At 33.1% G+C, this 144,179-nt stretch overlaps 2 protein-coding genes across 4 annotated transcripts; both read left to right on the top strand.

Moving 5' to 3' along the window:
* Positions 1-38,830: 38,830 nt before the first annotated feature.
* LOC123670604 (RNA-binding protein fusilli) lies at positions 38,831-143,638 on the top strand. Of its 3 annotated transcripts, XM_045604116.1 has the most exons (12): positions 38,832-39,700; positions 82,016-82,215; positions 89,476-89,648; positions 93,521-93,610; positions 96,525-96,579; positions 120,394-120,504; positions 123,587-123,857; positions 127,840-128,055; positions 128,121-128,354; positions 130,431-130,647; positions 140,059-140,270; positions 142,154-143,638. In XM_045604116.1, the coding sequence occupies exons 1-12, from the start codon at positions 39,551-39,553 to the stop codon at positions 142,298-142,300; spliced, it is 2,076 nt and encodes a 691-aa protein (XP_045460072.1). In that variant the 5' UTR covers positions 38,832-39,550; the 3' UTR covers positions 142,301-143,638. The 3 variants fall into 3 exon arrangements, with proteins under 3 accessions (XP_045460071.1, XP_045460072.1, XP_045460073.1); XM_045604115.1 differs by lacking the exons at positions 140,059-140,270; positions 142,154-143,638 and having other exon boundaries at positions 38,831-39,700; positions 130,431-134,369; XM_045604117.1 differs by lacking the exons at positions 38,832-39,700; positions 82,016-82,215; positions 89,476-89,648 and adding an exon at positions 93,385-93,424.
* On the top strand, positions 73,110-75,264 carry LOC123670605 (tigger transposable element-derived protein 4-like). Its single transcript, XM_045604118.1, has 2 exons — positions 73,110-73,872; positions 73,933-75,264. The coding sequence occupies exons 1-2, from the start codon at positions 73,478-73,480 to the stop codon at positions 75,152-75,154; spliced, it is 1,617 nt and encodes a 538-aa protein (XP_045460074.1). The 5' UTR covers positions 73,110-73,477; the 3' UTR covers positions 75,155-75,264.
* Positions 143,639-144,179: the final 541 nt, after the last annotated feature.

Raw genomic sequence — 144,179 nt, 5'->3', positions numbered from 1 at the left:
TTTCACTCGATAGTTTTAAACAAAAAAAAAACAAATTTTCAAGCTTTTCTGAAATCGAAACTAAGCTAGGATCCTGAAACTGCAGGGCTCACTCTAGAGAGGCGGCAAATGGTGGAGGGCGGCATAATCTACTTTTTCTGAGAAACCTGGATTACTGGAAGAACGAAATGATGGAGGGCGGCATAATCTACTTTTTCTGGGAAATCTGGATTACTGGAAGAAAGAATTTCACTTATGATTTTTTCCTCAAATTTACTAATCTTGAACATCTTTGCATCGTTAATATCTCTAACATCTATTCGAATTCAAAATAATTGTAAATTCGCATCATCTGGTTTTTCAATTCAATCATATCGAAGAAAAAAAAACGAAATGTTCGAGCGTTATATGTAGTCAAAACTCAGCAGAAGGATCTGAAACCTGAATTCAATTCATATGTTTGATTATTTATTGATTAGAATTCAGTTGAACACGTTTATTGTTTATTGAATTTCACTTATCCTAAATCATCTATTAGATTAAAATTTGAATTGATAAAAAATTATTACACTCAAAATAGATTTTTTCCTTCCTTGAATGCTTTTATGTAAAAATGTGGAGTTTTTTACACTTCCACCCTGAATCTTTGAAAACAAATTCACCAAACCAACATTTTCAACAAGTTCAGTCAATTGCATTCTTAAGTTCTATGGTTCTATCTCTCCATATGTAATTTTTAGGCTCAATTTAAACGAATTGTCGCCACTATGTTTGATTAAGTCACTATAATTCAAACTAAAGTGACTTTGTTTAGTTACCGAAAAAAATACTGATATATGGAAGTTTTGGATTATCACCTAGAACAATAAACGAAACATACTAAATTATATAGCGCTCCATTCGGGAAACGAGCTTTCAAGAAAAAGAACTGACGAACATTTCTGCAGTTTTTTTTCCAATTTCTTCACTTTCAAGCTCATCCCCTATGAACTAGTTCTTGATTATTGATTTGGTTAAACCAAGCTGAAATTTCCATATCGTTAAGTAGATTCATATGAACTAATTAATATTCTGGAAGGTCATATCTTCTCTAGAAAATCGAAATATTATTGTGCATTGTCTTGTCGGACAACAATGTGGAATATTCAAAATCTAATAACTACCAACTGAATACAAAAAATGCTATGCATATTCAATGATTTCGAAAGCGTCAGTCCTGATTAAATTTCAATTCGAATCTGCATATGGAAAGGTAGGTAATATTCCAAATTTTTATGTCCCTCTTTTTCGTTGATAGCTGAGCAAAATGTTTTTATTGAGTCTGAAGATAGATGCCTGAAATCATCAAACATTAGTTTTCAGAAAAGGTGTATTGGGAATTTTGAATCGATTTCATTCGTGCAAAAAATAAATAACCTTGAGATATATTTCCTTCATTAAATCGAGCAAATGGTGAATATACATATATTTGTATATTTCACACAGGTTGCCGCATACTTCGATTGTGGTTACAGGTCACCAAGGTTATCCTAAATGAATGATAGTTGATGTATCTCTAACCTATCAGAATATACTTCTATTCTATGCCTAATTATGGTCCAATAGTGCGCATAAAAATATTTTGAACTGCATCACTTTTTTTTCTGATTTCTTCAATTAATTCTTTAAAAAAATCACCAGTTAGTGCGTTCAAACACACCCATTCATTTTTCAGATGTGATATCATTAGGTTTTATAGTAATTAAGTTGGAGTCACAATTGTTACTATACCTAGTGAAGGGAAGGGGAGGAAAAACCGATTTTCAAGATATCGAACTATAATAAGTAAGTAGGATCTAACAACAGTGATGTATACAAACAACCTCAAAATGATCTGAATGAAGATGATTTGAAAAAGATTCTATAATAGCAGAACAGGAAACCAACATGGGTTGAAGCTCAAGACGTACGCTAAGAAGCAGAAGGCCCCGAAAGTAGGACTCGAAATTCTTACATACCTGCCAAGAAGTAATAGCCTTCCGGACATTTTCATATTAGATATCGCCATAATGAAACCCAGACAATAGAGGATGGCACATCGGACCACAGCCCAATGGAAGTCAGATTAAGAGACTGAAGATTTCCAAGCGAAATACTTCACAGAGTGACAAAAGTGCGGAAGAATACTACAGTAGAAAACTACTGGAATCCTACTAATAAGAACTTGACAACAAAATAAGAGAATACTAAGAGGAGAGCACTGACAGAATCCAAAAGCTATAAAAAAGCTGATGAAGAGAAATAAAAACTCCGGAAAATCTCAAGGAAGGACTAATGCAGTTAATAAGAGCATAACACTCAGACGTAGATAAATGTACGTTATGAGACGAGCTAAAAGGACTAGTCCACAACTTTTTTGAAGATGTGATTAGGAAACCAATCCATTATGAATTTTCAGGGATCTACTATAAGACTTATTCTATGCATTTGTTAAATGTCGAAAAGGATCAATAAAGTTTATTATTATATGAAAGGATAAAAATTGAGTGAAACTCATATGTTACCAACCAAGCTTCAAGAGAGAAATCGTGATAAAGTTACAAACAAAAGAAAATCGAAAGGCTATAGGCAAATACACTGATCAACAATTGCTAGGGATCACTTATGAACTTCTCTTCATTTGTATTTTTTCAAGTTATCTCGTGAATATCTGTACATTATATGTTCTCTAAGGAAAAAGTAAGATGTTTTGAGTTGATTATATCAAAGTCTTCCTCACTTCATCGGCTCTTGTACACAAAATCGATTATTATCTGTAGGCTGTTACAGGTGGAGTGAAAAGCAATGTGGTATTTGTTATTAAATCTGTTTTTTTCTCTCGTTCAAACACATAAGGTGACAATAATTGAGAACAATATCAGCTTATCAGTCATGCCGAGAAGACGTTTGGCTCCTGTGCAATTGGACCAAATCATACGATGGATACAGGAAGGTTTGTCCCAGCGAGAAGTGTCCCGGCGGTTGAATGTTTCGCAAAGTGTCGTGAGTCGGGCTTGGAATAGGTTCATCCAAAACGACTCAGTAGCTCATGTTCATGGGGGAGGTCGGCAGCGCAGTACAACAGCTGCCCAAGATCGTCTTTTGATCCTCAATGCTAGGAGAAATCCCACTTACCCGGCGTCGCGGCTCAATAGATCACTGAGAGTTGCAACAGGAGTTCTAATTTCGAACCAGACTGTAAGACGACGACTACATGTTCGTGGTTTGAGAGCACGTAGGAGGGTACAACATCCCCGTTTGAATAGGGAACACCGGGTTCATCGACGGCAATGGGCTGAGGAGCACCGCAATTGGACACTTGAAGATTGGAGCCGATGTTTATTTACGGATGAGTCTAGATTTCGTTTGGTCAACTCCGATGGACGTATTCTTGCTTAGAGGGAAAGAGGTCGAAGGTATGCAGAACAGTTTATGGTACCCACAACAGCTTTTGGCGGAGGTTCTATATGTGTATGGGGAGGCATTTGTTTGAACCAACGCACAGAGTTGGTTGTTCTGCAGAACACCACCATGACCAGCCAGAGATATCACGATATGATTATTGAACCCATAATTGTTCCGTTTGCGGCTGCCGTGGGCGAGAATTTCATTTTAATTGACGATAATGCCCGTCCACACCGTAGTCGTCTGGTTAATGAAGCGCTAGAAACTCATGCTATTGATAGGATGGACTGGCCAGCTCGCTCTCCAGACATGAATTGCATCGAACATGTCTGGTCTGAGATGTCTAGACAATTGTCAACCTTAGAACAACCGATCAATAACCTGGAGGACCTTTCTAACGCTTTACGGGATATTTGGACGAATTTGCCCCAAAATTTTATAAATTGTTTGATCGAAAGTATGCCTCGTAGGGTAGAATGCTTGAGACGAGCTCGTGGGAGACCAACTAGGTACTAGCCTAACCGAAACTTCAGCCTTCTTGTGGTTTCATCATAAAATTTTTATGTTATTCAAACACAGAATTTTGAGTCTTCCTAATAAAGTCTTTTTTTCTCTCCAACTCTCCATTTTTTCATTTTTTTCTCAAGTGAACCATATTATCAACTGAAAATACTCTGATATCTGACTAAATTTATATTCTTGGAGCCAATATTTCAGAAATAAATTCAGAACAAGTAAGTGATCCCTATCAATTGTTTAGCAGTGTATATGCTCAGAACCTTAAGAACAGCAGGTTAGAATTAGTCCGGTAAGTCGTGTTCAACAAACACAGACTCCCACGCTCTTTTTTTAGTTCGTTAATGAGGATTCCCTTTGCTTTATCGACAAAAAAAGGTTATTTGCTAAAAGCCATATCATGAAGATTCAAGCATTAGAAAATGGAATGATAAGAGCTACAATTAATGTTTTGTGAGGAACAAATGATTGCTAGTCGTTATCTTTGCGTCGTTGAAGTAGGCAAATTTCATTCATAATATTATTCTAGCCAATATAAAAACTAATGAATATGAACCATACATATTGATATAAACATTTACTGAACGAAGTCGAAACTATTAAGGCAGATTTTAAGATTGCCAGGGTATTGAATGATTAAAAGAACTGTGAGTTGTTCTGCACAAATTCAATCATTAGCCAGAGGTTACAAAATTACACATATATATATATATTTCCGAGGATATAAAAACTTGTTATTCGTGTGTCTACACGATTGTCGCTTAAGAGGGGTGGCTACCCCTTAAAAACCTTAGAATGGGTTAAGTGTAACAAAATCTGAAGAATTTACAATTCTATATAATAAGAATATGCTGAAAAAAATTTCTGTTTGGCATTCGTTACGGTATGAAAACCTCGTTGAAAGTGATGAGTAATGAAATTCAGGGGGTCGAGATTCTAAAGAGGATCATTCTCGAAAGGATCGATATTTCTCTTTTCGATATATGCCATTATAATGGATTAGTCAATGATGCTATTTGAAAAAAGATGGAAAAAAAGAATGTGCTGATAAAATATTGCTTTTTGAAGGGAAAAAATACTGTTTAAACAAAATGTTTGCTTGATGAAGAGTTTATGTGGTCTGCACCAGAAAAATCAACCATCCTTGATAGCTATGCTAAGTTTAAACGTGGTGAAATGAGCACCGATGACAATGGATGAAACATGAAACATGGCTCCAACATTTCACTCCGGAGTTCGATATTGAAAAACGGCCTGATTTGAAGTAGAAAAGGTGCTGTTTTATCAAGCCTTGTCACAAATCAATGAAAACAATAGCAAAATTGCATTAATTGGGCTTCGAATTGCTTCTGCATCCACCGTATTCGACAGATCTGGCCCCCAGTGACTTTTTCCTGTTGTCAGACCTCGAAAGAATGCTCGCTGAAAAGAAATTGAGCGTCAATGAAGAGGTAATCGCCGAAATTGAAGCCTATTTTTAAGCGAAATCGTTAGATAACCGACTTTCTTGGTACTACTATACAACACCACTCTTGAAAAGGCTTTCAACGGCAATTTTCACTATACGTAGGATGAGGGAGGTTACTGGTTCGGACATGTCTTTATTGACCTATTTTGCTAAATTCCACCAGACTACTACATATGGCATAGTCCCAGAATGATGAAAGTTCTCCTCAAACAAAAAGAAGCTATCAGAGCCATTTTTGGAATCTCAGAACGATATCATGCAGAGAGTTGTTCCGTTCATTGGATATACTTACCTTTACCTCTGTATATGTACTTACCTGTATTCTTCATGTCCACCATAAAAGAAATAAATTCAGAAAAAAAACGACCATCATCACTATATTACAAGACACAGAAATGAACTTAGCAACTTAGCATTGGGTTTCATCGACCCAAAAAAAAACAAACAGGTACTAACCATTTTGGAGTTAAATTTTATGATAGACTTCCTTCGAAACTACAGATGCTTCCAAAACATTTACTGATATTGAATGTTGTGTATATATTTGAAAAATTCTGAGACATTAGTTTGAATAAGTATTCGTTGTGTTTACTGGTCTTTATCTTATTTTTTATAAATTTTACTATTTTATGTCTATCTTTATATGTAATTTATTAATTCCATTTTGTGAACTATTTGTATATTTTTCGACTCGCCCTGTAAATTGAATCGATTGAATAAATGATGATGATCATGATGATAGTATATCGACACCAAATAGGGTATGCCTTCAAATTTGTCTTTTACGTATGAAGTATAAATTGTAAATAATTGAATGCTTCAACCAGATTCAACTCATTCACATGGTAATACAACAAATTCAATAAATTATGAGGATAATTATATTCTTAGGTACTTCTTTTTTTCTCACCCTTTTGCCACAGAATATTTCCTGATTGAGAAGATAGACCAACAGGTATGTCTGCAACTCAAAATATAGCAATTATTTTATTGCCCACTTCTTTAACGGATTTGTCCTCGTTATAATGAGCTTGAAAGATAAAAAGCTGCTAAAACTGGTTTTATTGGGTGTACGAATTCACCGACGAATAAAACTCAGGTGACTGTATTTCAAAGTTGAGTGCCTTATTTAAAACTTACACATAAGATCCGGGATTGCTCTGTTGTTGATCTATAATTGGATTTTTTAGAAAATTGGCCGTCGGAGTCTTGATGATATAATAAATTTTTGTTCCTTCTGAAATTTCCTCATAATGATCTTCACCTTATTAATGCCTTCTTTTATGAATCATTTAATTATTTTTTGGTATATGCATAAAAAATTCTTGGTTTATTATTGTGAATAATAGTTTATTATTTTTATCTCTTTAGAAATATTTTCGGCAAACCCTCTTAAAATTTACACAGTTAATACTTCAGAATTAAATGAAATAAAATTATATTGAAATTGGAAATTAAGAAGGGCTTATACCACGTGGCATTTGCGTGATCTGTCAATGTTTATTAACTCCTTTTTCCTCAGAGTTTTTGAGATCCCACCAATATTCAATATTCATTCATTCAATATTCATAATGACTGAAGCAATCTCAAACCTTCAGCAAGAATTCAAAATACGTTTTCACGTCTTTATTTTTGATTAAATAAAAAACCGCATTTCCGGCCTTTGACAAGACTTTTTTTATATATTTATGTAAAAATTCATCAAAAAGGACATGCTTGTTTGAGGAGATTAATTATACATATATTTATTCTTCAATTCAAATTCATCTAATCATTTCTTTTCATTCCACAAAAATCAATAAATAACTTTCCGCAATGACGAACTCTATAAATGGATAATAGTGAAAACCTCATATAAATCGATGGTCTCCAGCGTTCTCATTTTTGAACTGTTCGCTGAAACAGTATAAACCCCCTTAAATAAAAAAAATCCTCTATTCCATATGCCCTTCAGAGACTAGAAAATTAGAGTAGCTAATTGCATGTAGGGTATGTAGAAGCAAATAAAAGAAAATGAGTCGACTCAATACCAGCTCTGATGATAATCATAACTATGTAAGTCCCAAGCAAAGAAAATAAGGAACTATAAACCCTAATTTTCAAAGTGATATGAGCGTCAATAGGCGTCAAATGGTAAATACATTAATTACTAATATGAGCACAAAATGTTATGATGATATGAATATCATCATATTGAAGAGATATCAAGAATACTAAAAATAAGAATTACGTCAGGAAAAGGCTCTAGACAAGATATCACAGGTCTTCTCTTTGTATAAGGAATTTATTTCCCTACGCCTCCACTATAATATCTCCAATTTTCTACTGTCTCTTCTCTCTTATGCATGTCACTTGTTTCTTCTGTTTGGTACTTTGAAAAGAGGTATTTCCTCTTACCTGTCCTTTCTTGTTGGGATTTGTATTATCTTTCTTAAGTCCCCATCTCATCCTCTTTTAGCATCTCTTTTGTCTTCTTCATCAATAGTTTCAATTTTCAATTCTTCTCTCATTTGTTGGTTGTGGGGCTGTTCTGATTAATGTATTTAGTGTACTTGGTATCTTATCTTTCTTATTGTCTTTCATATTATACCAGGTTTTACTCCTGCATAGGTGAGTAATGCTTGGTAGTAGTATTATATTCATTATTTTCAGCTTGTTTTCTAAGTAAAGTTTACTTTTGGGTTGAGCAGCGAGTACAGTCTCCTGTGCAGCAGTTGCCTTGTCCAGACAAGATGTTGCACCAAGAATGGATTTATAGAAAGAACTTGTACCCAATTGACGAAAATAGTGAACTTGTATCTAGCCAACCGGAAATTCAGAGTCAATATTCAAGGAATAATATCGAATACTAAATCAGGTCAAATGCAAGGTTCAGTGATAGGCTACCTATTTTCTAATATTTTATCTTCAGATTCGAAGACGAAAAGATCAGTTCGCAGACGAAAAGCGATCTGAAGTGTTTTCCAATGAAGGATTTATTTTGATATAAAAAAAACTAGTATATTTTAATCGATATCAGCCACATGGTCGCAACTGCTGCGGTTGGAGCATCACAGCCGTTCATGAAATTTTCCATGATCAATTCTCACATTTCATTCATGAATTCCATTTTTAAGGTCTTGAATCGATTGTAGAGCATTAAGATTCCATAGTAAACCTATACCGATATCGCTTTGGGTTCTTGAGTGGTAGTTTTCCGAACAGAACACTATATAATTTCTTCACGGTGTCTGTATTTTTCGAATTCTGAGCCAGAAATGATCTCAAACTATAAGGTTTGATTCACTGATGACGACTTCGTGGTATAATTCATTTCTTTTTCACGTTTTGATCGTAAACTTACAAACAGAAAAAATTCTCATCAGAATTTTGTTTTCCTGACAAATTTCAAAATTAAAAATTTTATGATGTTGAAATTTTGTAATTATATGTAGAATAATAGTTCAAAGTTCTTGGGATCAAGTGAGAGCTTTTTTTGAATATGTTTTGACATGTCCGACATAAAATTGCACTGCAGAGTATTCTTAATTATACCACATAAGTCGAAAATAATTGAGTCGTTGTTATTCTTAATTTTCTGCTATGGTAATTTTGTAAAAAATGTGTTATATTATACTTTTTTTTGGCGTTCGTCAAACTAATATAGGCTTCTTAATGAACGAAAGCTGAAGTCAGAGCTTTTCTCTGAAGCACATTTGAGAATTGAATGTACCAACCACCGTAATATACTGATGACTATGTTCTATTCTCGAAAATTGATTATTGCCTATATTCACCAGGCTTTCTCATGAGATAAATAACAAAGATACATTTATTGTTATGGAATAGGTAGATATTAACATGACTGAATCACATGAATGAGTCCTACTTAGTAGTTAAAGAATCGAGTGTTTCAGCTACATGCAACTACTGTCAACAACTATCGCCGGTCGTACTGATAAAATTATATACTTCTATAATATATAAATTCAAACGAAGATAATACTGGTTAAATGCCGTATTAAAGTCCTCACTCTGACCTTCTCAACTATGCCGGTACTTCGTGGAAATAATGGTCAATACAAACATAAGCTGGCAGGTGCGGAGGTTGAGACTCCATTTGGTTCTTCAATGTTTCGTCTGAAAACATAATACTCGTGATATTCTTCTTGTGCGTAATAATAATTTATATTCAAAGCTCGAGTAATATAATCGTAAGCACATGAATACTTCGATAGCCTGAAGGGTTGCTTTGACTGAAAAGGCTCGGCTTAGAATTCAGTGTTTGACAGTGACGAGGCGGAAGGACCAGAATTTGACTCAGCCTCCTATTTCAGCTTGAATTTTTTATGATTCTTGTGACACGATCAACAAGGTATTTTGCTTCAAGCATTGTATCATATCAAAGCTGTGGCGAGCACTGAATGAAAGAGTTTCAAACACTAAGTACTTTAAACAAAGGGTTTCGAGCACTATGCTCTATTTCGACAAAATACTTGTGAGCACTGAGCAGTTTATTAGGAACTGTTGAAAGTGAAGTTTTTCAATGGAAATAAAAATTGTATTTCTTTGAATTTTACCCAATTAAAAATTCAAAGAAATCTTTCAAACAAAAAGTGTGATGATAGAAAAATGAGAACAGTTAGACGAAGCAATTGAGGATCTAGGAAAAAGAATAATCGAAGCTAAAGTACAGTCCACTAAGATCAAAAGAATACCGCCAAAGAGTCCGCTACCTTTAGACGTGAGAATGAAAAGAAAAAGGTGAAGAAACCGTATACACGGAGACATACTACTGAATAAATTGACCAACGAAGTGAAAAACAGAGTCAGACAAGTGTTCAACGAAGACTGGGACAAGAAGCTAGAAGAACTACATACGGAAGACCAATCACTGTGGAAAATGACGACAGAATTAAATGGAAGAAGAACGAAAGCGAAGATACCAACACTGAAGGAGGTAAATCAAGTAGCTAATACCAATGAAGAAAAGGCAGAAATGTTTGCAGAATCACTGAAACATCAAATTAAGCCGAATCCAAAAATCAACGATGACCAATTTAACCAATCAGTTGAAATACATGGGAATATAACAGAAAATGATCACAATGAAATGAAAGAAGATCCAAAAGAATTGACTGAAGAAGAAATTGATTGAAATTATCAGAACATTGAAAATTCAGAAAGCATCCGGAATAGTCGGAATACAAAATCAAGTGGTAAAGAAATTAATTCGAAGAAGATTAACAGGTTTCGTAGAAAAAAAATAATTCCAGATCACCAGTTTGAGTTTCGCGAAGAGCATTCAACGATCCATCAACTGGTACGACTAACCGAAAATATTAAGGAGCAAATGAACCTCTCTACTGACAATGATGCAATATTCTTTGGCATAGAAAAGGCGATTGATAAAATGGCTGATATACAAAATGAAGTTAATGAAATTTCCAACCAAACTTACAAGATTAATAATATCGTTCCTGGCACATAAAAAAATTTAGAGTGAAAATCGATAGTACCAGGTCGATGATAAGAGAAATTGAAGTCGGAGTACCCCAAGGATCGGTGATAGGACAGCTGGTGTTCAACTTATGCATGGCAGACATACCAAAAATGAATAAATGCAAGATAGCCCAGTTGTCAGATGACACCGCTATCTACTATCACAGTGAGACTGTGACTTGAAAGCAATGACTAGTCAGTTACAGATAGACTTAGATAAACTGATTGAATACTCCGATAAAAGGAGATTCAAAGTAAATAAAACAAAATCAGTTGCAATATACTTTGGTGGGACAACAGTAGAGAAAGAGAAATAGAAAACAAGACGATAAAATTACCTAAGAGTAACTCTAGTGTCTAACGAAGGAATGAATTTTAGCAGAAAGCCGGAAGAGAACATGAAAAAGGCAATTGCACAGGAGACTGTACCCGCTGCTCAACCCTTAGAAAACGAGCTGAAGATAATAAATATAGTGCTATTACCAAGCATTACGTATGCAGGAGTAAAACCTGGTAAAATAAGAAATACAATAAGGATGATCAGTTGCGAAGTAAACTAAATACAGTAATCAGAACAGCGATGAGCACCCCATGGTATATAAACAACCAACAAATCAGAGAAGAATTGAAAATCGAAACTATTGAGGAAATAGTAATCAAACAAATGAAAAAGATAATAAAGACGCTAAAAAGGCATGAGAATAGAGAATTGAGCGATATAACACAAATCTCAATGAGAAAGGCAGATAAGAGGGAATACCTCTTTCAAAGAACCAAATAAAAGAAAAAAAATGACATGCAGAAAGGAGAAGAGTCTCCCAATTAGACAAAAGTAGAAATTATATAAGAGACGTTGCAAAATAAATTCCATTCCTTAAACAAAAAGGAGAACTGTGACATATGTAAAATCATTAACAAGTTAGAAAAGCAGTAGAGCAGAACTTTATTGAAGCGAACTGATTAAAAATAGTAAAATTTTGTAAATGAAAAAATGGTAATTATATCTCAAAGTCAACAATCTGAAGAGAAATAACAAAATCAAATTGTATGGACAAAACGAGGATAAAAAAGAAAAATTTCAAATTCTCTTTAATATATGGATTTTTACTTTTAAAGCTTTAATTTTTATTTGGAGAAAAATGTTCGATTATATTCAAATGAAAGTACCTACGTACCAATTGAATCACACAATGATTGATATTAGCTAACCTATGTATTGTTTGAATTTCAAATAGCGGAAACCTGCTTATGGAAAGAACAAATGTGAAGAATTATTATTTCATACTTGAAAACTTGTGTCTATTTTTTTTGGAGCTCTCGTTTCCTGAAAAGATTGCTCTATTATTTCGTCATAATGTTTCTAATTTACGAATTTTGAGCCAGAAATGGTCTTAAACGATAATGTTAGACGCACTGATGATGAATACACTTCACTAAACAAATTTTCTGATCTACTTCAAATGCAAACCCACTTGAAAGGTAAGATTTCTTCATTTTTACGATATCCTTATTTGTGTTTTACGTCGTTTCAACAACGATATTCTGAAAAAAACATTGTTATAAGATATAATTCACTCCATCTGAAACAAAAACTGATGTAAGTTAGGATTAAGATTATTATTTAAAAAGAACGCAAATGTTATTAGACCAGTTGATCGAAATTACAGCGACACTCCAACATTGAAGCACATTCAAAGAAAATTTAATGCTCAAACTTTAATCATTTGGATAAATAAGAGGTATCCTACTGAACTATTTGTTCTTCATCTGAACATTGTGATGTCTTCGTGTATGGCAAAATCATTTGAATAACATTATGATAATAATCGTCAATGGATGCAGCAGATAGTTAATGGTTTCGTCACACGTCGGATATGAGTTTCTCCACAAGAAAAAATTAATAGATATCAGTTAATTTCTTTCGGATAATTTTCCAAACGGTGTCATAACTCTTACGTGACTAACGATAATTGTGTTGTTTAATGAGAGTTCACAAAAAAAATGCACTAGTTAATTTAGAGTAATCTTGGTCAGTATATTTTTCATTGGGTATGACCATCATTAATTTAATAACTGTCCTTATATAACCTTCATCCAACAGGATGATAAACACAAGAAGGAAATGTCTGAATGTTTTACCATTTCATAATCAAGACGAATTTTGTGTTGATCTATGTACTTCACTTATTTCTGGCGAATATTTTATCTCAAATGGTTAGTTATGCTTTCGAGTGAGCTGGCTTCATGTAATTATACCTACTATTTCCTACATCATGTTTATTTTCGGTTATCAATGAATTCTCACCGATCTCTCATATATGCCAGTATTCCTACAATTCGTTCTCTGTTGTGCTTTTTCCAAATGGAACGAAATATGTGGATTGTATCTTATACAAGGGCAGTTCAATAAGTTTTGTGTTTCGATAAGAGCGTTTTTTTATAATTTTTTTCATTTTGTTGGTACCATGTTCAAATGAACGTGTCTGAAGTGAAGTTCCATTTCTTCTTCTTCTTCTTCTTCTACTTTACGAAAGCTTGCTAGCTTGTTTCACCCATTTTCCTCCTCTCGTTCTTGAGATATTGAGGTCCAGCTGTCCTTCCACCTTTTTGGGGGTCTCCCTACAGGTCTTTTGGATGCTGGTCTTCCGTTTCTCGCGATTTTCGCTATTCTGTCGCTTGACATACGTGAGACATGTTCATTCCAGAACCTTCTTCTCGCGCGGGTCCATCTAACTACGTCCTCCGTCTGGCATTCTTTTCTGATCTCGTCGCTTCTTCTCTGGTCTCTCAATGTGTTTCCTGTGATTGCCCTCAAAACTCGCATCTCGTTTGTTCGTGCCATTCTTTTAGTTTCAGCTGTTTCTGCTCTTGTTTCCGCCGCGTATGTCATTATGGGTCTGACACATGCTTTGTAAATTCTCACTTTACTGGTTGTTGTCATGCAATTGTTCTTCCAGATGATATTCCTTAGGGCCCCCGATATTCTGGCTGCCTTATTCATCTGATGTCTTACACTATCTTTTAAGCTTCCATATGGCGATATCGTTACGCCCAGATAGTTAAAGGAGAATACTTGTTCGATGATTTTGTTATTTATCTCCAGCTTACATCGGCGGGGTTCCCTGGCGATCACCATGCTCTTAGTTTTAGGGATTGATATTACCATATTGAGTTCTAGAGCCTCCCTGTAAAATGCCTGTATTAACCATTGCAGCCCGTCTTCACTATCTGCAAATAGTACTGCGTCATCTGCATAACACAAGATCTTCAATAGTTCGTTCCCCATTCTGTATCCTTGGTTCACCCTTCGTACTTTGTGTATTATCCTGTCCATTATCAGATTAAATAACAGTGGACTAAGACTATCTCCCTGTCTCACTCCTAGGTTGATCTTTACTTTATCGGTTGTGGTTGCTCTTGTCTTGACTGTGGTAGTGTTGCCTGTGTTTAGTTGTTTAAGTTCCATTTCAATCTGCCAATTCATTCTAAGAACACAAGCCTTTCTATATCGACGTGTCATAGCATTTTTCACAAGGGAAAAATTAAATATCGTGCGGTGTTTGAATTCTTATTTTTGGAAGGTTTAAAAGCAGAGGAAATTTCTGAACGAATGTTTGAAGTTTATAAGGCCTCTTCGCCTTCAATTTGTACAGTAGAAAGATGGGTTGCTTATAATTCAAACGTGGTCGTACAAGCCTTGAAAATACAGGATATCGTGTTGGAAAATAAGTAAAATGAATGAAAGAGATTTAGTAGAAGCCCCGTACATCTCATTGGGCATTGTAAGCTGTTGCTTACACTTATCGTATACAAGCAATATCTAGCTTATTTGAGAAGATAATAAAAAAATTGCTTTGTATAACATCGAAGGATAATTAAATAACGTAATAACTTCTGAATGAACGCGAAATTCTCAGTATGAAACCGAGCATTCTGAAAGAATTTCGAATCCAGATATATTCCCAAGTCCTTGTCTCTCCAGAATCTTATTGCTCAGAGATAGAGAAGTGTTGACGTGTTGACGTTTTTACTTTTTAGTTCATTTCTTAATATTGATTCCAATGAATATATTAAGTGATAAATACCTTCGTGGTATTTATATGATAAAAAACCCAAAATGGTATTTTTGTATAGAAAGCTCATCCATGAAAAATTTATATTTTCGACTAATATGCAAAAACCGCCAAAACATGAAATTTTTTCACCTTTCCGTCGAGGCAAACCTCAGATTCGGAACCCCAAAAAACATAAAATCGAAGAAATCAAAATTACCACAAAAAGTGTTTTTTTTGCAGAGACAGTCAAATACGCCAATTTTCAGCCATAGTTTGAGCCAGAACAGTTTATCAGAAGAAAAAACTCAATGAGAGAATTCATAGGAAATTTTATGTATGTTCCTTGTTTTTGTATGGGAAGGTTATTCATGAAAAATTATATTTTCTGAGTAACATGCAAAAAACCAGCAAAAAATGAAATTTTTTGAAATTTTTGATTGTTTCATCACAAAATTTTGGTGGCAAACCTTAGAATCGGATTCAGCACCTCAAAAAACAAAACCAATCGAAGAAATTAAAACTACCCCAAAACTTTTCCGTGAGAAGCTTCTATGAGCACAAATTGCTTGGACTATGAATATACCAAAGTATTCAAAACTGAGGTATTTTAATTCTATATGAAGTTCCAAGCAAAGCAAATGGTTCAGAATCAATCTGATTCATGGTAGCTCCATTTATTTCTACTACACGATGTAAACAACAATTGAAGTCCCTGATGAAGGTATGTTTCCATACTGATGTACAATGGTCATGGGCAACGAATGGAAATTCAGAAGTTCGGAATGATATCATGATATCCAATTTCAAATGAATATCTTTGAGTTTTCCACCTAAAAAGTGCAGACACTTTCATGGAAATACTACTTACTCAGAACACAGCGTTGTCTCTATCACTATTCTGAATGAGTGCTGTTATCAATTATCATACAGCACAAACATTGTGAAAATTGGTCTGATTCACTACTGATATCAGCGGATACCCAAAGAAATCGAAAGTGTTCCTGGAAGGAGACGATAAAAGTCCTCCCGAAATTATGTTCTTGATGATAATTTTTAATATAGACGAAAAATTTCATCCAGGCCGGAACTACAGGGTGTTCCATCATAAACTGGACAAATATAAATACTCGCGTAGATGACACCGGGAGAATCATTTCTGCCTTATGAATAATTCCTCGTTTTCGAAGCATAAGCGAGATACAGGGTATTCCAAGTAATTTCTGAGCAATATTCTATTGAGTGAGTCACCTTTGAAGTACGATTTCTGGTCACTTCAGCGAATATTTGTGTACTCAATTCAGAAAAGGTGAAGAAACCGTTTGATATATTTCTCTTGTGTTCTCATATTCGTATTACGTATAAAAAAGTAGGTGTTGTGGAATATTCCAACAATTTCGGGTGAATCTGAATGAATTTTTTTTTTGTTGTAGACATGTAAAAATAAATTTTCAAAGAAATTCTTAGAAAATTGAGTTCATTCAAAAAATTAAATTCAATTTGGAAACCAAAAACAAAAAAAATAACGAACATTACAGGTCTTCCGCCATTTTGAATTTCTTTTCAGAGTTCTTCACTTTGTCTGAATGGAGCATTCAAAAATACTTTGATTTAATCAAAGGTTATACATAATTGATCACACTCAATAGACTATTGCTCACAAATGAAGTTGCAACCCTGTATCTCGCTTATGCTTCGAAAACCAGATATATGTCATTCTCCCGGTATCATCTACAGGACTATAAGTTTGTCCACCCTGTATAATCACAGAAATCTTGATTTCTTGTCTACATTCTTCTTCAATTTCCTCTGATTCAACATGACTTCTGCATAAAGCTTGAAAATTGTCATTTTTATTTACTTGCAAAATTTTTTTTGATTTTTCATCATAGCGTCGCGTCGGTATCTCTCAAGAAATACAGCTAATTTTGGAAAAAATGTTTCAATTTATATAACATGTCAATTGCTCTTAAAAATATACACGGTTATATTTTTGTGTGGAACAATTTTTTTTTTTTACTTCCAGAGCTCTTTTGTAGTTTTTTACTGGTAGTTTAAGAACTTCATTTCGCTATATAATTTTGAAACTTAAAGCATGAAATATTCTTGAATGATTAAGTTTAAGGTCCTAATTCATCCATACGTAATAGTGGAGAAAATGGGTAAGACGGTTCCGGAGTTAGAATGCAAACTGAAATTCAGAAATCAAATAATTATTATATATATTTATGTATTAAGTTCATCGATGAAATGAGTTATTAGCGAGTGGGGTTCTGAGAAATTCTAAAAGGAAAGATGATACAAAAAAGGTGGTATTATAAGGGGGTTTTAAATATTTGTATATTGCAATGAAAATATGAAAAGATTTTATCCGAAATAGACAAATGCAAATTAGGTATCTATCAATGACCATAAGTGTTGAGACACATAAATTAAGTGAATAAATAAATATGATATTGTGTACATTATAATGGCATAATTATATCGGAAAGAAAAATATCGAACCTTTTCAGAATGCATTGTGATTTTATATCCTTTTCATTTATCGAAAAAAAAAATTGGTTCCAACAAAGTGATAAATGCATCAAGTATGTAATTGTATTTTATAATTTCTGTTGGGTAGATTGAATTTAGTATATTGAAGCAAAAATTCAAATGCGAAATTTCGTGAAGAAATAACTTGAACACGAATTTTCGGTAGTGCGCAAAAACCAACTGATTTTACGTTTTTCATAAAAAGATTGCTATGTTACCCTGGGCTACCGAAAATTCAAATATCTCAGAAAATTTGAGAAATTACAAGAATTAATCTATATTCATCATACTGAATACAAATGGGTACTTGAGAGTCTTCTTTATTCACTTAAGTCTTAAAAGGTAGTTCCGCGACGCCCCCTTTAAAATAAGCTTATGAATGAAATATGAACTTTAATATACAATTCACTTTACTTTTCAGTTCATCAACTTTTTTGTACAGATATTATCAAGTAATATTTTTTCCAGAAAGTCTACCCTGGTGGCAACTCTTATCGAAAAACTAGAAATCCTTCTAGCCAAAATGCTCAAATATCATTTGGGAAAGTTGTTTTCCTGGAAAAACAGATTCCAATGGAAGATCTCACTTTTCTTATTCGTTCTTGTAATTTCAGCTTGAAATCATATTGCATCCTACGTTAATACCAAAATCTAAAGTAACCCAAAAAGAAAAGTTCATGCATCTGTACACAGATTAACTTCCAATGAACTTTCGTTTCAACCACTTGTGAATGTTGACCTGAAAATAAATACACCGAGGTTTCATCAACAAATATTTGGTTGAATTAATAACAATAATCGATGACATTTTATCGGTGTTTGACGTAAGAGGCCAATAAAAGGCTTGAACATTAATTGTCAAGAAATATTTGAATATTCTATCTGTTTTTCGGCCATTGACAGGATTTCGTCGTTATCTCCTTCAAAAATCTGCTTTGAATATATATTTGAATTATTTTAGATATTCATATCAGACACGAAATTCATGAGCATTTCTGCATAAAATTCTGTTTTGGTAGCATAATCCTTTGTAATAGTTCTAGAAGAGAAAGCTCAATTAAAAACTTGAGTTGAATGAGAAGCATTGCATATTATATTCTATGAGAATCATTTCCTGCTATTTACACTTTTTGGAGAAAAAAAATATTGAAAAAAGGTAGTTTGACGCTTATGACCATATCGAATATCTCAGTAAAAAAATCTCTGCTTCCTACTACGCTATCAATAGACTTACGAGTACGCTTCCACTCGACGCTTTATTATCAGTCTTTTATACAGGGTGGCCATTTGAAAACGAAACAGACGAGATTACAGACGAAATAAAGTTTTTCGATAGAAATGCTCGGACAGGTCGATTTCTGTTTCGAGGGGGACAACTTAAGATGTAGGTTACGGACGCATAGCGCTTCAACCCTTGCTGCTACAACCCCCACCCCCAATTTTTGAATAGGGAAGATGGGGTGAGTGATAACTCAATTTAAAAGTATTTTTATACTGATTTCAGCACAGTAATTGTTTTTTCATTTTATGCATTAGTTCTCGAAATATCCATGCGTTAGTTAGTTAGGAATGAAGCCACAGTCATGGTTGTTTTGAAGCTCAAAATGTCGATTTTTCACAAAACACTACAAGTGCCATGAAAACACCATTTCATTTTCAAATACTTAGTTAAGAATATTTCGGGAACTAATGCATAACATGAAAAAACAATTACTGTGCTGAAATCAGTATAAAAATACCTTTCAAATGAGGTATCACTCACCCCATCTTCTCTATTCAAAATTTGGGGGTGAGATCGTCCTGTAGACCATTGTTCATAAGGCATGAAATATTTCACTTCCATGTATTTATATTTATAAAATCCTTCTTTATGCTACGGAAAATGAACAGAGTTTTGCCAGATTGTCCTGTTTTCATAGTTATGGTACAAGGAATCGATTCCTAACCTAACACAAGCAAATTTGAGATGTCAACCATGTACCAATGTATAAAATTGTACAATAAATTGCGAATGACTTTCAGGAAGTTTCTTGTTATCTTGCAGGTTTTGGTAGTGTAAGATTATTCCTTTGTGCTATACTCGATCGAATATCCTCTTAACATCTAATTGCACTAATCCAGTGGCTTTTTGGTTCATAAAATAACATATTCAGTAAACCTCAACAGTTGATATTCTATAGAATGTTCTCTCCTGAATCCAAATTGCTTGGGTGGTATCAGATTTAGGGTTTCTGTTCCATTATTTAGTCTTCTTGTAATGACACTCTCAACTTTTTCCAAGTAGTTCCTGGCTCATTGAACACGACAACTTCGTCTATTTTCCATCTTTTTGGATAGTATTCTCTTCTCATCACTCCGTTAGCTAAATTGGTTTTCTTTCCTCGGATGTTTCTTGGTTCCCAATTTCCTGATGTCTTCATTGATTTCTGTTGGTGTAACTGGGTTTGGAATAGTTTCGCACTTCAAGGATTCTAACATAAATTCATCATTTCTTCTTCTTCTACTTCTTCTTCCAAATCTTCATCAGCCTGAGAATTGGCTTTTTCAAGCTTTGAATGAGTCATCCCATTTGCTCCGTGTTACCGTAAGCATTTTTTATTCTCCATGCCGGGGGTTATAGAGAGAATAAATTCAATTAGAATTAAATTAAATTGTTTATTCATCGAAATAGAAGTTGAATATAGTTTCATATATTTAATTTCTATGGGATATATTCTGCATGAATTTTCTATTGCTCTGATTACTTGTCAATGAGAAATTCGGCTCGAAGCTTGAAATGATTACGCTATATATGTGGACAAACAAGCATAACATCAAATCGGTAGTAGCTTTTATCATGGTAATATTGGGTATATCTTTCTACAAAATTCTTCTTAAAAAACCTTATGCGTTTTGAAACATATATCTCAATGATAATTTTAAAAATCTCTTGTTTAGTCTTGGCACTTATAGTTTGTGAAAAGTATTGTTTCGTCATGTACATCTTTCATTCGCTGGAATATACTTATATATTTTTGAATACTTTTGCTCCTCAATCGTCATATAAAAATTTTAAGGGGTAATAAAAGTAGGTTATGTCAATGATATGAAGAGTGAAGAATATTCGTGCATATTTCTCAACGTTCTTCCTCAATGTTATTGCTTGTCAATATAATATCACGTTTCTGCATGCCTGAATGTTGAAGTACCAGCTTCGCCTCCAATAATAGCGAATTATTCAAGAACAGTTGGATAAATTTACAAATTATTGTAAATATAGGTCATTTGTTCTCTATGAGAAGAAGTTGCTAATATGTAGAAAATTGGCATGCTGCAAATGGTATTATCCAAACGGGATCACTTCGATCATACTTATTCCTCAAGTTAACGCAACTATGCAAAACTAAATTATGAAACAAACGACTTAACACAAGTAATGAACAGTTTGGGTTAATTCGTAAAATGCCTCGAAAAATATTTTATACTGATTTGGTGAAAAGATCTTCATATTTATACCTCTGAGGGTATAAAAATCAAGATTTTGAAAAATTTCTTGGAGTCGACCATTTTGTTTTTGATGCGTAAATTTTCGACATAAAAACCATCATCATATTTTTTCTCTCGGTGTTTACATCAACCCTTTCAATTCGAAAGGAAAAGTGGGTTGGTCGTTGTTGAAAATTGTTTCTCCTCCTCGATATGACAATGAAATATTTTTTTAAGATCTGACAAAGCAGGTGGGTGAAATTGTTAAAAAAACGTGAAAAATGTCCTGAATACTCTAATCTAATAAAAACTCAAATTTCTCCCTGCCAACATTCTGGAGATTTCGGAGACAATTCTGCTACATTCGTCGACAATTCGCTGGTGCAAGTCTTCTGAAAAGGGCATTCTGTTGCATACAATTACTCTTTCAAGTGACCCCACAAAAAAAAGTCGATAGAAAACAGTTCTGGAGATTAAGTTGGCCATTAGTACTCCTTCGACCATTTCACAGGTTGGGGAATTTCATGTCCAAAAATTTTTCGACACCAGAGTTATGAGACAGAGATAGAGATGAGATCTTGCTAGAAAACAGACGTGGTTCCAAAATAGTGATTGTCATACTCAACGATGTCAATAAATTAAGGTTAGATTAATTCTTCCAATATATAAAGGTAGCGCTCGCCTTGCAAATTGTTCTCTCAAAAGAAAAGCCTTCGGTGCGATCACCAAAAACATTTATTGTTTGTTGTTTTTGAGTGTGAATTTCACTAAGAAGTTAAAAGAAGTAATAATAGGATCCAAGTGTTTTTGTTCAGTTATTTAAACCGATATTGCCTGTCGTTAATGAATGTGTGTTATTTATTTTTTTTTATATGAGTATTGAATAATATTGATGAATTTGAATATTGATTATTTCTATCATTGATCGAATTATGATTTTGTTTAATATAAACCATTTCGAAGAATTCTCTGATTTTTATATTTTTCTTTATCTAACATTTTCGTTTCTTCGAAATTGGATAAATAATAATAAACTTTCAATTCGGAGAAAAAATGCCAGAGAATTCCTTACATTCCTTACATTAAACAGAATCAGATTTCAATTAATGATAGAACAAACATGAAGGAACCGAACAAAAAACAAAAAATAATACACATTAGAAAAAAAGAAGAAACCACAGTCTTGAACATTTGATACTCCCTTGATACTTTGACACTTATATTCAATAAGGTGATACTTTAAGTTAAGGCTGACTCTCTCGACATTCGGAACAAATAAGGACTTGATATTTATTACAATACTCGTAGTGGTAATGGATTTCTATGTGTTTGTTTGTTCTTTTATTGTATAATGTTTGTGATTTATTATTATTATTGAAAAAGGGTTCTACCCGAAACAATTTTATTATTGTGACTGTGATAAAAATCACAATAAAAAGTTTTTGGTAAACAATCATCCCAAATAATCAAATACCTAACAAATTCAATTATAAAAATTGATGGGATAGTTATCAATAACAGCTCTAATTTTTACAATTCTTATCCGATTTTAATCAAAGTTGTTATAAACACCACCTTTTTAGCTGTAGTATGGTCCAGTATATAGGATTCGCGTTGAAGATATGAAATTCCCAAGTTTTCCACATCGCGCGTTCTTCTAGACTGATGTTGATAGAATTTGGTAAGCATCTTCGTACTGGGTCGTAACTACTTTCGGCGGAATTCAAGTTTCTTCGAGTAAACGATAGGGTTCGAAACACTGTTGACGAATCCTTACGAATCAATTCTGATCGTTCGTGCGTTCAACTGTAAACACGATAACTGTCGACGGAAAAACCTTTTCAGGTAGGTTTGGATCTCGAACGTCACGGCTAAGTTTGTTAGTGAGTGAAATCCAACCAAGTTTCCGTAAAAATGAGATTTTTTTATTTGTTGTGTATGTAGATACGTTACCATGAATTGTTTAAAGAATTCTTAGTATTATCAAAGATTGTACCAAATATGGCACAACTCTCGTTAATGGGAACTAAAACATTCTCCTTATTCAAATCAATTCATTAGGAATATGTTGTACCTAAGACAGTGAAATAAAAGACATCACATTTTTTCACACGAAACTTGTGACTTTGCTTTGCACTGGGGATATTTACATCTCTAGCGATCTTCCTGCCATTCAGGAAATATCCTATATTATCGCATCGTATTTTTGTGGCAGGTATCTGTTACAAAAAAAAACTAATTTTTTTTCAAATTCAGTTGTGGCTGAAGCGCTTGGTCGACCGCGCTTCTTAGGCGTTAGATTCTGTTAGAATTTCTTCTCACCTAAGTTTGAATTCAGCCTATAGTAGAAAGCCACTAGATTTTTGGCTAATAATATTCTCCTCCACCAGTTCCAACTATTGCAGCACACCATATCTAGGAAATAGAAAAATATTTTCAAGTACAATTTTCTGATTTAACAGATAGCCTAGCTTTTAATGCGAATTGTTCCAAATATGGCACAAGTGATTTTCAAGAGAAGAAAGAAGAAGGTGGAAGGTATTTCTTCACAAGAATCGAAATATGAAACACCTACCATATAATGAATATTTTTTGTTACACTAAAGGTTTTCAAGGTCAAGGTTTTTCGGACGACCAAAACTTTGCGAACAATACGTCGTAATCATTGTAAGCCAGTGGGTACACTAAAATTGACCTAAATCACAAAATTAGCGACAGATGGCGGCAAAAGTGTCTGAACGCCGAGAAGCGAGCGTGCCGAATATGGAACAGAATGCGTTTACGCTTTTGAACCAAGTCATGTGTAAGGAAAAAATGTTTAAAGAGACATGTTTCAAATTTGGCACAGTACGCGGTGAGGGGTTAATCTCGATCTCGTCACCAAAACCAAGATTATTCAAGAAGAATATAGGAAAAATTAATATAACAGTGAATAGTGATGAAAGATCCTACCAAGTAAAAGTGTTTCATTTAGATATTGAATAATAATATAAAGCTTCGTGCAAAATTTTATGCTTATCGCATTTAAAGTTCTTGCAGAACTTAGAAATGAAGTGAATGATATTATTTTGAAGGAAAACACGCAAAAAACCTTACTCATCGTCAGAGAACACTTTATAGAGTTTATATTCTCGGAAATGACTTATACTATACTTAATCGACTCAAATGAAGAATTGTAGAACTCCATTAGATTTTCCCAAGAAGTATTTGCCATTAAGTTATTCTTGCATACCTTCTTCGCTCTATCTCAACAATCTGATAGAACGAAGTTGATGTTCAATCTTATATATCATCAAATTTTTATGAATCAAAAGATTCGAGATGTTTGAAAAACATATGGTAAGCGTTGAAGCCTTCCCGAGTCAATAAAGAACGGAAGACTGGTAAATTAATAGTGGCATAACGTCAAGTGATAAGATGAATAATGTTTGTATGCTGACTTGATGAGGAAGACATGATAATTTGACATTACTGACAACCTGGAAACAAAAAAATCTGACTAGTATGTGGTTACGATTCGAACCGTTTCGAATCGAAATGAATCGAATGTTGGTACCAAGGGTTTTTCTTATTCTATCATCATTACTTATATGATAAAATGGTTGATATTAATAGATAGGTGTATGGGTGTATATATATTGAGGTATCTATAATGTGACCGGAAGTCCCGTTTTGTACGGGACTGTCCCTTTTTTCGATTACTTATCCCGGTGTCTCGATACTGAACTACGGGACGCAAAATTGTCCCGTTTTCGGAAACCGCGTGATTTTTTTTTTCATTCGTTACATAGATAGCTGGTCTTTATTTGCAGATCATTATCACAGCAGGGCGAAGTCTAGCAAGCTATTCAACTTAATCCCTGAAGTGATAGAAAATACACAATAAATTTTCCAAAACTTAAAAAACAACCAAAATCCATTTTCATAATGTACAATACAGGTGTGACTAAGATATGTTAATACTTATCATAGAATTTGGACAAAATAACAGAATCAACACAAGTCATATAACACATTAAACAATATTAACCATTATTGATCCTATTATTACACATCAGAAAGTATTTGACTTTAGTTCGGAACCTGGCTACAGGAAGATTTTTGTAATCAAGGGGCAATCTATTATAAAACTTTACAGCATTGTATACAAATGATTTTCTAAATAGCGTTGTGCTATATTTTGGCAGGTGAAGATTATCATGATCCCTTAGGTGGTGGTTTCAATTTTTTATCTATTTATCACTCCCAAATTCCTACTATTATCAACTCTTTCAAGTTCTTCGTCGCCCACGCAAATTCTCAAGGAATTATTGAGCAGATTGAGGGAATTTGATGGACCAAATATCATGTATTTACACTTAGAAGAATTAAGTTCCAAATTATGCTCTCTAGACCAGTTCAAGATTTTCTGTAAATCAGCGTTCATCTTAGCCATTGCATTCAAGTAGTTGATTGGCTTGAAAGCTAAATAAATTTGAGTATCGTCGGCAAAGCAATGTAATCGGGAGTATTCCACAGTATTGAAAATGTCTGCTGTATACAATATAAATAAAAGAGGTCCCAGTATTGAGCCCTGTGGAACTCCAGCTCTTATATCAAACCGGTCAGAGAGCTCATCATCCACCTTCACTATCTGTTTTCTTTCAGTCGCGCTCACTTCCAGACCATAATATTTTAGTTTCGCTAACAGTAGTTGATGATCAATAGTATCGAAAGCTTTGCTGAAGTCTAGAAGTACAAGAGCCACCGCAAAACCCTTGTCCCTCAAAGATATTATATCCCCTACTACATCTGCCAAAGCTGTACCTGAACTATGAGATCTTCTAAAACCAGATTGTTTTTCAGGTAATAAGTCATTAACAAAATAAAACGGCTGTTATTTGGATATAATTGATGAAAATAACAATGAGTACAATATTTAGTACAATATCCAAACCAGATATATAATTAATATCATATGTTGATATTATTCGTTTGGATATTGTACTAAATATTGTACTCATTGTTATTTTCATCAATAAGTCATTATCTTTGATATAACGAATAAGTTGTTGAAAAATTATTCTTTCGAAGATTTTTGATAATGTACAGAGTAAACTTATTGGCCTCAAATCTTTGAGAGAGGTCGGATTGCTAATTTTTGGAACTGGGATAGTTAGAGAAGTTTTCCAGGCGCTAGGAAATTTAGATTTTTCGATACATGAGTTGATTACATGAACGAGGTATTTGTCAATGACTGGTGTACAAAATTTCAACATGGAGATTGATATATGTATTATCAATGCCACGTGCCGTGCTTTTTATTTCCCGAATAGTTTTAGATAGTTCGACTGAATCGATCATGGTGAACTTAAAAGAATGATTTTGATAGGCCTTGATGATCTTGTTGTTATTTCGCCCACCCTTACATACATTGGAAAAAAAAGAACATATTTCATTAGGATCTTTTAGATTTGGAGGAATTTTATATTTATTATTTGGCTTAGCTCCTATATCTCCCATGCATGTCCAAAGTTTTTTTTTATTCAAATTGTCATTCGAAATAGACTGTATGTAGCTTTCTCTATCACTCATTTGCTTTTTCTCCAGCTTTCGGTTAGTCTTATTGTTTTATTATCTTGAATTCAGATCATTCCAGACAAAAATTCTACTAACCCCCAATATCAATCCCTGTATACGCCGCTACTGATTCGATTCAAATAAACAGATGTCTCATTTTGAGTCAAAAAATTAACGGTCACCTTAGGTATATACCTACCTACCTGTATTAAATGTTGTACCCATCAATTAATATCTTATAAAAAAAAAACCTATTCATGACTTCTCTGAAACTATATAATCATGGAATTTCGATGTTCGAAATTTTCATTTTCATATACACTCGCATGGTCGTCGCTAGGTGGGAGGTAGGGTAGTCGGTTTGCCAAGAACGCCAAAATTGGAGGGTGGCATTTCAATCTTGATAAAAAAATGTATATTAAAAGTACCGAATAAGATTTAATTTGGTCAGCAACAACAGAAAGAAATACCGATTAATTTAATTAACATCAGAAAACCATCAAAGCTACCGCATTATGTATTATACTCATAAATATCCAAATGACACGGAAATCATATGAGTTATTAACGCTAAAAAAACACATGCACTCAACAGGCTTGTCGACGTTCGCTTTGCTGAACGTTGTCGAATTTTATTGCCACTTGGGGCGGCTTTTGGATCATTTTTATTTTCAATCCTCCAATAGGAATGTTGATTCTTCAGAATAGAATTTCAAAATTTTTGAGAACCAATTCCATTTCACCATTTACAACTTCTTTCTCAAAAAAATTTTTTTTTATTTCAGATCCTATTCCATTATATTAATAAATAATTAATGAATATGACATTTTTTATATCAATATAACTAATGTTGGATGTGGGCGTATTCGAATTTGAAGTAATGGTTCATCCTCGTCATCCGATTGTTTTACTTGATTATCTTATAGGAAAAAAATATTCAAGCTTTTTATACCTACAGTCTAAACTGAGCAGAAGAACTTGAAACCGCAGGATACACTCTAGAGAGGCGGCAAATATTGGAGGGTGGCATTATCTACTTTTTCCGAGAAATATGCATTCCTGGAAAAATGAATCAAATATTTTATAATGATGTTTTTAAAAAAATTCGCTAATCTTCATCTTTGCATCAAGAATGTCTATTTGAATTAAAAATAGTTTATCCGTATCTTTCGGTTGTTTTATTCAATCATATCAAAGAAGAAAGCACGAAATGTTTGAGCGTTCTATGAAGTCGAAACTCAGCAGAAAAATCTGAAACCTGAATTCAAGTCATATATTTCATCATTTATTCATTAGACATCAGGTGAGCGCTTCCATTGCTTATTACATTCAATGTTTCCTAAATCATCTGAGTATTCGATTCAAATTTGAATCCAGAATAATAATTTTGAATTCAGCCAATAGATTTTTGGCTATTAATATTCTCCTCCACAATATCCAACTATTGCAGCACACCATATCTAAGAAATAGAAAAATATACCGTATAACTAATATTTTTCGTTTCACTAAATTCCTATTTTTCAAGTTTTTTTTTTCGATCACCAAAACTTCTTGTCGTAACAGGGGTAAGCCTCGGGGTAAGCACACTAGAATTGACCGAATTCACAAAATGAGCGTCAAATGGCGGTAAAAGTGTATGAACAGCGAGAAGCGAGCGTGCCGAATATGGAACAGAATGCGTTTACGCTTTTGAACCGATTTATTTGTTAGAAAATAATGTTGAAAGGAACATGTTCCAAATTTGGCACAGTACGCGGTAAGGGGTTATGATCGGGGTTAAGCTCTTCATCACGTCACCAAAATCAGAGATATTTCAGAAGAATATAGAAAAAAAAATTAATATTACAGTAAATACGGACGAAAGATTCAACCATTTACCATTTGGATATAAAATGATGATACAATTTTAAGCTTATCGCTTTATCTTATCAGAACCATAAAAAGTTCATGCAGAATTTAGAAATAAACTGATTTTGATATTATTTTGAAGGAATACATGCAAAAAAACTTTACCCATCATTAGAGAAACCTTTATAGAGTTTTTATTCTCGCTTCTCGGAAATTTTTTCTTTCCTAAAATACTTTTTATGAGAAAATTAGTACAAAACTCCAAACCTGCAAGGGTCGGCAGAAACGCTAGATCGTGCCTTGGACCCCTATTATCCAATATTAATTTTTAGCATTCTACTTTAACTTCTGTTAGGGCGGCAAATTGGGTATTCGCCTAGGGTGACAGTTTGGTTAGTGACGGCTCTGTGCACTAGTGCACTAGTGTTTTCATTCTAAATCATACCTATAATTTTACTCATGATTGAATAAGGATCAATATTATTTTTCGTTTAAAATGGTACCTAAAATTTCAACTTGTTATCTCCCACAAACTATATCAATTACATAAGTAAATACCTAAATAGTTTCCATTTTCATGGAAAACAATTAATGAAGTTAATGATTATGTCAAGTATAGATACATACCTACCTTAATTTTACCACTCTATAAATTTGGTCTATTAAAATGTCACTATATTTCCTGGATATTATCATGCAAAATCAGGCAAATTGAGGTAATGGTTTCTGGACAGTTTATAAAGTATAACCAATAATTATCTATTTATTAAGAAACTTTTCATTAGTATTAGTCATCTATAGGTACTATTATTTTACTCAGAAAATCTGAATTTTAGCCAAAAATTAATTCAAATGGCTAGGTCGGGATTGATGCAGAAGACTTTCACGGAGAACAGAAGGTACGATTTTATTGAAATTTCTTGGGTAGGAACCACTGCTCTTTCGATCTGAAATATTTTCAGCGCTGCCGTGTTGCCGCTTATATCATAAAATACTTACAAATTCGATATTGCAATGAGAACGCCGTGTATATTATTACTTTTTTCGGTTTGCCGTAGCCTTTTGTTATTTATGTATTAATTTCATTGTTTCGATCTCTAGCGGTTTTCGAGTAATTGATTGATTTACTTTATTTTTTTGTGCAAAACATAGCTTCAATAAAACATTCGTCACTTCGGTACTTGATATCATAGAAAGGAAGCTCAAATTTGGGATATGGATTACCAATATCCCGTGTAAATCATTCCTCAAATACCATTTTGCACGTCTGGTGGCCTGGCCGTCCGAAAACACAACAACTTCAGAATAGGTTCAGATCTCGAATGACTTCACGTCGGAGCTTCGTATTTTTTTCAAGACACGGTGCTGATCATTCTAAAAGTTCACTTAGGGCAGGTAACTCAGGGTGATGGGAATTGGGTAAAATGGTTGGTTTTTATATTTCTTATACCGGTACACACATGTGTCTGTAAGTCGGAATATCTGAATATACTAAAAGTATAAAATCAGTTTTATTGGCGGTCTCTGCTCTCTTCTGAAAACTAGTATGAAACTGTTTGTGATGCTTGAAAATTTTTATTCAATTCATGTGTTTGGAGGTGTTGCTTCCCAAACCCTGACCCGTGAAATATTTTTTGTTTTCTGTATGGAAGATTCGGTGAATGCCTTCTTCTGCTATTGGTAAAGTGTTTATTTTCATCGAATCTATGTGGGTATTGCCAATACGTAATTTTTTGTGCATCATTTCACATTTAGATTCCACCATTCCACATTCGAAATGTGGGCCAAAATGCTTCGAGTTCCAGATCAATAGAAAAACAATATACGTAGTTCAGAACTTCACCTCAACTAGGTTGTTCCCACTGGTAGAGTACTCCGAATCCCTTCGCAGATGAGGAAACTGTAGATGAAAATTATAAACAGGGAGTTGAGCACAGAAAATATTCACCAACACTGAGCAACATGCGAAAACTTCCCAAGAGAACCTGCATTCCTCTTTAACATAGGTCTGCTTTCAACAATGGCAATAAAACACTAACCGATAACCCCTGAAAAACTATTAGATGATATTTCGCCGATACCATGCTTAAAGTTGGAACCGCAAGGAAGAGTTCCAGAGCATTTGTTGAGGTGTTGAATTCTCCTTTAAACATTGGAAGCCTGAGGAACAGAAAATGACCAAACATTCAATAGAGTCAGCGAAAAGTGGAGGCAGAGCTAAAAAAAGTCCAAAAGAGAAGACATTCCTAAAATTTCTGCCGAAAGGAGGAATCCTAAGAAACGGAAAAAGTCTACCAGTGATACCGAATATGACTCATCGCGGGATATCCATTTGCGGGTCAAGGATGACAATGTGGAGGATGAAGATTTCGGATGTGTAGGATGCAGTGAACTATACCGTTTCACTAAAAAACATGTAGATTGGATTAATAATAATAACATTTATTTATTACCCAACAGGAATATCCCAATTACAGGGTGAAAATAATATACAATACAGTGCAGAATACAAAAAAATAATTCAACACATCAACATGATGCATTACCCACTTGAAAATTTACTTTCCGAAACTCAACCAAAAACATTAATTCTTAGTTTATCAGCACTTTTACAAACACGGTTAACTGGAGATCGTTCAGAAATATTAGTCCGAGCCGTAGGCAAATAGAAAACTGGTGTCGGCCTCGCTGCTAGTCTCGGTACATTGAAAGACATCTTGGATAGAAGATATGGTGAATCTATCCTATAAGTTGCAAGAACATGTTGATACGCCCTAACCTCAATAAGTTGAAAAGTTTACTTTTGGATAATTCTTATCCTGTTAGATTGCTTAACAAATTACTGTTTAATACTCCCAGTAGATTGGAAGCCAGACTTGGGACTCCAGATCCGGTGGTTGATGATGTTGTTACTCCTGACTCTGGTAATAACATCAGAATATTTGTGCTACCATATATCCGCAATTTAACCAATAAAATCTGTTCGGTTGTTATTAAGGGTTCCTCACCAACACAAAATAATATAAAAGTGGTTAAAAGGGTGCCTCATACTTTGGCTTCACTGGTGTTTACTAAAATAAAAGACAGAACTAACAAATTGAACAGGAATAACATAGTTTATAAAATTGATTGTGGAGTTTGTGAGAGGTCTTATATCGGACAGACTGGGAGAAACTTTAAAACTAGATTGAAAGAACACCAGAGAGATTGTCAGAATTTGAAGTCATCGACTGGTCTGTCTACGCACACATTTGAGACGGGTCACCGCATGAATTTTGAGGACGCTACGATATTAAGAACGGTAGATAATAAGTTTGAACGCTTATTTATTGAGTCTTTGGAGATTAAATACTTTAATACTTCGTTAAATCTAGTCACAGAGTCAGAGAGTGTTAGCGCCATCTATTGTAATGTGGTTGACCTTATAATGAACAAAAATAATTATATAAGATAAAATAAGTGATTAATATTAGAAATAAAATGAAGATAATTTTAGTATAATTTATCATAATAGTATAGCTAACACAAGGCTGTTGTGGTCGACTGAAATTTTAGTAGTTTTAATTGTTGTCGGTGTTAATTTTCATAGTTTCCGATTGTTTACGTTCTTGTTGCCATGTGTTTTACAGATATCTATCTTAAGATAATTGAATTGTGAATTTTACCATTTTTGACATTTTTGAGATTTTAATTATATGACTAGGAAGTTTTGTTTAAAGGTGACTCTCATTTTTATGGTTCTGCCTAATTTTGCATTGTTAGGTTCAGATTAATTGTAAGTCCAGATTTAGATAACTAATGAGATTTATATATATTTTTGGGTATTGTAAAAAAAATTGTTTCCAGTGCGCTGAAGATGGCCATGTAAATGACCGAAAGCTAGGCCAAGTTTAATAAAGAACTTAATAAGATCCTTAAGTGACTTTATACCCAATTTATTATTGTTTTGAATCTATCCTGTTGGCTAACAATCCACGGCCAAACCTGGCACATTGTTCTTCATGTCTATCAAGTAACGAGGATAACCTCAAACTCCTCCATAACATCAGAAAGGTCTGCACCACGCTCAGGATACCGCCCTGTTCTCTTGAAAAACACGTATTTAAAAAATCTCCTATGAACACGCTCCAATCGCGACAGATGACAGTCATAAATAGGGAACCACACCAAGTGAGCATTAATAATTCAATGCATTAATACCAACTTTGGCTGCAGGGCCTGCAGGATGACTTTTCGAAATATGGATCCATGTATTTTACATACATTTCACCCAAATTGCAATTGGAATTTCATCCATACGCAAGAGCGAGTTTGATTAAAATGAAAAACTATTTTTTCCCACTTGCGTTCCGAAAACATTACTTTCCACACGCATTAACGTTTGAAAAGTAGTACTTTTCCAAATTCGTACGGAAAGAAAGCCTTGCTATTCACTTTCCGCACGCATATCATGCGAAAAGTGAATAGCATGAGTTTTTTCCGCACGTAAATTCGAAGAGCCGCATGAATCATAAAATTTTGGCATGTCATTGTAGTCGAAATATTCAATGCTCAAGAGTGTGATGAAAATAAGAAACGGCCTGAATTCCTAAAATTAACTCTATATTTAAAAAAAAAAACAAATACAGAATTCAAACCAAAGAAAGCTGAAGTATTCACTAAACAATGACTACATTTCTGAGACACCCGATAATATATATTTATTTATGAAAATTGTTACCATTTCTGGATTGGCAGGAGCTTGTCGTCGTAATTAATTAACAAATTTAAAATTAAATGATGTTGAACAGAAAGAAAATTTACTGATTATAAAAAATACCGATTCAAAAAATTTCACATTAGGAAGTAGGAACATGAAATTCTGCTATGTCCCTATGCTCCGAACGATTGGAATTGCTAATGTCGGTATCAAGACGAAAACTCTCCGGTGATTCATTTACGCTAGTAGGAAAAATATTGTTCCTTTCTCATGTGGAAAGTGCCTTTTCCGCACTCGACAGCTTGACTGCAGTCTTTTGCGGAAAAGTATTTCTTTCCACACTATACAAAATAACTATATTGTACACCTATGAAAAAAACGATATTTCTGCATCTTTTTTGATGCGTAGATGTTTACTTCTATCACTGCCAAAATAATTCACTAAATAAACATGTAATATTACTTTTTGAAGGATTTATTTTCACTAGAGTCAAGTATTAATTGATTATTCATCATAAACAATTTCATTTATTAGACAATAAATTCCCGAGGATGTTCCACGTTGCTGCTAATCAGAAACGTTATATATTTCTTGAAGAGTTGATTCCACAATTTTATAAGATATTCAGAGCCGTCGCTTGCCAGATTTCCGCCCAAGGCAGAGACTCAATTTGGCGCCCTGAAAGAAGTTTACTCCTTCAAATATTTCTTTAGACTAATATGATGAAAATTATATCGTTTCTTTAATATTTTGTATTGCTCTAAAACAACATTCTGATTGAAGAATTGAAAATAACAATAATTTCTGAACATCAAGAAGGTGAAATAGGACAAGCCGGATCAGTTCATGAATTTTAGCGTCAATAACTCGAAAAAAAGTACTATGTGGGGGATAACGCGTCATCTGAGATATTTATCAGCATAATGCATAATGCGCCACCTTTGATAGTTTTTCATGTTAAATTTGTCCTTGTTTCTGAATTAATGTTTCTGACATAATATTTGGTGAAAACTTTGCTTCCGCTGTAACGGTAAATGGTAGTCGAAATAAATAGATCGTAGATGTCCTTCAATAAGCTTAGGTACCTAATGTAAACATAAAGCCACCGAAATATTAATCGATTTTTGTCTGAATGATAAAGTTATTCTCGATTGAACATTGCAGCTGACGAGCCAAATTCTCGTCATTTGCAAGAGGTTTTAATTTCATGCTTTAATATGAAGAAATCTCCGGCTGAGGCTCATCGAATGCTCTTGAATACCTATGGTGAGGCTGCTATTAGTGGAAGAACGTGTCAAGAGTGATTTCAACGCTTCAAGAACGGCGATTTTGACGTCGAAGTCCGGCATGGCGGTGAAAGAGAGAAGGTTTTCGAAGATGCAGAATTGGAAGCATTAGCTCATCAAGACTCGGAACAAGAATTGGCAAGATCATTGGGAGTCACGCAACAAGCCATTTCAAAACGCCTGAAACTCATGGAAATGATTCAGAAACAAGGAAATTGGGAGCCGTACGAGTTAAAGCCTGACCATTATTATTCGGTAATTTGATTTTCTTCACCTGTGCCTTTTGTTGATCAAGCTTGAAATGCCGCCCCAGAATTTTGCCGCCCTACCGCCTACCCTGATGCTTATCATCTAGCGACGCAACGGCCCTGTTGATATTTTAATTTGTTTGAAAGTAGATGGACTTTTCGTGGCCGGTAAAATATTAGGTAGATACTATTGCATTTTCTTGTCAGATGTATCTAAAGGGGTATCGCTACAACTATCTTAATCAACATCCATTTTCTTTGAAATCACTTGAAATTGAAGCAATTACGAGCAAACACAGTCAAACACGCGGCATGTCAACAAACCGTTTCTTAAGTAACGACACAGAAAGACCAATGGATACTGTGAAATTGTATTGGAAGTATTGAGAACATTATGGATATCATGTATGTAAAAGTGAAGTGTTCAGTTATTTTGGACTCATTTGTATCAAGACAACACACGTTTGAAAGCGATAACTTATCGGGACTGAAACCACGTCAAGATGTATTGGAAGTATTTATTTTCAAAGAATTTCAGACGATGGAAATTCACATCCACAGTTATGCGAAATTTTTTTTTGTATTTTGTTCATAAAATTCGTATTTTCATTGCACATTCGAAAGAATTTTACACTCTCATAAGTCATTCAAAAAACACTCATACCCGCACTGAAATACAAAAAATTAGAACGAAAAGTTTCTTTTTTATAAATCAATTTTTTTGTTCACCCTCAGTTACCCTAAGTGAATTTAGAAATTTACTTAGTCAACTTTTAAGACAATTTAATGTTTCCATATTCAATTCAATCGCAGAAATGAACCGATAACGTTAGAGAGAAAGAGAGATTATGTAAAAAATAGGAATTAGAATTCCTTGTTTTTTACATAATCACTCTCACTGAGAGCTTGTGTCTGTTAACGTTATCGGTTCATTTCTGCGATTGGAGTGATTATGGAAAAATTGAACTGTCTTAAAAGTTGTCGGAGCTCTAAAAATGTTACCTAAGGTTCATGGTATCGATATTTTTTTACCATGAATAAACCTCATTATTATTATATTATTAATCATTTTTGAGAGGACATTATTTTAACTAAAAGCTAAGTTTTTATGGTGTGTTTATGCACCATTCCTAAGAACTAACACTAGCACTAGTAGACCAACTTTTAACTAATGGTGGATTTATGCACCAGTCCTAAGAACTAAGACTAAACCTAAGAACTAAGACCTAAGAATTGAACGCAAACAAATCAATGAGGTCGTTTATGCACGTTTCCTGAGAACTAAGAACTAACACTAGCAGGCCAACTGTTAACTAAGAACTAAGGGCTTAGGTAAAATATAGAAGTGCGCGTGCGTCGCATAGAATTTCAATACTTACGAGTGGCAGTTTCTATAATTTTATGTTCCGTTATTCGTGTTTATCGATGAAAAGTATTAGGTGTATCTGAAAAAATTAAATTTAATTTTTTCACAATCAATATCAATATCAAACATCAAAGTATAGAATAAATAGAAAGTAGTTCGAGCATGTGCGCATGCCTTAACTAAGAACTTATTGGAGAGTGCATAAATGCCACTGAATTCTTAGGTTTAGTTCTTAGTTAGTAGATCTCAATCCTTAGAAATGGTGCATAAACCCACAATTAGTCCTTAGGAATGGTGCATAAATCAGCTCTAAAAGTTGTCCAATTTTCTAGTCATAGTGTTAGTTCTTGGTCCTTAGGTTTTTGTTTATTCATGTCATTAGTCCCTCATATAAATCGATAGTTCAATTTGAGGGAGTACTTTTTGTTTAATTCATGTATTTGTAAACTTTGATGATGAATATATGTTATGTAAGGTAATATAATATATACCCCCTCATTGATTTGTTGATGTGTTGATTTGTTATCATTCAATTCTTAGTTCTTAGTTTTAGTCTTATTCCTTAGTTCTTAGGAATGGTGCATAAACCTACCATTATATCTTTTAAATTCACGTTGCGCATGTCCAAGTCAGTTTCTCAGCAATTTCTTAATCGGTTGTTGTTTTCTCGTATTATTATTATTATTATCTTTTCAGTTATGCTAATTCCTGAAATTTGATTTAAAAAGATGGATAATAAAAACAGTGCTTTACTGTCCAAATCAAATCGTTATAATATAAATAACGATTATAATGATAAAGACATCACAAACTGTAAATGTTGCTTAGTTACATTTCCAAAAGTTCCACATTCAAAATTGCCATTATTATTGAAAGTAAAGAAGCAAGGCGAAAATAAATTTATTATATTAGCTATCCAATTTGTTATTAGTGCCTCCAATTTCTAATTTCTGGTATTACCTACCTGTATGAATTCTATTTATAATGTACAATCGTTGCTTCAAAACTAGTGATGTAATAAAATAGATTTTTTTCCTATAAGCATTTCACCAAAGTGTCACCCTATTAAATAAGGCCATCGAAAAGGATTATTATTTTCAATTCAAAAATGTACCTATTTGTTTTCATAATGAACTGTAAGATTCCTCCGATAAACAAGCAATAACGTGTACTTGGAACAGTACACTCCTCTAGTGACGTCTTTGTCCATTTGAATGTTCACCATACAATCAACACCGCTTGAAAATTACCAACAGGCTTCAGAAAAATTCCCCGGCTTTGATAATGTCCCCAGTGAATGACCATAGAATGGCTACCAAGAAAAAGAAGCAGCACCATGCGGCAATCCTAGTCACCAACTTGTTTAATTATATAACGATGGAGTGGAATAGAATAACGTGTGGATTCAGTACAGTTACCTTGACTAAAGGATGGTACACACTACAATATACCTACTAGACCAATACATTTACTTCCTCCAACAGAATTTTGAAATGCAGAATGGAAGTGAGTCGTTATTTTAGATTTGTTAAGTTATTTTTTCGACAAAGATTTCAAAATATTTTGTCGGAAATCTTTGTTTTTAAGTAGGCTATGAGAGTCCAGACGGTTGAAGAATAACGCACATAATAAGGAATGACTATATCTTTTGATTTGAAATGTACAAAATGTTCATGTACCTACTCAAAAAAACAGAAAATATTTTCAGCACCTGTTGTGATTCATCGTTTTTTTGAGTTCCTTTGAGTGAAGTTTAGTACCTCTAGACTCTAGAAAGTTGTTTCATTTAATGAAATTCAAATTATTATTTCTTTTGAATGATAATATAATGAGTAGTGGCTAGTCTTTTGAATGTTTTCAAAAGATAATTCTTCAACTTCAAAACATAATCAAATACTATAGCTGATATCAACAAACTTTTGCCACCAAATTTTCTCATTTCTTTTTAACAACGATATTGTCATCCTTCTTAAATTCAACAAATCATACAAATCGTAATAACACCAGGAACTTACTTCAATAAAACTTTATTTTTCAAATGAAACACGTTTCTCAAAAAACAGAATTAAAAAGTGCCAAGTGAAAAGTTAAGGCAAAGTAGTTAGGTGCAATAGGACCCTGATCTAATATTACTTCACATCTTTATATTCACAATATCTCCCTGAGCCGCCATATCTATTCTAATTAGTAAAATCAATGGTTGTTTATTTTTTTTTTTCATTTACTTTCCATTCTTTATTGAGAATTTTCAAAACATTTAATGGCTGCTCAGAAAGTTCATGACAGGATTAGTAACATCAAAATCATCAATTTGATTGTTTTCTATATCATCTTTTATGAGGTGATGATCTGATATCTTCAATGCCCTATTTAAATTTATTTGCAATTTTTGAGACAATATTTTCTGAAAGCTGAAGGTGAAAGCTCTAATTTATCAACGAAATTTCTCACAAGTTTTATTTAAATAAATATTACTATCTGTTCTATCAGAGAAATTTTATATATAATTCTCGGAAACATTCAACAAAAATTATGCGAAGATGAGTTTTGGGACATTTCAATAATATTATTTCCATACAAAATTGATCAAACTTATCAGATAGCAACAGTTTCTCATTGAACATAACGCATCATCACAAAATGAATGAAATATTGAGATTATTCAGTAATTGACGTTTAACGAATTGCTAAAACAATTGAAATAATGCCCTTATTTCCAAAACCTTGTCACTTGATAATGATCTCACTTAAAAGACCACATCAATCAAACTCAGAATTTTGTTATTTACCTGTGCGCCGTTCATTCAAATCATCGCACAAATCGTCGAGTTTATGATCACCTTTTCAAGTACGTGTACCCTTCTCAGCGATTGGCTCACCTCTCTCAGGTAGAACCAGTCTACGCGGTCCCTTGCACAGGAAAACAGCCTACAGAGATACCTGTAGACAACTAAATTCCACACAAAACATACGCGTTTCGAAAAACCGAAGAGAAGGCTGTGAGATATCGTCATTACGTTTATATAAAGAACATAGACGGTTATTGCATATATGGAAACGAAGTTTCGCGTACTGTGGTTTTCAATTAATACGTTGCTACCTGTTGAATGCATTAGATCGACTATATGATAAATTGGGAAAACCTGGACTATGTGAATGTGAATCTGTGTTGTGTTTGTGTTGAAAACTATCTGTGTGTGTGTCGAAAAAGAATATATTGACAAACAACAATATATAAACAAACAATTGAAACTAACATAATACGAAATACTTCGGTCAGACTGAGCTATTCGAGGCACTTATCAAATACTCTATAAGAATTGACAGAACTTTATGGTTTGAACTTTCAATTGTGATAAAAAGTATTTTTTGGAAGCAACAAATTTCAAGAAAACTATAGGTTAAGTAAACACTACAAATAAAATCTGTGATTATATCTTCTATAGGAAGATAAGATTACTCGATTCTTTAAGCCAAGACGATAAGAAGAAATCTAAATAACTCAAATTATTGTTAAATCTGCGATTTTTACCTGGATACAACAGGTGGATCACGTGGCAACATTGTTAAAACTTTTCGTAAACTTGAAGATGACATTTTGAAGTGTATTTTGTGGATAAATGAGTATTGAATCATTAAATATGATCGGGCCACATCATGTCTGTGTTCTGTATGCGGCTACAGCCGGTCTTCAGGGACCTCTTATGGGATCTGACGAACAGGAGATTGTCTTACTGATCTATGTAATCATCGATCATGTACAAAATAAGGTTAGTACGAAACATATTACTCTTGTGTTGTTGTACGAACTATAGATACTTTGAACTACCTTTAGTTGCGAAATTATCGATTTCTCATCAATTTGACAAAACCGGGGAGAGCTGGAAAAGAGTATTTTCGAATCAATAATAACACCTGTAACTTGATAAACCGAAATATTTGAATTGTCTATATTAGTTTTCACACAAAAGCCTGATCGTGAAGTGTCAATTTTGTGTGAGAAAATCGAAATATACCTATTACATACATATAAAACACACTTCTTTATATTCTTTTTCGCGTCTTCTTCCTCCTTCTTATTCTTTTTCGCGTCCTTGTTTGAATAAACAAGATTATATTTTGAAAGATAAATTAATCGTTGGATCACTGTATTGATTATTGATGTCAAGTATTTTGAACAAAAAATAGTGAAATATAAACCAGAAATAGATTCTCTTACAATTTCTAGAAACATGAGAAAATGTGAAACTTAAAAATTTCATACGAAGTATTCGAAAATCATAATACGTTTTTTCAGAAATTATTTTTGGAATGATTTGGGTATAATAATACTTTAATAAGTCAAGAATTCGGACGATTCATTAATGATTATTTCAATTATTTCAACTAAAAAAAAACTGAAAAAATTAACTATTTAATATTTTATCTGTTTATTCCTTGATTTATGTTCACCAAATGCATTAGAAAATTTCACAAGTTTCGGGAAATTCATTATAATTTGTCATTAATTGTATTAACCAAGTCAAATATAATATCGATATGGGTAATATAAAATTGAAATCTAATTAAATGATAAGTGAACTTTTTTTGAACTGTTTGTGTCCGTCCTACTTCGGTAAACATGTAGGTAAACTGAATAAAAATTTCTGTTGATAACACCCACATTAGTTTCGTTTCACTGTCTCCAACTATACACACAAATTTTGTTATGCTATGAAGACTTCAATATTTATCTTTATCGAAATATCAACGTTTTTATCGGAACAATTGAAGAATACATACAAATTGATACTTGTTGCTGGATACCTTACCAATGCCTTTCTCTTTTTCTTCATAGTACAGTTAATGGAGTAAAATTCTTTGTCATTTCTGTGGGTACCCTTGGTGAATTATTTCTTGTTAGTTACTGAAGTACTGTTATATGACAAGAGTATCTTTTAACCTACATTTAGTTGGCAACACTACAGAATTGCATTTAGATATTGTCCGGGTTGCTTGTGCAAGTTTGATATGACATTGTAAAATCAGTGAAAACTGTAAAAAAAAAAACGATATGGCAATAAGCATGACTTGATACCTAATGAATCTTTTTATTTATTTTTTGCTTTAATTCGAAAATTTTTTGAATAGATGATAGAAGAAGGTTTTTTCATCCATCATCATCGATAATTTATATCTATATAACTTATATCAGTTATATATAAATTATCGATGATGATGGATGAAAAAAATGATAATAACAGTTTTTCTACAAAGTAAACAGTAGGTAACTAATGAAAATATGATTAATGAAATTTATAATCGAAAAGTAATTGTCACGCCTTCTGAACGTCACAAATATTCATAAAATTGTAGTAGACAGAGTCACTACAAAATTCTTCAGGTTTTAAGTACGAACTCAATATAAGTAGTCTTAGTCATTTTGGAATTCCTTGTAGACCGAAGTAGCTTTTGACAGGATGAAGTCATGGACCATAGAAAAATGTTGAATAGTTCCGAGAAATGAATCGTTAAAGTTCAATTTCTAGAAAGCATCTACATTATTCTGAAAGTTTCTAAATTGCTGGATGGGACAAAACGGTTTCTTGCAAAACGGTTCAAGTCTTCAAATAAATACAAGAATATGTAATGGAGTGGAATTAATGTGTCGAAAAAACTATGAAAATATGCATTTTTCATTCGACTGTGGGTACAGTATCACCTTCAAAGTAGAAATTTTGTAGCTAAACCGAGAGTAAAACACGCCAACGAAAATTTTTTGACAAATTTACAGGAAGTTATTGCGAATTACTGTTTTTTGAGTAATCAGGCAGATGTGGTGGTTTAATGATCATTAAACCACCACATCTGCCTGATTACTCAAAAAACAGTAATTCGCAATAAATTCCTGTAAATTTGTCAAAAAATTTGTTGTTGTTTCGATCAAAATCGATGGTGCACGCGAAATCCATCGACTATCTTTGCAGAAATCTTGTAGGTTTCGAATAATTGGTATACGAAATTCGATTATACACCGATTCACGAGACGTAGTTCGCGAAACATCACGAGAGCGCACGTCGTGTGAAGAAGTTCGTATAATCGAAATATATAGTCTATGCTCGAGTGGTATTCGTTACGATTATATAACGAATAATTTCAATAACTATAACCATAGCACTGCATTTTGATAATTCAATGACATTTCACTTAGCTTGACTTTTATTTTTTGGCGAACGTCCAAAAATGTTAGTATGGAAATGATCACAATATGGCAGGGATCGAAACACCAAAACGATTATACCACGTCGTCAATTAGTAATTTCACTTATCAATACGCCTTTACTATGGGGAATTTATGGATTCTAATGGTTCATGAGAACATGAGTTGTATAATCTCTTTAAAAGTGCTTTCCAAAGAATTATTTGCCGGTATATTTTTGACGGAAAAGAATAAACGAATATCCGAAAAAAATTAATAATAAGATGAACCTACCACTAGAAAGACAGTATTAGGTTCAATAGTTTTTCCAAATTGACACAATTGATTTCAAGTGATTAATTTCATTTGCATTGGTAAATACTTTGAAGAATGGTTTCCAATGAACGTTAGCGAAAAATACAAGATATGGCCTAAACTAGTGTAATTAGACCATTTTTCTTTCGTAATTCGTTAATCATATAGAACCTAATTCGATTTATATTGAAAAAAAAGTTTATATGCTTCATTTTTACCATTGACTTGAATTCTTTCAAAGTTACAAAAATGTTAAAACATCGCGAAATAAGTGCCTCATTATATCGTGGATTAATATGTGATCATTCTTATGACATCACAGACTTCATTGGAACATAACCAAAAGAGTTATTCAATTGAATTTTACTCGTCTTAAATATTTGATGGAATGAATTTTGGTACTGTTGGCATTTAATGTCTCCCTTTGATGTTATAGGAATGAAACCCCACATGCTTCGAACTTACACAATGAATTGACACACCTGCTTTGGCGGAAACCATGAAATGTCATGATAAAGCTCAAAAGTACTGCATAGGTTTAAGTCCCTCCCTTCAGAACGCATTTTCATTACAAGACGATCGAATAGAGAGGGGAAGGAAGTTATAATATTATGTCCTTCCCTTCTTTATATTATAATATAAATAGTCCTTGTTACACCTAGAATGATTCATCTTTTTCGGTTACGTTAATTCGATATTCAGTTAGAGAATTTAAGTTGTTAATATAATTTTTGTTTACGAAATCCGCTCTTCATTTGAAACACTATAATATTGAGCAGACACCTTTATTCAAAGGGTTGATATTATTCAGTTGATGACCTTTGAACACGAGTTCCCCTCAAGCAGTTTTAAAGATTTATGTTAAATCAATATTTGACCTTAAAATTATTTTAATTACTTACATGCACTTTCAAACTTTCTGATACCTACCATTTCAGATTCGAATAAATTAAATATATAGAAACATCAACCTGTTCAATATTTGAATGCAACTAATTATTATTTTGATTACATCATATATCGAATTTCCAATTGAGTTAAGTCGTTGATTTGACGTAAGGACACAATTCAGTTTATGTTCCAAAATTGACGCATCAATAATATACCTAAACCTCAGAGTAATAAAAATAGATAGAGGGAGCATATCGTCGGCTAAGAGTGTAAATCTGCTAAGTCCATTTTGAACAATTTCACAGGAGACCAAAAAAACTGTACAGTACAGTGTTATAATAATAATAATAAGAGAGTTTATTCATGAAAATACATTCAATAGAGTTTATTGAATGAATATTTCATTCAATATTTATTTTCATGAATAAACTCTCTTATTATTATTATTATAACACTGTACTGTACGGTTTTTTTGGTCTCCTGTGAAATTGTTCGAAATGGACTTAGCAGATTTACACTCTTAGCCGACGATATGTCATTTTCAGTAAGCAAATTTTGTCCCCAACATGAACTATCAAATTGGACATAAAGCGCATGAAAATGAAAATGTATCAGTGATGTGATATTTCACTCAATTCGCGGGTTTCTCCATGAATGAACGCACTCCTTATGTTCCATGGTGAATCAACGTTTCATATTAACTCAAAATATATTGAGATGAATACCTAAATATATCAGAAATTCAGAATACAAACTCAAGCACGCCAAACGACGTGAAACAACGGATGACACTAGCACTAGGAGAGCAATAGTTGTCAAACCTTGGACCTAGATACAGAAAATAATAAATATTCTGCATTCTATGAATTCGATAACTAGAAAAAATATCGTCTTCCGGATATTCAAATCTGCATATTTCATTGAGAATCACTCAAATAAATATATTTCAATCAATACAATATACATTCGTAATGATATAGTAAAATTGTGGATTTGAAAAGATATCACAACCCGACAACGTAATCTAACCATTTTGGGGACATGTAAAAATTGCTTATATACTCTCTCGATCTATGTTTATTACTCTATTCTATGACCTAAACCTTCAAGAGCATATAAATTTTTGGATCTAATCAAATACAGAATTTTCTTTTATTACTTTGAATTTAATTTTGAATTCTAAGTCTATCCTGGTCATAGTAACAGAAATCAGACGTTTATCTAGGGTATAACTAATCACTGGAATTTATCAATGTGTATATATTTGAAGCTCTTCCACTATGGCCTTCTGTTTCGAAAATCTCAATAAAGTCATAAACTGTTGATTTAGTTGAAATGAAATAATGTTTTATTAATACATTTGTTACTATATAATAATGTGACAAATCCTTAAATAACAAAACGGTAGATAAGTATGTAAAACTGTTATCTAGTGTGATAACCAGCTCCTCAGAAATAATAGAATGAAGTATATCAATCACATGTATCGTATCTGAGAATATCATGGCAAACTTATGACCTAGTATTTTTTGTGCATTCATAAAAATCATTTGAGTATTATCTTAGAGCACTTTACAACAAAATGAAGTTCTTCTTTTAAACAGTAGGTAAATTAGAAGAATTTACCAATATTGAAAAAAAAATCTTTTTCAGAAACAATAGATCCGACCAACTTCAAATTTTGCGTGGTAATTGTTTTTATCACAACCATAGCAAAATATCAAAAACAAACTTCATCGATAACAAATCTGATGTATGTATGCTCAGTAAAAATTCCAAGCTTTTAAAGATATTTTATTCTGTTCGAGTCATTAACATCATAAAAAATTCAAGGTATTTTTGCTAAAACCTATCGGATCTGTTGAATATTAACTGACATATTCATGCCGAATAACCGACAACAATGACATCTTTATAAATCACATCTCATATAATATATAACAACAGTTCTGTGGTCTTCAATAGGTGTATATTGTATCTATAAATGAACGAGCTCCAAAATTCCTAAAAGCGAGTCAGTTCTTTTTTAAAATTAATCTCATTGAATTATTACTATAGGTGTATTTCTATTTCAAAATTCGGTTCCAATTTATTATTAGACAGTACCTACCTTCTAATTCATAAAATGGGAATTGAAGCAAATAAATTTTTTATATATGTGTATTGATAATGCTGTACGAGGTATTCCTACTCCTTGTAATAACTCCAAAATAAGTTTTGTATGCTCTCGTTGAACTTTGATATGAACATTCCACATATCGGAAAGCTAGATGTATATTCGAATTCTGGATATATCAGATGAACACCTGTGTAGGGAATGGGAACATCAAGGCATATCAGTCATGTATTTGCCAATAGTGAAAGGAAGTTCTGAAATATATTATCACAACAAGTATCCAAACCTGTATCATAAGATTTGTAAATATCACAAATCTTTCTTCAGAGAATTCGATGAAAGAGTAGATATCAGTGAAAATATATTTTTTCATTAAATAATTAAAATCATTTTCCAACTTAAAACATTTCCATTTATTTTATTATGAATGCAAGTTTTCGAATGAAATTTCTTTAGGGTTAGGTATATGATTGAAGATTTTTCATGAATCTATTTTTATGGTTTTTCATAGATTCTCATCATATGAAATTTTTTATTTTGTAATGTCCGTTTTCGATTTCAAATCACTAACCAAGGAAAACTATAAAACTACTCATTATTATCTTCAAATATTTGGATAAGTAGTAGGTCAGTTTTTGTTGTGTGCATTCTTTAATGATATACTATCTTGGAAAATGTAACTAGATTTAATCGTTCGAAATTCATGAATCATCCATTTTGAATATGTGGAATTGTTAGTTATGAAACCGATATAAATATCTATTTTTAATCACATAATCTAGATTGAGTTATTTCGAGTTATTATTTTCAATATTGCACTGTGATACTTCATAAACTGATTTATTTTCTTCGGCCATTCATATAATTCTGCGATCTCCCAAAAAAATTGTTTTTCAACTTATGATTAAAAGTAAGCTGGAGTAAGCCAAGCAAGGCTGAACATGCTTCCCAGAATCACAGCAACTCCCAAATACCTTCACCTGGGATTTGAGAATCGACAATATCAGATACAGAAACTAGACCAACAGTAAACAACCTAGCAAGGTCGTATTCAGAGCACATTATGCAAATAGCGAGAAAGTTGCAACGACTCCTTCAATCGATCAATTAGATCGTGCAAAGCCAGAGACCAACAAGAGAGTCGTGTTCGTGTTGAGATTCACTCTGAAGAATAACAAGATCAATTACACCACAATCAGAAATCAATTCTTCAATATTTGAGTCCGCGTTGAATACTATCAACAACTATAACGAAATAATCATACCACTACCAGAAATATATTATCCAATATTTTAGAGATTTATCTCACGTAAAATACTATCTTGAAATGATGATAACTTTTCTCATATCCATTCGTTTTAAATAATGGAGCCTAAACAACGTTCCAACAGCTGATTTAATTTTAATGCATTTGTGGAATCCATAATGGAATTCATACAGTAGTTCAGGTTTCTCCTCAAACCACCATCCTTTTTTGTAAAAATCGATAACTCGCTTTTCTTAAGATTTACTTTTGCTAGACGCGTAAAATTAGTTTTTCAAATCGATATATTTTTCGCAATGGTTCAAGGCATATTATACACGGTTTCATAGCAATGTTGGTGGTATATTCCAATTCTAAAAATGACATATTTAATAATCAACCAAAAGAAACTTCAAAATGACTACAACTGTACAAATTGAGTAAACGGTTAACAAATTGAACAACTATATATATTAAATATCCTTCATCAAGAAGACTCATTTAAAAATAGTTGTTCAATTTGTTAACCGTTTACTCAATTTGTACAGTTGTAGTCATTTTGAAGTTTCTTTTGGTTGATTATTAAATATGTCATTTTTAGAATTGGAATATACCACCAACATTGCTATGAAACCGTGAATAATATGCCTTGAACCATTGCGAAAAATATATCGATTTGAAAAACTAATTTTACGCGTCTAGCAAAAGTAAATCTTAAGAAAAGCGAGTTATCGATTTTTACAAAATAGCAAAAGTAAATCTTAAGAAAAGCGAGTTATCGATTTTTACATCCAGAAAACCCACTCTATAACCCACCCAACACCCTACTGTATGAAAAAACTAAGATAGAACCAATATTGAGTAAATTCAGAACATTAGGGAAAAAATTTGTAAACAACCCCCACAACCTACAAATCCTGCAATGCAACACGATACAAGAAAATGATAGCAGACAACACAGACGAAAGTACCCAACTAAACCACTAATGGATGTAATAAAGGACCTCTCAGAAACACTGTAGCTATTAACTCATTGAAATACATTTTTTTTGTGAACACATACATTTCTTCTTTTTTTTTTTGTCAAACAGAATATCTTAGTTATTTTACCATATGTAATATTGTACAAAATGTAATTCACACGGGCAGAAAGACGCAAGTCGTTAGCCATTTGCTAAGCAATAAATATACTTTCTCTCTCTCTCTCTATTTTTTTTGGAAAAGTTCCCATTTCTTTTCTACAGAATTTTTCTAAGTGGAACACTGAAAGTTTATGAAAATGGAAAAAGAAACATTGGTCCTGTAGCACACTTTTTGATTTTCTTTAGTTTTACTTCTTAGATATACGGACGTAAGTAGACACTAAAAATATTTTTAAAGTTATAGAGTTGCCATATGTGTTTGCTTCTCATAGCAATTATTCTTCAAAAGAACAATTAATAGCCTTATCTAAATATCACATATGCTGAACGTTTTTTGGTTTACTGATTATATCATTCTTGCCGAAACGAGAAATACAATTCAAATAGTTACCTATACATTCAAATATATATTCTCATCGTACTCGCCAAAATCTCTAATTCATCTTCTCTTATAGAATACGAATAGGTAGTTATGCAAGAAAGATAGGTGGTTCAGTCAATTTGGTATATGTTTTATTATTTTCATTGTTTTGTGTTTTGATGAGACAACCAAAAAAAGGCTATACCCATTTATAATTGAAAATATGTATAAGACAATGCTCCTTCAAAGAAACTAATAATTTTTATAGTTACGATTCTACACAACAGGACGATAAATTAGTCAGGAGTACTCTTTTCAAGATGCCATCTTATCGGTTCTTCCTTCCTCAAAGGCATTGTTTCCATACCATTTGAAATCACCTGTTTCTGTTTGCCACTAACACAGCTGCAGAGCTAGTCTTCGTCCGAGAGTGATACCGTTACATCTTATACAATATTATCCCGTTTATCAGTATTTTCCGATGATAGGGTATTAGGAATGCTTCAATATTCAATGGAAGTTTTTAATTTTTCATTAATTAAACTTTACTTTTGCTGTACCTGGATTTCTTGTCCTGAGATGCATTTTATTCTATGATGTTTGGAGCTTAATAAAGTTTACCTTTCAATACTTCTAATCCGCTTTCACGCTCATCGTTTAAATATAATGGTTTGTACTTTACTGGTGTCCATTGTGCCACCAAAAAGCATATTTAATGAACTTGAACATTCCAACAAATTTAGATAGGTACTTGAATTTATGAATAATGACATAGCTATATATTTTTTTGTAGAATGAATGGGTGAGCATCATTGAATGACTAATTCTTAACTCTTATCGACCTCCATAAAGGTGTTGGGTAGAAGTAGAACATTGATAATTCGGTAATTTTTTTGTGTGAACAGAACTTTCGGGATTGACTCAATCACTCGCACTTTGATGATTATTTGGACTCTCGATGTGAAATCTTCAACTTGATTGACGAATGAGATCTCGAGATTTTGATCAAGTTTGAACAGTACATATTTCGATTTTAAAACATCTCAATAAAATAAAATAGAATCGCTGCACTCGTCAATTCATCAAGAAAATCAGATCTTCCTCTGAGTATATTTCGAAATTTGCACTCTTTTAACCGTCCAACGATGAAACTGAGGAAATTAAGTATTAACCAATTTTACCTCACGAAAAAACAGAACATTCAATTGCTTGAAATTTATTTCACATTTCAAATGAAATGAGACAAAGTTCTACCCACTATTTTCTACTGTTGTTTATTCAGGAGACTTTTCTCCCTCTTCTGTATGTTACTTTTTCTTCTATTTGGCTCTTTGAAAGAGGTATTTCCTTTTATCTTTCTTTCTTATTGGGATTTGCATTATCTTTCTTAATTCGCTATTCTCGTACTCTTTAAGCGTCTCTATTGTCTTCTTTATTCGTTTGTTGACTATTTTTTCAATAGTTTCAATTCTTGTATGATTTGTTGGTTGCTTATACACTAAGGGGCGCCAACTGCTGTTCTGATTACTGTATTTAGTATACTTTGTAACTGATCTTTCTTATTGTCTTTCGTATTATACCAGGTTACACCTGCATTAGCTCTATTTTTCTCACCTTCAACTTGTTTTCTAAGGAAAGTTTACATTTTGGGTTGAGTAGCGGGCATAGTCTCCCATACGTAATGATTGGTATTAGCTCTATTTTTATCAACTTCAACTTGTTTTCTAAGGAAAGTTTACTTTTTAGGTTGAGTAGCGGGCATAGTCTCCCATGTAATTGCCTTGCCTTTTTCCTGTTTTCTTCTAGCTATTTGCTAAAATTCATTCTTCCATCTAGAATTATTCATAGATAATTTGCTTCCTTTTCCATTCATCTGATTTTCTGTTTTGACGTTTCCTGGTTTCTCTTTATTTACATTTGTTCATCCAAAGTAAATTGCAACTGCAGGAGCACAGTAACATCAGGTTTTATTAGTTATTCTCCTAAACATATTAAAATGCCCCTGCTTTGCTGAATTTCCTCTAAAATTGATGTAGGATTTGTTTTTACAATCAAATATTGCGACCATTTAGGTAGTGTTGCCAACACAATTTTGGAACAGTACAAATGGCATTCTATTTTTTCTCTTGACAGAATATTCATTTAAAATTTTTTTATGGTATCTACCGAACCTTTTGCCCAATTGAAGTGAAGAATTAGGTTTGTAATCGCATTCCTCTCCACCAACAATAACATGGATTGGGGAACAAGCGTACCCCATGGCAGTTTTTGGTGATGTAATACCTTTCTTTTTATATAAAATATTATATTTATTTAAAAATATATCTTGAACTATACTAACTGACAACGAAACTGCAACACCCAGAAGGAGCTGTTTAAATTGAATTTATTTGTAGTAAAACATAGATAGTATAGCAAGGAGTGAATGATTGAATTTGGCGAAGAGAATCATGAAGGTTTTTTCATGAAAACAATTTTTGTTACTTGAATATTGTAGTCGTGTTTTGCAAATTTTTTAAATTTTATAAGAAACCAGCTGTTCCAGGAGATCCATAGTCGATGTTTAGTTGTTGTAGGGCCCCCGCAACCGCGCGTGCACCGCACGCGGGCGCCACTCTAAAGGGGAGCCAAAATCTCTTATAGACCGCATGAAAAACCGAAGGACCAAAGGTTTTTGAAAAAATTTTTTTTTAATTTTTTCAACAATTTTCAACGTACAAAGACATCTATTACACATCCAAACTCCTTTTTTTCAATTTATGCAAGTTCCCGAACGTCGCAATCGGTATAAAATAGCCTCGGCCACAGATTGCAATTATACGATTCTTTTCGACTAAATAAATCATAAATAATCATCCCTTTGTCGGTACGGGATTTCTTTATGGACCACTTGCAACGGACGGCGGGCACCATTTCTTCGATTATCACTAACACACGCATATGGTAAACATAAACAATCATAAATACCAAAACGATAGCTTTTAGCCAGGGGAATTAGTGAAAATTGCTTACAACGCCATGTGTAGAAAAATACTACAGGTTACGGAGAATTTCTGAAACTACCAAAATCTGCTTGCTACGCTATAACATCAGAAGGCGTCGTAATCCAAATAATATTTATTTCATTTCGAAACGTTTAAGGGTCAAGACGCAAAAAATTAAAATACTTAGATAATTAAAAATTGAAAAGATTTGTATTTTGTGTAATTGTGGTTTGTTTCACTGTTTTTTGTTGTCATTAAATTAAATCTTATGAATTGGTAAGTACCTATCCACATACAGCATTAGCATTTCATTAGGTCTATAAAATTCGTTATTTTATTTTTTCTGTTTGAAATGGTGCGCATCCTAAATTAGCCCATACCTATACAGGGTGAGTCTTTGACTTGTACATATATTTTAACCGAAGATTCCCGAGGTCAAAAGAAATACTTTTTTCCCTTACCGTTTTTTCCGATTCGGCCCGGTTAAAAAGATACAGGCTGTTGAAAATCGATAAAAAAAATGTGATTTTCGGCTATATCTCGTAAATGGTTCTATTGAAGGAATTGATTTTTGAAATACAACTTTTCCTTGATGTGATACATCTTCTCTGAACACAAGATTCCCCACACATCTTTCAGTTCCTTCATTATGAACATTACATCCCATAAAAATACCAGAAATTCGAAGAACCCAACTATTAAAAGTAATTTGAACATTCATTTGAGAATATTTGGCTAATTTGAAAAATAAAAGTATTCTTCATATTTTCTCCTACAAAGCGCCGTTTTCGAGTAACTTGATTTAAAAAAAAATTATCTGTGAAATTCAAAAAATTGTGTACTTTGGCTAAATGCAACTCTGTCCTGTAGTGGAAAAACAACCACAGAAATGAATATTTACTATGATGTCATGTCTCAGATTTTAGAATTGAAGTATCGAGAATCCAATATTTCAGCAAAATAATCACCAACCTCATGTTACCAGAGTAAGTTTGAACTTTTTCGAAGCGACCCATGTGAATCTTTTGTCATGGCCGCCCAGATCCCCCAAGGCTTGGAAATTAACCCCAGCCCCCACAGACTTTGGGGGCTTTAAGACATAAAGTAAAGGTAGCTTGGGATAGTACAAGAAGAAATAGACCATCTTATTGCATCAATGCCGAGACGTGTTGGGAAGTGTATAGATAATAGCAGTTGACAAACATATTGTTAAAAAATAGTTGTTAACCCTTCGTTTTTTTTTCAAATTTCAATCATTCACTCCTCGCTATACTATCTATGTTTTGCCAATAAGAATTAAAAATAAAATGAAATATTTACTAGGTTTAGCTGAATTTGAAATTGACCTGTTTTTTTTGCAAACAAAAAAAAATCGCAAAAGGGGGAAAGGTCGAAAGGTTTACAGTAATATTCAAATAGTCCCCAATAATCTGAGCTCATACTGAATTTCCAAGAAATCAAACCCGATATATCCCAGGCGTCTTTCAGCAGCAGTGAATCGACGGAAACGAAGTTAATCGCTCTTTTTTCTGGAATACCTCATTAAATAATTCATTATTCATATATGATAATGGTAAATCATGATATCATTGTCTGTGGGGTTGTTAGTCCATGGGACTTCCGGACTACACGTATCCTGTTGAATCGAAATTCAAAAACATTATTCCATGCGTGATGTAAAGTTGGTACCACCAGTCTGGTTCCTCCAGGCCCAAAAGGTTGTCTGGTGCACCGAACAATTCCTAATTGACTCCGATTCCTTCGGACCACATTAATTAAAGCTTTCTGTCGGCTTCTTCAACGCCCATCCGGTATATTTTTCGGATTTTTCGTTAATTATCGTTGCGCTGAGCAGTTGCGGTGCTGTAACCTGTGTAGAACTTCGATTTTATCAATCTCTAGCAGGTTTTGTAACTGTTCTCGAAAGGTTTCAATTTTGCCTGAGAAGTTGTTGGCATGATTCGAGCCGTGGATTTGTTCTTCTTCTTCTTCTTCGGGTGCCTATTCGTTCCGAATATTGGCGATCATCCTGGATATGATAACTGGATTTGTGAAGAAGGGAAATGGCGTTGGAATTACGATACGAAATGAATAATGCTATCACGCATCAGTTATTTCCACTGCCCATTCCTTTTTATTTGAAATTGGAAAAATTTGAAACAAGATGAGAAAATTAAGTGGACGTTTGGGGTAAAAAAATATGAAATTTTCACATTTTATTTTCTACTAACGGAATAATGCATTCACGCATCAGTTATTTCCACTGCCCATTGCTTTTTATTTGACATTGGAAAAATTTGAAACAAGATGAGAAAAGTCGTTTGAGGTAAAAAAATATGAAATTTTCACATTTTATTTACTACTAACGGATTATCTCAATCTATATGAAGAATCTCTTCAGAACCAGGATCCGTAGTTTAGAAATCCTAAAAAAATTGATTATTAGGTTATAAGTAAGATCACAATTATTACAAGTACAGAAAATTGTAATGATTATCATTTTTACAAATGAGACATCAAATATGTATTTTTTGAGAAATCAATGGATATTTATTGAATTGAAGAGAGGAAGGTATGCCATTAATGAAGAAAAAGACATAAGCCAAATGGCCGCCAAGGTTAAGGTTGCAGCATGCAATATCCTTTTCATGAAATTGTCCATGACCAATTCGCACATTTGTGGCTGCATGCATGTCCTAGATTACGAATTCAATTTTTAATATCTTGAATTGATTGTGAAGACTTGACATAGAGCTCATTTTTCACGTGACCTCAAAAAAAAAAATGTAAAGGCGTTAAATCGAAGATTTCGATGGCAAATTGTGATTACCTCTTTGAGAAACAACATGGCTCTAAAACTTTTCTTGCGAAATTGCGATTGTTTAGTTGCTTTTGTGGCACGTAGCGTAGTGTTGTGGAAAATTGTCCACATCAATATCTTCCAATTCCAGCATTGAAAAAATCTTTTTCTTAGCACGGTAGCGCAATCCATTCACTGTAACAGTTGCACCAGCCTCATTTTCGAATAAGTTAGGTCCAATCAAGCCCAAAACCGCAACAAACAGTGACACGATGAGGATAGAAAGGCTTTTTAATAATTATTCTTAGAGTTTCCGAGTCCTAAAAGCAACAATTCTGCTTATGAAAGTAGCCTCCGAGGTGAAAATGGGTCTCAGCACTGAAGATGATTTTTCGATGAAATCCGGATCATTTTGATCAATTTCAAAGACCAAATCACCGAACGATCAGTGACGTTGCTGGTCGACCGGCTGAATTCACTGAACTTCAAAAGCCTTTGAGTGAAGACTTTTGTGATTTTATTATTTCAGTCAATTCTACGTATCAAAAGAGGGATGTGACTTAAGCGAACCCTTTATCTGAAATGAATAGAGTTATCGAGGAAGAACTTCAAATGAGGAAAACCCTCAATTTCTAATTGAGTGGAATAGTCTGTAACTTCCGAAAAACATAGGAAGAAACTAAAAGTCGATGTTTCAATAACTGAATTTGACATTTCATGAAATGTAATTCGTTGGGATTGTTGAGAAATCCATAAACCAAAAAACTTTCAATTACTAATAATTGATTGCATTTCATGAAATGTCTGATTTAGTTATCGAAACATCGAGTTTTAGTTTCTTTCTGTGTTTTCCGGTACTCACAGTCTACTCCACACAGTTAGAAATTGCAGGTTTTCCTCATTTAAAGTTCTTCCTCGATCACTCTTTAAGTATTCATTTTAGGTAAAGGGTTTGCTTGAGTAACCTCTTTTTATACATAAAATTGACAGAAATAATAAAAAATATAGGTTTTAATTCGAAAATCTTGAGATTTGATGAATTTGACTTGTCCAAGTTAATGATCTTCCGATTAACACCCTGTACATTTTTGATCCAAACCACAAACAGTCTTATAATATTACGTATTCACAGAATTGTAAATGAAAATGGTTTTTCTGCAGAAATATTCAAAAATATGTGATTCCTCGTCGCCACCACTTTCTTCATAAGAATCCCATTGATTCATGAACCGCTGAGTTTTTATCCAAGGATGGCATATTGCCGAAATAGTCAGCTATCCAATAATGCAATAATTTACTGAGTGTGCCATTTGAAATAAGGAAGTAGTAGTCTGTTTCTGGTATAACCAAAAGTAGAGATCTGAAAATATTTCAGGGAACAAAATCGTTGTCTCCAACATGCAAATTTTCAGCACAAAATTATGATTAGTTTTCCATAAATGTCCAATAGGCCATCGCGATGAATCGCCATGTATGACTAAGTAATAGATTTCTGAGAAATGTGAATGCATATTTTCAACTTGATGGACTATCATTCTGATATTTAACTTTCATTAATGTTCTAAATCATTTTCGTCAAGTATTTCGTCCTCGATCGTCTTCATAAAGACAGAATTTCAATCTAAAACTATTTAGCATCTATTTCGTCGACTGCAGAAGAAAATTATAATTAAATGCCATCGAATGCTTAACGATATACGATTTCCCCAAATTTAATGCATTCATCAACATTTAAAGTAATTTATGATAAGTGATCGCTTCATGTTGTTTTCAATCGTATGGATGGATCCAAATAACCGAAAACGTCTTTAGAATAACCGAAACGTCCGAAACCGGTTATCTAACGACTACTGAATAAAACATTCAATATCAATTTGGATAAGTAAATTAGTTCCTCTCGAATAAATTCCGTTCTTCCATTATGTGTTCATCCATATTGACAAGAAACTTCTACAGAATTTTTCTTGCGTTTCAACTCTTCGCATGCATCTTTGGATATCTAAGCGGTCGCATAAAATAAAGATAGTTGTAGAATATTTAGTAGACGTCTAGGTTGTTTGAATATGGAATGAAGAGAGTGACGAAGCACATTTTAAAGGAATTCTACATTCTATCTAATGAAAAATGCATCTTCCAAATACAAAAAATATAGTTTGAAAATATGAAGCAATGCCCAAATTCCAAAAGAATATATATTTTTAAAGTTTCAATCCCCATAATAAGAAAAGCTCGGACAATTTCAACCTCTCTACCTAGTCTATTTTAAAGGGAATCTCTCTTAGAGGAAGGTCGCCTAATTTTGGATAGCTTTTTTTATTCAACTTCTTTTGTGTGAAAAAAAGATATTTTATTATTTTTTTTGTGCCTAAAATATGTTATCAACTCAATTAAAACAGTATACGCTCAAAAAAATATTTATATCAACTCAAAAGAACATAATAAATGGACCAAAGTAAAATATAGCACTTTTTCAAATAAAAAAAAAGGGTTCCCAAAATTGGATACCCTATCCAAAATTAGGAACCTATTTTTCCGAGCACGTTTTCTCACTACCAGCACAGTCTTCGTGTGCCCTTCGGAAACAAACTGAGCACTGTATCCAGCCTTTTCCATGTTGGTCCTCAGAAAAGTTTCCAGTGCAGAAAATACACGTCTGAGTCATCGTCATAAACAAGATTTTGTGAGGATTCACTTTCTTCTTCAACCTTTTAACTCTTCTTTATCTTTTTAGTTTTAACAATCGTCTTGCTTTTAGTTTTTCCAAAGGATTATAGTTTTGGCGACTTTCCTTTTTTTTAAGGGATTCTTTATTACTGTCTTTCTATAAGAAAATCCTAATTTTGGATATCCAATTTTAGGAAGCCTCTCCTATCCAAAATTAGGCAACCACTGGACTCTAGGTTAGGTGATTAAAATCAAAATGTCCATAAGAGTAATTCTTATTTTAAATACACAGGCTAATTCTACCACTATTCTTATACATCCTCGTAAACTTACACTATCCTACGCTAAGTACTTACCTTTTAATAACTAGTTTATACGAGGTGAAACAAAAAACTCGTTGTTACAAATAAACACATAATATCATTATGCCACCTAGTATTGAATAGTAGTAGAATGTGCTTCACATGGGATCATTTTATGTTAGGGGTGCTTCGTTCTGTGTATTCAATCAAAGGAAATTGTAAACGGATATTGAGATAATGCAGTATCCAAAATTAGGCAACTATCCAAAATAAGGCGACTTTCCTCTATTGATAAAGCAAAGCAAAAACCTAAAATAATTCTTCCTACAATGTATTTGATACACGGATAATGTAATTGATGAGTTAGGAATAATGGAAAAATACATTCGTTTTAATATTTCATAAAAAAATTGATAAATTTCTATCACATAAAACCATCGGATAGACCAACATGACATGCTCTGTGAAACATAAATAAGTTACGCTACAATAAACATGATACATACAGAGCTTGTCTGAGTCTCTGTTACCATTTTATTCGAAATCCGAGTTTCGTATTTATCCATTAGCGCAATAATATATTTTGAAACAAATCAATTCTGCCCTAACAAAAAAATATTTTTTTCAAAGGAATAAGTGGAAAACTCATGCTGGATATATGAAAATTTCTTCAATTGCGACCTTGGAATTCCATATGTTATTTAGGCAATGTATACAGGCTGTTCCAACAACTATATTACAGTTAAGCACTGAAATTGTCGAATTTTTTTTTGGCATATAATCATTAGGCTTCATTAGAGCTACATTCTTCGGAAATAGACAGAGTCTATCAAAAAAGTGTATCTAAATGAGAAAACATATATTTTTCTTAGGGCCTGGCTTTTATTGAATTTTCAGATTGCGTGGAGTATATTGAATTGAAGGGTCTTTTGGAAAAATAATTTCGAAATGAATGAATTCATTTTGAAAGTGAATACCTACAATTAGCACGAAGGTAAGTACTGACTTTTGATAATCTATGTGCTCAAAATGAAACAATTCAAGGTTGACTCATTCAAACTTATATCGGGTTTATTCCAAATGGCACACTGTGTATTTTATTTTTTTTTATTCAATAGCAAATTTTATTATCTTCAATAATTTTCCACCCAATGGGGAAATAAATAAGGTGTGCCATTCAGGATTAGCCTGATATTATTTATAACGTTTGAATGAGTCATCAATGAATCATCTCATTATGAACACCCAGTAGAGTTCTCAATCTTTTAGTATTCATTTTCAAAATCTGATTCAAATGAATTCATTAAATTCGGAGTCATTTGGTTTTTCCAAAGACCCTCCAATTTTGGAAAAAGAAATATCTCAGATACGGTAAGTTTTAAACATATAAAAGCATTCGAAACTTTGAAAATCTTGGGTTCATTCATTTCAAGCACTCTGAAAATTAATTAATGAACAAGGTGCTTCATGAGAAAATTGACAGTTCGAAAAACTGAAGTAATTTTGGATCATTGCGAAGCACCTTCTTGGCTAGCAATAATAAACTGGTGGAAAAATTTGCGCTGTTGGGGCAAGTTAGTGATGTGAAGAAACGAAATTGTGTGTGTCGTTCAAGAACAACAGGGCTTTTGTAGCTAGTAGGCTGGTGTAACTAATAAGTATGCTGAATATATTGCGTTACCAAGTTAGTACTTATAATTTTTGAGGACGGAATTGGAAGACATTGGTGTGAACTATCTTTATTTACAACAAGACGGGGCTAGGTGCCACACAAACAACGAAGCAATCGCAATTTCGCAGAAAAGTTTCTTGGCCATGTTATTTAATATTTATCGAAGAGATGATCCTACTTGGACACCGAGATCTTGTGATTTAACACCTGTTGACTACTTTTTTCTTTAGAGCCACATGAAAGATGAGGATTATGTCAATGCTCCACAATCGATTCAAGACCTCAAAAATGGAATTCGTGAAGTTATCTAGGACCCATTTACCTGATATCGTTTTCCATCGTTAATGGCATATACCTTCCTCATCAAAAATTAAATAAACATGCATTGATTTCTCTTTAAATATAAAGAATGTTATTGGAAAACCTTTAACATTATGTCAAGAAATTATTGCGAACTTTTTTTCTCCTAAATTTTCTATATATCTATCTATATCCATATAAATTTTCGAAAGCTCTTTCCCTGAATAGACAGCTCTACAACTTCATCGCAATATCTGATTTCTCTTGGAGTAAACACATTTTCTTTCCATTTAAAATTAAAACCTCTTATTGGAATTAGCAAATGAGTGGTTCCCAACATTGGCCATTTTTTGTAGAGAAAATTGTAGTCTTAAAATTGAAAATGTGCCATTTTGAAAAACAACCGTGAATAAATCTTCTCGTTCCTTTTGCGCCAACAGAAATTCAAAACACAATGGATACTTGAGCTATTAATGGCTTCAAATAGATTTTTTGTTGTAGTCATGACCATGTATTACACACTATTGAGCATCAGAATGGCCGTGTGAGCGATTATACGAAATAACGGTAATTTTCCAGTTTTTTCTAGCTCCGAGGAGAATTGCGTCATAAATTTCGTTAATTCATCATCATTAGGTGAGACGAAAATGAGCAGGAACTCTTTAAGATTTCATTCGACCCAAATCTTCTGGCGGATTTCCTTATTACTGCTAGAGTTAAGGTATAATATTGAACATTAAAAATAGATAATTTTTCCCGAGAATTCGATCCATGACCAAAACCTTATCATAATGGATAGGTTGGAAATGAAGCTATTATTTTTTCAGTCTAGATAGTTTTTCCGCTATTTCGCAATCTTGAAGTATGGAAGTTTTTCAGCATTATTCCGATGTTTATTTGTATCGATAGCCAGTAGGTACAATTTAGTTTGTCCTCTGTGTTTTCATGTATCGGGTGTCCCAAATTATCATAGTTGTCTTGAGAGGGGATCTCAGAATAGCTAGAATGAGCTAGAAAAAATGAATGGTACATTGTCAGGCTCGATTTTTGAGATGATTCATTTAGTCAAAACCATAACCTTATAAGTTCAATTGTTCTCAAGTTATAAGGTTGAGGAAATTGTAAAAGGATCTAAAATGAGAAGTTCTCATAACTTTTTCATTGCTGCTGCTATAAATATGAAACAAAACATTCTACAGTCACTTTTTTCAGTAGAATACATTGGTGTAGGCAGTTTCAAAGTTATAATATAAACCTGTGTTTTTTTCCTCAAACCATAAAAATTTCTCTGAGAAATAAAATCGATTTTTTTTCCTTTTTCATAAATATATAACATTAATAAAGATAACATTATAATCCATCTATACAGGGTGAGTCTTTGACTTGTACATATATTTCAACCCAAGATTCCTGAGGTCAAAAGAAACACTTTTTTCCTTTACCATTTTTTCCGATTCGGCCCGGTTAAAAAGATACAGGCTGTTGAAAATCGTTAAAAAAATGTGATTTTCGGCTATATCTCGTAAATGGTTGTATCGAAGGAAATGATTTTTGAAATATAGCTTTTTTTTGATGTGATACATCTTCTCCGAACACCAGATTCCATACACATTCTTCTGTTTCTTCGTTATGAACATAACATACCATAAAAATACCAGAAATTCGAAGAAACCAACTCTTAATAGTAATTTGAACGTTCATTGAAGAATATTTGGCTAATTTGAAAAATAAAAGTATTCTTCATATTTTCTCGTACAAAGCGCCGTTTTCGAATAACTTGATCTTAAAAAAAAAAAATTATCTGTGAAATTCAAAAAATTGGGTACTTTGGCTGAATGCAACTCTGTTCTATTGTGGAAAAAAAAACCACAGAAATGAATATTTACTATGAAGTCATGTCTCAGATTTAAGAATTGAAGTACTAGCCAACTTAGTTTGAAAATGAAGTTATTTGAATAAGCTCACCTCAACTCCTCGATTTGATTAAAAATCACTGAGCTTTGGCACAGCTCTGATAATAAGAAGATACTTCACTAAAATCAACATTCTTTTTGAAAAGTCCAGATTATTCATAAAACCCATGTTTAAAAAAGTTTTCACAAAATAGTCCCATTATAATGACAACAATCAATATCCCACTAAAGACTGCTGCTATCGAACAATACTGTATTCTTCTTCGGCTCATTCAAACTCACATCGAAACATATCACTAGGACTAGGTACATACTAGACAAATTTTCATGTGATTGAGATTGAATACTTTTATTTTTTTGCTATTCCATAAATTCATCCTAAGAGCTTATGATTGACATACTTCCAAGAGGGCCATAATTGTTTTAATGTGAAAACAAATTAGGTGAGTTGAAAGAAACCAAATATTCTATTGTGGATATTTACATTGAATACTTCTCATTTATTTTCAATGCCAAAATCAAGATGAATTAAGTAGTAAAGTTGGCTATAATGTAGGTACACATTAACAACAAATTTGATTACAAGTGGAGTCTAACATTTTCCATTGATTACAGAGCCAGAATATTTTACATATTTCCATATTTTCATACTGATGGTTTCAAAAATATTGATGCATTTCAATATTTTTATGAGATAGTTGGAACAAATCAAATGCTTCATTTCATAACAAATATCTTATAACAATAACAGTGTAAACTGTAAATGAAAATTTTAGGTTAGAACTTAGAACATAGATTATTCGAACCGAACTGCTGTGTTTATATTTGGCATCACTCGAAATTTGAAATTCAAACTTAAAACCACAGATTACTATAGTCTGTGTTAGATCTTTCATAGATGAATATTATTTATTTGAGATTTTAAGGTTAATTCTTGCACGAAAAATAAACAACGATATCATATAAATGAAATATAATGAATGAATGGATATGAGTATCAGAGCTAATATGGGTGGTAGCGAGCTCAATTCGTTATAATTATCGAAAATGAAATAGAAATCAAGAGAAGAATATTTAATCTTTAGCGTCAACGAAATTGGAATAACTCATTTATTTGATTATAAACACTACTTTGTTCAACAAATGGAATGTTAAACGTGAGTTTATGATGGTTTTTCTAATTTAGTAGCTTATTTCCAAGGTTCAAGAGGTATATCTTATGCTTGAGAAAACTTCAGTGTTCCGGTTTTCAGGGGTGAATTAGCTCATTTTGAAAATTTAAAATGGCTATATCTTTTTAACAGGGCCGAATCGGAAAAAATGGTAAATGAAAAAAGTGTTTCTTTTGACCTCAAGAACCTTCGGTTAAAATATATGTACAAGTCAAAGACTCACCCTGTATATAGATATTAACGGTGGCCACCAAGGTCTCCGGACTATATAAATGTTAGATTTTTTCAACATTTACAAATTCATAAATGTTGTTCTTCGAATACGACCAAAAGAAAAAAGTCTTAACGTTGTAAATCCTGAGACCTTGGACCTTGGTCAATATTTCAATTATCTGAAGTTCATAGATACTCTAAGATATGCACTCCGTTGATTTGCCCTATGAAACCAGATCTTTTGATGATTTTTATAGTTTAATAAGTAATTTATTGATATAATATTTTATATCATGTTATGAATTTAAGAAGAGGGAAAAAAAGGTTTTATTATTTATAAAATTTTTCAGGAATTCAATTAAAAAAAAAACACAAGTAAATATTATAACTTCAAAACTAATTGCAATGAAAAATAGATTAAACTCCATTAGATTTTATTGACAAAAGTATCTGTAAAATATTTATGTTTCATGTTAATGGCAACAGTAATAAAGAAGTTATGGGAATTTTTCCTTTCACGTTATTTTCCAGTTTTCTCTCATAACTTGAAAAGAGTTGAACTTAAAAGGTTGTGGTTTCACCAAATTAATGCATCAATGTTTTTAGCTCAAAGGAATTTTGAGGTCCCCTCACTAAACACCCGATACATTATTGTCAAAGAACAGCTCTAAAGAAAAGGAAATTTCATGAAAAAGTATTTAGTATGAATGTGGAATAACAATGCTTGTTTATACCAAAGTAGGTACTAGGGCAACTAAGCACACAGATAAGAGAGTTCCTATGAATCGATATACTAGGTTGGAAGATATAGGTAGATACGATTGATATACAAGACGTAATGTAGAAAATAAAAATAGTTTTGTAGTAATCGACAGAACTTATTATTATTATTTCGGTATGTTTTACACAAATAAGATTTAAGATTGTAGTCTTACTAAAAGACCACTACAGTTTTCGGAAATGAAAACTTAATAATAATAATATATAATAATAATAAAATTTGAAATTAAGTATACAATATATATAATATAACAAATGGTGAATAAATATAAGAAGACTTAATACTACTCACTTACAGTGATGGGTAAAATTGTCATCACTCTTTTCATATTACAGTTTTAGCTCATCATGAAATGAAATCAACCGAAATGCCATTGGTGCAAGTTTACAAGTGGGCCTTGCACCTGCCATAATTATTGTGTTACATCACAATTTCCAGTGGCGCCGAATAAAACGTCTATCAACTACTGCAAATATATCATACTTATACAAATAATGAACCTCACTTTTCGTGGTAATTCGAAGAAATTTCCAAATTGTTAACGTCACTATTATTATCAGTTTAGGAACTTGCAGTAAAAACTCTTTCAATTGATATAATCGTATCTTCTTCTTCTTTAGCTCTATAACCCTGGATGGGTAGTATCGTAGCAATGAATTTTCAATTTTAATTAACTGGTTCTTTATCTTTGAAATTCATTAATCGTGTTTTTCGTAAGCGGTCTTATAGCAAACTATTTTCCTTAAAGTTTTTTGTGGATATAACAAGAGAAAAATCAAAAAGATAATCGAAAAAAATCAACAAATAATTGAGTGACACTTGAATATTCATGCTCAACTTCACGAGGATATTCAGAACCTCTAATCGATATAAACTAAATGACAACAATGATATCATAATAACTAACATCTCATACAGGATACAAAGGAAAATAAGAAATTCCTTGGGTAATTTTAAGGAAAAAAGCCCTATAAGCATGGACATTGTTTTCTAGATACAAGGGTGTTTCTTGTAGATCTACATTTTTGTGATAATTTTACCAATTTATCGAATTTTCATTCGGATTACTAGAGATTCGTTTGAATTTTTTTTTTCTTGAAATCAGTAGCAGAAATTCCTATAATGATTTGTATAAGCAGTATAAAGGTGAAATCAGTTGGGTAGAGTGGATGAGATTAAATCAGACATATCGGATTGGGATTCACGATGGACTTTCTCAATGAACTGTGATATTCTATACTTCATAGGTTGAGAAAACAAAAGTAGAAGTATACTAGCGTAAATGATGAGGATTCAGGGTGGGGTTAGAATTTTTCCAAAGTGTTATCTATTATTAGAAATAATAAACCACCAATGAAATCGAATTGGGAACAATATCGAATAAATTCAATATGCATTTTCATTATTGTGGTCATTTTCTTGGGAAACCGCGATCAGACCCGTATTGAAACATCATGTAAATAATAACCACGAAATCTTCAACAAAATCTCGTCTGATTCGTTACCCGACTGACCAAACGAACGTTGTCCATTTATCTGTTGAATTTCAATTGAATTGCGTCATCGCCGTCGACTATTACTCGATAATACAGGCCGCGAATTCACGGAGGAATGAATGTACGAGGTTTTTGACTCCGGCTTCTTGATCACCTGTATAAACAACAAATAAATATCCCGCGATGATTGGTCAATCGCGAGAGAAAGATGGAAACATGGTCTGCCAAAAAAGGATGGCACGCCTATGGATTCCTTCTTGTTCGTTCGAACTGCTATATAACCTGGAGGAGAATGTGCTACGGATATTCTGGTAGATTAGATTCGGCGGTTACGACAGAGAATCAAGAAAGATCGACGGTATATTATTGGTTACATCATTCTATGCGAGATATAATAAATGATGAATTTATTGTTTTCATGTCAATAATGTTTCTTTTGATCGATATCGGAGAAATCTTTGAAATCGATCGAGTGAAGACTTGTTTTGAAAATTGAATAAAAATATTGTCCCCCCTTCTTAGACAATTTTAGCATGTGTTAAAGCTGTTAGTATTAAATCGGTTGCGATACCGTTACCTATGATGCATTCAAATTTGTTCATTTTGTATGAAACCGATGTTTTCATTGAAATTTGAATAGGGTAAATGCACTGGTTCTCGACCAGTTAACAGAAACATCGATTTCGAGCACGACTTTTTCACACATAAACTTATCAAATTTTAATGGTGTTGGTGTTCATCGATTCTTTGGCGAGTTTTAAATGATTTTTCATATAATTTTAAGCGTTCTTTCCGCATTTAACCTTTGAAATGGGAAAACATATAGAAAATCTCAATAACCTTCGGTTCTCGACCACGCCGCAGAGTTCTCGACCATTTTTGTGTTAGTTTTCGACCACTAATAATAGTGGCCGCTCCACTTAAAAATTGTATATAAAACTTTAGAGCGAGATGAGTGATTAGTACTTACTTTCGTACCGTACCATCGACATCACTACCTATCACTCAGATGGGTTTCAGCTGAAGTAATTAAGTAAGAAATACTCGGAACTTAAAAAAGAATTATTTTGCAAAAGTTTCCACTTTCTATAAATATTTCAAAATAGGAACTCATACCACATTTTTTGGTTATTTTGCTCTTAATATCTATTTAGAAACTAATGAGTAAATAAAATATAAAACACCGACCACCAGTGGTCGAGAATCAAGTACAATCAAATTGGTTCTCGACCACGAATAAATAAAGGGTAGAAATAAGTGTTTCAACGTTAATTCGGTGGTCGCAAACTGATATTCAGAAAGTAGATATATAAATGAATCAGGGTATCGAAAAAAAAACGAAAATGATCCAACAGAAATATACGGTAGAAATAAACAATTATTGAAGTAATATATTGGTTCTCGACCACTTTGATCGAGAAATAAAAGATACAAATTTTCCAATACCAGTTCACGACCGCCGAATATTGAACAAAAAAATATACATTTATTTGCTTCGTGGTTGAAATACACTCAAAAATATATCTTATAGTTGATATGGAAGAAAACATACACACATAATTCATTTAAAATAAGAAATAATTACTATTTTCTGGTCGTATATCACGAAGCACTTTTCTAAGAGAGGACGAGAAAGAACCCTTTTCTATGATAGACGATTTTAAACTAATTTTTAGCGCGAAAACTTTGACCTATACCACTACTATGCAAACTATCTTGGAAGGGTAGAATGGTCGAGAACACGTACCGCGAAAATATTTTGCACTACATGATATATTTTCATTATTATTTTATCTCAAATCACGGAATGATCGAGAACCAGTGCCGGTCGGCTAACCAGTGCATTTACCCTATACAGGGTGGCCCGGGAAGAATGTGACAAAAGGATAGCATGAATGAAGGTCATCATGGAGGACTCGTATCAGGAGGTTTCCATCGCCTGAGTGCCTTCAGATATACAGGGTTATTGTCGGGGAGATGTTCATCTCATGAGTGAAATTTCATAGTTCCATAACTCTTTAAGTAATCGACCGAATAATTAAAAATTTTGAAGTTTTGTAACCCTTTAGTATCGCCTTCCTTCAATTTTTCTGAAAGCGAATAAATCAGATTCGGACTAGGAAAATTTCTGACACTTTCTATTTTCGTGAATAATGGATCACCCTGTACGTGAGCATTATGATTTTTTTCCGTTTTCGTAACCACAAGGAATTAATTGAATTGAATTGAACTGAAAAAAGTGACATGGGGTACTTTTCATAATATCTACCGATATCAACACACAATATTCCAGCTTTCCAATTTTCAACTAATGAAATTTAGATTAGATACCGAAATTTTAAAGACATTTTTTTAAATCTCCCAATTGAATGATCCTCATCAAATTTTGCAAGAATATTTGTTCTACTATATTTCAATTCTTTCTGAATTCCAGTTTGATGAGATGGGTATTTTCAATCATCGGAAAAAATTTATATGAGTAATATTCAGAAACCACACAGATTTCGCCCATCAATGAACGCAAGATATACTGATAAAGAGCCTATCCGGAAAAATCTCAAAAATATTCCGTTCGAAAGTTAATGTGCACACGGTAGCCGGACGTACTTCTCTGTTAGTATCAAATATGAATTAATTTTTGAAAATACAATTCAGATTTCGATATAATTAATCATATTTATGAAAAAATGATTTGATTTAGAAGCAATAGGAAACAAAAGCCATTTCTGAAAAGTCCACATTGTTAATTCAGTTGTTCATTTATTCATGCAACATTAGAGATCACATATAAAACTATAAGAAATGATTTATCATGATGTCATTGTTGTCGGTTAGTTTATTTTGATGATGAATTCTGCTGATTCGATATTTTAATTTCATCAGCAATATCTATTGTTACGGAATAATTAGGAATGTTTTTTCTTCATGTTAGCATGAAGTTTTATGATTTTTGAGACGCGATCAACATGAACTTTTGTACTCGGCTTGAAATCGTTATGTTATTGGACATGCACATATCAACTTTCAATTAGGTCGGATACATTGTTTTTGAAATTTACCGTTTTTCTTCCATATTTCGCCTGAATTTTGTTTATGGTTTTAATGATGCAATCAACAAGATATTTCGCATTTAGCTTGAGACTTATATTTTCTTTACCGGTTCCCGAAATCTCTTTTCAATCAGATCTGTCATCACTGAAATATTCAATATTTTTTCTATATTTTCTATAATTTTTTCCGTTTCTGGTAACGCAATCAATATGACATTTGAGGCTTGAAACTATCATTTTACTTATCGACGACTACAAGGCATTTCCTCGTAACTACAAAACTAAAAATTTTTCAGTTCCTAAAAAAACGTATAAAGGGAGCAAATACTGACTGAAGTTAGCAAAATTTATACACAAGACAAAATAAATTCTAACAATAATGAAAAAAAGAAATAGATGCAGACACCTATTTTACAAGCACTAAATAAAAAAAGGAGTTACGAGGTACTGAGTTGTGACTGTCGATATCTACCTATAAATAAAAAATTTCATCTAGATCGAATAAGTAGATTCTCAGGAGAACAAAATTTGAAAAGATCATATTCACGATAACCTATATCCTCAATATTAAAGTTTCCAAGTTCTGCGTTTGAGAATTATCGACTATATGTTATTCTGAGAAGAATTTTCAAGAATTTATAACTCGAAAGTAGAATTTCAAGATATTAAAACCCAAGTCTTTGTCGATATGTTTTATAGGAATTATAGATAAATCATTTTATTTTTCAATTCTCGTCACTATCGAAGATATGTCTTTATTCATTGTGTCGAGTGTGAATGCAATTTTTTGAACCAATTTTTCAAGCTTCCATGAATTTTGACTTTTATTTCAATGTTAGAATCTTAACATCCAGTTATACTTCACTTCAGTCTTCAAAGTGGACTTCGTTCACTTGAAAAATTACCTGATAATTTTCCTAGAATCATTTGCGTATCAATACACACAAGTAATGAATTTTCTATGTTGAAGCATTCACGTTGAATCGTTATTTTTATCTACCTTCAAACTGCAAATATAATTGACCGTCAATCAAACCAGGTTCGTTTGCTAACAGGTTGTTTTTTTTTGGTCAAGGTTCATGGTTGACAAAGTCCAACCAGACTTCTTTATCAGTTTTTTTGCTGAATTGCAAAATTAATTACTTGAAAAACTTGTTACCCATCAGGGCAATTATGAAAAAGCGTGTTGGATATGTTTCTATAAAATTTCGTGTCACTTCAAGTAAGAATTGTGAACCAGTCAAAATAACAAGATATTTCACACAACTCAGGTTCAGTATTTGGTTTCACTGGACATTTTTATTATTCCATTCCTTTTCTTTACTGAAAAATCTTTTCCTTCAAGTGTCCATTTGGATTGGATATTGCGATATAAATTTTTACGTTGCCATTGATTTCGTTATCGAGAAGACAAATTCGACAAAATTATACTATACTAGCTGACCACCCTGGCTTCGCACGTTCTGTCAGGCAACCCAAAATACATCCTTCGAAATGTCAAATTATACTCTATGATTGCTCGCTCAATCGGAAGAAAAACGAGAGCCTTTTTTTTCTTTTTCGTACGATTTTTCCGTTGGCGTTAAGACAAACTGGGTGTTCTACAAGCCTATCAAAAACTTTTACAGATGATAACTGCACTCATTCTGAACATTTTTATTTCTATGTAATTACCTCCGATTCGTTTTTCTTTAGGAAGAACGAGTATTTGAAAGAATGTATTTTCTTCTTGAAGTCAGAAATATATTTGACTTTGGATATCATATCATCCGTTTTCAACAATGAATAATAAGAATCATCGATGAACTAAAAATTCCGTTAACCAACGGATTAGATTTGGTTCGTTAGTTATTTGGATTGCTGGATCTTGAATTCCATCTAGTAATTGTTGATGGAATGTAATTTCTAGATAGAAGAGCTTCTACATACACCCCTTAAATAAAATTCTAACGGATTAAGATCCGGTTAAAAAGGTGGCCATGGTATTGGACCTTCTTGATCTATTCTATTTATTCTGGAAATTTACTCATTCACCTCAGATTTCTCTGTGTTGGGGTGCTCCATCGTGCAAATACTATTATCTTTAAACAGGAAATCGTCACTGAAGTCAAAAAGATTGTGCTCCAAAAAATTGATATAGGTACATACAAATCTGTGTTTGGATAATTGTTGATACCGTTCTTAGTGAAACAAGACAAGACAAGCGTAATAGATCAATTATTTCGTGCATGTTGTTAAAGTAACCATCTACCAAATTCTATAACTATTGTGGGGCATGACCAGCATGCAAAGCTTGTACATTTTGTCTAAGAAATGGATGCAAAATTTCTCTCTTTAAGACACGCCATACAAAATTTGGTGATAAAATAAATATAAGTAGTTATGCGCCGAACACTAATCGATAAGTTGCCAGGAAAAGTTTCTATTACATTTTCTTCATTTTCTACACTCACTTTATTTCGGCAAATGAGTTAATTTGGAGCAGAATAATGCTCCAAATACTCTATCAAGCTTTATGATGTTCACGCATCAGGTTAGTGACTATTAGGATACTTTCTTCGCTACACAATATTTGCACACTTCTGAGTTGTGACAGAATGCACAGTTATTCAAAACGTGCACGAAGTGTCAAATGAATAATTAAAATAACACTTGTTGCCTTGTCAACCGGTATGTTGGCCTACTTTAAATTCAGACATAATTTTTTTTTTCGAATTAATGTAACTTCTGAACGAAAACGAATCGAATCTATGTTCATAAGGGGAAAATGGATTAGCAGAGCTATTATCGAAGTTTAGAACATCATGTATAATAAATAATAAATCATGCTATAAAATTTGCAGTAGGTATGTAAAAGTACCTATGCAATATTAATTTTCCATAATATCTCATCATTCCAAATGATTCAAGAGAATAGTTTGAATATTTTTGTTAATTCATTTTTAACATTGATGTTCCAATGAAATAAATAAATTGTTGCGCTCTCCATATTTGCAATATTTCGACATCTTATGAACTTGAAATGACTCATTTCATTTCCATGAATCCTTCCAAATAAGTGTTCGCGTAGATCACGATTTATAACAACAGAATATAACAACAGAATGCCAACGATAAAGCGAAAGAACTAAAATAGAGTAGTATCAGCATTCTGAAAACAACAGTGACTGAAATATTTTTCAGTTACTACTGAACATGTGTGAAAATTGGTGCACATACATGAGTCACAGCAATTGTTTTTCTCGAATATCTTTCCGGACCAAAGCTGGAGGAACAACAACATCCAATATCCAATAGATACAATATTTTGGTGATAGAGACGTAGAAACTAGAAACATATTTGCTTAAAAGAAGAAGATATACGAGTAAAAGCACTTGCTTCTTTAAAAGGTAGAAGTAAATGCATTTCCTTCAATCTGTATTGATTTAATAAAATGACTAGTACACGCCACAGATCTACCTTGTAGGTAGATCAATATAGCCCATAGATCAATATACACGCCACAGATCTACCTTGTAGGTAGATCAATCTTGTAGGTAGATCTATATAGCTCATAGGTCAATATACACGCCACAGATCTACCTAGTAGGTAGATCTACCTTGTAGGTTGATCTACCTTGTAGGATGATCTACCTTGTAGGTAGATTAAATGAGAAATAAGTAAGTTAAGGAGTAAAGCTTTCTGCTCAGTCCTCAGAAAACACATATCGAAATGTGATTGTTGACTTGTTAAGAGTATTGCAGCAGAAATACAGTTCCATTCCTGTCAAGCTATTTAGGTAATTGTTTAGATTCCAGATTCCAAATAATCTGCCTGTACGCGAATAAGTACTAAAAGTTGGAAATGATTTCGAGTGAAATTGAATACGAAAAAAACTGTACAATTTCCAGTTTAACGCAGCAGAAATATTGCAATAAGGGAACCCTTTCTTTTTCAAGCACCCCATTAAAAATTTTCTATCTGTTCCAATACCTAAATCTGAGAAGGGTGTTATCAACAATAACTTCAAACCATATCCATCATCCCCTATTAGAACTGCCTTGGATTTGTATGCATAATTTTCCTAACAAAATTTTTCCAAATTCTGGCGTCCAGGCCAACCGACATCAAAGCCTGTGAATATTTTTTGGCAATGCCATACTTTGTGATACTCCTAGTTCTTCTCCGATTCCACTTTGATGTCCTGGATTAGCTAGATATCACAAGCATTTTCATATTTTTCTCTAAAGAACGAGTACCTTTTAGGGACACTACGATTTGGACCAAAAATCAGGTTGATAACTATTGTACATTAATATTATTTGAACTGGGGTCGTTTTGGTTCGGTAAGCCTTCTGGGAACTGCGACCATGTAGATCTTTTGTTCTCTGCCCTACTCATTCATGAAAACCCAAAGAGGTCGTCAACGACGTTGATAAAACTGACAACCTCCTTAGGGGCCTTGGCCGTTACCTCTCTAGTATCCAGGACCGGCTTACCCATATGAATGGTTCTTAGGCCAGCCAGCTCTGGACACCTGCATACCATGTGGTCAGCTGTATCTGCTTCCGATCCACAGAGCCTGCAGATCTCATCTGCTGACTTTCTATGCGGTACAAATGATGTTTGTAACGACAGTGCCCTGTCCAGTGGATTATTCTGTTCTTCAACTCCCATAGCTGGACCGCAGCTTTATATTGGTCTTTTCCTAGCCCACAGAAATGCTCAGGTCCAGCAGGTGTTAACTTTGATGCACTTTTTGCAAGTTCATCAGCTTTTTCATTTCCTTCAACCCCACAGTGCCCTGGTATCCATAGTAGAGTCACTTTATTGCCTCTGGCCAGTTGATTCATGGTGTTACGGCTCTCCCAAGTCAACAGAGACCCCTGGCAGTACGATTCCAGGGATCTCAGCGTGGTTTGGCTGTCCGTGGTGATGTAGATATGCGCCCCCTTGATATTGTACATTATATTCTTCAAAGCGAATTATCGTTTCAAACTCACTCGCGTTCACTACATCAGCCATATTGCACTATAAACCACAACACACCATTTTACTTCAACAAATGGACCATCACTGACCAGATGCATAATTGTTAAAGGATTTGCTCCAAACTGAAAGTGATTTTCAATAAAGAACCATTTATTCCAGTTATGAGCAAATTCTCTTATTTATTTGGATAATTTTTCACATTTAAGTGAAAGGTTCTGCTTTTTTTTTATTGATGCAGATAGAAATAGTTGCTTTATTTTCGCAAGAAAAAGGTTTTCCATCTTTTTAATAATATGGGTCATTATCTCTGTCCTAATAACTTACATCTGAATTTTCTGATGGGGCAAAAATCGCTTAAAAATGAATGTCTATTACTGAAAAGAAGTAGTCAATGTCATAGATATAAATCACTATAACTCTGAAGTCATATTATATATTCGAAGTTCTAATAAAGTTATTACATATCTTGTGCCCTCATATTTTCTCAACATTCACGATCTACGAGTACATATATTACCGTGGTTTGTATACAAAACATTATTCATGAGACCAACGGACACGTAAGAGAAGATACATGACCACAGATGAGGTCGGATTCACATAGTCTGAAAAACACATACAGTCGAACCTCTATAACTCGAACCTCTATAACTCGAACCCCTCTTCAACTCGTACTCTCTGAGCGTTCCCTTCACATTCTCGAAAATTCCCTGTATTTCGACCTCTATAACTCGAATTTCTATAACTCGAACACCTCTTCAACTCGAACTCAATGATGCGTCCGTTCAGAGTAAAGATCTCTTTAAGTCGAACATTCGAAAACAATCAAATCGGAGTTTTGGCTTCTTGCCACAAGGTGTCAGCGTAGCTGGCTGAGATGCTCGCGTTACCGACATTTTAGGGTATTCCCCCAACCAAGTGTGAAATACCGCGAATGAAACATCATAACAATAACACCAATCTGATTCTGGAATGAAATATGTTTGGAGTTGGTGAGATGTCGAAGCCGCGTAAACTGAAGTCTTTAACGATCGGAAAGAAGTTAGAAATTTTAAAAAAAGTGGAAAATCGTGTCAACAGAAAAATCATTTGCCAAGAATATGATATTCCGAAAAGTACATTATGCACTATAATAAAAAACAAAGATACAATAGCTAAGTTTGGTGCAGAAGTGAATAACCCTTGTGTAGTGAAGCGAAATAAGCCTAAGAAGAAAGTGAACACTGCATTGATCAAGTGGTTCGAAGCTTCAAGAAAAGCAAATTTGCCAATCTCAGGGCCCATTTTGCAACAGAAGGCATTAGATTTTTCCAGAAAATTGGGAGATGAAAATTTCAAGGCTAGCTCGGGATGGCTTGAAAAATTCAAAAAAAGGTAATGATTCTTATTGTTTCTGTTCGATACATGAGTACATGTTTATTTTTCCCGTTTTAGACATGGTGTATTGCAAAAAAAAGCGTGTGGGGAAAGTGCTGCTGTTAATCAAGAAGAGTGTGATAACTGGATTCGAGATGTTCTTCCTACAATTTTAGCTCCTTACGAAGCTGACGATATTTTCAACGCAGATGAGACTGGGTTGTTCTTCAAATGCTTACCAGATAAAACCTTAACTTTCAAAAATGAAAAATGTTACGGAGGCAAATTATCCAAGGAAAGGGTGACTCTTTTATTAGCAGCAAATATGAGTGGCAGTGAGAAATTGAAACCTGTAATAATAGGGAAAAGCGCAAAGCCACGATGTTTCGCAGGAGTGAAATGTTTACCCCTTACTTATTACAGTAACAAAAAGGCCTGGATGACGAGTGAGATATTTGAAAAGTGGTTGTTGAATCTAGACAAACATTTCCAACTTCAAAATCGTAGAGTTCTATTACTGATTGACAACTGCCCTGCTCATCCAAATATCGATCATCGATTGAAGGCAATAAAGTTGATTTTTTTTCCACCCAATACGACATCAAAATTACAGCCTCTTGATCAGGGAATTATAAAAAGTTTCAAATTTCATTATAAACGCAGGATCTTACAAACAGTACTAGATGGATTTGAGTCCAATGGCACTATCCCCAAAATTGATCTCTTGGATTGCATTCATACGTCGGCGGCAGTGTGGAGAGTAGATTTAACCCAGGAGACTATTCAAAACTGCTTCAGAAAGGCTGGTTTTGGGACACATAACTTCTATGACTATGAAGACGAACTGCCGCTATCAGAATTGAAAAAAATTATGACCAGTGAACAAAAGGTAGCTTTAGATCTCCAAGAGTCTGTTTTTAAATGTTTGGAGGTATTGAATGCTGATGATAAGGTTTCTTTGGAGGAATATATAAATGTGGACGTGGATCTTATAACAAGTGAAAATCCTTCAGAGGATGAGATCTTGGAATATGTGAACAATAAACAAGAAGACTTGGAAAATTTTTCAGAGACCATACCTGAAGATGACGATGAAGATGACAGTGTAGGAGCTGCAAGACAAAAGCCTTCTGACGCTGAAGTTGCTAAAGCAATTGAAACCATTCGGCTTGCGTTTTCAATGAATGAGGCTGCAACTGATGACGATTTAACTCTCATATTCGAAATAAGCAAGAAATTTGAAGCCTATCGTCTAAACAATAAAACATTTAGGCAAACTTTAATAACTGATTTTTTTTAATTCGTTATTGTTTTAAGATCATATTCTAGTTTGGATGATTCAAGTTATCAGAAATGAATTTTAGTTTGTTATATTATTATTATGAGGTAATAAATTTTTTTTGGAAAGTATGTGTTGGATATTTCTCTAAGTTGAACTCTCCATAACTCGAACTTTTTTCGCTTTCCCTTCAAGTTTGAGTTATAGAGGTTCGACTGTATCTACGCGAGCGGTAACTCTCAAAACTTCCTGGTTAGACTGGTATCTGGGAATCGGATTCTATGATCGTCGTACTTCTGTGGAGCAAAAACGCCAAATGAATGGTCCAATCGATATATCTCGGACGGCGGTCTGCGTTTCTAAGATCTCTTGATAGCGTAACAGTCCCATCGAAATGGGATCAGCCATAATGAAACAAAGGAACGAGAATGAGAGAACGGTACATCGAGAGCATGGTTGGCAGGTTCTTATGAGAGCGTTCTCTTGACTCTTGAGTAACGTAGCTGTTCGCTGGATGCCGGTATGAAGATCCTGCTTCAAGCGACGTAGTGAAGATTATTTTGCATTAACTCCAATAACGGATATTGCAGCAGGAATTTCCTGTGAATTCTAGACTTCTGCGATAAAAATCTCAAGAAAAATTCTTACGTAGGTATATTTATAAACGCTCGTTCTCTGATCGCAATATCTGAAATTTTCAAATTTTCAGCTGGCAAAGGTATCAAACGAAAAGGTTTGACACACTGATGACGTATTTCTGTAGAATTGAAAAATGTCCGCCTATAAACAAGATTACTCAGTTAAAGACTCACCCTGTATATTATGGTAAATACCAATTTCAAGCTTCATGAAAAATTTTATGTTGATCGCATCAAAAGAACCAATATCTCAGTGACAACATGTTCGATCGTATTGAGTTTTTGTTTATACCTAGTAATAAAATAACAACTTCAAGCTTCTTGAGCTGAATATTAAAAAAAACTGAATTTTTCAGTGACAACCTATCTGATTAATCTTAAATTTTGCGTATACATCTATGAGAATAAATTATTATTATTATTACTTATAGGTACTTTCAAGTAGTTATCATCACATCACAATGTCATCTTTCTTGATCTATCTACTAGTGACACCAATTCTTGAGAATACTGAAGCTGTTCTAGAAAATTGCGAAAATCATTCAGTGTCAATTAAAACACCCAATTAATTTGAGCAATTCATTTCGTAACAATGGACATTTAACTGGGTAGTTCTTTTCAATTCTGTTTTCACAGAAACAATTACACATTCAAGATTCGAATTATAAAAATGCATGGCTGGTAGTTTATTAGTCTCCAAAATTCATATAAAAAAACCCTGTCATCCTTAATTTATTGAACATCTAGGTATTTCCATGACATTTTCATACAATGATACAACTTGAAATTAATTAGCCACTTGGCAATCAAAAAATATCTTTCATTGTTTATGTCTCTAACTACATTGAAGTTTGTCTCGAATATAATAACAATAAAAATTTGAGAAAAGCAATGACGCTGATCAAAAGACTGCATGCTTGTTTTTGTGATAATTACTGTAAGTTTAAGGCAGTCCATTCGGTTTCCATTAAGCGGTCAACCATTTAGATTAGACCCTGAACTCTAGACGAGGCCTAGAGCTGCCGGGTTTTCAAATCAAATTTTCTTTTAATATCGATAAGCCATATTTTCGAATGCTTCATATAATATACACAGAATTTCATTGAAATCTGGGGAATCGGAGAGAGATTTTTGAGAAGTACCTATCTTTTTTCTCCTGTTATTCCACGAACCTTATAAAATATTGTATAAACTTTCTTGTTATTATTCTACAGCTGAATAATCATCTTCGATGAAATGGTGTTTCCCGAATTTGCCAAATAGTTCCAGTTGCCGTTAAAATTTCATTAATATGTCAATATCATTCTACTATGCTTATGTCTTCGAAACTATTGTTTTTGACCTCAATATTGAAATTGTTGTATTGATTCATTTAGGGAATGAATGCATTATTTTCATATGTCAGTAGACAAAGATGCTATACAAAAATTAAGTATTTTGTCTCATAAATATCACATTAAATTCGAATTCTAATAGACATAATTTCAAAAATTGTTTTCATACAGTGGCAGAACCAGGTTGCTACCGAATGAAATCATTGGTGCAGAACTTGTGGAAGTTTTCAAACTATTTCGTAAACTCCTTTCAACACAGACCTTTATGAATGAAATCAAGAGGTTCATCGCATACCCACTGTTCCTATTTCCAACTTCTTAACAATGGTTTCGTTCCTTGACTAGTATGTCAAATGATAATTTCCTAACGTTTGCATGACAAAAATATCCTGGGAATCACTCACAATAGCAGAACAAATAAAATTGAGCTTTTCGATAAATATACACTGTAGGAAACCTTGACTTCAGTAATAGACGTGTATTCTGTTTTTGTTGATATCAGACATAATAATTCTGAGAATATTTCAGAATAGCTACCGAAGAAGAATAACTATATTCATGGGTGTACCCAGCGGGGGGCAGGAGGGACAGCTGACAACCCCCCCCCCCCCAAAATTGACGTTATCAAATTTTGTTGCAGGAATTCATTACAATTGCAAATAAATACTCTGAATACAAGAATAAAGAATTATATAAATTATTTCTTCAATACTAGTTTTTACTGATTTTGTTTGAATATTTTGACGCTTACAAAAGATCAAAAGTTTTGAGGAAGTTCAGAAACCAAAAATCTTTTCACTATGGTTTATAGCAACAATTGTAAAAAGTTAAGTACATCTCAGTTTTAGTTATATTCCTCACCACTTCAATAATTCAATAAATGAATTTTGTAGGTATATGTCAAAAACGGATTCTGAACAAATTCTAAAACAATGTTTTTACAGCTTTCTCAGTACCTATTGAGGTTAACATAAATTAATTCTAAATAGTTGTTAGGCGAGCAGTAAAAATCAAGTCGATTACTTCCAATAAAAATAAAATGAACATTATAATATGAAGAAATGGCTTCTGATATAGATCATCAGCCTTCGAATTCTAGATTTTGAGGATTTTAAGTACATAAAAATATTTCGTATCGTTGAATTTGAATAATTTCCAAGACATCTGTTCTGACTGAGATATTAGTAGATATATGTTTATGAATTATTAATAGGAATTCACATTTTACAGTTTTTTGAAAGAACATACATATATGCATAAGTATTCATGTACCTGATGGCTAGATTAATTATTGATATTGATATACATATTTGACATCAGAGACTCATCTAATTTTCCCCTCTCTTCTACGATTATCAAACAAATAATATAAAAACATATTGTTAATGCATTTTAGAAAACAACCAGATACCGAAATTTGAAATAGTAGGTACCTACTTATAATTCACTAGATCACAAAATCTTTGAAAAATGCTGAAAGTTAATTTTTCTTCGTTTTTTGAACAGATCATCATTTGGTCACGATGTCTGTTATTTTTTAATTTTGATTTGTGATAATGTTTTTGAGCATTTAATCTTTTCATCTGTTCTTCATTCAGCACACTAATATTCTCTCAATTCTTTTCTCCGCATCGCATCTCTACTGATCTTGGAATGTTGCTCAATTTCAGTGTTTTTCATTAACAAAAAAAAAACAATTAATATCTCATATGTGTTGGCTGGAAGATACCACATTCATTGAAATTTTAAGGAGGTACTTAGATACTACATATTATAATAAAATTAACTGTGAATTCTCTAAACTAAACCTAACCACCTGATTGGAATTTGCATATCTATTGCAAGCGCGGTCCCAGGGGGGGGGGGGGGCAAGGGGGTCATGACCTTCTTCTTCTTGAACAGCCCCATCAAAAATGAGCTGATGAGGGATTGTAAGTCTTCTTTTATATCACTTCATCTCCCAATTTCCGAAATGAAAAATATGAATATTAATTCAATTGAAATTTCTTCATTTGAAGAATTTCTCGAACAATTTATTGAGACTTGTTTATTATATCTAAAAAAAAAAAACTTTAATATTAAGCTTAAGTTGTACCTGAAAGATTTATTTTGTTTAGTTTAACTTTGTTGTTGTTTTGAATATTATAAAGTATTATTATTTTTTTGGATATTGTTAAATAGGCCTTGTCACCAGTACTTGTACTGTATTAGAGGTCAAGAATAGAGAAGTAAATAAATAAAAATATCTATCAATAATCCGTTGAGTGAATCCATAACTTGTTTGTGCTAACTCATCGCACAAGTAGAGTCAGTTCAAAATCATATAACATAATTATTTCAGTTATTATCGTACACAACTCTTATGTTATTTTCATTTTCATTCATGTTATAACGGATGTATTCGAGTTCTAGTCCATTGAATTTCACGGTCACGGTTTAGTCAGGTGGATAGCCAACAATCAGATGATTTCGGTCGTGTTACTATACCTAGGATATTTTTTAATGATAAGATTTCATGAGAACATTAACCAGCTACTGATTCGAGACGAACCAGCTGGTTTCTTTTGTTTTGATCACTCTTGGTTCCCTGGGTGAAACCTCTGGAATTCTAAAAGAAATTGAAACACCATCCAACTGAAAGATATCATTTCATTCTTCATGAATACCTATCTGGTATTCATGGCTATTTTCGGTTCGATTTCTTCTTTCTCATTCTGCACTGGATTTCCCAGTTCTACTTCAAAGGGAACTTCTTCGACTCAACAATATAGATTCGCTTCAGTGACATCAACATGTGTGTTAAAAATTATTTTCATTGGTCAATTAGTTTTCAAACAAGTGCTAAGTGAATATGGGATAATTTATCTTTAACACATCCAATGAACAATGGATGAATATTACAATTTAGAAGAATGAAAGGTCTTCACACATTAAAATGGAAGAAATTGGAAAATTGATACAACCTTGCCTAGAAGTAGGTATTTAATATAGGTAAATGCCCTTTTGAAAGTTTGAGATCATTTCTTGATTACCAGGTGATTTGAAATTTGATAAGAAAGTAGCTTTTTATATTTTAATTTGGACATATTTTTAAAGTATCATTTTATGCTTAGGCTAATTATTCTCGAAAGAACACTAATGATCAGGGCCGGCGCAAGTAATTTTGCCTTCCTCTCCCACGTTTTTGTGCAATAAATAATGATGTTATCCCTCTTTCAATGGGGGTAATAGGGAATTATATTTATATCAGTTGGGATACCAAGTGTTATTTCATATACAGGCGGATTAGTAAAGGCGATTGGAGATTTTTACTGCAGGGAATGTTGACAAACGCAGCAGAGCGGATGTTGTTTTTAAGAATCAACTGGGCCACTTTTTCTATTCTCTATTCGAATATTCGTTCGTAAATTGATTCGAATATTTATACTATTCATAAATATTCATAAATATTTATACTATTCATAAATATTCAATTATTCATGAATAACCATATCTACTATTCATGAATATCTAATTATTCATAGATTATTCTATTATTTGAAAGTCTCAGGTTTTCAAATAAAGGAACATTCTATTCACTATTAGAAAGCAGGTATGAAACATCCAACAGAATCTAATAATTTATGAATATTCACAAATTTTTTATTATGCTGGATACTATTTTTGAATTTTCAAGTTATTCATGAATATTTGAATTATTTAGAATTGAGAGCATAATTATCACTCAAAAATGGTTCAATTATTTTTTTGATGTCTATTCTGAAGAAATGAATGTTTGAATTCATTCAAAAATACAAGATTATGGCCGATTCTATTCGAAATTGTTAGATGGGTTTCTTGGTGTTGATAGATTTAATCGAATATCCAAACTATTCATTGTACCTAAAAATTCAATTACCTTAAATAATACAATCTTAGAAGTTATTCTTCAACTAAGAATACCCAAACTATTCATGAGAACTTATTCAACTATTCTTGAATGTTTAGAACTATTAATGAATATCCAACAATTCATGAATCTTCAACAGTTCATGAATATTAGGCTATGCTCTTCAAATTATTCACGAATATTAAACGATTCATGAATAGTTGGTTATTCCTGATTAGTCAAAAAAAGAGTTATTGAAATTACGAATAGGAAATATTCAAATCAATCATTCATTCAATCATTTTTAGCCCTTCTCAGAACTTTCATTCAACTGACAGATATATTTCAACAATAATGATGATGTCATCTTCAGAAACTGAAAGGAAGGTAGGGTTGGTGTAGGTTCTCACTATCTCACTATCTGCATTGTACCTAAAATTCAATCACCTTATAAAATAAAATCTTGGAAGTTATTCTTGAACTAAGAATATCCAAACTGTTGATGAGTACTTATTCAACTATTCTTAAATATCAGAACTATTAATGAATATCCAACCGTTCATGAATATTAGGCTATTCTTTACTATTCAAATTATTCACGAACATTAAAACGATTCATGAATAGTTGGTCATCCATGATTAGTCAAAAAAAGATAAATAATAAAACCATTAATTTCAAAAACTTGACTTTTTCCTACCCTTAACATAGGTACTATATCTTGGATAGAAACATTTTTATTTTGGATGTCCCTTCCAGAACTTCATAATCATCCAGTTTTCCTTACTCATCTTCAATTTCTATACAAATTCATTAGACTTAAGTACGTTCGGTACCGAAACAACGAGAAAAGGCAACCTTGTAGTCATCCAAACCTGCAACCATAGAATTTTTTCGACGCTAATTCATCACTGTTTACGTTTTGGTCTTCCCACAACAAGATCTCGTGTCACGTGACCGGTTTCCCGATTCCACCCACATCCGTCAACAACATCTCGTTGTAATGGCAACCTTCTGCACCTAATTCTCCTCTTCTATTTTCAGATCGTGGGCGTGCAGCAGTACCCAATCAGGCCGCAAATGGCCGACATGAACGAGAACGTCCTCTCCGAGCAGCTGGCCAACGAGTCGGTCCTGACCGACGAGCTGATCAAGCAGGCAGGAAGGAGACTGGAGGACGCCCTCGAGGAGTTCGAGGCCTACTGCTCCAGCCTGCACATCGACCCCCACAACTCGGGATTCAGGTGAGAAGCTGGGTCTATTAGCTTACCAACTTTTTTCGGTCATCGAATCGTCGACAATTTGCTAGATGGCAATATTGAAGAATCCAAGAACTAACTAATATTAAAAGAACTCTAAAAAATTAATCTGTTTCAACCTAAACTTTGAGATGAATGAGGTTCTAGATAAAATACAGTAATCAGCCATGTTATCAGAAACACCAATCACAGTAAATGACATCACTTTTGAGTCTTACTAGCGATTCACGGCTAAACTTGATGATTTTCGAGCTACTTGACTTGGCTTGACTTGAAATCAAGTCCAGTAGTGAAGTAGTATCTAATTTTTCAATTTCAAGTCAAGTAAGAATTTACTTAAAAATTGAATACATTCGATAGAATGTGAAATCAATGTAGCTTGATGAAGCTAGATGATTTTTAGTAGTTTCATTGTGTAATTGTGAAAATCATTAAAAAATGATGAAATGAGATGTAATTTTGCAAAAGCTCTTTTATTTATGAAACTTATTGTATACTAGAACCAAAAGTATCAGCTATTTTGAAAGGGAAACAAGAATGAAATCATTATAAAACATAACAAAATGAAAAATATAGTTTCCTAATATTGAGAAACCTGCAAGCACCATTTGATAACATCATTTTTCATCCAGGATCTAGACACATGATTCATCTCATGAGTTCTTCACCTAATCTATAGGTTTTTCGAACCAGTCGGAGCAGCTCTAGATGATGTTGGCGTTGAAAACAATTTTTGGCCACCATTCTTAAATATATTCAGAACTGTCATCAGTCAGGAATTTGTGTATTTCATAACGTTCTACCGAAACAACAAGAAATGGCAACCTTGTAGTCATCCAAACCACTATCATCCATCGAATTCTAATCGATTTACTCGACTTATAGGAGATTTCTCCCATAAATTTGAGAGATCGATGTCAAGCTCGCTTATTCGTCCTTTGAAAATGATTATTTTGTTCAAGTGCACACGAGCTTACAGAAATATGTACCGTGCGACTCGTGCGTATCAAGCTAAAGTTATATCAAGTAGGAGTTCTTACCACGTGGCATTCTCGTGATCTGCTAAAGTTTAACTACTCCTTTCTCCTCAACGCTTTCGAGATCTCATCAGTTTTCAGGATGAGTGAAGCAATCTCAAACGTTCCTCTGATTTAATGTCCTTTTTTACCACATGCAAGAATTCAAAATACGTTTTTACGTCTTCAGTTTCAATTTTAGAAAATCGCATTGTCATCCTTTGAATAGACTTTTAGTATAAAAATGAATGTTTCTTTGGAAAGTTATATTATGCATATATTTATATATGTATAAATAATAGTGAAAACCTTATATAAATAGATAGTCTCTAGCGTAAAATAAAGCGTACTGATCGCTGAAACGGTATAGACCCCTCTTAAGTAATTAAGTTGAAGTAGGGTAAATGCACTGGTTCTCGACCAATTAACAGAAACAACCTCACACATAAACTTATCAAATTTTAATGGTGTTGGTGTTCATCGATTCTTTGGCGAGTTTTAAATGATTTGTCATATAATTTTAAGCGTTCTTTCCGCATTTAACCTTTGAAATGTGAAAACATATAGAAAATCTCAAAAACCTTCGGTTCTCGACCACGCCGCAGACCACGACCATTTTTGTGTTAGTTTTCGACCACTAATAATAGTGGCCGCTCCACTTAAACATTTTATAAAAAGTTTAGAGCGAGATGAGTGATTAGTACTTACTTTCGTAGCGTACCATCGACATCACTACCTATCACTCAGATGGGTTTCAGATGAGGTCATCAAGTAAGAAACACTCGGAACGTAAAAAAAATTATTTTGCAAAAGTTTCCACTTTCTATAAAAATTTCAAAATAGCAACTCATACAACATTATTTGGTTATTTTGCTATTAATATCTGTTTACAAACTAATAAGTAAATCAAATATAAAACACCGACCACCAGTGGTCGAGAATTAAGTACAATCAAATTGGTTCTCGACCGCGAATAAATAAAGGGTAGAAATAAGTGTTTCAACGTTAATTCGGTGGTCGCAAACTAATATTCAGAAAGTAGAAATATAAATGAATCAGGGTATCGAAAAAAAAACGAAAATGATCCAACAGAAATATATCTGTTGAAATAAACAATTATTGAAGTAACTTATTGGTTCTCGACCACTTTGGTCGAGAAATAAAAGATACAAACTTTCTAATACCAGTTCGCGACCGCCGAATATTGAACAAAAAAATATACATTTATTTGCTTCTTGATTGAATTTCACTCAAAAATATATCTTATAGTTGATATGGAACAAAATATACACACATAATTCATTTAAAATAAGAAATAATTACTATTTTCTGGTCAAATATCACAAAGCACTTTTCTAAGAGAGGACGAGAAAGAACCCTTTTCTATGATAGACGATTATAAACTAATCTTTAGCACGAAAACTTTGAGCTATACCACTACTATGCAAACTATCTTGGAAGGGTAGAATGGTCGAGAACACGTACCGCGAAAATATTTTGCACTACATGATATATTTTTATTATTATTTTATCTCAAATCACGGAATGGTCGAGAACCAGTGCCGGTCGGCTAACCAGTGCATATACCCTATGTAATTTTTCACAAGCTCAATTTTCGAGTCAAATAGTTGGTTGAAATATCAAACTACTTGATCTGATGAATCCCTATAAGGACTGTAATTGTTATTCATAGACATAGTTTATTTGTAAAAGAGCGATAAAAAATGAGCCGTTTGTCGGAAACATGTTTATTAACAATTCGGGGATATCGGGTGTGGTAGTCTAGATCTATAAGATCTATCTCATTTATTTTGATAGATCTTATAGAGCTTGACTACCACACCCGATATCCCCGAATTGTCAATTTACCGTAGTCGATATCAATAAGTTGATGTTTGTTAATTCTGGAAGTACACTATTTGGGAATTTATTCCTCAAAAATAATGTTGTCCATATGTCTTTATGTCTACTCTCGCGTTCACGACACTCTTTCAATCTAAAACTAAAATTCCTGGTGACAGTCACCTATGGCGGGTGAAGGAATTCTGATGCTTGCGTATCGGATTGGTTGCACTTCAGCATCGGCATTTTTGCTCATTTATGTAGCCATTGAGATGAAAAAGAGATTAATCCGAGAACAAGATGTTAGTAAACGTTTGTAAGCAAACAACTCGAATATTTTGAACTCGAATATCCTTTCCCATATCCCATATGCTCTTTCGAATCATGGCGTCCATAGAATTAGCTAAATAAGTACTAATAATCTTTCTTTTGATACACCTTGTATAACCTATGCCTTATATTACTTAACCCTACCTCGTGTATCTTGTTGACATAATGACTTTGAAAGAGTTTTTTTATCAAATAATGACTTCTTCCCTTCTGAATATCGAAAACCTTCCTATGAGTAGGTACTAGTACAGTAGTTATTATTATCTTATCATAGTCACAAAATACACAATGAAAGGTTTTGGGGAGGTGTACTCAACCGATACATCATCAGTGGACGCCATGACACCAATTATCGTTTTCGCGATTGAAAAAAGGGCCATATAATATTCCTAGAACTTGAATTTATGGCCGAAATGGTTTTTTTTAAGAAGAATGACATTACAAGAGGAATTTCAATTTCTGTTATCTTGCCAGCTATAGCCTATTATAGAGAGTACTCCCATAACTTTTTTTGTGACTAAAATATCATCAGCATAAGATTTACCGTGAAAATGTGTGCTTATGATTCAATTACCATCAAAATCAATTAAAGCGTTCAAACGTTATCGCAGAAAATGTATGTTACATATTAGAATGTCATTTTCGTACAAATTTTGATATTTTGATGAGAATTATCACCTCCTTAAGTTTTGCCCACAACTAGGAAACACCCTGTTTAGTAGGAAACGACCAAATGATCACTACTATTTTCACACTTTGCTTTAAGTTTACGGTAGACTATAAGCTTAATTGTGTCTTTATCTGTCCAATTACACAAGATTCATTTCATCTTTCAATATTCCATTGGAGAAACCTCAATTAAAACAATATCCACTAACATTATCCTCTTGACAACACTGGTTTCTTAACATGTCCTGAAAATCCCCGAGAGAAAGATCGCTGTACCTAGACCAAAATCCAAACCAAATTAAATTGATTAAAAGTGAATATTCCGTGAATACCAACTGAAAACTGTCCAGTCTCTTCAATGATATTTGAAAAAACTCATTGGTTGTATTGGTGCTTAAGACTGAGTTTCTATTCAGAGAAAAAGCTAAGTGATCTATAAAAGAAATAGATACTCAAAAGTTTTTAGTGTTTATTTAGTAAACGGCCGAAAAACTCTCATCAAAAACGATGTTTTATTTATTCTTGATTACTGCTCGAATTGAACCACTTTCTTAATTAAAAAAAAGTGCAAGTTCATGATTGCGCTAAAAAAATGTTTTGATTCCTAAATGACTTAATAAAATTTAAGTATTCAACCAGAATTTCATTTGGGATTAATTATTGATAATATAATCTCATAAAATTCCATTTTTAAGTGTTGAGTATAAACTTAATGTTTTACCATATGACTGTGGAACCTTAAAAATTAATCTTTGGTTTGAAAATGGCGAATACGCCGAAACATGTAACCAGATGATTTAATATACAGGGTTCCAACAACAGAAGTGTTTTATGACTTTTCCTTCAACTTTATTAATTATTGAGTTCATTTGACTTGATTTCTAATACCAACTGGTACTCCGACCAAAAATTACATTAAAAAACAAAAAATTCATATTGTAGTTATCTTCTACGAGCAAGTCTAGAATACACTTCAATTGTTTTATATATTTGGAAACTAATTGGCTGTGAAAGTTGAATCTACACTGAAAGAGTCGACCAGATGATAGCTACATCGTGAGTACCTATAGTGCAAGGAAAACTGACGACCTTCAAACTAAGGTACCTGTACCAAATAAGGCCATTGCCCTCTGTCAGTTTAAATTCAAATCTCTCCGTAAAATTTACCCTTTTTTATGAATAGCAATAAGATGTATATGATAATTAATTGATTTCATGGTCCGTAGGAACCCCTTTACAGGGAAACATCAGTGCCGTATTTAGGACGTGGGAAAGGTGGCACTTGCCACGGGCGCAAGATCTGTAGGGGCGCCAAAAAATATCAAGAGAAAAAATATTGGAGCACCATAATTCTTCAAAAGATCACAACTTGGTTTTCATGTATGCACCTCGCAACGAGCAATGCCGAGGAATCTGGAAACCAAGGACGTAGATCTTTATTTTACTTGGGGGGGTTCTCGAAAAAAAAAGAAATTTTTACAACAACGTTTACTCATATCTGTTATGTGAGAAAAGAAGGTTTGATAACGAAGTTTGAACCAAATTACTTTTACAAATTTTTTTAATTACCAATTCGATTATTCTCACTCTATACTGGGTTTTCCTAAAACCGAGTTACGAAGGAAAATAAGAGATTCCTTGGATAATTTTAAGGATAAAAAGTACCACAAATATGAGCCCGCAAACGCCTTGTTTTCGAGATACAGGGTGTTTTTTGTATAGTCATACTTTTTAGTGATGCTTATATTTATAAGTTTATCAAATCTTTATTAATCTTCGCTACAGAATTGGTTGATAAGTACCAAAAGTTATAAATAATTCATTCACCACAGCTTATGAACTGGATTTTCATAATAATTTGGATTTTTCTGAGGATTAAGTACCAGAGAGCTGTTTGAATTTTTTCTCTCGAAATCGATAGCAGATACGACAAAACTTCAACAAACCAAAAAGTGTTGTACTAGACCAGAGTTTCTTTTCACATTTTTCTAAAGTACCAGTGCTTCACCAAAAAAATATTTGCACTCAAGGGATAGTTGCCCTGAGGTATACATTGAAAATATTTGAATTTTTTCTATGAAACAATAATCTTTGGTACCTATATTACTTAATCGCATTTTTCATGTTCTTTTAAACCTGGCCTAACTTTCACACATTTTCTTGGTTTTATTTTTGTTCTGATCCCTTAGTTACAGAAGTTGATAATGTGGACATAGATTACAATAATTGCCGTACATCGGTGCAATCATTTCTTCCACATAACGCACAGAATCAAATCTACTCTTGAAGTAAGTTGTCTTCTCAAAATAGTAGAAATATTCTACACATTCATCTTCTTCTTTATTTGAAGAATCTGACTCACACAAAAGAGTTTTGTCTGTCATAAGCTTTATGCTCTCACAACTTATTCATAATAACGATGTAGTGTTCCACTGAAGAACCTCAGAAGCACAAGTCAAACTACCATTTTTGGTTTCTTCAATAGATTCCCTAATACTCTCTTCGTCAATTTTCTGGATTGGTAATTACTTTTGCATTGAAGGTTAGGAGTTGCTTTGCTTGTTTTTTTATCATGGGATAAATACTTTAAGGACACATACAAGACGCATCTTCCCCTTATTGTGGGGATAGACGCCTTTCAATTCCATTAAGATACCTTTTGAAAAAATAAGTAAATAAAATTGAGTTCCTATTATTTCTATATTATGTCTTTTTATTATAAAAAGAAATCGGCTTACCTACTATTTATCTGTAAAAATTAAATTGAATAATGTTATTTCATTCAAGATTTCTTTATCGGCTATCAAGACAGCACTATGTTTTGGCATATCATCATTATTAGAATTATGAATTTTCACCCGAGAAAAAACTAAATTCAACCATCTTTGAAAATTTCGAATTTCAAAATTTGAATGTGGGAAAACCAGAAATCATTTCGTCTGCCGACCAAAGCTTTCCTCGGAAATTATGATAGCAAATTTCATTAAATTTGTTGTAAAGTTTTTTGCTACACCACATTGACCCAAAAAAAATCACACATAGGTCGGTACATTGGTATTTTTTACGTACCTACCAAGATATTTGGCGTTGAGATGAAAAATAATAAACCATAGTACAGAATTTGGGTGCATTGTTTTTCTTTACCATAATAACTTCCACAAATCTTCGACAACAATCAACATATTTATAAAACTTCCAATATAAGTAGTTGATTTAGGCATAAATAAACTAATTATATTAGATGTTATCGTATATCACTCGGCACTGATCTGAAACTGAATAGTTAATGGATGTATTAAATTTTTTTTTTCATTCATTGACGGATCTATTAATGAATGTTAGCACTATAATTATCTAGATAGTAACTGATTCCCTTTTTATTTTGCAGACTAGTCACAGACGGGCAACTTCCTCTTAGGCAATGCCTACACCCAGAAGCCTGTCGCAAAGAAATAGAGCTCCCTTCTTACTACACAACCTTCCACGACCTGAGGAAAGAGGTATGCAGGTTTCTTGGAAAAACCGAAGAAACGCCGCAAAGCGTAGCAGACATGTTAGATTGTATCCTTTTTATACTTTTATACTGAGAAAACCTTGAATTTTCTACCCAACGACAAACATCAGATATTGATAATGACTGAAAGATTCTTTCGTGTATGATATGCTTAAGATCTAAATCAAGTCATCAGCAGCAATTGCTCTTTAATCGATCACACGCTTTGCTGATCATTCGTTAGTGCTGATCAAGTGGGAACCGAATATTTTATTCATTATCAAAATTTCAAAGTTTCATATTTCAGTCCTTTTAAAGGTGAGATATTCCAAGAGTTACTTTTATTTCATAAGGCTTTGATGATTGAAATTTCTATGTATATTGTAATGTATGGATAATCCGAACACAAAGTTGACAGGACCCGTTCGGTTTATCAAATCATTTGGATTATAGGAATCATATTGAATTATATCTATAATCCGAACGATGTTCGGATTATAGAATCTTTTCTAAAGCTTGCAAACTCCTTTTCATAAAAAAATGCTTTACTTCATATAAAAATATGTATTTCTGCCCATCAAAGACATGAATTGAATGATATAATCGCCCCTTTAGTGAACACTTTCTGAACAGGTTCATCTTCGTTGTCAGAGCTTCCATTTTCTTCAGTGACATCTGCAATTATCTCATCATCAATTTTCTTCGTCATCACCTCGTGTCCATTTTTGATTTTTTATTTCATCTATTGGATCATAGTACGATTCACTTTGTTCACTAATTCCACTTAATCAAAACCTTGATCTAGTCCTTCTGCTGATACTCTCAAAGGAATCAAATTTTCTGCATCTCATTTTTCCGTTCGGATTGCAGAGTTCAAGCTGTTCGGATTATACATATCAGTTTACCAATTATAGGGTACTTTGGATTATCCGGGGTTCGGATTATTCATACATTACTGTATTTGTAAAACAAATTTTTCCATTCTCATTTTTTTTTTATTTTTTTTTCTTTCAATTTTTATAAGAGTTTATTTATCAGCAATCAGAATAAATTCTATGAGCTAATTTTAAGAAAACTATTTCAACATGTCGTGAAGATATTCTCCCCATTAGGAGAATCTCTTAGTAGTCCATCAGATCAGTTGGCCATTTCCTTTGCAGTCTTCTTGTTTCGTTGACTTGTGTTGAAGGTTGTAAAAGGATATTTGTGTGTACTTTCAGTTTAGACTGATTTTTATTACTTCTTGTTTTTATGACATCCTGAACAGAGGGTATTTTCAGATCTTCATGAAGTGTTCCAAACGGTTTTTTGACTTTTGTGCATTCTTTAGCTCTTGGGCACTCGTATCACTGCTTATATGACGGTCGGAGTCAACAATGTCCCTGATTTCTTCGATATTTTCGATAATTGGCTTTACAGTATGTGGTGCATCTTTGACATCGAAATTACCGGAACGGAATCGACGAAACCAAAATTGTGAGCGATTGGCTGTTACAGTATCAGAACCGTAAATACTATTTACATTTTCAGCCACCTGGTTTACATTTCCAGCGTTAACGAAGAAAAACTGTGAAATATAGCGTAATTTCTCTTTGCTAGTGTCCATATTTGTCGCGCGCTCAACCTGTACTGAGTCACAAAATTGTCAGAAAAGTTTTTGTAGAACGAAGCCGATCAGATTCATACAATGCAAATTACAAATAACTAAAGCCATCTACAGGAAAAATAATGGATTTTTTTACTACACCCAATATTTCTACACCCGCACATTTGTACAATTAACTCTAAGAAGCATTAATTTCAATTTTTAAATGAAAAAATCGATAAATGAGGAAAAGCACCTAATTTCAATAGTCCTAACCCTGTAAATCTAATTTCAACATGTTGGCTCAAAGACGTGGGTACACCGAATCTATCATGAAAAAATTTGAGAAGAGCACTGAAAACCATGCTCCAATGGACTAGTTTTTAATTTTTTGTTGAGGATTAATTCTAAAAATTTAAGTAAAATGAAATAAAAATGTGGAAGAATAATTGAAATATCTCCAGAAATGAAAAAGTTATGGGAGTACGCAGCGTCTAGTGTGTGACGTCACGCCACTTACACGAGATATTCGCAAAGTGCTTACGAATTCATTGGTGTAAAATCACTTGTGCCGTTCGTGTTGTATTGTGCCTATGTGTGCAAGCACGACAATTAAAAACCCCAATAAATTATTTTTTCATGTACCAAATGACACGAATCAAAGGAAGAAGTGGTGCAAATTAATGAGGCGTGACTTAATTGGACCTAAAACTACTTCATATGTGTGTGAAGTTCAACTCCTTTTATTTCAGCACTGACATAAGATGGATTTGAAGAAAAAACTCCATCACTGCGAATATATCTATTTTAGGCAAATTGTCACTTTGTCCTTTCACGAAGCCTTCTTCCATTATGGTGACATAAAAACAAAACTCGAGTTAAAACTACACTGTACAACTACAAACGGCTAAGTATTTAAACGTAATTTATGGTGCAGCGATCACAGGCAAGTGGCGTGACGTCAGAGACGAGTCGGAGACCAAAGACGTTCCGCGCTAAAATACGTAAATTTAAATAATCTATTTCTCAGATATTTATTGATGGCTTTTCAAAATTTTTCCACTGATTTATCAGTTTTGCTCTATATTTTAATTCTATCGTGTCAAATATAGTATTATCAACATCACTAAACTAGTCCATTCTATCGTTGGTAATCACAGAACTGTATAAAGGAATATACGATATGCGACTTATTTTGATGTCAATGTTGTCGGTTAGTTCACCCATATTAGGGATTCAGATAATGTCCTCAAATTTGGCGTCAACAATCGAGCGATAGCTCTTTATCAAGAAAATAAAATTTTGAACGATCATATTTACGAAACCCTTAGTCTGATCTTGCGCATTAACGAACTCAATTGGATGTCTGAACTGAACCTACCCTGGATATTTTAAGTTTCTAGGACTTTCCCTTCAATAGTTGAATAGGTTAGTAGTTACATTTTCCAAGGAAAATATTACTTTCGTTCAGTGAAGCTACTGATAATTGACATTTGTTCAAATATTTTACCGAAATTCTCACTTCAGTGAAATGATACACATTGTCAATGGAATATACTGATAATATTATTATCGAATTTCTTATGGAAAGAGGAATTACCTCTAAATTTACTCAAATTTGAACAACTAGCGACACCTAACCGCGAATACTATAGTTAATATACGCTCAGCGTAGATACCGTTAGATGTCAGCAATAGAGCGAAAATAAATACCTAAAACATTTTATAGGTGACACCTGTTTCATATATATCAGGTATTCACTCATTGCTCAGTAATTACGTCAAATTCAGCAATACAGTAAACGGATGTCAATTATTGTCATAGTGAATTTCAGATGAAGGTTCCTAGTTCTCATTTCTTACTCCGTGTAATGTAGCTATTATTAGCTGTCGACAGATGTCGCAACACTATGGATTTCAATATGAACTTAACTTTTTTTAATCTTGTAATTGGGTATTTTTCGCTATTTGGTGATATTTCAAATGGTAATAATTTTTTCTATTCAAATATACAGTCTCAACTCGAAAGAATGTAATCTTTTAGAGTGATTATTCAATTATCATTTCAAGTTATGAGATATTCCCTAGAAGTATATCTTCAAACTCCTGAATCATTAAATTTGCGATACCTACTCTTGTGTTTTGGTTTATTGAATTCTGTCGGTTGGTTCTGCAGTCGAAGTGTGCATACAGTCTTGTAGAGATTAAGGTTATGTTTTTGGTATCGTATTACCATGGCTTGTAGCAGTGAATCAACAGGTATGCTACATTTACATGTTCCAGTATTAGTCGTGTTCTTTATGAATGCGAACATGACCAAAGACAGTGATATTATTTTCCTTAACTCTTTAACAGGTTTACAGATCAAAGCAGAGGCTGAGAATGAGTTCTACAAAAAAGAAGCTAAAGACATGGTGAACATTGTACAAAAATTAATTTTAGATGGTAAGTAGGTACTCATAAGTACCCAATTTAGTATCGAACTTTCTGCTAGATAGATAAACAAATGCAATATAATTATTTCATTAGGTACATATCATATTATAAACTTTCAACTAAACCATTTCTTATAATTTGAATGCTATCGATTTATTGAACGTTATTTGATTCGAGTTTATTTACTGTGCTGCACTTCAAAATATCGTTGTGAAGCCAACTATAGTTTTCACCTCACCTCATAAATCAAACAGGTGATTTAACAAATCATAGTGTGACCGGTATCTATAATAAATCTGTGATAATGTTGTCTACGCTTGCCTCACGCTTTTGGCGTGGTTTCCACGCTTTTTGCGCTGTGGTCCCTTGTACTCGGAATCCAGATTTTTGAATTTCAAAACTGATGAAAAATTCATTCATGTCCATTGGTCCGCCCCGCAGTAAAAATAAAAACCAACAAATTTAAAATTTCACGGTCCTGATAAGAAATTTTGTTCTTTGAATTATTCAAAATAACCGATTGGATAATTTTGAAACTTGGTAGGTAGGTATTATGTGCAATAAAGACACGAAGGGATATCCTGAGTTTCGTATCATCCTATAAAATATCAAAATGAGATTCGTCAGAATTTATTCTCCATATTCGATAGAAATTTTGTGTTGGAGCAATTTTTCTGGAAATTCATTCCAAGTTACCGATTGGTAAATCTCTGTCCGTTTCGGTTAACATAAAAATTGCAAAATATTCATGAATGCATATCAAATTCCGATTAACCCAAGTTTGATATATGACTTAAGGCTCATTTACTATCACGATAGAGCGATAGAGGTAGTAACTATCGCAGCAACTGTCACCATGTAAACTACTGGTGCTATCGCACTATCACGATAATACTATCGCGATAGTCACCGTGGAAATGAGCCTTAATACATAAATTATGTGGAACACAATATTGTAACAAGATTAGGTATAGCAATGTATGTAATTTTTGAATTTTAAGACGGAAGAGGTCTCAAGCAATAAAATTTGACCAAGATGCATATAAAACCTTGGCGTGTGCACTGATTCGCTTTTGTTTCAAATCTTTTAATGTAGTCCACTTGTTGCTCTGGTGAAAATTCACCAAAGTTCTGTAAGGTGGCTCTTCAGACGGCGTTTAAAAATGAAATAATGATTTGAGACTGCAAACTTCCACAAGATATTGCAAATCAGTTCGTATCGAATTCTTAATGAAATAAATTGAATTTAATGATAGATTGATCTTGGTCCATTCAGACTAGAGAAGATTGCCACGAGTATAGAATATGAAATATTATTATTCTATAGTCAAAGGTCACGAGAGTCGAGAATCGCGAGAAATGTCAAATATGAACGCTGTATGCGTCATCTGAAACTTTCATGATCATAAATAAAGAAAAATCTCCCGTTTTGTCTGAAAGTTTTTCAGGTACACACCAGGGTTTCTATACATCTTAGGTACAATTCTCTTATGATGAATCCGTTCTCAAATTTGGTTCTGTCTATCCGAACGGCCGTAAACATGATAACTCTTGAAAGAAAAGACATAGAAACTTTGAATTTCTAGGATAGCTTCCGATTTCGAATTCAGTTCTTTAATGAGCCAAATTTCACTAGGAGTTTCGTAAATATGACTTTTCGAAATGTTGTTTTCCCGATCATTTCCAAGACTAAACATTCGGTCATGAAATATTGCAGTTATATGAAAAATGGCAATTTCAACCATCGGGCAAAATTTGATGTTGATCGCGTCATCAGAACCAAAGATAATTCGAGAACAATATCGACAAAAATTTCCAATTCAGAGATTACAGAACCGATAGAGTTGAAACTCAGAGGTGTGGATAGAAAATAAAAGTTCCGTGTCGGCTTTTTGAAAAATTGGCGGCTTATCACAGCATCAGTGTCATAGAAATTGCAAAAGGAAAAGGAAAAGGTATCTACTATCTATGCCCGATATTTCCATGACAACTGATCCGATCACGTTGAGATTTTGTATGTGTATATAAAATAGTAATTTCTAGCGTTGATGGCCTCATCAGAATTAAAAAATAATCGAGCTATCGAAAAAAAAATGATGAAAGCACCGACATTAAGTCAGGAGCCTTTGAGGCTTCATTCCTACATGCGTCCATTACTCTCTATCAGAATCTATATACATTTTTGTGGTTTCCGCGGACGTAATCGACTTATGAATGAACGAGCGCTCCTGAACTTAAGTCAGTGGTTTCCTCATTGCGTCAACTTCATTCGAAAAATTCATTCAATAATTACTGAACAAGCGCTCAAAAATCAAAATCATTTAACAAGAAGAGATTTTCGTGAAATTTTCCAATAGTCCTAGTTCGCAGTTAGCGAACAAGGAATGAAGCATTTAGCTTCATAAATAAAATCCTTTTTGTATATTTTTCATTTGCTAGAATTCCGTCCAACAAAAATATGAAAAATGAATTATTCGCTGACACTGTATCATGGTGCTCTATTTCATTCGGCTATATCATTGTTGAAAAACGTACACATCATTCCCATATATGTATGAATTATGAGATGATAAACTACTATATTTAACTCACGATTCATCCGATATTCCTAAAATATTCAATTTTAGTCAGCCTCTCATGATTTGTTCTCCTTAACACCTGGATACTGAAGTACAAAGTTTTCCCGAATCGATTTATTCGTTCGATGTGTAATATATTTTTTCCTGTGTTGAAAACACAACACCTCAGCAGGTTTGATGAACTCGAAGAATCTGATCGAATCAAACGATTCAGTTTTGTCCAATTGCATTTTACGTTCAACAAGTGTGTATATACTATCTTTTACCGCGAACACGTCAACCTTTCACCCAAAAATGTTTTCAACTATCTCTTGTGATTCAAATGTGGATTATTTTTGTTTCAGGACATAGATTTGATGCACCGGAAACAGTTAATTTGATCCTGGAGCCGGGTATCTGGTAAGTTGAATATTTTATATTAATTGATAATATCTCGAAGAAGAAAGTGTCTATGTATTTTTCCAAATTTATATATTATAAAAACAAGTTCTCCCAAAACATTCAATTCCACTTATGTAGTGAAATGTATATTATGAAGGTATTGGTTGGACGACATGGGTCAATTTTATAGTTGAAAGGTGTCAAGAGGTGAATGTATAGTAAAACATAGGCAGTTAACTTTTCTCATATTCTGATTAGCTATCAGAATAAAAGAAAAGTTTGCAATTTTTTATGTGGATACCTGATACCTACCTCATACCTCCGAAGTTGCTTGCATTACATTTGCTTGACAATACCTAAAAATAAAAACAATCGCAGTGATAATACTTAATAAATGAAAAAATGAGTGAAAAAACTGATTTTTTATTAATTATTATTATTTATATATTATTTATTTAAACCCTGTATCTCGAAGACGAAACTTGTTAGGATAAATGTTTATATGAAATTTTTTCCTTGAGAAAAGTTGTTCTATTTGACAGTTATTGAACTGAAATCTTGACCATCCTGTATACCTACTTATAAGCAGGTAAATAATATTTGAAACTCACCCTGTATACTCAATACCGGGTGAGTTTCGACATATAAATATATTTTAACAGTAGATTCTGGAGATCAAAAGGAATATTTTTTTCGATTTGGCTTGGATGGAAATATTTAGTCATTTCATAATTTTATAACGAGCTATGCCATACCTGGTAACTATATACCCTTTTAACCTTTGAAATGAGCTACATTATTATATTATAAAAACCAGCATAAACTCACATTTTCCATTCCATTTGGCGAACGAAGTAATATTTGTAATAAATGAGTTATCGCAATTTCGTTGGCGATGAATATTGAATATTCTGCTTCTGATTTCTATTCCATTTTCGATAATAATAACAAATACAGCTTGCAACCACCCATATTAGCTTCGATATTCCTCCCCAATTATTGATTATCGTTGTGTATTTATTTTCGTACAAGAGTTACCCATTCAATTATTCTCTTCAAATAAATGAATAAATTGTAATTATTTGTGAACGTGCAAACTTCGAACGTTGCTAAAGTTGACAAACACCCCTCTGCAGGACACTATAGAATGACAAAGAATTCTCTTAGCTAGATCTAAATGTAACACGTCTAAAGCAATACTTTCAAGTGGTGCGGAAAGTAGCTTGAACACATGAGGATTCAAATTGAAGTTCAGGTTGGCTCATTCAAATTTTCAAACTCAATCGAGTAGTTCTTTTTCTCATCATTCTAAATAAAAAATCCTGCGCTTCAATTCTCAATTTTTAGACGTAACAATGTTGTCAATATTTTACTGTGGGTCAGAGACAAAGTACCAAATTTACTCAAATACAGTGATGGACTATTAGACGTTTATGGAAAACTATTCATTTTCAGATCTCCACAACTTCCGGTTTTAGTGGAAACAGATTTTCTTATCAAATGGCACACTCAGTATACTATTTCATTATGAGATAGCTTTTTTTATTACAATTTTAGCAATATGATATGCCTTAGCTGAAAACTCAACGGTTCATAAGTTAATGAGATTCTTATGAAAAAAATGGTGGCGACGAGGCCTAATTTTTTTTAAATATTTCTGCAGAAAAAGAATTTTTCGAGAAAACCTTTCTCATTTTCGATTTTTCTCGTACTTTTATAGTATTCTTTAAGGTTAGGTCCAAAAATGTACAGGGTGTTTATCAGAAGATCATGGACGTGGGCAACTCAAATTCATCAAAAATCAAGTTTTTCGAAATAGAAAATATTTTTTATTATTTCAGTCAATTCTACGTATAAAAAGAGCAAATCCTATACCTACAATGAATACTTTAAGAGTTAAAGAGGAAGAACGCAATTCTAAATGTCTAGAATAGTCTGTGACTCTCGAAAAACAGAAAAAAACAAAAATTTGATGTTTCGATAACTAAATTTAACTTGATTGTAATTAATTGTTCGTTGGGATTGTTGAAAAATCCATAAACTAATACTTTTAATTACGAATAATTGATAACAATCCAAGCAATATCAAATTTATTTATCAGAACATCGAATTTTAGGTTGTTTTTGTGTTTTCGGAAGTCACGAGAGTATTTTTTCTCATTTGAAGTTATTCCTCGATTACTTTTGAAGTATTCATTTTAGGTGTAGGGTTTGTTTGAGTAATCCCTATTTTTTTATACATAGAATTAACTGAAATAATAAAAAATTTAGGTTCTAACTTGAAAATCTTGAGTTTTGATGACTTTGAGTTGTCCATGATCTTCTGAAAAACATCCTGATAATTCTTGGTCCAAACCGCAAACAGTCTTATTAAAAAAACTTTTTTTGCAGAAATATTCAAAACAATGGGAGTCCTCGTCACAATCATTTTTTTCATAAAAATCCCATTAACTCGTGTACGTTGAATTTTTTACCCATGGTATGGCATATTGCATCAAAAAAGCTATTTAATGATGAAATAATATACTGGGTGTGCCTTTTGAGATGGAGAAGTATTATTTAGTTGTAGAAAATATTTTAATGAGATAGATTATTATCGCAAACCCCAGTATGCAAATTTCAAGCACAAAATTATGATTAGTTTTCCATATACGTCTAATAGGCCATAGCGGTGAATCACCCTGTATAGTGAACCTTGTTTCGGACTGTCCAACAGAGCGCATAAGTAGTTCAATTTCCACAGGAATCGGTCGATTTTCGTGGATTCGAAATAATCGTTCAGAATCGTGTACAATAATGTGTGATGGTACACGATGACGATACCGCATCGTATATGATATTAAACCGGTTAAAGCATTGGCTCTGATCGATTTTCATCGCCCACTGCCGCAAATTCATTTCGGAAATTCACTATTTCGTTATGTTTTACTACCTTTCGCGGGGTGGGAACAATGCACGGGATAATATCTCGATATTTTACGAGATTTGTGCCCACAATTCCATTATGATTTTCATGGCATTCAAACAATAACGTAAATTGATAAGGCGTTTGTAAAAATAATTTCGAAAGCAGAAGACAATCAACTAGCGGCAAATTGTATAGGTACTGTGTGCTATGTTTCTGATTGGTGTCGCTCCAGTCGACGGACCACCAGAACCATAGAAAATTCAAGAACAATAACGAAAAAAATTTATAGATTGGTTTTGCCGTGTCCACAAAACTGACAAAGTTGAGATTTCAGATAAAAATAATAATATCGAGTATCATGCAGAATTTCAAGCTCATTTCATCTACAGAACCATAGATAATTCAATAGCCATTTCGGAATAGAAATTCCTAATATTTCATCTGATCAGACTCATAAAAAAATCTACTAAAATATGAATATTTGTGTTGGTAAAAATTATGGTTTTTCGAGTTAATTAAGGTGCCTCAATTAAGAGGCACTTTGATATATAGTCTGGGACAGTTTGAAAATAAGTAAAAATTTATGAAACTCTGCACTCATTTCTTGTTGAATGATAAATTAATAAAAAACTTTTGTTTAATGGGATCATGGAAGCAAAATCACCAACAGTAAGACAGCCCTATTACTTCTTATTAGAACAATAAAATTCCAAACAAAATGATGAAATTTAATCAAAAAATATTTCACTTGAATATCATAGTATATTCATTTTTTTTGAGATAGAGTAATACATAAAATTTTAAACTTCTAACAATAAAGCATGTGTAGATGAAATCTCAGAATTAGCAGAGGAAATGTAAACGGGACATCATACATTTCAACGTATGATACAGATAAAAACCTCAGCAAAACTTTCCCAGCATCATACTTGATCAAGGTTATAACAATAATATAAACTTCTAACTTTCACACAGCAAAAATCATTGTAAACAAAAATGGATATATCTTTCGAGAACACCCCTAATCGAAATATTCTGAGGTTTTGCATCAGAAAATATAACCAGAAATATTTGTCCATATTAACGATGAGAACAACAAATTTTTATTGTTCTTTTACACAGCAAAGAGAAATTTTTTTATTTTGGCAGATAATATTGCAAGTATAATATCCAGTCAAGTCAATCGAAAACGATTAAAAGCAATACTGAATAAGAAGTCTTATATTAGGCTTGTATTTACGGACTATTTCCTAAGAGAACATAATCAAAATATCGCAGGTTTTATTGATTTATATGTATTTTATTGTGACGGGGTACTTTGATGTCCTATGGCTATAACAAGGCAGAATTATAGACAGTTCAGTATGTATCATAGTACCCCGAATCTTGCCGAATCAAAGTGCCTTAAGAAATAATTGCCTACTATCACTTCTTTTCTATGAAAAATACAATGATCATATTTTTTTTGATACGAACCTTTAGCAGTTAGGTATATGTTACTGTATAGTTTTTCACTTTGTTTTTCGAGTTTTGTGGATAACTCTACGTATGTGAAATAAACAATGTAATTGAAGCGTAATTAATTAACTTTTCTCCAGCTACTTACACATCCTTTATCATTGACCCTTATGAGATCTTTCTATCTAATTCGATGTTAGATAAGAAGTCATCAATTACTTATCAAAACTGAATTAAATCATTCATATTTCGTGAATATTTATTTCTTTAGAAATAATTTTCCAATAACAAGATTGGTTTTTGGATAACGAATATGTTAGTCATCTGAAAAAAAGTGAATATTTTCGACAAACTTCTGATTGATGTACTTTCGGAATTTTGATTCTATTGCATGCAAATTATATTTATTCTGTCCTAAATATTTCTCAATTCTTAAAATCGGATAAAATATGTCAATTTGATTGGAATATTCTCATGTCATGAATATGTAATAGTTTATGCAGTTCTCCACGGAAATTTGAACAATAAATTAAATTTAGAACGCTACAATTCATCTTTCATAATCTTCTCCAATAAGTTTTGAACAGTCTGGTTGCTTTGTCCTTGAAACTATGAAACAAACATTGGAAAAGATAACTTGATAACAGTCAGAATAATCTCCATTTAGTTCTATCCGTGGAAAAATATTGAAGAATTTTTTCAATATACTTTTTGATTTGATGATAACTACATTTTGCCAAATATCACCGAACATTCTGTTTGTGTCTTTATTCTCTTTTGACACGCGGAGTTTAAAATCATCTGTCATTTAGCTTGCTAATTTCCAGCTTCAAAATGAAATTCTAAAAAAACGCTGCAACCTGATTTGAGGGGGAACAATTCATTTGCTGTTTTCAACCCTTTGACGGGTGAAAGCACAGGCACAGTTTGAATAGAGGTGTGGAATGTTGCGATACCTTACTTTGTTGATCTTTAAAATTTTAAATTTTCATCGATAACGGAAAAGCATCTAAAATAGTGTAATAGGCAATGTGGAATTCACCTCGAGAATAATCAGTCCCATCAGATTTGTTTTATAGTTTCTTTGTTGATATTTTTAGTAAATGGAGGCCATTTTCATAATTTAATAAACTCATTACAAGAGTAAGTGGTGTTTATGGTGGTTATGAAGTATATATTTTGTTCACATTGTCTCTTCCACTATTCTGGTTGTCATTTCGTTATCGATGATAATTCGGACGCGAAATATTATCTAATAGCGAAATTTCGGGTTGATTGCGTCATCAGAACCATAGAAGATAATAAAAAAAAAACTAAAATAACCAAAACATAGTTTGTATGTGCACTACACCTTTTCCCATTGTAATTCGGAAAGTGTGAAATATAAGTGAAAAAAGCAAATTGAATTTTAGTAGATCAAAATTGTAGTTCAGAATTGGAAGTTGTTATTCAGAAGTGGGAATTTAAAAAAGAGAAAGGACTTTATATTCAGAAACGGTAATTTATATTTCAGAATATCATTTTGTTATTCCGAAAAGGAAAAATTGATTTCAGAAGACATGAATTGAAATTGGAATTTGCTTATTTGGAAGTCAGAAATATAAAATTGTGATACAGAATTGGGTACTTTGAACTTAAATAATAATAAAAATGAATAGCAATATCTATGTAATACCTGTGTTGCATATTGTACTGGTACCTCACATTCGGTACTGTTCTGAATTACATATAACATTATCTGCAATTGAATTATTTACCTCTGTAATACAATTTTCCTTTTGTGAAATATTCAAAATTTCCTATTTCTGAATTCAATTCACGATTAATTTCAGATTAATTTCAGCATCCTAAACTTTTTTGAAATACAATTTTTTTTTTTGAATAAAACTTTCCTATTCTGAATTACATGTTCTTTTCCTGAAATTGCACTTTAATTTTCTGAACTAGTTGGAAAAGGTGTATTGGCGAATGAATGAACGGGTGTTCAAGAGCTCCTGATGCGAATTCAATGTTTTTCTCGAAATTTAGTTACGTGTATCCACGGTTTCTAGATAATGGAACCCAAAATATTAGGATCTACACGCAACGACCTGTGCTCAGATAGTCTTGATCTCAAGTAACCTTCTAAATCAAGTTATCTTTTCCGATTGTAAGACGAGTGTTTTGAACCAAAATCATCGTCTCTTATCGAGAGTCAATAAAGACCATACCATTAATGTCGAATCGAATGAAACCCCACTTTTAAAAATTGGCTTATCATCAGACGTAAGTCACTCTCGCTATCTCCGTCTATCTGCCAGTCTGATAGCGATGGAAAAAGGACAGACTTCTTTTAATTTTCCTCGTTTCCGACAACGATTCCGAAAATTTTCAAACTTCTCAGTTTGACGAAGATTGCTGCAGGCTTTCGGTTATTCCGGAAATTCAGAATTCCTTCACAAATTCTTTCGCGATATTATGCGGATTTGATATACCGAGTGATCGATACTTTGAGTTAATAGGCTTTGACTGATCCTCTGACTATTTTTGGTGAGTAAAATATGATTGTTATACGTTATATAATTCTGACATCTGGTAGTTCAAAACTCAAACGATTAGTTATTCATGTTTTGGATTCTGTCAAAATACTTCAACGGAATGGATATTTCATTCCTTTAGTGTTTTCAATTTTTTCTATAATATCAATGTATTCAAAGTTGATATTCTTGTGAATGCAAACTGTACATTTTTCAATTGGCGAATGGATTTATTTTCAAATCCTTTTTTTTTTTGCGATTTATCAATATATAATTATTCGTACAATTATGATGAAAATAATAAAATACATTGCTCACTTCAGTCCCCAACTTTGAAAGAAAATGTATTTTTATTATGCGAAAACCCGACTGTCAGATTTATCGCAGTAGAAATCTGATAGTCTGTGTGAATTGCGAACGTCATTAGGTGGCAAAAAGATGAAACGATGCAGTTTTTTCTCAGGCAATTTCAACTTTTTACCATATATTTTTTACACATGTAAGTAGCATCCCATAGAGGGAATGTCGGATCAGATAAGATGGCCAGATTGAAATCGCTGTCGAAATGAGAAGATCCAGTTCTAGGAAGAGATTTTGAAGGACTCCAATGTTCTTCACATTTTTGTACATCTCATTGCAATTTTTTCGCAGTTAAGTTTGGTTTTATTGGATCTCAGTTCAAATTGCGAGATCAAATTTCAGTTTTCAGGACAAATTTTCTCCATATCTTATTAAAAAGAGTTATGGCTTCATCCACCATTTATGTAGAAGTTTTTTACTTGGGAATAGAATTTGTGACTTTTTATCAACGATTCATTACCATAGTATTCAAATGTGAATGACTTTTAGCTAATTATATGCGATAGGTAAATCTTTTTGAGCTCGTACGGATCGCTCTATCAGTTTGTCACAATGTCTGTAATTTTCGGGACCTGTTGATCGCATAACAAGAACCATAGAATATTCAAGAAGAATATCTAGAAAAAATTAATTCATATTTCCGTAACCATAAAACAAACAGAGTTGAAGTTTTGAGCGTTGATATGAAATAACAATTCCTAGTTTTTTGCAAAAGTTTACCAATAGGGTTGCACGTATATAAATAATAACCATATTAACATTCGTGCAAAATTTTGTGTTCACAGCGTTAGCAGAACCATATAAAATTCTAGCAGAATATTGAAAAAAACCATATATTTCAGTAATAACGGTTGAAATTTTCCTAGTATATAAAGAATAACAGGTTGAAACCTCTTTTGAAATTTCATGACGATAGGCTTATCAGAATAGTGAAGAATTCAAAAAGAATCCAAGACTTCACATTAGGAGTTTTTGAGCGCTCTTTTATTCATGCTCCAAATTAGGGATTCACGACTTGGCTTGATATTCAAGCTACTTGACTTGAAATCAACTCAAGTTCAAGTCGAGTAATAGTTTTTCAATGTCAAGTACTTAATAAATATATACTTGACATCGAAAACTATTACATGACTTGAACTTGAGTTGATTTCAAGTAAAGCTCAAGCCAAGTAGCATGAATATCAAGTCATGAAGCTTGAATATCAAGCCAAGCCAACCCTGCTCCAAATCGTCCTTTGGAGACCACATATATTCCTATATACAGTTACAAATGTGGTTTTCAATTGGCGCCTTATATATCTATATAAATATTTGATTCGCTCATGCCCTCCTTTTCTGAGAAGTGTATTAGACTCACGATATTTGAAATCTGCTTGTCAGGAATACAGAATGGTCCAGATTTCAGTTCAATACTTTTGGCGTCAGATAGAACAACTTTATTTCATGAAAAAAGTTCATATAACGTAAAGCCTTCGTTTTCTAGACACATAGTGTTGAAGTTTGACAAAAATATCAGTTACGACGTAATAGGTGCATTTTGGTACCTATTTCAATTTTCATAAACAGAGTTGACTATTCGATTTAAAAAAATGGCTTTTGGTAATTCTATTATTTTGCTACAAAGGTTGGTATTTTCATTAAGAAAACATTTTTGTGTCAAATAATATGTCTTGTTTTACTAACTGAATGAGCCCCAACAAAATGTCCGGTCTGCCGATCCTGGCGGCGACCCTGCATTTAGTACTAATGGGAACATTTGAAAAATTTATTTTTGTGGATATTTTGCTCTGTACTCCATTATTTCGAAAATGGTACATTTCAAGATACCTTTTTTTTTTAGAGAAACCCTGTTTCAGAAATGAAATAATTAATCGAAAAAAGATCCTTGGCGTAGATCATCATCGCATCCCTGTATCTATGCCTCTGTATAATTTTGGAGAGGGTTATTACCTAATTCGCAACACTACATCATCTAGAATTCACAACCTAAAAATTAAAACAATGAATATAATAAAACTGAGAGAACTAATTTTTTTTTTTTAATTTCAACACTCTTTATTTCGAGAACAAATCATGTAAGGATATATGTTAATATGAACTTTTTTCTTGGAAGGAGTTGTTCTATTCGACGCCAGAGTTATTGAACTAAAATCTGAACCACTCTGTAAATTCTATTGAATATTATCTTAGTTGATTTTTTTGAAATCATTAGCAATTGAAAACTCCAAAAAAAAGTAAGTATTGAAGGGAAGTTAGGAGTTGTTGGGTGGTCGTCATTTATCCGCTAAATTTGCTCTTGAAATTGAAAATCACAGAGCTCTATATAGGCCTATATGTATAGCTAACATAACGTTTTATGATCTGCAAGTGCTCAAAAGACTCTGACTTCACGTGAGTTCTTCACTGATTGGTGTTATCGATCTTCCGCTTGAATTTTCAATTGTTTAGATGACGAAATTTTGCACAAAGCTTGAAATTGTTATTCTACCTACCTATGCTCGTAAAATCTGAACCCGATCTATTGTCACGTAAATATAGGATGTTTGTTTCCAATATTCTTATTCAATTTTCTATGGTTTCAATGATTTGATCAGCTTGAAATCGTGCACGAAGCTTGAAACTGTTAATTTGTATCTACACCCAAAATCTCAACTACGTTATTTTTGTGGTCACGGAAATTATATTTTTTTATTCTCTCCTATTTTCTCTGGTTTTGGTGACGTAATCATGCGATTCCATTTAATTCCGAACGAATTGATATTCATGAAATTATCAGGATGCTCTTAATATCTCAAAAAATGAAAGAGATATGAAGAAAAAACAAGAAAAATCTTGAAACATCAATACTCTGTAGATCGTTAAAGAAGCGTTCTATGTTTTCTTGAAATGTCACTTCTCGGGGTGATTGAGTTATTTAAGTATTCGTATTCTATTGAAATTGTGACTAAAGAATGGGAATGGGGGCACATATTTTGAAAACTAAGATAGATCAAGAAGTTTCGGATGATGCGATAATCAAACTGTACGGTGTATGAAATTGTACATTCATCTTCTTTCTTTTTTCTAAGCAAATAAGTAGAGGGCAGCACTGTAGGACGGTGGATTATATTTTTCACGAAATTATGGTTTTACCTCTTTTGTAATGATTTTCGGTGGGTTTTTTTTTCACAAATATTTCAAAGATATATCCGTGCTTTGTACAAATTACATATCAATAATTTTTTTTGCGAAAAACGAAAAGTTACCAAAAACGTTTTGTTTGTTTTTCATTCGCAAATTGAAAATATTCACTTTTCACAATGTAGATTATTGTTTAAGAAAATTATGTGAAACCCCAATAAAAATCGATGATTTCTTAGAAGAATTATCTCTAATGTCGTTTTGAACTTAGCAACCACTTGGTGGTGTTTCCTCTTAATATTTGTGTGCAGAAGATGAATTGGGTTACAAAATGGCGGTTTGAAGGTTCATTCGAAATTTCATACATATTAATTTGAATACCCAATCTCGTAAAATCTACTGACTCCATGTGAGGGATTTTCTCATTTTTTGAGCATTTGCTCACAATAGTTGATGTCATATAAGTCAGACGTTGTGTTGTATAAATTAGTTTGGAAAATTCAACATAATATGAAACCATGGTATTGGACAAACAATTATAACAAATTTTCGTTACATTTTTATCTGGAATATGTTCTATCGATGCTTCCTGAGCATTATGTTGTATTGAGCACCTTATAATCATCACTCGTAGGGATTGATTTTCAAGCTATTTGGATTGAGCTTGACTTGATTCCAAGTCGAGCTCAAGTCAAGTAGTAGTATTTCAATCTTAAGTCAAGTATTTATTCATCAAGAATCATATCAAGCTACTTGATTTTTAGCAGTTTCACTGTGGACCTAGTGTCACGTCAATAAAAAAATGATGAAATGAGAAGCTACCTCGCAAAAAACACTCTTATTTATTAAACGTATTGTATGAAAGAACCGAAAAAATCAACTTCTTTGAATTAGAAACATAAATTAAATCACTATAAATCTTAACAGAATAAAAGACAATATCAAAATAAAGTTTCTAAATATTGAGAAACCTACAGGCTTTGTTTGCTTTCATAAGTTTCCATCCAGGATCTAAGACCAATGAGGCATTTTATAGATTTGTCGCCTAACCTATTGGGGGATTTTATAACTGTAAAAGCAGCTCTGGAAAATTGTCTTTCAACAGGAGCTCAAGATGCTGGCGTTGATAAAAAATTCATAACTGTTTTGGTCAAGTTTTGAAAGATAATTCTGAAACTACCAAAATCTATCAAAAAACATAGAAATGTAAACAAACTACTAATAAAGTCACACTCGCGAATGCTTCATTCTCTCGGTGCTCGAGGAATCCCCTTATTTTGTCGCATAAGATTGCAAAAATATATGCCGTGCGACGCGTGCATATCAAGCTCAAGTAATATTAAGTAGCTTGATATCAAGTCAAGCAATAAATGTCTAAAATCAAGACAAGCCAAGCTCAAGTATGTAATTTTTCACGAGCTTGATTTTCAAGTCTAGTGGTTGATTGAAATGTCGAGGTACTTCACTTGATGAATCCCTAATCTCTCGGTATTATTGATCAATAATACGTATTGAAAGAGCATCTTGATTCGTATTCAATTCAATTTTAGCTACTTTCATGACAACGTAATTCATATTGGTTCAATATCGATTTAATCATTGACCACCAGTTATTTTACCTCCATACGTTGCCGCCACTTGGATCTACAATTAGGCATCCCACGTTACGAATGCTTTCGATCATGCTGTCAAAATTTTAATAGCCCACCTCAGTTCAGGAATAACAAGCTGAATGCCGTAGCAAATATCGTCTCTCTCCTCAAGCCGAATACGAAATATGTTAATTCTTCTGGTTAACGGTACCCTCGCCATGTAATAACTGTAAGACGGCTTCACCCAGTACGATTAAAAAAAAATTGGAGCCTCGGGCTGGCGATAAGTCTGAAAATGGCAATGGGATGACGAGGTATGACGTTTTTTGCGGGAGTGACTTGTCTTTATACTTTGGGTTTTTATTTTTTGCGATGGGAATGTAGCAGCTGATTTCGTCACAAAATTTCGAGGTTTTTTCTGAATCGAAAAGCGAAGAACTTTATGTTTCGATTCATTTTTCCCAAAAATATACCTTTTGGTATCCTTCGAGCAATATAAATTAACTCCTCTGAAATATCCACTTCTTGTTGAACTATAAGACTCCGAATAGGAGAAACTGTATACAAAAAAGTTAATTGCAAAACATATCGAGTGTCCCAAATTCGTTGTTTGGTTAGAGGATCTAAGAATCCTTTCAAGCTAGAACAATTAGAATGACACATTTTTTGAGGGTTAAAACCATAACCTCATCAATTCAACTGTTTCCATTGGAAAATGGCGTAAAATGAAAAGTTCTCATAATTTCTTCATTATCCAGTGGTGTAATCATTTGTTTTTTATTGCAATTAGATTTGAAGTTATAATACAAACTTCTTTTTTTTTCAAAAGTTGAATATAAAAATTTTCATAGCAAATACTAAAAATCGATTTTTTTTCCTTTTCAAAATTACATGACATGATATACAGTGTGTTTCCAAATTAGACCTGAACTTTGGAGGACGCGTTAGTATGGCTCATTTGCTGTCGTTTGAGCCATATTTAGTGATAACCAAAAATCAATAGTTCGAGTTCTAGTTGAGTTCTAGTGATTTTCAAGAGATTTCTCACTTTATCTCGTTTTTCATCACTTTTTGTACATTGACCAAATTTGATCATAATTTTGGATTATTTTCGTGGTCAGTGAGAAGTCCGGACCTAACACAGTAGGAATAGATGAAGCAGCGAGATGATTGAAAGTAAATTTTAGGAGGAAAGTAACAATTGAAAATGTAGAAAGAGGGCATGTTCTTGAATAAGAAATGGTGGAGGTTATTTCAAACATAATTTTGAAATTTCATTCCATTTCAATAAAAAATATTCAATTCATTACTTTCTTTTCTTTGCTTCTTTCCCCTTTCAAATCAAAATCTGTTGAAACAAAACTAATGCCTACATTCTAACGAAAACTTTTTTAGGAAGAAGAATGTTGTCAAGTTTTTGAAATAATATGTCAAACATAAATTGAGAAATTCGAAAGTTGCAGGCAAATTTATAACATAAATTTACTTTTCTTTTCTTCATTCACCAACAAATCATACTAATTCTTATTCAACATCTAATATAGCATAGTTTTGCTTTTTTCATAAATATCATATCCTTTTCTAATGAAAAAAAAAAAATACAAAATTTATATCAAAATCGGTCAACGTAGAAAAAAATCACGAAAATTGAAGTAAGGTGATAAATTTTTGAAAAACACAAGAACTAAATATCTCGGGAACTATTGATTTTCGGTTATCAATAAATATGGCTCAATCGACAGAAAATGACTGATACTAACACCTCCTTCAAGGTTCACGTCTAATTTCTCATCAAATCAAAATAATCATCAAAAATTTCAGTATTACACGTCAAATCAACCTCGTGTCTATCAATGATAATCTGTGAACTTCAGATGAAGGAAAAAAAAGCGATTTTATTTGTTACGGAAATTGTTATGGTTTACATTTAAAAAAACACAAGTTTGTATTGAAACTTCAAAACTTATTACAATAAAAACAAATGAACCAATGAATTCTACTGAAGAAAGCGCCCGTAAGATGGTTTTTATTCATGTTTATAGAACCAGTAATGAAGAAGTTATGGGAACTTTTCATTTCATCCCATTGTTCAATTTTCTCTTGTAACTTGAAAACAAAAATTATGAGTTTACGGTTTCCTCAGAAGTTGAGCCCGAAGATGTGCCATTCATTTTTTTTTAGCTTAAAGGGATGCTCAGATGCTTTCACTAGACACCGATACATTAGATATTTATTATTCAGATTCATAAGTTATTTTCTTGCAGTGTTTTTGCATTTCGTTATTCTTAGATTTTTTTGGATGGTTGTACTCCGTACTTAGTTGTGTCTTAGAAGACGGTAGACAGCACTATTTGATTTAATTTTCAGTTCAAGCTGGGGCTTCAATTAGCTACAGAGACTGATTTCGCAAATGAGCATCATTAAGGACTGTTGCAATGTCTGCTTAAAATTATGAGCATTTACCACTAATTTGTTAATATCGCCATTGCAATTAGACAAGAGACGCCAGATCATCGAAATAATCATCTAATTATGGGAAATCTTTTCAGATAATAATGTTAGTTATGCAGGTTGTTAATTAAGTGGGCGCATGAACTTTAAACGGTAATACTTCGAGTTAGTTTAAACGTACAAAAAAGTAAGAAAACGGCAGTTGAAATAGGTTCAAGATTATACATTATACAAAAGGAAAATCAGAACAATGTAGTCACTAATTGACATGTACCTATACCCTAAATCAAGTTCTAAGTGGAAGAAACCCCCTGCTTAAGTTAATTATGTATTGGTTAAAAATCAGTATTAAAATCACACAGATATAGGACCATTAATGGTTAAAGTAGAGTCTAAGTAAGATAGAAATATTGGAAACATTCTCTACATGAGTTTTGCCAAGAAATTAGCTTCCTTCAACATTGATGGTATAAAAAATATTTCAAGGACAGATTTTCTTGATAGAGCAACTGACTGAATAGGAAGAAATCCAGTAATAAGTACTTTATACTATTATTATTCGAGAAGAAACCCAAATACTTGTATTGCAGCTGTGTTAATATGTGGATATAAGGAATTAAATCCTTTGGATCGTAAGATAAGTTTTTTCATTTACATATTTTAATAATCAAGGAATACTTTGTCTCAGGTAATCTCTGAATATTTCGCCTGATTAAGTGGAATGTCCCCAACTTTCATCTAGCTCGAAGACTAGCACAAGATTGTGTTCTAACATATACATATGATATGATATTTTGGATCGGTCTGTCGAGTATTCTCTCTCAAGGTGAATATCAATAGTAGACATTTAATGATCTCCAATCCTTGTAGATTATAATAGTTAAATATCAAGACGGTATTCACAAAACATTGACTGAATTCGTTGACATTAGTTTAATTTTGATTCAACTTTAGTACCATTCGGTTGCTCTATGTTAGTAAACCAGTCTTTATACATCTGTATTTAACTACTGAATGCTAATTTTTGTCTTGTATGATGAAAAAAAAATGTAATGTAACAATCAATTTCTATAATCTCACTTTGATATTGAATTTGTTTTATAAGTTAAATAAATGGACGTTTTGTGAGTTCCATGAAATATTGATTGATCGGAGTTTATTTATGTAATATTCTGAATAAACTCCCTTATTTTTATTATTATCTTATTATCTATCAACTCAATTATTTGGATAGTGGATTTAAAATCACCTAAAATTGAACACAAAAACGATGTTATCGTGAAATTAGCATTTTAATATTGTTCAGATGATAATTGTTATAGCCATTAAGAGTGAAAACATCCGCATGTATAATAAGAAATCGATGTTAGAAAAACATCATCAAAAATATATGGTGAAGACCTATTAGAACAGGATTTAAAAAATACAAACGTTCAAAATCTTACCTAACTTAACGACATTCAAAGCGCTATCTTCAAGTACCTGTTCACTGAAATAATCTTTAGTTTTGATTTCCCGTTGTTGAATAAATATTGATTAGATGCAACTCTTATCTGATTATACTGTTAACAAACTGGAACTATAAGATATATTCAAGTACAAACGGGAAGAGTAAATAACATCCGTATAATACAGATTTTGGTTTATTATTTTCGATATGGAGACATCATCTAATTAAAACTTTAGGTAGCGCTGAATTCAACTGATTCAATGCATTCAAGCAGCAGATATGAGCATAGTATAAGGAAAGGATAGTAAGCCAGTGTAGTGCTTTTTTCGATTTTGTTGATGTTGAGCGCCATCTAGTTGTACTCACGTTTAACTCGAATTTTACTTTCAAAAATTGGTCCGTAAAGTGGAGCCCTCTGAAAAAATTGTTGTTATTTTGAAGAACTAAAATATTTGGAATAGAGTGGTTAGAAGATTTCTTTATTTTGAATAAATATTCAATGAATATTCGAATATTCAAATGTAGTGGTAACTTAATAATAACATAAAAATTGTTGGCAATGTCATGCGACCCCTTTTCAACCACGCCGCTGAATGAATTATGGTATTATTTCTGCGCCATTTATAGCTCATGATTCAGCGCTATCTATTATCATAGTATAAAGAAGGATAGTAATCCAACCATACGGGGTTAAAATTTGACGGCGTGGAGTGCACCAATAGATGTCGCTGGGGATTTGCCATCCAGTGCACGTCTTAGCTTATTTCAGGACGAAGCATGTCGTAGCTTGATTCTGGTACATACTTAGGTTTCGGACAAGACGTACCTCGATAACAGATGGTGCTGACCCAATAGATATAGATGTCGCTGTATTTTAAATCTACCCTGGAATCTAAACCAGTGGCGGATACTAAAGTTGGGCGGATTTGAATCGCCTCTTCAAGTTTTTTCGAACGTGATTATATCGAAAAATTAATGATTGATTGTTTTCTCAATTCTGGTATTATTCGCATGTATGTATATTGTATATACTTTGTTTCGGCGTTAGTCTGGAATAAAATTCATTTTCTTCAACCAATAACTGAGAATAAAAATGCGTAAACCCGTTAATCGATTATTAATTTTCTCCAGTTTTTGATAATAAAATGTTTTTTTCCTACAACCCTTTGGCTGCAAACTACCAAACTTTCAAATGTAAATATATGTCATGTGTGGGCTCTTTGGAAATTTTATGAAAAATGAAATATTTCCATACATTTGTAACTTACATGTACATTTGACTTTCATGTTGTTATAAGGAAAATAAATAAATAAAACCGATCGGTATGCTGAGTTTTCGTTATATTTACATAAACATAATATATAATATGGCACAATTTCATACATTTTGCGTATATCCAAAACGCCCATAATGATTTGGATGAAATTTGGTATTAGGATGGTGTTTTGAAAAACATCATTAAAAAAAAAACTTATTTGATAACTATTTATGATAGCCTTTCCAAATGAGAACACCGGGCAAAGCTCGGTCGTCAGGGTACTAATTCCTAATACATGCACATGTATTTTACGTAAAAGAAGCAATTTGATTATGCAATTCCGGACATTTTCCCTTCGATAATAAAATGTGATTCGAACAGACAAATAATAAATCAAATCTTGATATATAATAAAATTGTAAGGGATCCGACGTCTGTACATGAGAGATATTTGAAGAAAACCAATGCTGGGAGATCTTATATGAGTATTAGAAGGCAGAACAACCATTTTTAAATTTTTTGTCTGTCTGTCTGTCTGTCTTTTTGTCTGTATGTAAATTCGTTTGCGCATCACGCAGAAACTACAGCACAGAATTTTATGCGGTTTTCACAGTTGTGTTCCTGAAGATCTAACTTAAAATCTGGTATAGGTTTCATTTTCATACGCCCTCCAGAAGTAAAAAAAATCGAAAAATACGAATCCCAACGCAGGTGAAACCGCGGGCACAGCTAGTATCAAATAAAATATTCATTTATATTAATTAATTAATTTATATAGCAGAAGTTTTTGTCAATCTGAATCCTTGTGTATGAAATGAGTCTCTGTGAATAATATAATAGTATTCTATGATAATATCATAAAATCAGAATCATTGACAATCTTTTTGAATATAACTCAACAATCTTCATTTTTCTAAAATTTCCTAGAAAATATTAAGAAGGTATATCGTAAATAATCATGGTGAAAGTTTCAATTGTAAATATTTCAGTTTTTGATAGTTTTCAGGAATTCAACCCTTCTTTAAATTTGTTTTAATGACCTTAATTAGCTCTTGGATATCGTAAATAATCATGGTGAAAGTTTCAATTGTAAATATTTCAGTTTTTGATAGTTTCCAGGAATTCAACCCTTCTTTAAGTTTATTTTAATGACCTTAATTAGCTCTTGGATATCGTAAATAATCATGGTGAAAGTTTCAATTGTAAATATTTCAGTTTTTGATAGTTACCAAGAATTCTACCCTTCTAATTTAAAAATAAAGTTAATTCACCACTGAATTCCTCCAAGACTATCATATTTTTTATGACAATTGCTAACAATCCAATACCCAGTGTCGTAGCAATCACAAATTGGAGCGGTACCTTTCATCTCATTTCATAGTTATTTCTGGAAACTGTTCATTTGAATCCCCATCAAATGGGGTAAAATTTTGTATACATTACGTGAGTTATACATGTTTATTCATTCGAAGAAATTAACCCTCGAGCCCGAAGGGTGAGTTAGTCAAACTTTCTTTTCATGAATAAACATTCATTTAACTACCTACCATACCTGCAAACTGTATTCTATCGAAATAATAAATACCTACGAATTTTGAAAAGACTATTTTATTATTTATTCCCCAATAGCTGAATTATTTTAAATTGAAAAATTTAGCTGAGACATAATGTCTGTTTATTCTACAAATTATTATTAATGGTTATTGTGCAAGCAAAACCATACTATGGCAAAACCCACTGAAAATTGGATCTTTCTTCAGAAATGCACAATAACCTTATTGAAAAAATAGTCAACTCTTTATGAAATCAATGAAATTCACCTTGGAAGGAACATTTCGAAATGACCATTCGCTACAGCCATTGTACAAAAATTCTGAACACAAAGCAACAGCGTTATTTATCAAGAAATCAATAACATGGACTATACACGCCACTGTCTCGGTCTTCTTTCATATTGTTAAGTCTACAATAACGTCTGTTCGAGTTGATTACAGTTCTGTAGATATACGAAAATATAGAAAACTTCATTCCTATCTTCTTGTACCGGCAGAAAAGTATCAGTTCCTTAAAATAACTGCATTTTTTTTGGAGGTCGCCACTTTAAAGACCATTTTTATTGCAGTATTACAACGTGAACACCAGATGGCTCTCGAAATCGCTTCAAATCGCTTTAACATTAGGACTGTCTTACTATCCTTCTTTATACTATGCTATGGTATGAGATACTAGACAAATAGAGAAAGCTGTAGCCAGTGGCGACGCCAGCTTTCAAAAACAGGGGTGGCCAAGAGGGGGCCGGATTATTTTGGGGGGGGGGGCAAAGTAAAGCGAAATTAAAGTTCTGCTAATCTTTTAACCTTAGTATGTCAAATTTAAGGAGAGGGGGGGGCTGGAAGTGCGTTCTTTGTGGAGAAACTCGACAATTGAGTGAAATATCCTATCAATGTTATGCTTTAATTTCCGCGCGCTTCATGTCAAGTTTGATAGTTCATGTTGGGGACAAAATTTGCTCACCGAAAATGACATATGCTCCCTATATCTATGTTTACTACTATAAGTACAATTTGCTGCATTTTCTGAGCCTCCTTTGTCTGCTTACTTGGTTGTCGACATAACAAGGTCACAATTACACCTTGATTTCAATCTCTTCAAATAACATATAAACTCTTTATCAGTAAATCTGTGGAATCCCGCTTAACAGTTGCTATTTATTAATGGTGCAAGTGAAACGTTCGTCCGTTTGGAATACGGTTTTCTGTTCAGAATCGGCTGATATACATATTTTATCGTCACCTACCTCCAGCTCACTGTTGCGATAAGAATGGAGAGACATTAAACTCTCAACCAGAAGATTTGTGGATGTAATAAAATACCTGTTGCATATTTACGTCGTTCCAAGTTTTTTTCTGTGCGGGGAACGCGAAGTTCAAGGTCGTTGTGCCTGTTGACGGATACTCCGAATTCTCTTCGTAGTTTTCGGAATATCGATGGAGTTAACGGAGGTAACTTTACATTGTTCCCACTACCGCGGTTCCTGCAACCTGACACCTTCAGTTTTTCAAACGCAAATGCGAAAATGTCGCGGAAACATCAACAAGGTGTTTCAAAAGTACTTTGACAAGCTTGAGGGGGTGATTACTCACAATATTCTAATATGAATTGTCCAAATAAATATATGCCCGGAAACGCTTCGTTTCCAAAATACAATTATTGAAATTTTATTTTTATTTTCGTTTTTTTTTTAATAACTTTCGAAATACAGATATCAATTGAACGAAAATTGGTATTGAGGTGTTGAGTTCAAACCAGATGTTATTATTACTCTCATTCGTAGGGGATACCCTTTCTCTTCTGTGGAGGTTATAATTTTTTTTGGAATTACTTCTAGTACATTTTTCATTGAAATAATCGATTCCTCTATCATATCTACCTTGTTACAAATCGCTATAAGTAACCGTTTTCTACATATTTGCACTTGAAAATTTCAAGGCTGATAATAATCGAAGCGTGTTGAAGTTATTACCATTATTTTGCATTTGTCACAACAAGAATGCTTAGGAAATTAATTTGACGTTTAGGTAAGTAGTTTCTATTTTTTGTAGGCGGCGCCACCTATCTCATTACTATTTCCTGGTTCGAAAATTATTCAAAAAAAAAAAAACAATAGAACTTTAAAACCTTGTATCTTGAAAACGAAGTGTTTCCGAACATATACAGGGTGATTCGCCGGGATGGCCCATTGGACGTTTATGGAAAACTAATCAAAATTTTGAGCTGAAAATTTGCATATTGAGGTTTGAGACAATGATCTTTCTGCCTACAATATTTTCAGATCCCTAGAACTTCCGGTTATACTTGAAACAGACTACTACTTCCTTATTTCAAATGGCATACCCAGTATATTATTGCATTATTAGATGAAATGGTGGTGATGAGAACTCCCATTTTTTGAATATATCGATAAAAAAAGCTTTTTTCCAACTTTTTTTCTTTTTCGGTTCTGCAAATAAGATTATAAGATTGTTTGCGGTTATAAGATTGTTTGCGGTTTGGACCAAAAATGTTAAGGTTGTTCAAGAGAAGATCATGAACTTGGACAACTCAAATTCATCAAAACTGAAGATTTGCAAATTAAAACCTATATTTTTTATTTTTATGTACAAAATAGTAGGGGTTACTCGAGCAAACCCTATACCTAAAATGAATACTTTAAGAGTTATCGAGGAAGAACCTTAAACGTATGAACAGACCGACGCGGGACTGCGGGAGCGGGAAAAAACTTTTGCGGGATGGTAATCAACGGCACCTTTTTTTTTATAAGAATCTCATTAACTCATGTCAAGTTTTTATCCAAGCTATGGCATATTGCCGAAATTGTCGTCAAAAAAGCAATCTAATGATGCATGAATAATATCACCCCCAAACTGTAATGTTAGCACTTACATTTTCGAAAATTCTATATTTTAGTTTTATCTCATTTATATATTTAAATATTCAAACATTTTTCGTTCGGAAAAGAGTGAAATAATATTCCAACTTCTAATGCACTTTAGCTAGTGAAACATATAGGCTTTTGAATAATTTATTGTTTCAACTGAATCGATCGATTGTTAACTTCAAACATTGGAACATGTGTAGATAAAAATCAGTATGTGCACGGACATCATACATTTCAATGTATATGAAACAAGAGCATATTTAAAAACCTCGATGTAGTAATTGGTTTCCCGAATAAGCTGACATAATTATATTGACAGACTTCTTCTTCATCCAAACAACATCATTTCCATCCTTTCCTTCCATCAAAAAGTGACGACGATATATTATAATTAAATCTGAAAACAAAAAAAAATAACCAGAAAGGAGTAATAAATGTTATAGTTTTCATTTAATTGATTTGAAGTTAACGACCCATTCTAAAAACGAATGTGCAACTGAATGGATAGCTTGGAAACCACCATGAAATTTATAAATCGGACAAATATTCACCAAGTGGTCAATGGTTTCTTCTATACCACACTCACATAGTGAGCTTCCAATAGAATGCCATTTGAAGAGCATACTATTGCAACGACCATGATCAGTTTTAAGTCGATTTGAAGTACACCAAATTTTCCTGGGAAGATTGAAACCTAGAACTTCCTCTGACGGATCAACGCTTAGACTATTGTTGAAGACATTACAAAAATTCCATTTCAAACCCCAAATTTCCTTGTCACTTTCATTATATTGAAGGAAAGTATTAATCCATAAAGGTTGACGTGACTTAAGTCTACCAGTTCTAGTCTCTGGTAGGTAAGATACAATTGGAAATAAGTTCTGGTAGAAATGAAATTCACCTCAAGATTTCTTGACTGGAACCTTACTACGAATATGAGGCGGAACTATATGTGATAGCACCGGAAACTAATGTAAAGGTGTGTAATGGTTCCACTAATCATTTTTATAGAAACATTAAGCTTTGCATCAATTTTATGAACATGGAGCACTATTGAACCAAACGGAACTCAGAACAACAATATTCAGCAGCAGAAAAATGAAGGACGAGGCTGCTGGCGTACGAAGAGTGATGGCATCAGCACCAAATGAAGAACCAGTTAATTTTTTGAAGAATAGTATTCTTCGACTTCAATTTTGTACTCAGATTTTCCAAGTGGACCTTGAAATTCAAAACAGAATTAAGTTCAACTGCAAGATATTCGGGACTATAATTATGATGCAAGACGGAATTAATGAGAGTTTTGATTGTCTAAATTTCTCTTGATTATTTAAATGAAAACAGGAAACTCCGAAATCAAAATGACGAAACACAAGAGCAATATCATTAGCATAAATTATTTTCTCAGGGATGTCACACAAGTATAAATTTAGAAATATGAGAGACAAACCCGATCCCTGTGGAAGTCCATTATTTACCGGTTTGAAACTACTACTTTTGTTATCAACAAGTCTCCTGTCAGATAACATATTTCCAATCAAACGAAACATTTTCTCACATTTCAAATGATTATAGTGTTTATGAATCTTTCGACAGTGTATCATACGCTGGCGCTGTAGAAAAATCCACGAAGGCAGTACCTATTTTCAACTTATTATTTAAACCTGATTCAATGAAAGTAGTAAGACTGAGAACCTGATCAGAATTTGTATTTTTTCTAAAACCTCCCTGACAATTTTACACAGCACCTTCAACATATGGTTCAAACCTGAATAGAATCAACCAAAATTTCAAATGTAACACCCGAAAGACTCATAGAAATTCATTTGGAAGATGATCCAAACTCAATATATCATAAAAATAACATAATTCTCAATATCTCATTTAAAAACAAATTACTTGCGTAAAGATATGGTTAGCAATTACCATCCGTGGTTTGTTTTGGTTCTTCATAGCACAATAAATATCCCGACAAGAAACTCTCTAGTTCAGGAAATAATAGCAAAATACGTCATCGATGAGAAAGCCTTTTTCCGATATCTTTCATGCAGGCCCCATTCAAGCTTATCTTTTGCAGACCTATTGTGTCAATTCAAAACGCACGATAAGGTAATAGTTTTTTCATCGCGACACCTGTATTTTCACCGTTTAATAAGAATTCATTCCTACGATAAGTAGTTTGTATGATTGGGTAATCATTTGTTGGCGCACTGCAGACCGGTGTAATAACTTGCAGGGAATGCGAGGAATATAGGCTTATCGTCTATTTTTTTTTTACAGTTCGAAAGACGATGAGATTGACAGCAATTGTGTGGTGAGGGCTAGAGGACTTCCTTGGCAGAGCAGCGACCAGGATATTGCCAAGTTTTTCAGAGGACTTAATGTGGCTAAGTGAGTAAACTTTTACATGATCTAACTTTGTGATTCATACTTGAGTCTTAAACCAGCTCCTGTTATTCAGATCGCATTCATCGAGCAGATGGTAAATTATTTAATGATAAAGTATTAAACATTTGCACGATGAATACTCCTTCGGATGACTCAAAAGTTTCACTATGCAATCTTAGTAAAGTGATGTATATCCCAGTGTGTGAACTAATTCTTTCAGATCTTGTTGTTATGCTTAAGAATTCAAAATGTGTTTTGTTCATTGCTAAATGTAATTTTAGAGTGTTCCTTTTCTGAGCTGATAGTGGCCTCAAATTTAGCGAGTACATATATTTATAATACCTACAACTCTAACATGTAGATCACAATGTGGAATATTATATTCTTTGGACCTATTGAAATTTACTTTAAACTTAAGCAGAAGATGCATCATGAACAAAAACTATTAGATGAGTATCGCTAAACTTTCTGGTTCTCAAAATAATAACGTAGGTTTTCATTCCTACCGACACTCCATATTTCGTGAAGTCAACAGTGTCTAACCCCTCTTTCTTCACGCTGAAAACAGAAATCTTATCGGAGAAGATTCAAACACAACTGTCATAATTTATCAAAGTTGTTCTTCAATTCGCCGATAAGGCCAAAGGTACGGTAGAACTCGAGTCATTATTACACACAACATGGAATCGTAGTCAGTAGAGAAATGATAAGATGCGAGACTTTGTACATAATGTTGTCTGGGTTATGATATACCACGTGAATTGGTTTGCGGTCAGTGACTATGGGACGTGGTCAATAGAGTGAAAATATTGTGTTTTTTTGGATACTCATAATATTTCTTGGTGAGTTCATGATAGCAATTTCGAAGTCTTCGGGACAAAAAATATCTGTAGTTTCGTCATCAGAAATTAACCTTGTTGTAACTTTGCATTGATGATTAAAAAACGGCTGAAATGGGGTCACTCGGAGTTAATGATGAGCTAATAAATGTTTTGTTTCATTTCTCTACATTCGATTCGAATTGAGAAGATAACCTACTTGTAAAGAAGCAGATTCCAAAATGAATGTTGCACATTTTTGGGAACAAACTTCAACAACAAAACTTATTCACAGTAAGTTTGCGTTGAAAAAAATATTGGAAATAAACAAAATGAAAACAACAACAAACCATAACAATATAATATGCTATTTGTTTGGATGCCCCGTTTATAAGGTCTAGATTTATCACAGCATCGTTACACCAGATTTGTTGGTTTTTTTAAGAAAGTCATAACATACAACCGCAAAAATATAGTTCTCCGACACGCAACTTTACATTTGCAAAATTCATCAAGAATAAACAATTCTACAATTTGTGGGTAATGAGACTAATGAGGATTATATTCCAAAACCTATTGTGACCAACGCAGATCAGTTCTTTCTTCGGTTAACAGTATACAAATTTCTATTGCTCATGATAAATAGTGTGTTTTTTATGTGGCATTTTGCACCTTCCTGTTGAAATCACTCTTTTTGCGCATCTATAATAATTGACTCCGTAGAGAGTTTCGAATCATAATTCAATACCTTGCATCATTCTCAGTAAACCCTTTGCCATATTCGTTTTCGAAGAACCAATTTTTCGTTATATTGAATTCAAATCGACTTTGACATATTATTTGTCCATCTTCTTAACAGAGGAATCATTGCATCATGTATTTCAAAACTCTCATGTTTGAATATGATGCAGCAAGTTGTTCTCTTTCATTGAAAACCAAAAAAAACTATCGGTAATTTCTGATCAGATCAGATCTATGCTTTTAGTTGTTGTAGGATTTTAAGAGGGTTGATAGAGACACATTCCTGATAAACTCACAAATAAATCGCAAGAAGCGAAAGCTGATCATTCTATATCCTCCCTTTTTGCGATGAGGCACTCCACCAAGTGTATCCTAAAAACATTATAGACCTCTTTGAAATGTAGGCCAATGTTGTTTTATCTTGTTGAAACCGAATATCTCCCAACTTCAATTTCTTCAGAAAAAATCTTCGAATGCGTTTTTGAAACCAAACTATGGCTTCAAGTTGATGTATTCTATGCAATTTTGAAGAAATTTTGTGACAGATCCACTCAAATGAAAATGGTCTTATAACTAAAAAAAAACAATTGTGCCCGCTTTATCGGTTCTTAAGAAGTGCCTTTGGGAAGTAAAGACGCTTTTGGACATAGGGGGTTGTCCATTAATCACGTGATCTTTTTTTAGCATTTTTTAACCCCCCTCCCCCATTGGTGATACGTAGTAAGGTTTAAGACCACCCCCCTCCCCCTTCTCAACATCACGTGTATTTTTAGTACCTACAACGAATCTTAAAATTTTCTGAATATTATCTTAATTTAAATACAGGTATAAACTATAATCTTATTTTATTCTGAAATTAAGGACCATAATAAAAATGTCTACACCAGGTTGCAAGTTTTTTTTTGATTGCCATAACAATAATAATAAACGAAGAGTGTAATCATAGGAAAAACATGTATTGTACAAGTACATGAATATATTTAATGTAGTCAAGGTCACTACACGCCGCGCCGTCCCGCTTAATATTTGTTTAAAAATCGCGCGTTTGACGAAAAAATAAATACACGTGATATCTTACTACACCCCCCCTCCCCCTTGTGATATTTTCGTGATTTTTATCAAACCCCTCCCCCCCCTTTCAAGCCTCACGTGATTAATGGACAACCCCTAAAGTGTACAAATTAGAACTTATAGGAATGGTTTATTATCAGAAAGTCCAAGAATGAACGCTTATGTATGGATATATTTATTCTTTAATGATCCGACAAGCCATCTGACTCTATTCTTTCGTCTTGTCGTATTCGAGTTTTTCTTGAGTTCATTATAATTGAGCTGAAAGCAAGCTAAACTCACAATCGTGTCTATTCAAACAAAAAGTATTGAATAGATAGAATATTTCGACGAAAATCCAAGTAATTTGAGTAGTACTGCTGAGCGTATTACGTATATAAAGCTCTTAATTAGATCAAAAAAAAATTATATGAAGTAGATTTCGAACAATGTATTTATTCATTTGTTATTTTCAGGGGTGGTGTAGCACTTTGCCTGTCACCACAAGGAAGACGTAACGGAGAAGCTTTGGTACGATTTATTAATCAAGAACATCGAGACATGGCCCTCAAAAGACACAAGCACCACATAGGCTCCAGGTACATCGAGGTGTATAGAGCTTCTGGAGATGATTTCCTTTCCGTCGCAGGTGGATCTAATTGCGAAGCGCAGGCGTTTTTGTCTCGTGGTGCAGCTGTCATTGTCAGAATGAGAGGTCTGCCCTATGACTGTACTGCGAAACAAGTGGTACGTGCAACATTCAACCTTTTATTTTGAAAAATGCAATGTACTAACTCTGTCGCCAAAATAATGCATGACATTGTTAAATTTTTCTATAATTGAGCTGTATCCCTATAAGAGAAATATTCTCTATTAATAACGAGCGTTCATTTAGATTTGTGGTCTAGTGTGCTGTGCCAATCTATTACGCACAACTTTTTGTACTTTTGCAAAGTGTTGTTGAACACTTTGCAATGTAACCCTGATGAAGCCGCTTAGACGGCGAAACAATTGTCGTAAATTATTAAAAACTGTGGAAAATAGTAAGTGTTTACAATTATTTTTTACCAAATCAATTTGATTATCCACCAAGTGAGGACTGAATCAATTAAATATCAATAGAATGTCACAGCAGGCCTAATGGACGCCTATCTCTAGATTCCAACACTCTCTCCTTCATAGGGATTGGTCCACATCTATCCATCTTGGGTTTTCCTTGAATAAAAAATGTAATTGAAATAAATAAAAAATATTGGATCATCTCTAAATGTCGAATCTCTATGGTCTCTAAGGTTTGCATCGTTAATTCTATCCACCTATCGGTACTTCCGATTGCTTTCCCATAAGGTACTTCTGGAGTTTGTTGATTATCTACCTCTAATTCATCTATTTCACTCTTCTTCAGTCTATTACCATCTGATTACCATGGGATTAATTTGTGGTTTGCAGTATAGCATATGCAATCTTTCTCATATGCTCAGTGTTTGGTTTATCTTTTCTTTGTTTAACTCTATGTTTATTCCGAGAAAACTTATATGCTTTCTGAGATCTTTGATTTCGTTCGTCTAAAATGACCTTTTATCTCTGAGCTTGTTTTATTAATACTAGCCAGCAATATGTCATCAACTCATATAATTAGTAATGTCATTTTACTAAGCTTTTTTCCAAGCATACAGACATGGTTCATGTCATTCATTTTTCAATCGAAGTCTTTGAGTTTCTTTGGTGAACCTCTTGTTTAATCTCTTCAAACCATTCAGAGCTTTCTCTGATTTACAGACTTTTGACCTTCTGGTGTTATCGCCCACCTCTTTACCACCTGGGTCTTCTATTTACATCTCTTGGTTAAAGGTTTTTTTGAGGAATATTCTCGCAACATCTAAGCGAATACAAGCATCTAGATAATATTTATTTATTATGGAAATCATAGCTCTAGTTGATGGTAGTCTAGAGACAGGTGAATTAGTCTTTTTCGAGCCTTAGATATATCAATATTCAAAATTAATGATAATTTTTGCTTTGTAACCGGTAACTTCGGCATTAGTTTCTTCTTAAACAGCTATTGGCTTTTTTCTATGCAATTTCTTCCTTTATCGACATTTTTGTCGATATTTCGATAACTAATTCTGACATTCGACGAATTGTAATTAATTGTTCGTTGAGGTTGTTGAGAATCCATAAACCAAAAAAATTTCAATTACAAATCATGAAATGCCTTATTTAATTATCGAAACATTGACCTTCAGTTTCTTTGTATGTTTTCCGGAAGTCACAGACTACACAACTCAGTTAGAAATTGCGATTTTTCCTTAGTTCAAATTTTACTCGATAACACTTGAAGTTTTCATTTGAGGTATACGATTTTCTGAAGTAACCCCTCTCTTTTTATACGTAGAATTGAATGAAAGAATAAAAATTATAGGTGGTAATTTGAAAATCTTGAGTTTTGATGAATTTGAATTGTCCAAGTTCATGATCTTCTCATGAACACTCTGTACATTTTTGGTCCAAACAGTCTCATAACACTACGTATTGTCAAAATCTAAAATGAGAAAGTTTTCTCGAAACAAACTTTTCCTGTAGAAATATTAAAAAAATGTGGGTCCTCGACGCACCCATTCATTACATAACAATCTCATTAACTCATGAACCGTTGAGTTTATACCCAAGGTATGGCATATTTCTGAATTTGTCATCAAATAAGCTATCTCAGAAACTATAGAAGAAAATAAAAGTATGAAAGTCTTGAGATTGAACCAAACGAGGGGGAAACAAAAAATTATAAAAATAAAAAACAAACATGGAATGATGGTTACAGATAGGCAGGAAATTAAACGGGAAATACAAAAATTCTACGAACAGCTTTATCAAACGACTATACCAAAACAAGTAGGACCTCCCAAACACATCATAAACGTAGGCTCAGAGGACATACCTGAGATATCATCATCAGAAATCAAATACGCACTCCAACAGATGAGAAATGGCAGAAGCCCAGGAGAAGATCGAATAACACCGGAGATGCTGAAGATGGGTGGAAGAGCATTGACGAAGACAATAGGCGTGCTACTAAATAAATGCCTAATGGATGGAAAAATTCCGAAATCGTGGAAAAGTGCAGAGGTTGTGCTGATATACAAAAAGGGAGATCATACAAATATAGAAAACTATAGGCCAATAAGCCTGCTGTCACACCTGTATAAACTTTTCACCAGGATTGTCAACAATCGACTGAATAAAAAACTGGATTCCTACCAACCAACAGAGCAAGCAGGTTTTCGAAAGGGCTTTAACACCAACGACCATCTGCGAACAATTAAAACAATAATTGAAAAAACAACGGAATACAACATACCACTACATTTTGCGTTTGTAGATTACCGGAAAGCCTTTGATAGCATTGAAACCTGGTCTTTTCTAGCAGCAATGGAGGATGCGAGAATCGATTCGAGATATTCTACCATTATTAAGAATATTTACGATAACGCTACATTCCACGTTAAAATAGATGACGATCTTAAAACAGATAAAATACAACTTGGCAAAGGCGTGCGACAAGGGGATACCATCTCTCCTAAGTTATTTGCCTTAGCACTGGAAAATGTCTTCAAGAAGCTTGAATGGGAAAAAAAGGGCATAAACATCGATGGCGCCTACCTCAATCATCTGAGATTCGCAGACGATATAGTCTTGTTGAGAACAGACATTCAAGAACTGAACACCATGCTAAATCAGCTCAACCAACAATCTAAGCGAATAGGCCTAAAAATGAACCTAAATAAGACCAAGATAATGAGCAACAATGAAAATAACATTACCATTGATAACGTTACCATAGAAAATGTGGATCATTATATATATTTAGGTCATAAAAACAAATTAGGCATAGAAAATCAGAGTGTGGAAATAAAACGCAGAATCCAATTGGCATGGGTGGCATTCGGAAATATGAGATATATCTTTAAAGACAAAGAGGTACCCATCAACCTAAAGAGAAAAGCTTACGACAGCTGCATCCTACCTGTTTTTACTTGTGGCTTGGAAACCATGGCAATAACCCAAAAAGCAGCAGAACAACTGAGAGTTGCACAAAGAGCCATGGAGAGAATAATGTTGGGAGTTACCTTGAGGGACAGAATTAGAAATACCCAGATACGTGATAGAACCAAGGTAACAGATGTTATTAAAAGAGTAGCAAGCCAAAAATGGCAATGGATCGGCCATGTGGCGAGACAGGAGCCGGACAGATGGACCCAGAGGGTGATAATATGGAGACCAAGAGGGACAACAAGTAGTGTGGGCCGACCTAAAGAGAGATGGATCGATGACGTCAGAACAGTAGCAGGAAGACAGTGGATGAGATTGGCAACAGATCGTGTGGCATGGAAAAACCTGGAAGAGGCCTATATCCGACAATGGATGGACAGGGGCTGAAGAAGATGCTATCTAATGATGCCATAATATACCTGGTATGCCATTTGAAATTAGAAAGAAGTTGTCTGTTTTCGGTATAAACGGAAGTTGTAGAGGTCTGAAAATATTTTAGGGAGAAAGATCATCATCTCAAACTCCACTGCGCAAATTTTCACAGCTCAAATCCCAACTGATTTTCTCGCATTTTAATTCGAATAAAATTTTTGACTCAAGACGACCGAAATTCACTTCCTTCTGAATTAACACTTCATTTAAAAATTTTTTTATATTCTAATAATGCTTCTTTTATTCACAGTTGGAATTCTTCTCGTCGGGAGAGAACTCCTGTACCGTGCTAGACGGTAACGACGGCGTACTATTCGTCAAAAAGTCCGATGGCAGAGCCACCGGAGACGCTTTTGTCCTCTTCGCCAGTGAATCTGATGCTCCTAAAGCTCTCTCGAAACATAGGGAATGCATTGGTTCGCGCTACATCGAGTTATTCCGGTCTACAACCGCTGAAGTGCAACAGGTGAGTACTCAAAACCTTTGTTTTAGGTTGCTCATTAACGTCCCTCATATTTTTAATTTTTTCAGGTTTTGAATCGAACGTTAGACCCAAAAGTTTACGAAACTCCAGCCCCAATTCTACCTCCAATTCACCCTGTGCCTTTATTGCCGCAACATATTATCACTTCTGGGACACGAAAAGACTGCATTAGATTAAGAGGTTTGCCTTACGAAGCCCAGGTCGAACATATTTTGGATTTCCTGGGTGACTATGCCAAAAATATTGTCTTTCAAGGTGTACATATGGTCTACAATGCTCAGGTGAGTTTGATTTAATTCGTGTTTTCTATAAACATAGGTCGCATTTATTTTCGTTTAGAAGTTGTAAGGGTTTGAGAAAATTCATTTCTTGTTAAAATCAGAAATATCTTCAACTTTGATCAACAATGAAAAATGTCCGAAATGTCCACCATCGGCTTGAGCGCAAGCCTCACGAAAAGGAACTGGAAATTCTGTTACTCGGACTAAAGAACTATGGATTCTTTCATTTTTCATTAGCAGCATCTTGGATTCTATCAAATAATTGTTTATGAGATGTGATTTGAGCATGATAGACTTTAAAGCAAGTTACTTCATACGTACCTATAAATTGAAATCTAACAAATTGAGATCAAAGCAGTCAGCTACTCGTCTCTTTGTGTGTGGAGGTGCATTATCGTGGTGATACCACGAAGTCAAAAAGGCAAAACATGTTAACACGAATCTGCATTTGAAGAATTATTCATAACATCTACAGGCATCAAACCATTTTTGGAAATCCTAACCCAAAATTTGATACTGAAACGTTGCAGAAATCGTCTTGGTCTTACCAATTTTGTAGTGCTTATAAAGGGTGTTTTTTTTAGAGCTATAGAACTTTAAATTGCAATAAAACAAAGATGGATCATTCGATTGACATGAATTTCATTTATCCGCAAGATAATCTTGTGGCATTACATTTTCAATATGATTTCTGGCATATGACCGCCACGGCTGGCTCGGATGTAGTCCAATCTGGACGTCCAATTTTCGATGACCTTTTCCAACATTTGTGGCCGTATATCGGCAATAACACGGCGAATATTGTCTTTCAAATGGTCAAGGGTCTTTCAATAAATCGATTGTGGCACGAGCTGTGTGACATGTTGTGCCGTCTTGTTGGAACCACAGCTCCTGGACATCATTGTTGTTCAATTCAGGAATGAACAAGTTAGTAATCATGGCTCTATACCGATCACCATTGACTGTAACGTTCTGGCCATCATCGTTTTTGAAGAAGTACGGACCAATGATTCCACCAGCCCATAAAGCGCACCAAGCAGTCAGTTTTTCTGGATGTAACGGTGTTTCGACATACACTTAGAGAAGATTAGCTTCACTCCAAATGCGGCAGTTTTGTTTGTTGACGTAGCCATTCAACCAGAAGTGCGCTTCATCGCTAAACAAAATAAAATGGACGTAGTGCGCGATACGTATTTCGCACAGAACCATCATTTTCGAAATGAAATTGCACTATTTGCAAGCGTTGTTCAGGCGTGAGTCTATTCATGATGAATTGCCAAACCAAGCTGAGAATAAATCACTTGACAGCTGTTAAATCGGTCGCCATTTTGAACAGTAATGCCAACTTAAAGTTATATACCTCGAAAAAAAACACCCGTTACATGTTAATTATGATGGTTGTTGATACCATCCTTAGTGGAATAAGCATCGTCAGATCACATGACAATGGAAATAATCTATAATTTTGTGCATGTTCTTGTAGTTAACGTCTACAAAATTCTAGTTTTCACATCAACTAGTAATTTCCTAATTTCGTTAGTCGACCTACTTTTAATTCAAACAAGAAAATAAATTATTGTTAATCCTTGTAACTTCAAAACAAAATTATCGTAAAAAAAGGTTCACAACTAACATCTGAGAAAGTTTGCCATAGAGCTTGCAGAACATCCTTTTTTAAGGGTGTTTCACGACTAATTCCGTTTGATGTATTTGAGCGGTAGCTCTACTTTCATGTTATCAAAATGTTATTGTATAAAAACTAATTAAAAATTTCGATAACAAATTCGATACGATATGGCTAAATGGACCCCATGGAGCCATGGAATCTTACGATTCATTTAGTCTAGGCTTAAATTTGAACTATGAATATTTATTGAATTCATCAAAAATTAGGACAGGCAATCAAATACTAGAAAAGAAAAAAACTACTACCTGGAACTACTCGAAAATTACATTCAGTATTATCTTCATGGTCTCGATACATTAGCTTCTGATCGCTTGAATACAGTTGTAATAGTCGGAAGAACCAAAACATTAAATGAAATATTTTATTCTCAATGATTTTTTTCATTGCAGGGACAACCAAGCGGCGAAGCTTTCATTCAGATGAATTCCGAACAATCGGCATTCTTGACAGCTCAACAGAAGCACCATCGCAACATGGTCTTCGGGAAGAAACAACGTTATATAGAAGTATTCCAGTGCTCAGGCGAAGACATGAATCTCGTGCTTACGGGTGGAATCCCAGCACCAGTATCACCAGCAAAGACGGCTCCTGCTCTACTCAGTCCCGGTATGTTGCCTTCAATTGCTCCCTTACCTCCAACTAATATACCTCCTCCACCACCTCCAAGCACTTCTGTGGTCAGTAGTCAGGTTCATCAGAGTTTAGTCACAACGGCCCCGACAACTCAGACTTTGGGTTGGGACAATCAGAGTTTTCTTGCTCAAGAACAAGCCCATCAGGCTCAGATGATTGCGCATCAGAATTTAATCGCTAGGCAAAACCAGGCCGCTCAAATGCAAAATCAAATGCTCCTCATGAATCAGATTGCTCAACATAACTTAGCCGTTTTAAATCAACAGAACCAGATGGGTACGGTCTCCCCAGCTGGCTCCGCTCTACCTTCTTCTATGATGAAACCACAAATGTCTTTCATGCCCCACTTGCTTCCGCAAACTCATCATCCCTTGGTCTTCCTACCGCCTAGGTTTGGTATGCATTCATTACCTATTCCTAGACCACAAATGTCCTATCCTCATCAACTCATGCCTGGTGCAGGTCCTGGAATGTATCCACTGGTTCCCCAGACCCCTGTAGCTGTTAAAAGATCGTATTCGGATGCTTTCACAGAGCAAAACCCATCAGCGAAAAGAGCGTACATACAGCCGAGTAGCGGTACAATTTATCAACAGTTTTATCCAAATATGTAAGGATAACTGTTATTCATTATAATGCTCAACATGTAATAATAAGAAGGCTGGCAGAAAACTCTACATGAAGATTTTATATCATAATTTGTTAATTATAATCCAAAATCTTCTTGTCTAATTTTTTGAGGACAACCTTGTCTTTTATCAAATCCAACAGCGAGTAGATATGTTGATAGATCTTTTATTCATTAGTTTTTTATTATTTTCTAATTGACTACTAGTACTTGATTAAGTTATAAAATATTGATTAATTTTATTAGTTGATCGTTATCGTTGAAATTGCAATTGTACTTATGTACCTACGTGAAAAATTCTGTGACAACGTTCTATATATATATTTGAATAGTTGTAAAATAGTTTGAGTTGCGATTTTTGTGCTTTGGTGATAATTCTTTGGACCACTTCTATTCGATATTAAGTAGTTATTTGTTGTTATCATTGTAATATATATTATATAATTAGTTAATGATAGTTACTCGATTTCATTTGAATTGATGGAATCAAATTATTCAAACAAATCTCTTTCATGCGACGAAATTCATCGTTATGAGGTTGTGATTCCACCCTGAAACGGCATATGGACGATCTCAAAGGAAAAAAAAACTCCACGACATTCCGAATAGAATACTTCCTCTAGTTTTTCCCCTAGTTTGACTTAATTAAGTGATAAAATAATTACACATAGCAAACGTGCCTTGAAATGAGAGCAAATATTTTTCTCTGATTGTCTTATGAGATTACTGATGATGCTCAAAAAAGACTTGTTCTAATGAAAGAACAACTTAAAGTCGGTATTCAATTCACTCAATGGATAAATATTCCTCTTTGATATGGATGAAACTCTGAAGAACCTGACCCTCTTGCTCATTTTGCGGTTGCGGAAGGAATAGTGCCTTTATTATGTTGGGACGAACATATGTGATCATAAAAACATTCCAAGTAGTTGTTTGTTAGTATATACATATATATACATATCGTTATTTTGATATTCTCTTTATTATAGATGATGCATCTATTTTTCCATTTTTATATTGACTTCGTACGAATTTATAAATGTTCAGGCAGCTTTTGTTATAACATAATATATGATTGTTGCAACTAATTAGTTTTGGATTTGGGTGTTTTTATTATCTTTTTCTGGTAAAGAGACTAAAATTAAACTGGAAATAATCAATGGTCGCATTCGAAAGTTAAAACTGAAATTTAAACTGCTGATATAAATTTAAAAATAATAATCCTCTTCGAAAGATTTTTTGATTATCTCCAGTCATTTCACCCACAAAATGGGTAGTACTGAATGGACAATATGTTGAGTTGATTTAAAATTTTAGAAATGTACAAAAAAGAATGCCCACATATTGAGAGATATATTTTTCATTTGTTATTATGGCTCTTTAATATATATATAAACATTATTCCGACGGATCAAGAAAAATGATTGGAATTTGAGCAATGTTTTAATTGTAGGACCTTAGAATAAGCCTCCTTGTATTTTCCTTAGCTTACGCTAGATTCAATGTGTTTTGGTGTGTTCCCGCCTTACATATCTTAACTTGGTGTTGGTTGGAGTTTTGTAGCTTGGGTTGTTAGAGGTGGTATATATATTTCTGATATACTTGGATAGCAGGATGAAGATGAATCCCATTTTTTTTTGGTTGTTATTAATTCGACATATTATTCTGTTAAGTACCGAAATGAATCGAAAATTACTAGACATAATATGAATATCGCTACAAAACTTCACCGTGCACACAAGTTGAAATATGTGGTCTCACTATTAAAGAGCAACCTAAGCAGAATGTTTGGTTTATTGGTGTTCATTGGTATTATAACTAACAGCTCAAATTCTTTAACTTTGCTGCCCATTTCTCCAGCATTCAATTTCTGATTTACTAACTTGTTTTCAAGGAGTCTTGAGGTCCTTTGAAATATCTATCATCCACTTTTTCTGAAACGTCGAAGCATTTTTGCCTAGGATATGTCGAGGTGTTGGTAATGTTAGTCGTTCATGATTGTCGTTAATTTATAATTTTTACTGTTACCAAAAAAAACGTTTGAATTTTTTGATTTCTCCTATTTTGTTACAAAGCTGGACTGACAGGTAGTTTTGAACTTGGTATAAACATGGACAATCAATGCAATCATCAATTACTACTAAAATACACTTGGTTGTATTTTGCGAGATTGTCTTGTGTTTTATCAACAGATGGTTTTATATACAGATTTTTTTTATTATTTGAATTGTTTTTGTACTTGTTGAGGATATACTGCTCAAGGTTTCTCATAGTATTCATATCGGAAAAGCATGTTTAGGTGTTACTAATCTCGAATAAGTATTCCTCAGGTAGTAGAGGTTTCATAATGTGATTGTGTAAAAGGAGTGAAATTTGGAATATTGGGATAATATTTCTGCAAGTATTTAAAACAATTCATATTGATATTACGTAAGATAAACTTTTTGTGATATGAAAAACAAGAATCAATTGAAGTGGAAGAAAATAATTGAATTGAATATTTTGGTGAAAGTACCCAAATTTAAATAAATTGTTTTTCCTAACATTTCTACGATTGTGATATAAAGTTTAGACGAAAGGCCGAAAAGTTTAATCATATAACTTTGAATTTTATGGAATATAATAAAAGTGATGACACAACAATAGTAGATATTGGCTATTATATTCGAAATGCTGCAGACCAGTATAATCGCTATAAAAAAGCTCTATAATGTTTCATTTGACAAAAGTATAAAAAATACAATTCTTTTCCGGAATGAATGATTCAATACACTCAAACTAGTTTTGATAATACAAAATAATTTCGGTTTTTTTTTGCTTATTTTCGATTCGAGTACGTGGTTCGCCATTCAGAAAATTGTGGAACGATTTATATTTCTGGAAAAATCAGGGCACGCTTATCAAAAAGTGTCATCAAAGCTACATTGACTAGCGGAAGTATCCAAGGAAGTTAATATTTTTTTAACTCTTTGAACACATTATTTCCTGTACTGTATGCAGCAGCTCTGTTTCATTTTATAATTATGTCCTTATTATTTACACAATTAATAAATGTTTGTCACATTAATGCTTGGGTTTGTTGTTAGTTCTCCTTTTGCTATGAATATGGTGCTCATTTCTTGAACAATTCCCCTCGTTGCAGTTCGTTGATCGATATCTTTCTAAAAAGAAATATTGAAAATTGGCGAAACTAGTGATAACAGTTTAATTAGAAAAAATTCTCGATAATCTTATTGGCAATTTTGGTGTTATTATTAATGCATTCGTGAAAACTATTCTCTGGTATAATACAAATTGCAGAAAAGTTTTTTCAAAAATGTTGATAGTTTATTTATACAGGGTGAACACGAACCATGTATTTGTAGTAGAATTTTTTAGAAATCTGTGAAACAGTGAAATTTGTACAGTTAACGTTCAGTTTATTACAAGGACCATCTTTTTCGCCATCTGATTGTTGTTATTTTATCTTGACATCTTGATTTCTTTTGAAGATGCACGTATTCAAGTGAAAGCCTGAAATTGTTTTGCGGAGAGAATTGAATTGGCAATAATTAATTATTCAACACTAATTCGAAACAAAAAAATGCCGTTAAATGCCTACAATTTTCGAATTTTGAGCCGGTTATAGTCGCGATAAGGTTTGATTCACTGCAAGCTGCGTTCAAAGTTTAAATCTAATCAAATAACCAGAATAATAGAAGATTAAAAAGCATATTTGAAAATATTCGATTTTGATATTGAATGATGAATACCCTTTGAAAGCTTTCGTTCGTAGATATAACATCATCAGGGACATTTAAAAATCAAGCGTATTATCGAAAAAACACCAATATTTTATTGATAACTGATCCGACCTATTAAAATTTTGCAAAACTTTGTGTGGATAGTGGCATCAGAAAAAAAGAAAATTCAAGCAGAATATCGAAACAACAACGCTCGAAACAGTGACGTGAAGTTGGGAACTTTTGATAGCTCATTCATTCATGCGTCAACTCCGTCCTTACCCCTTGGAGATCATAAAACTGTATATAGGTACATGTAATCTTTCGAAAGCTCCGGACTTCATATTAGTGATTTGCTAATTTTTCAATGAAATTCTTATCATAGCTATTGCTATTGAATATTACACAACACACCAGCAATATTAGCGGAATGACGATTCTAGCAATTATTTTTTTTTTATTATGTTTTCGGCATCGATTTCAAGGATCATTAGCTATTTTAGCAATTATTGATTGTATTCTTACGAATTTTAACTTGATTCCTCGGGAACATAACTGCTCAAATGCAGTCCTCAGTTATTTCGGTTTTTGTTATATACAGAGGTACAAACGATCAGATAGTGAACCGACCATTGAAAAATGAACAGTTCATAGATTTCATGGAAGTTGTTCCTTGATTCCATGAAAACAATTCATCTATACCTATGATGAACGGTTTTTCATTTAATCAATTAGTTGAAAAGAATTGGTTGAAAAATGATTACTGCATTTATCAATATAATTTTTTCATGGGATATATACTTTTGGTTCAGTGCATCAACTGAAATTAACTTTGAGAGTTTTGCGATTATTTTATAGTCCAACAACGGTACCATATAAAATGCTGTAATTTCTCTCAAAAATATGATATCGCAATAAATAAAGAACGAATGAGGCAAGTTCTGGGTATCGTCTGTCAATGAATCACTCCACAGGGTGTTCTGAGTAAAACCTTACTTTTCATTTTTTTCACCCCTGTATATAACAAAAAAGGAAGTAAATGAGGACGGAATCTGAACAATTGTTCTCCCGAGGAATCATTCTACAAAAAAAAAATTATAATTGCTAAAATCGTCCAAAGGGTTGAAGAGAAAATGAACCAAAAACTGGCCGGTGTGTATATATGATCAAGGTCTTGAGAATCAGTTAGTTCCAACATTGAAATAAACCGGTTGAAATGTTTTAAAATTGTCCAACGAGATAAATGTTCGAGAAATGAGCACTATTAAAATGTGGGCTAGTTAAGGGTGGCTCCGGGATGGAAGTCATACGTGGTGTCTGCTGCCGACATGGTAGAACGGTTAAAATTCTGCTACATTGTGGTGAGTCTCTTTTACTTATTTATCCTATAGTTCATTTCCTTCATTACACGTAGTCATTCGGGAATGTATCCCTTTCGGGACACATCCCCCCATTTCAACAAGTGGTATTTACTTGGTGCGAGGAAAAATTTACTTCATCCAGCATGTAATAATCATCAATTCATGTTTTAGAATAGTGTCACTAAAAATGTATAGATTTATGTTCCTTCAGGGTTTGGTGGCCCCGGTAAAGGCTTGATCGGTCTTAGACCTATCGATTATTTTTTTCTTTCGGAATAGTGGCCTTTTCTTCAAATTTGAACTGAAGACAATGGGAAATGCAACAACCAATGATTTCGGGGCACGAAAAAAATTCGATCATATACCTATCGATGCCAATGATTCTCATCAAAAATATTTGCAATTATAGATGAAGATATCTTTGACAAGAATACTCTTTCAATCTTGACTCAATTCTAAAAAGTCTTGTTTCTTGTCAGTTTCAATTATTCATGAATATTTGTGGTAATGATGAAAGAAGATGGAAAATTAACAAATAATACGAGTATGAATGAGTATATATTTCTAATCACAACATTCAAGCAGTCTTTCAGATTTTTCCGCATCTAATTATAAAGGAAATAGATTTTTTACTGTTAAAAATATCTCTTTCAGTCCGCTCTTAGTATCCTCATGGGCCGATTTTTCACAAAAAACTAACATTTTGTTTTCGCTATTAAACTAAAATCTAAGTATGCTTTACATATTGATATAACATCAAATCATATCTTGATTCAATTACCTTCTGAAATGAATACTCACGTTGTAATTTAATGTACATGGTCATTCACTTATCTTGGAAACACCATTTTTTTTTTGTAAACAGCGTTTTGTATAAGTCAATATTGACTTGGGATGCATGTAAAAGTTGGCGAAAAAATAATGATGCTAGGCGTCGAGGGCGCTTTCAATTTAAATTTTTTTCCGTCAATATACCTGTTATGCGATAGATAATTTCATTCTTATTTTTTTCCAATTAATTTTGATTTCTATTTGAAACCATTAGTGATCTGCTGCGAATATTATATATTAATTCTATTTAACCTTTTTTTTCTGTATTGTGACAGTAGGAATGCTTTCTTTTGGAGACATACATATATGGTTTAGTTTCTTAAAATCAAGGAGGCTTTGCAACCAACTATTTCTCTATTACTATATTTCATAAATAATATGTTTTGATGAAACTAAACAATTTCTTCAATAGCAAACACAATACAATCATATATTATATAATAAATCATAATTCATACATTAGTTATAACTTTCGTTATTTAATTATTATTTACTTTTGAATATAGGTCAACATCTCTATAGATTCACATCTACTCATAAGTTCATTATTTTCATTTCAATCAAGAACACGAAAGAAGGATAGAAACTAATGAACCCCTCAGATAAACCCCAAGATAGAAGGGCCTAATGCCCATGTGGGGCATTCAGAAAAATATAGTATACAAAACTGAAATTGAAAATATTTTGGCAAAAGTAACTTATAGTGAGAAAGGAAAAATTATAATATATCTATGGATCTTAATGGCGGACATATAGAACATATGATTTAAAATGTTTCGTTTGTTCTCGAAAAACTTTCAATGTTACTGAATTATATAATTTATCAAATGTCATAATACAGAAATAGTTACAAAGCCTCCTTTATCTCGAGAAACAAAAAAAGGCCTAGGTACTGTACAATACAGTCACATACCTAATGTGCGGAATTCAAATAGTATTTTTGAAAAATAAGAAATAAATCATCTCTCGACAGGCTTAATAAAAAACGTATATTCCACGGAAATATTTATTTTCCCAACAAGTTTGGAAAGTGATACTTTTCTGCGAGAGACTGCAGTTGATCAAACGACGCCAAGCGGAGTTCAGTCAAGATGTCGAGTGCGTAAAAGGCACTTTCCACATGAGTTAGGAACTATATTTTTCCTACTAGCGTAAATGAAACATTTTCACGGAGAGTTTTCCTCTTGTTACCGACTGACTTTTTAAGAAATTTTATTTTTGTGCGCTCCGCCGCATAGAGAAACGTTTAAATTTTATGAGAGACATGCCAAAATTTTATGATTGATGCTTCTCTTTAATATTTGCGTGCGGAAAAACCCTTGCTATTCACTTTCCGCACGCATATGCGTGCGGAAAGTGAATAGCAGGGCTTTCTTCCTCACGAATTCGGAAAAGCACTACATTGCAAACGTCAATTCGTGTGGAAAGTAATACTTTCGAAACGCTAGTAGGAAAAAAAATTGACAGCTCCGTTATAATGGCAGCTTCAATTTTTTCGCCGCTTTTTACGTGCATCTAATGTCAATATTGATTTGCAAAAAATTCCGCTTACAGATTGAAAAAATGCTCCTAGCAGGTTGATATCCATGAATCCCTTGAACATCTCATCAAATTATTATCCAGCCATATTATTCTTTTTATATTTGAATTTAATTGACTTCTTTCAATGAATTAGGTATTGTCATTAACAATTACTTCAAATTTATTCAATGCAATACATTTATTTGAGTATTTGAAATTGATGAATCAGATTCTCAAACTATAGGGTAAAACGAACAATTTCATATAGAATTTCAAAAGTATCCGTAAGAAGCCTGCACTCATTGGCTGTTGCATTTAAATATCACAACATATGGTTGTGGTTTTAGAGTAGTTGTGCTTTTTTTTATTCAGAAGAGCAGTTTTGATTATCGAACCGAACTAGTAGACAATCTCCGGAAAAAAACAAATTCGGGAGGTGTTGGATCACTTGTTGAATTGCTTCCATAAACAGATACCAATTTAATTGTTTACCATTTGAAGAAAATCAGCAAAAATTGACCCGTCAAGTTGTACCTCGAAAATATCGTATGTTCCATCATCTATTTAAAAAAGGCTGTTGTGAGTGCTCAAACATATCTCATAATATGTTGTGCTATTCATTATAAAAGTGATTTCAATTCAAAAAATTGCCCAGAAATTAAACGCCGAAAGCTTTTGATACATTTATATAATTTTCTTCAACTGTGTAGAGACTTTCATTGTGCTACATAATCAGGAAAAATATAAGATATAAAGCGCTAGCAATTTTAAAATTTTTAATTTCAATTTGGCCGTAAATAAAAAGAAAGCTACATAAAACAAAAAATTTAACGTTTTTGACTCTTGGTAGGAGATCGAGGAGATCAAAAAATGCAATCACTGAAATGTCTCACTGAAAGAAGTAACAATTGAATTGAAAAAAAATTTTTGGATCTGTTATATGAGGCAGGGCATTTATGAAAAGCACAATAATTTGATAAGAGCAGTATGCGAGTACAACTAATTGACATGTGATGAAGATGATATCTTCGAGGTATAACAGAAATCAAATTGGCCTTAATTCGAAATTTCAATCTCTCTTGAATATAATTCTGGTAAATTAATAATAACAGTGAATATATATCACTCATATTTCCCTTTTCAATTATCTTGATACAAAATTCATGAGTTCCAATTCAATAGTATTCAAGAGAATTGAGACTTCGAAATTTAGGCAGATTTTCTCTGGTCATTTTCTGTTCGAGATCCATCATAAAAAGAATAAGAGCTCGAAATTTTCCTGGTTTTCTCCCGACATCTTATGCAGTTTTTCAATATCTAGGTGGAAATATGATACCTACAGCCTTCCATCCAGGACCAAACTTCCCTGGTTATGCTCCTGTTCAGATTGCTGCCACTCCGCTTGGACCAAGACAATTTGTTCCTCATCAAATCATCTACTGGCCGTATCCAAGTCCACCGGTATCGCCAACTAATTATTATCCAACTATGCCGCCCCCTGGTGCTCTACAACAACAGCCACAACAATCGATGGTGAGTATTCTACTGTGTACTGGCAATTATGGTTTTTGGAAACTAAATAATGCGCAGAAAAACAGAATCGAGGAACAATAATAATACCAACCATTCTCTTTGCAATATTTCGGCCCTTTGATCGGCTCTTCAGACTGAAACAATCTTAATAAAAGAAAATAATATGAAACAATATAAAGGACTGAAATATTATATGTAATTTCAAAGATTTATAAAATCAGTTCATTCAATGTGTGAATTTATCTTACTCATCGCCGAATGCTTTCTTTATGTGGATGTTTGGATTTTTTTTTATTATTTAGTTTATATCAGTTTTTATCTGGTGTACCGTATCTCTTTATGAAAATACTTGTTTTGTATTTTTATCTAACAATGACTTTCTTATTCTGCCGTTTATATTATTTGATATGATGAGTATTGATAATTTCTAATCTAGTTATTTTTATCCTTCAGTCCAAATTTGTATTTTTAATTCAGTTTGATTCTTGCCAAAATGTTATTTTTATTAATACTGATAGGGGTGGTTGCGGCCCTGTTAGCCTTCCGGGAACTGCGACCAAATTGAAGTTTCGTTCTTTACCCCAGCTGTTCGTCCAAACCCAATGAGGCTGTTGATTCTGTTAACGAAGCCGACGACATCCATAGGAGCCTTGGCTGTTACTTCTTGTGTATCCAGAACTGACTTTCCCATATGAGCGGTTCTTAGGCCAGTCAATCCCGAAAATTTGCATACTATGTGTTCGGCTATTTCAACCTCCTTTCCACAAAGCCTGCAAATCTCATCTGCTGACTCACCCATGCAATACAAAAGGTTTTTGTGCCGACAGTGTCCTGTCAGCAGTTCCAACATTACCCGAAGCTCAGCTCGTGTTAGCTTCAAGAGCTTCCTGGTATAGGTCGGTGAAAGCACCACCTTGCCTAACAAATACAAGGAGTGTTCCTTCAAAGGGTAATTCTGTTGTTTCACTCCCATTATTGGACCACTTGGTCTTTTCCAAGCCCACAAAAAGGCTCTGGACCAACAGTTGTTAAGGAGGTTTTTTTTCGTTTTCTTAAATACTACAATACCCCGGTACACATAGTAGAGTTATTTTATTGCCTCTGGCTTGGAGATATTGCGGCACTTCCATATCAGCAGAGACTTCCCGGTTATATATGATTCCTGAGACCTCGGCGTGGCCTTAGTGTCCGTAGTGATTTTAATCGCCTTTTGAAGTTTCTTTTGACTTTTGACATACTCTTGAGCGCTTGCTGACATGTTATTGTTATGTTTATCTCAATTGCAGGTATATTAATTTCTATATTTTGATTGATTTTAGTCTGAAGAAGGCCCAATAAAGGGACGAAATTGTGAAACGATATATTTTTGTGTTGATTGAAATTTTGTTTGCATTTATATGAAGAAAAAAAGTTTGAAGCTCCATTCAAATATAAAATAGAATTTCAAGCTTCATTTGATCAGAACCATAAAAAATATAATAATAATAATAATAATAATAATAAAGGTCTTTATTCAATTATTTCATGAAAAACAACAACAAAACTCTTACAACTATAGAGACAATTGAAAGGGCGAGATCCAGCACACTGCATCGAGCGTACTGTTCAATCTAACCCCCTGATTCATTGACAAAAAAAAATATAGAAAAATTCATCTTAACAACTAAGCTCATACCAAACCCTCAAATATATTCTAACCACCCAAAACAAGACAGAAAATCTTATCACAATTGAATGAAAAATCAAAATATATGCACACCCAAAAGTACAAATATATATCCTCACAAATATCAAACAGATAGAATAGCCATCTGCTCATCCTTTATGAACATATTGTTAACATACTAAACACAAATAATCAGAAAATGATTGTATTTTTACAGATTCCCCCTGAGTGTGTATCACTACCGCCTATGGCTACTCTGCCTACAATTGACGCTAGACTCATGTCCGATGGAATTCAGAGATCAGAGCACGAAAAGACCAGGCAAAATTTTCCCCAGAACCAATACGTTGAACTGATTATTTAATTGACATATCATGAATATTCTTTTCGATTATTTGAAGAGTAAGAACTGACTCTTTACAAAGGCCACAATTGATCATTTGCCGAAGATTTAGTATAGGATATATAAGTTCCTCAATTTAAATCCAGGAATTGTTTTGTGGATGGCTTACTCATATATTTTGTTATTCATCTTTTTTATTTAATCGCCGTTTTTCATCTTCATTCTTTATTTTTGAAGTTTTTCAAAATTTTTATCATATTTTAATTATTTGTTTTCAAATAAATTCTCTATTTTTGTTGATATATTGTGCCTGACACAATGATGTTCCCTGTTCCTCACCGTTCCTTCAATAATCTGGGTGTTTTCGTTATAAGAAATAAAAGTTTCGAATATTTCCTAACCTATCTTTCTTAGCCATCACACAAGATTATGAATCGATTTACAGTTACTATAAATTTAATATCTAAGTTGATTTAATATATTGCAGATAACGAATAATACCTTTATTTCGTGTTGAATATACTAAAGAGAGTGACAGGATTGAATATTCTGTACACATTAGGATAATATTTAAAAGTCACCTTAAGTTTTTTTTTGTCAGAAAAATTTTCATAGAAAAAAACCGAAGTGGGTAGATATGATGTATATATTTACAGAACAACAAAATTCACAATGTCTTCCACTGTTTTTCTGGTTGACATATTAATATATTTATAGATGTTTATATGAAATTTATCGATAAATTAATTATTTCTCATAATAGTTGAATTTTTTGGTGCTTCATTATTTTCGTGAAGCCCGATTATTTTATGAACAATTTAAAGGTACCTATTATATACCTTAAAATTTCGTTGAATTCGTTCTTTGTCTAGATCATAGATAAGTTTGCACTCTGTTATTGTGATTTGAATATAGAGAAGTAGAAACTGAATCTTACACAACGAAAGAATACAAATCTCGAACTCAGCATTCATAAGCATAAAAAAAGTTGTTGAAGTGCAATAATTGTAAAAGTTGTGTAATATATTAGTGATAAAAAGTAGTCAGATTGGCTAAATTACTTGAATTATATTTGTTATCTATAGATATATTATATATATATTATTTAAAGAGTGTTTAATTCAATATTAATAACTATGTTGTTTATTTTTAAATGAGCAGCCAAGCAATTTAGTCGACTATAGTGTACCTTCTACCGTCAAGGTCGTTTTAGAAAAGATTACTATTAAATGACAATATTTTTTAAGTATTCAATGTAAGATTTATGTATTTGTTTTTCGATTCTCTTTGATTGAATATGCACAGTTGAATATTTCTTGTTTTTAAAAATATCCAGAATAATAAAGCTATCTGTTACAATTCTGCTTTACTTCTTATTGAGCATACCCTTTTTTATATAATGTTTCATTTGTTCAGAAGTAGATCAATTGAGGGGGAAGTGGTTTCCGATAACGACAGAACCCACCAACATAATATTCCATCATAAAGCCTGCTACATACACTCATGCAAGTCGGCCAACTTGATAACAAATACAGGGTGTTTCCTAAACATGCGGCAAAAATTCAGGGGGTTGTTCCTTGGACTATTTTAAGCATGTTTTGTCCTTGGATGATTTTTGAAAAACCTCTTTGTTTCGAAGATACAGGGCGAACAACATTTTTCATATTTTTAAAATTAATAATAGTTTAAATAAAAATGCGTATCGCACTGTGTTTACTAAGTAGGTACAATTTATTTTTAAATTTGTTTAACAACATTCCAATTACTAAAAACGGCCTAAAAACTTAAACCCCTTAGATTATTTCCTATGGGGCCATCTAAAATCATTAGTTTATACCACTCCAGTAGAAAATGTGGAAGACTTGCGAAATCGGATCATTGCTGGGTGTAACTTAATAA

This window comes from Harmonia axyridis, chromosome 1 (genome assembly GCF_914767665.1).
Source record: "Harmonia axyridis chromosome 1, icHarAxyr1.1, whole genome shotgun sequence".
NCBI lineage: Eukaryota > Metazoa > Arthropoda > Insecta > Coleoptera > Coccinellidae > Harmonia > Harmonia axyridis.
The sequence above is the reverse complement of the archived record's forward strand: the minus strand, read 5'-3'. Positions and strand labels throughout refer to the sequence as shown.

Bases quoted from the DNA above. Each gene is read 5' to 3' on its own strand.
- LOC123670604 (XM_045604115.1), top strand. From the start codon at position 39,551: ATGAGTATTGAATCATTAAATATGATCGGGCCACATCATGTCTGTGTT. The intron at 96,580-120,393 runs GTAAGTTGAATA...TTTTTTTTACAG, and splicing joins ATCCTGGAGCCGGGTATCTG to TTCGAAAGACGATGAGATTG. The intron at 123,858-127,839 runs GTACGTGCAACA...TTTTATTCACAG, and splicing joins ACTGTACTGCGAAACAAGTG to TTGGAATTCTTCTCGTCGGG.
- LOC123670605 (XM_045604118.1), top strand. From the start codon at position 73,478: ATGTTTGGAGTTGGTGAGATGTCGAAGCCGCGTAAACTGAAGTCTTTA. The intron at 73,873-73,932 runs GTAATGATTCTT...TTCCCGTTTTAG, and splicing joins CTTGAAAAATTCAAAAAAAG to ACATGGTGTATTGCAAAAAA.